Below are 140,571 nucleotides of genomic sequence, written 5' to 3'. Positions count from 1 at the left end.
CAATTTCTTGGGCACCTCCCATGCTTAAAGTAGGCACACAAGTTCTTGAACGTGTTTGTACAATTATGTAAAGGTAGTTAATACCACAAAAATGTGTACTTGAAATGATTTCAATTAAAAGTGTCATATGTATTTTTTATCACAATGAAAATAATGAGGAATGTAGTACTGATACAATGTACAACATTAATAAACACTAAAAAGATCCCTAGTGAAAAAAGCCATAAAGAAAAGTTCTCCCAGATCACATGGTCATCATGTGTGCTTTACATCCATCAAGATTGTCAAATGAGAGTCTCAGTAACAAACCCAGAAAGAGAGAACCAGCAGCTGCACCAAGTGGTGGCAGCTGAAGGGGCCGGCGGGTCCACACAGTGATGTGGACGCCACACGGCTTCTTCATTTGTGGGTTATATGACAGCTCCTCAGGAGACTATCCCTGTTTGGGGTAAAACACCCTACAGAATTTTGTATAAAGTGGCAACTGTGAGTAGTTTTTACCATCATAGAAATTACTGGAAAGTCCATCACTTTTCAAAAAAAAAACCATATCAATACCACAGCAGAGAAGTTGGTAAGACAGACATCAAACCTTGCTATAGAAGACAAGACTTACTCAGACCAAGGTCAACCAAAGTTGTGATGCTCATCGCCCTTGTAGGAGTCCACTTGTTATTAAGAGGCACTGTGGGAGGAGTACACCAGTAGCCACCGAGTCTTGGGTCCTGTGCATGACCTGGGATGCAGGAGAAACAGTGAGATTTTAAAATTACAATTTCCCACAACACTTAACAGACAGTTGTTAAAATAAATAAATAAATTCAGTAAAGTGCAATATGACATCAATGTACAAAAATCAATTGCATTCTATACAATAATAATAACCCATCAGAAGGAAAATTTAAGGAAACAATCACATTAATAATTGCATCAAAAAGAACAAAATATCCAGGAACAAACTTAACCAAGGATGTGAAAGACCTATACTCAAAGAAACTATAAACCATTGAAAAATAATTTAAAGAAGACACAAATAAACAGAAAAATATTCTGTACTCATGGATTGGAAGAATTACTAGTATTAAATTATTGATTCTACTCAAAGCTGTCAACAAATTCACTGCAACATCAATATAATATTCAATGATATGTTTCATTGAAATAGAAATAACACTCCTAATATTAATACAGAACAACTAAGGACCCTGAACAGCCAAAGAAGTTCTGAGAAGAAGGACACAACTGGAGGCATCTCCCTCCCTAGCATCAGACTGTATCACGGAGCTGTAGTAACCACAACAGTGAGGAACTGGCACACACACAGACACACAGACGAGGGTAACAGCATAAAGAGCCCAGAGATAAACCCACATGGCTGTGGTCAGTTAATTCATGAAAATGGGGCCAAGGACATACAAAGAGAGAAGGGACACTCCCCTCAATAAACATCGCCAGGAAAATGGGGCACCATGCACCAAAGAACATCACTGGTCATCATCTCCATTGTACACAAAACCAACTAAAACGCCACAGTTCTCCACATCAACCTCTTTCTGAGGTTCCTCTGAAGATAGAACTCCCCTAAACAGTCAGCTGCGCACAGGAAGCTTCTCCTCACTTTGTCTTTTTCACTCTTATGGCATCTTTTCACAGTGATGCCCAAGAAAACTCAGCCCATGACAGCATGGACACAGCCCCACCGTCTAGAAGACGAAGCCCTGACAGTCCTGAAGAGACCAAGCCCCTGCCGGCTGTGCAAGGGGCCAAGTCCATGGGCAGAATGCACCTGTGCCCTGTGGGTGAGAGGTGGGTTTGGCACCCCGCTGTGGACCATCAGAAAAGTTAGCAGGGAACGCTGAGCTCACAAAGTCTAGGGACCTCATCCTGAATGCAGTTCTGCTGTACATAGTGCCTTTGGAAATACAAACTGAAACAAAGCCAAGTAGCTCACTATGTTGTCTCAAAAACTGGTTAATGAGCAATTAATTTAAAAATGTATAGAACGAAGAGAACATAGACACAAACTTTACAACTGATAGCAAAATTTCACCCAAGATTGCCTATAGACAAATTTAAATGACAAAACTGTAAAAATCTTAAAAGGAAAAGGGAGAAAATCTATAAGACCTTGGGTCTGGTGATGAGTTTTCACTCACAACAAATGCCTATCTACACATCAACACAAAATTAATAACGTGGACTTTATAGAACTATAAACTTCTACTCCGTGAAAGGTCTTATTCATAAAGGCAAAAGAGAAACCACAAACTAGGAGAAACTATTTTCAAAATGTGTATCTGATAAAGGATTTGTACTCAAATTATACCAATAAAATCTAGACCAAACAACCCCATTAAGAATGAGTAAAGATAGAAACAAACATCTGGCTAAAGAAGGTATACAGATAGAAAATTATCATATAAAACTATATTCAAAATCCTAGTGGAATACAGGTACAGCCAACTTTGGGAGACAGTTTGGCAGTTTCTTCCAAAGCTAAACAGTCTCAACTTAGAATCCAAAAAAATCATCTCTTGAATTGAGACAACTGCTTCAAAAACCTGTTCAAACAAAAACAAACATCAAGTAATGCACAGGAGGTCTATTCATAATGGCTTAGAAACTCAGGTGATCAGTTTGTCCTGAATTATTTGAGGTCAAGAATGCAATAAGTAGACAGGTTTCTGGCAGATGTTCTGGGTGACTTCATCAGGTCAAAACTTGGGATTTGACTCAGGCTGAGATGTGATAAGATAGGTCACAACTTCTGAATGGGCTCCTGGATGCATTTGGCAGAGCTCTCTTCTCAATAACAACTCCATGTTGATTTTCCTTTGACAAGTGAAAGAATCAGCCTGGAGAGGCTACATATGCACTATGTGACCCAGTTTATATGAAATTCAGGGAAAGGGAAAACTAAGAGAAGGTAAACTGGTCATGTGGGAGTTTTGAAATTTTCCATACAATACTTACTGATGGACATTTGCCATTATGCATTTGTCTAAACACATAGGTTTTTATGACCCAACAAATCAATTAAGGGATCAAATAGTAGTGTCACAGGATGGAATGCAGGATGCAACAAAGTCTCTGTATTGGAAATGTGTGAAAACACTCAGTGATGTGGTGGAGCAGAAGGTGCCAGCCTCAGTAACTGCAGGAATGAATGGAATGTGCAGACTAAAGGGAAAACATACTGCAGGTAAACAGTGGAATCTATAAGATCCGTCCTACAGGGCAGGAGCTAAGCACGCTGAAACCACTCATCTGGAGCAGAATGAGAAATGGCTTGAATGGATGGAAGATGGTGGGAACCAGGATTCTACTGTCTGACTGGGAGTTACAGATAAGCAGCGGTGGGGCGGGTATACACTATCCATATGATAATGGATCGAGTTGGAGGCATCAGTATAAACCTGTCTTCTGCTTAATATCAATACAGACATTTCCACATAGAAATCTTTATAATTAGGAGTGTATACTATTGGGGAGGGGGAAATTTCACTCTCTCTCCCTCTTGACTTCTTGTGGCTGGACTAATAATAAAACTAACACAAGACAGAGCCACAGGAGGAAAAGAAATTTTAATTCCTACACACAAAACTCTCATAGAAATGTGAAGAAAGAAGTAGTGAAAACAGGCAGATTTCATACATCTAGAGAACTATAAATTTGTTAGCAATTGACAGAACAAGGAAATGTAGCTTTTGGGTACTAAATGAAGAATCTAGACAGAGTTTGGGGTTGGGGTGGTAAATTAAAGAAGTTACAAGTTATGTTTATATGTGCCTCTGAACCTTTCACGTGACAGACTTATTTCCTGCTTTTAGGGAGATAGAGCAGGGGTCAGAGTGTCCCTCTTGCTTTGGCCATTTATAAGTAACTTAAATTTAAAACATTATGTGGTTGTGGCAGATGGGGGGGGGGGGACAGTGCTCCCTGAGCAGTAACAATACACTAAGGTGGGAACACATGCACACATTTCCTTTCATTGTCAGTGGAGAACATTTTCCTTCCATATGTAAGTTCTTAATACCATTCTCTAATTAAAGGAATCAGGACTCTTTGAAGAAATGGCTTATACTAGAACTAAGACAGTCAATATACAAGCCAGGATAACCTTGAATCTTGTATCAGAAGGTAAGGAAGTACAGGGGGAAAAAAAACAAATATGGAATGATCCCAAAGGAAACAGGAGCCAGTGAAAGGGTTCTCAATAGCCAAAGCAGGAATAAACTGAGCAACCAAAATCTGTAGTGCTGGATTATAACCAAAAGATTAAAATAACTGTCCAGATGTCTACATTGGTGAAGTTAAATGATGACATAGGTTTTTGGGTTTTTTTTTAATAAATGGGATTGAATAGAAAACTCCTATGCAGAAGAATTCCTAATAATCTAAGACATCCATCAAGGAGGTGGAGCTAAAGCTCCGTCTCCTGAAGTGTAAGTTCCACATAGTGACCTCCTGTTTAGAAAAGTCTAGGATCCCACTGCTGGGCATGTATCCAGAGCAACACTCTAATGTGAAAAGACACATGCACTGACTGATTTTTTTCACAGCAGTGGACAACATTAAATTGGGGAAGAAATTCTGTTTCCAACAAATCATGCCAGGCAATTGTCTATCCAGTGAAAACCTTTGATTTCCAAGATAAATGAAATTGGATCCTTGCTTCACATCACATGCAAAATTAACTCAAGATACATAAAAAGCTTAAATCTAAAGAGTGGTAAAGTGACAATCAGCCCTCATCTGCTGATTCCACATTTGCAGAATCAGCCACCTTCAGATAAAAAAATAATAATTTGAGAATGTTCCATAAAGAAAAAATTAAATTTGTGGCATGCCAGAAACTATTTAAATAACATATTTTCTTCACAATTATTTACATATCATTTACAGTTGTATTATTTATTATAAGTGATCTAGAGATGATTTTAAGTATACAGGAAGATGTGCTTAGATTATTTGCCAATACTACACCACTTTATATAATGGATTTGAACACAGACAGATATTTAGTATCCACTGGGTGTCCTGGAACCAATACCTCACAGATAGGGAGGGAAGCTGTATAAACTCTCAAAGAAACAATGGAGATAAGTCATCATGACCTTGAATTAAGCAATTGTTTTCGATCTGGTAGCAAACACAAGCAAGGGAAGAAAATAATTAATTGCTTTTCCTGAAAATTAAAGACATTTGTACATCAAAGGTGCTATCCAGAAACTGAAAAGACAGCACACAAAATCAAAGAAAATATTTGCATATTATATACTGAAAAAAATTTTATCAAGAATATATCAAGAACTTTTACAACTCATAAAAAGTCAAAACAAACCCAATTTTTAACATGGTAAAAGGACTTAAATACACCCTTGTCTATATTTAAACTAAAAAAAAAAGTACATTATATTGTATGTGTGTATTTACATGAAATATAATGTATATGTGCAGTCAAACAGTAATAATCTACCTAACAAAAGTGAAAAAGAAGAAAAACCAATAAATAAATAAAATTAAACATATATTTTTTAAATAGGCCCTTCTCCAGACAAGACAAATAGTCAACAAGCACATGAAAAGATGTTTAAAATCAGTCGCGATGAAAATGTAAATGAATACCATAATGCTGTACCTTTTCAGGCACACTAGAAGCCTTACAATCAAGAACATTAAAAACAACAAATATTGGCAAAATGTAGAGAGATTGAAACTTTTAAATATTACTTGAAAAATTGGAAAATGGTATAGCCCATGTGTCCAGTTTGTCATTTCCTCAAAAAGATAAAAATACAGTTACCTTATGGTTCAACAACTTCACTCCTAGATATAGACCCCAAAACATTAAAAATAGGTGTTCAAACAAACAAACAAACAAAAAAGGCCCACAAATATTCATAGCAGCACTATTCACAATGGCCCAAAAGGTAGAACAATTGAAATATCCATCAAAGTCTAAACAGATAAAACAAATAGGGTGTATCCATAAACTACCATATTATTCTGCCATATGAAGGAATAAAATGGTGCAGCCATGGTGGAGAACCATATGGGAGTTCCTCAAAAACTTACACATGGGGTTCAAGTGTGATCCATCAATTCCACTTCAGGATATATGTTCAATATATTTGAAAGCAGGAACTGGAAGAGAAATGGGTACACCCATATCCATGGCAGCACTAATCACATCACAACAGCAAAAGGTGGACATAACTCACCTGTCCATCAACAGATGAATGGATAAACTAAATGTGGTGTATGCACAGTGAGATACTACACAGCCTTAAAAGGTAAGGAAATTATGACACATGCTACAACATGGATAAATATTGAAGTCACTATGCTAAGTGAAATAAGCCAGACACAGAAGGACAAATATCATATGATTCCCCTTATACAAGGCATCCAGAGAAGTCAAATGCAGAGATAGAAAGAGTGTCACTGCCAGGGGCTGAAGGGAGTCAGTGTTCACTGGATACAGGGCTTCACTTGGGGAAAATGAGTAAGTTCTGGAGATGGACGGTGAGGCATCTGTACAACAATATGGATTTAGTTAATACATCGAACTGCATAGTTACATGGTTTAAATGGTAAGTGTTATCTTCTGTATTTTTAATGACAATGAAAAATGTGAATGAATCACTAATGATTCAAATTGGATAAAGATTAAAAACATTCCAAGTGAAAGAAGACACACAGAGGACGCCACCCAGATAGTACTCATATCTTGTGAGCTTTAAATCCATTAAGATTTTGAGAAAGAGGGAAACCCTCAGTAATAGTTTCAGAAAAAGAAAACTGGCACAGAATGGAAAAAAAGGATTTCCATAATTTGGGGTAATGGGGAAGGCTGAAGTGAGCCTGTGGGTGGGGTTACAAAGTGAACCATACAATTTCTTCACTTGGGGTTTATGTGCTGGCTTCCTGGGGGAGTATCCCAGTGTTAGGTAAGACCCACTGGAGTGTTTTATGTGAGGTGGCAAATGTGAGTACTGTGTAATGCTATTTAAAGTATTTTATACAGAACTTTGTAAGAAAACTTTATAAGAAACTTTCTTAGAAACTTAATTACTTTTGAAAACAACCATGTCAACACCACACCAAAAAAGCAGAGAAGAGATCCGATTTCCTTACAGAGGCCCACCCTTAACGCGATCCAGTTCACCCAAAGTGCTGATGCTAATCTCCTTGCAGGAGTCCACATGTAATTAAGAGGCACTGTGGGAAGATTAGGAGCCACTGTGTCTTGGGCGCTGTGGGGGACCTGGATGGAGTCCAAACAGGGTGACTTCTGATTTCTAGTTTTCCACATCAAACCATCAAAAAAACTCTTAGAACTAATGAATTATTTCAGTAAAGCTACAAGGTACAAAATCAATACACAAAAATCACTTGTCTTTCTACACATTAATAATGAAAAGTGAGAAAGAGACATTTTTTAAAATCCCATTTACAATTGCATCCAAAAAATTACCGAGGAATAAATTTAATCAAAGATGTGAAAGACCTGCACACTGAAAATTCTAAGACACTGAGGAAAGAAACTGAACAGACACAAATAAATGGAAAGATACCCTCTGTTCATGGACAGAAAGAATCAATACTGTTAAAATGTCCATTCTACCCAAGGCAGTGCTCAAACTCAAAGCTAGCCTCATCAAATCACTGTGCCCTATACCAGAAAATAACAGAACATTGTGAATTGAATATAATTCTATAAAATAAAATAAACTTCAGTGGCATTTTTCACAGAAACACAACAAACATTCCTAACATTCGTGTGGAAACACAGATGACCCTGAACAACCAAAGGGATGCTGCAAAAGGAGAACAGACTGGAGGCCTCTCCCCCCCTGACTTCACACTGCAGTAGGCAAGTACAGTCACCAAAAAGTGTGGAATTGGCACAAAAATAGGGACACAGACCAGAGAAAGCCCAGAAAAAAAACCTAGGGGTATGTGGTCAATTAATTCACAAGAAAGGAGGCAGGAAACTACACCGGGGAAAGGACAGTCCCCTCAACAAGTGGCGCTTTGGGAAAACTGGACACCAGACACCAAAGAAGGACACGGCACACTCTACACCACACACGCAAACGGACAAAAACCCAGCTTCCCACATCCAGCCCTTCCTCTCCTGGGCCTCTGAGGAGGGACTCTCCTCAGAAGTCAGCCCCTCACAGGAAACTTCTCCTCACTTTTCTTTTCTCCTCACATTTTCCTTCAGAGCAGCACCTCCTGTTGGGTCCTGAGGCGACTGGGCTCCCATCAGCAGGGACGTAACCCTCTGTTGTCCTGAAGCTCCGGCAGGTACAGAGGAGATGCAGCTCCAGTCAGCTGCCCAGGGAGCCAAATCCTCAGGCAGAACGTTCCCGCCACAAGTGGGGGAGGCGGGCTCTGGGCCCAGCCAGCCAATGGGAAAGCACGGACCCAGCAGCCCTCGCAGCCATTGGTGGTGGAGGGCGCTGTGCTCTAAGGGCAGCTCTGCTCAGTCCACTACACTGTGGACAGGAGGGCGGGAACCAAGCGGCCCTCACAGCCAGCTTTTGGCTTGTCTTTTGGATTTCTGAATAAGGACGCCCCGCCCCAAGGGCAGTTGTGCTGAATCCTTTAAGCTGGAAATTCAAACTGAAATATAGCCAAATAGCCATAACTTCCCCCAAATAGTTAAGGGACAATTAATTGGAAGCCAAAATGAATGATGTGAATGGAGACACAAACTTTAAAACTTACAACAAATTCACTCAAATGTATTCATGCACATTTAAAATCAAAAACTATCAAAATCATACAGATAAACAGGAAAATATTTACATGACCTTGGGTTTGGTCACGCAGATTATGACCTTCGAGTTTTACCACACTACACAAAAAGTCAATCCACAAAAAATAATATTATGGACTTTATAAAAGATTCCTACTCTCAAACACCTTATTCAGAAATCCAAAAGACAAGCCACAAACTGTGAGAAAACTATTTACAAAACACGTATCTGATAAATGATTTGGGCTCATACAAAGAACTCTAAAATAAAAATGGGTAAAGATCTCAATGGACACCCAGCAAAAAACAGATGGAGTAAATAAGAATACAAAAATATGCTCAATATCATATACAATTAAAAATTACATATCACATACAATTAGGGAATGATAACTTAAAAATCACAAGATATCACAGCACACCTATTAGGACCACTAAACTCCAAAAATACGACAATCCCATTGCTGGTGGTGAGGAACGACAGGCACCCTCCCTCACTGCTGGTGGAATGCATACACAGCGACTAACAGATCTGCTATAACCCACCTGCCCCGACCCGGCCTCTCCCCTTTCTCCCTGGACCCCTCTCCCAGGCCAGATGCATCTGTCCATCCACTGCATCCCCCTATCACCTTGGGGCTGACAGGCCCCTCACAGGACTGTGATCCTACCACACTCCACCCCCAGGAAACAGCCTCACATTCCCTGGCTGCTGAGCCCAGACACCTGGGGCCTCCCAATCCCCCCCACTTTCCTTGCGCATCAGTGACTGTCAGCTCCTCCTCCAGAGCCAGTCCCCACAGGACTTCTCCTCTACAACCCTGGCCCAAGCCAGATCTTGTGCCCTCCATCGGGCCTTAACAAAGATCCCAACCCCATGGTGCATCTCACATCCTGGCCCAATGCAGACTTCCTGAAGCATCAATGAGTTGGTGACTCTCTCCTACTGTACTCCAGCAAAGTTTCCCCACTTTGGCTGGGCTGTCTGCTGGAAGGGATGTTTGCTGAGGCTCTGAGTGTCCCCAGCACCACTGCTAGGGTACTGGCTCCGGGGTTCCCTGACACTGAGCACTTCAGCAGGCCAGGTGACACACACTGAAACCTCAGAACTGCTCACTTCAAGAGAGGGCTGGCACTGCAGCTGCTCCATCAAAGAGAGAAGAGAAGGGCCCCCCCAGCTGGGATACAAACACGCCTCTTCCTTTGTCTTTACTGTTCAAAATCAAATCCCTCTCACCACAAGGGTGCGAAGCTGACCTGTGAACTAAGTCCCCACTTCTCCAGCCTTTGACCACTGAATAAAGCTTGTGCTACATTCATATCAGCTTCAGTCTTGTCTTTTGGCTACAGAAACCTGAAATAGCATCTATTCTACACTTTCTTTTAACTATTTCAATTCTTGTCCTTCTCATAATAACAGCATTATTGAAAATAACCTCCTGAAATGATGAGTCTTTGTCGTTTATTTATTACTGTGGTCCTGTAAACAGGAAAAGGAGAACAACATATCTCCCTGAGACCCCAGTAAGAAGCTCCAGCTCCACCTTCAGCTTCCAAGGTTGAAATTCTACTTAAACTATTCCCTGAAAAAGTTTCTTAACTTGTTCCTTGAGTACTATCTTTAAGTACTATGTAAGTGTGAGAAAATGACATCATAAAAATGAACATTACTATGTACCTTGTGCATTATGGGCCCTTCCACATACATAAGCACAATACAGATGTTTTATCATACACAATACTGATATGTATAATCATGAATTAATTATCTAACCATCTAACCCATGTGAATAAGCATGTACATCAGCCTATTGCTATTACAGGACACATTAAACAGTTCAATCCATATTAGATTCCAGTCCCTACAAATACTCACGGGGTAACTGAACTGATCGACAGTATATAGAACATATGTTTATTAATCATACTACCACACTGAGTCCAAACATTTCCAGTCAGCATGCTTATCATAACCAATAACCAGCGCTTAATCATCAAGCTTCGATAAACCATCAGCCCACCCACAAACGTGCCTCTCTCCTCATTCCAGGCCCATGAGCCATGGGAATTTCTATAAATAAACTATAACTGGCATCTGGTTCTTACTTTAGGGCCCTCTCACCTAAAACTGCCCACTTTCTCCCTAAAATAAGACATTGCAATGGCATTTTTCACAAAAAAAGAACAAATCACCCTAATACTTGTGTGGACCCACAAAGAACTCCAAATAGACAAAGTGAACCTGAAAAAGGAGAAGAAGCTGGAGGCGTCTCGCCTCCCTGACTTCACACGACACCACAAAGCTATGGTCACCAAAAAAAAAAAAAAAAAAAAAAAAAAAAAAAACCATAGAATTGGCACAAAAACAGGCATATGGACCAGAGGAACACAACAGAGAGCCCAGATATAAACCCACGCAGATGAGGTCAGTTAAGGTATGACAAAGGAGCTCAGACACACCAAAGGAAGCAAGAAAGTGCCAGGCTAGAAAGGCCTTCCCACCTGGCAGAAGGGCTTTCAAGCCCTGGGGCTGGCAGGGAAGTCACAGAAGTTCAAAGACTGGGCTGGGCAGAAACCTGGGGTTGAGGCGCAGATGCCTCTGGCGCCAGGTGACCATCACTGGCATGAGAGCCCCATGGCAGGGGAAAGGACTCTGGGCCCCAAAGGAGCACACAGAGAGGCAGTCCAGCCAGCATCTGGGGAAGTCCCCGGGCCTCGGTCTGCCCTGCGGGAACTGTGGACAGGCCTACTGCCTGCGAGGTTTGCCCAGGCTGCTGCAGGCCCATGCTCACGGGTCCTGGTTGTCCACCTTCGAGGAAAAGAAGGCAAGCAGGAAAGGGTGGCCCAGAGTGGTCACCAAACCAGGTAACAAACTACAGGCTTGGAAAAGATGTCATCGCAGCCAATGAACCAGATTGGATTAATGCGCTTCTTGGCCTGGCGGAAAACCCTGGGCGTTGGAGTCCAGGACAGCGCAGAGGACTGTGGGTATGTAGTACCCCGGAATGGAGGCATACTGAGGATTCTGGGTATGCAGTCCTCGATGGGCTGGCATGCCAAGCATTCTGGGTACTGTAGTCCCAGGATGTGGGCACGCAGAGGATTCTGGGTACTGTATTCCCAGCATGAGCAGAAACGCGGAGGATTCCGGGAACTGTAGTCTCTGGATGGACGGAAACGCCGAGGATTCTGGGTACTGTAGTCCCAGCATGAGCGGAAACGCGGAGGATTCGGGGAACTGTAGTCTCTGGATGGGCGGAAACGCCGAGGACTCTGGGTAGTGTAGTCCCAGCATGAGCGGAAACGCGGAGGATTCGGGGAACTGTAGTCTCTGGATGAGCGGAAACGCTGAGGACTCTGGGTACTGTAGTCCCAGCATGAGCGGAAACGCGGAGGATTCGGGGAAATGTAGTCTCTGGATGGGCGGAAACGCCAAGGATCCTGGGTACTGTAGTCTCAGGATGTGCAGGCACGCCAAGGATTCTGGGTACTATAGTCCCCGGATGGGCGGTCACACTGAGGATTCTGGGTACTGTAGTCCATGCCACACAGTGGATTCTGGGTGCTGCGGTCCCGGGACCAGGTAGGCACTTTGGTCGCGGTCCTTGTTCCCTGTTTGTCGCGCTGACAAGCAGGACTCCCCACTCCTCTCGAAATCACAGTGGGTCCTGAAAAGACCCAGCCTCCACCAGCGCCGCGAGTAGCCACGTTCCCACAGGAGCCAAGACCCACACAGTGAGACACCGCGCACCTTGAGGGTCAGAAAGTGGGAGTGGCGCCGTCTGCTGGCTACCTGGGGAACTGCAGGCCACAACCGCTCAGTTCAGTGCAGGCCATGCTCCCTGTGAACAGGCCTGCAGAATCCACTAAACCTGGAAATTCAAACTGAAGTGGAACCAAATATACCTTGACTTCTCCAAAGCTAGTTAAACAACAATCAATGGGAAGCCATATGTAATCAAATGAATGTAGACTGAAACTTCACTGCTTACACCAAAATTTACTTGAAATTGTACATTAACATTTTTAATTTATAGATCTATTAAAATTCTACAAGAAAACATGTAAGAAAATATAAATAACCTTGCCTGGGTGATTAACTTTTACAAAAATCCCCCCAAAAGTAAAGAAACAAAAAAGGGGAAAAAATCCAAGTCTATCCACAAAAGAAGTAAAATTTATATCACTGACTCTCAAAATTTGAAAATTTAAACTCTGTTTAAGGCCTTATTCATAAAACACAATGAAACGCCACACACTGAGAAAAAATAAATTTGAAAATACTGAAATGAAAAGCCGCACACTGAGAAAAAATAAAAACACATACCTGATTAAGGATTTGTACTCAAACTACACCACAAACTTTACACGCAGAACTCACTGGTGTCCCTGGGAGGTGGGAGCTCAAGAGGCATGCCTGTCCCCTGCCCACATTAATCACCCATCTCCACAGAACAAAATTTGCACATGTTCTAATCTCTGCTTTCTCCTTCACAAGAGTAAAAACCAAATACTAGAGTGGCAAGGAAACTTGCTCATTTAATTAGGGAAAGTTCTCAAAGATATTCCAGAACATGGAATCCACAGTTGCCTGGCTTTCTAGAGGCCACAGGGACACTGCCTTGGATGCATGTGGGTCTCCAAGACCATGCAGCATCAGTGTGAAACTGGCCATTGTGAGGTCCAGTTGCTCCCATATCTTGGATTCTTCATGGGTATGAATGTCAAAACTGGAAGACCAAAGGATTGCAGGGCCACAGTCTGGTGTATAGTTGCTGTGGCCAGGGCGATATTCAAGGTTGGAGGTCTACTACCCCTCTTAGCAAGCTAAGAAGTTGTGAAGCAGGAGGCCCTTTGGTCAACCACATGGATGTAGAGAATTGAAACATCCCAAGGTGCTCTCTACACTGCCCAGGGTGCTGTTGAATTGCCTAGAAGCATAGTCAGCTTAGTAACTCGCAACAGGGGCTTGACAGGCCCAGGCTGGCCTGAGCTGGAGGACCATGAATGCCTGCCCAGAAGGTCAGTAGTCAGGGGCTGTCCTGCCTGACTTGACTGTCCATTGATACCCACTCAGATGGGACCAAGGATCCAGCCAGTTCCAGGAGGGGCCCCTCAGCCCTCACGAAGGGAGCAACTGGGGGCTGGCAGGTCCCTCCATCCAGTCCTGTTTAAGTCCACACTTGTCTCCTGAGTTTTCTGGGAGCCAACACTGTGCTGGAACCTGGGGCTGCCCAGGCAGACTGAGGACAGCAGTGCCTTGCCCAGGTAAGAGGGCAGAGAGAAACACTGTGTGACTTCTGAAGCCCCACAAGCCTTGACTGAGGTCGAGTTGGGGCAGTAACAGTGCTACAGTCAACTCCCTGACTCACGTGGGACCCTGGGTTAATCCTGCCCATCCTGGAGGCCTCAGAGAGATGGAGAGGAAAGAGGAGGAAGTGGGCCAGTCATGCTTAAACCTAACTTTCCTAACCCTAACACTCTAAGCCTAACACCCTCACCTATACCTTAATCACCTAACCTATAATCCATTACCCTAACTGCCCCAAACCCAGGCCCCTAGACCCTTGGCCCTGACCCTTAAAGTGTAAACACTGACCCTCTCCCCCTAACCCTCTAACCCTGACTCTACAACTCCTACAATAATCCTAAACCCCAACACTGCCCCTGATCCTGGACTAAACAGGAGCCTTTGTCTAGCCCTGACTCAGACACATGTCCTACCTTAACCCATACCTCACCCCAAAACAATACCCTAACCCTAACTTTAACCCATACCCCTTAACCCTAAGAGGTTTTAAAAAAGAAAAACAAACAAAAAAAAACAAACAAACAAACAGAAACTAATAAATGAACCTGGAATCAAACACAAACCTGAACACCAAACTGCAAACCTGAATCTGAACCTTGAACTCTTAAGCCCCTACTTCTAACCCTAACCCCTAACTCAACCCCCTGTACACTCTGCAGGAGCTCCAATCCCAATCCTCAAGCACTATTCCAAGCCCAAGTGGAGCCCTGAGCACTGACTCTAGCCACTAGCCTTTAACCCTGAGCTCTTGCCCAATGAGCCATAACCATAAAACATAACCGTAGCCAGAAACCTCAACCCAGCCCCAGTTGCAGCACCAATGGCTGCCTCACCCCAGCCCTAACTCTCTAGGCCACTGACACCAACCACAATCCACTCAAATCACACAAACACATGTTTAAAAAAGAAAACTACAGACCAGTATCCCTTCTAAATACACATATAAGAATCCTCCACAAGTGCTGAGCCAATATACAAAATAAAGAATTACAATCTTTAAAAGAAAAAGAAAGAAAAATCCTCCACAAAATAATAGCAACATGAAGCCAAAGGCACATTAAAAGGGTTATGCAGTACAAGCAAGTGTCTCTGCACCAGAAAGAAGTCCAGGTTGTTCAACATACTAAAACCTAGCAACGTAATACACCACAGTAACTATGTGACATCGAAACACGCGGTTATATCCACTGATGCAGCAAAAGCCGTTACACAAAATCCAGTGCAGTTTCATGTCCATAACACCCAAGAAAGTAACAGGAAACTTCTTCAATGTGATAAAAAGTGTTTTGCAAAACCCACAGCAAGCATCGTGCTCAATGTTGAAGAACTAAAACGTTACTCCTGAGATCGAGAACAAGGCCATGATGCTGGCTTTCCCCACTGTTACTCAGTATTGTACTGGAATCTCTACACTGAGCAATGAGGAAAGAAGGAAAATGCATCCACATGTGAAAGGAAAAGTAAAACTATTTCTATTCAAAGACACAGTTCACATCATCTTGTATACAGACCCTCCTAAAGAGTCAACTGGGGGAGGAGGGTACAGCTCAAGTGGTGGAGCACATGCCTAGCATGCCTGAGGTCCTGGGTTCAATCCCTAGTAGCTCCACTGAAAAGTCAAATAAATAAATAAACCTAATTACCTCCCCCAAGCAAGAAGAGAGAAAGAAAAGAAAAGAGAATCACCTAAAAACTATTTCAGCTACTACACTAATTCAGCAAACGAGTAGAACAAAACATCAGTAAACAAAAATAAACTTTATTTGTGTGCACTATCAAGCAATTATCTGAAAAGGATTTTAAGAAAACGAGTTCGTTTTAAATAATATTAGCATTAATACAATACTTTGGAACAGATTTAATGAGGATGCAAGATTGGTACACTGAAAGTTATAAAGCATTGCTGAAAGAAATCCTAAGTAAATATGGAGACATCCCATGGTGATGGAAAGACTTAATCTTGTTAAGATGACAACAGTACATAACACAGCCTACAGATTCAATGTGATTCCTGTGAAGAATCCCGCGGCCTTTGGGAAGAAACACACAACCCTATCCTAACATACATATGGAATCACTAGGGGCTCCAAAGAGCCAAAACAATCTTGAAAAAGAAAATCTAAATTGGAGGCTCACATCTCCCAATTTCTAATCTTATTTCAAAGCAACAGTAAATAGAACAACGTGATACTGGCATAAATATATACCTGCAGATCAAGAGAAATGAATGGAGAGCCCAGTAAAAAACCCATGGATCTAAGAGCAACTGATTTTTTACAACAGTGGGCAACATTTAATTGGGGGAAAATGGTGTTTTTAACAAATGGTTCTGGGCAATTGGTTACCCAAGTGCAGTGAAATGAAACTGGATCGTTACTGCACACCAAACATAAAATTAATTCAAGATAGATAAAAAGCTTAAATTTACTACAAAATAAAATTACAGTCAGCCTTCCCTATCTGCAGGTTCCACATCCACAGAATCAACCAACTTCACATGGGGCGGGGGGACAAAACATACTTTGAGAAAATTCATACAGGAAAACTTGACTTTGCTGCATGCCATTTCACATTACATTTTTTCAGAACTATTTACACATCATTTACATTGCACTAGGTGATCTAGAAGTGATTTAAAGTATACAGGAAGATGTGCTTAGGTTATTTGCAAATACTACATCACTTTATACAAAGGACTTGAGCACTGGAACCAATACCTCACAAATAGTGAGGGACAGCTGTATAAACTGTCAAAAAAAAAAAAAGTGGGGATAAATCATCATGACCTTGGACTTAGCAATCTTCTTAGATCAGACAGCAAAACACAAACAATGAAAGAAAAAAGGTAAATTGCATTCCCTCAAAATTAAAAACGTTTGTGCATCAAAGCTGCTATCCATAAAGTGAAAAGACAGCCCACAAAATCAAAGAAAATATGTGCATTTTATATACCTGAAAAGAATGTTTATCAAGAATATATCAAAAACTTTCACAACTCATAAACAAAAAGACAAACAAGCCAAACTTGAAAACAGTAAAAGACCTTGAATAGACCCTTCTCCAGGGAAGACAAATAGCCAACAAGCACAGGAAAATATCATTAGTCATGATGGAAATGCAAATTAGTACCACAGTGCCATACCCCTCCAAAGACAATACAATGCCTACAATAAAAAAAAAAAAAAAAAAAAACTAAAAATAACCAATATTGGCAAAATTGTACAGATATTGAAACCCTTAAACATTACTTTTGGAATTGGAAAATGGCACAGACTATATGGACAACAGTTTGTCATTTACTCAAAAAGATTACAATATAGTTACCTTCAACAACACCACTCTTAGAAACAGACCCCAAAATATTAAAAACAAGTGTTCAAGCAAAAAAAATTTAGCATGGATATTCATAACAGTACTATTCACAATGGACAAAAAGACATAACAACTAAAATATTCATCATAGGCTGAATGGGTAAACGAATGGGAATAGATTCATAAACTAACGTATGTTTCTGCCAGATAGAGGAATAAAGTAAAACAGTGCAACCACTGTGGAAAACAACATGGTAGCACCTCAAAATCTTACACATGGGGTTAACATGTGATCCATCAATTCCAGTTCTGGGTATATGTTCAAAATACACGAAAGCAGGAACTGAAACAGAAATGGGTACACCCATGTTCGTACTAGCATTACTCACAGCAGCAAAAGGTGGAAGCAGCTCAAGTGTCCGTCAACAGATGAATGGATAAACTAAATGTGGTGTAGACACAATGGGACACGACACAGCCTTAACAGCTAAGGAATGATGCCACGTGCTACAACGTGGATAAATCCTGACGTCACTGTGCTACGTGAAATCAGCAAGACACAGAAGGACAAGTGTTACATGATTCCACTTACACAAGGCACCCAGAGAAGTCAAAATCAGAGATAGGAACAATGTCACTGCCAGGGCTGAGGGGAGCTAGCGCTTAATGGATAGAGTTTCACTTGGGGACAATGAGGAAGTTCTGGAAATGGACGGTGAAGCTATTTGCACAACAATGGGAATGTAACTAACGCCACAGAACTGTGTATTGAAAGTGGCTTAAATAGTAAATGTTGTGTTACCTATTTTTAATCACAGTGGGAAGAAAGTGAATGAAGCCCTGGAGATTCATGATGCAACTTGGATGAGCATTAGAAGCGGTCTAAGTGAAGGAAGCCACACAGAAGAGGCCACCCAGATGGCACTATCTTTGGGCTTTAAATCCATTACGATTTTGAAAATGAGGAGAAGTCACATAATGGCTTCAGAAAAGGAAAACTGAATCAGAATGGAAAAAGACATTTCCATAAGTTGGGGCCTTTGTGAAACTGAAGTGGGCCTGCGGATGTGATTACAGGGTGGAACCATAAAATTTATTCATTTGGGGTTTTTGTGCTGGTTCTCTGGGAGAATATCCCAATTTGGGGGTAAAATACACTGGAGTGTTTTATGTGAGTGGCGGATTTGAGTACCTGGTAGTGCTATTTAAAGTTTTTTGTTTTTTGGTTTTTTTTTTTTTTTAATTACTACAAAGTAAATTACTTTTGAAAACAACCATGTCAACACCACACCAAAAAAGCAGAGAAGACCTCAGACTTCCCTGTAGAGGCCAGCCCTTCACCAGACCCAGTTCACCCGAAGTGCTGAAGCTGGTCGCCCCTGTAGGAGCCCACACGTAACTCAGATGCGCTGTGGAAAGGTGTTATTAGGAGCCCCTGTCTTAGGTGCTGTGGATGAGCTGTAGTACAAATGGGGGATTTCTAAAGTCAAGTTTTCCACATCAAACCACCAAAACACTGTTAGAACTAAAACATGATTTCAGTAAAGCTGCAGGGCACAAAATCAGTACATAAAAAAAAACAGTTATCCTTGTACACACTAATAATGAACCACCAGAGAGAGAACTTTGAAAAACAATCCCTTTTCTCCCATATGATATGGCTTATATATGGAATCCGAAAAAAAAAAAAAAGACACAAATGAACTTATCTACAAAACAGAAACAGACTCATAGACATAGAAAACAACCTTATAGACACAGAGAACAAAACGGGGGTGAAGGGGGTGGGAAGGGATAAGTTGGGAATTGGAAAATTGCACCTCCTGGGGACTGGTAGAAATGCTAGCTATCTTGATTGTGGTGGTGGTTTCACTGGTGTATGTGCATCTATCAAAATTCATCAAGTCGTATATTTGAAATACATGTAGTTCACTGTACAGGAACCATACCACAATAAGGCTATTGAAATAAAAAAAAAAAAAAGACAAAAACATAATCTCTGTTGTTACCAAGGGGAATGGGGGTGGGAAGGGATTAACTGGGAGTTCAAGATGTGCAGATACGAACGAGTACATATAAAATAGACAAACAATAAGTTTATACTGTACACCACAGGGAATTATATTCAATACCTTGAGGTGACCTATAATGAAAAAGAATTTGAAAATATACGTATGTACATGCATAACTGAAACATGCCGTACACCAGAAATTGATACAACATTGTAAACTGACTATATTTCAATAAAAAATGAAAAAGGAAACAAAAACATATAAAGTGAAAAAAATTAAAAGTGAAAAAAAAAACACCATTTACAATTTCATCCCTCTGGGGGGAAAAAAAAACCTACCAATAAATTTTAGCAAAGACATGGAAGAGCTGCACAGCGAGAACAGCAGGTCACTGAGGAAAGAAACTGAACAGGCACAAGTGCAAGTGTGTCCTGTGCTCGTGGACGGACATAATGCCTTCTAAATGTCCATTCTACCCAAAGCAATGTTCAAATTCAAGGCAAGGCTGGTGAAAACTCCAGGGGCATTTTTCACAGAAACACAACAAACATTCCTGATATTTGTATGGAAAACACAAAGGGCCCTGAATAGGCAAAGGGATTCTGAGAAAAGAGAACAGGCTGGAGGCATCTCCCTCCCTGACTTCACACTGCATTATGAAAATACAGCCACCAAAAACATGTGGAATTGGCACAAAAATAGGGACATGGATCAGAGTAGAGTGCCCAGAAATAAACCTACGATCTGTCATCAGTTAATTCACAGGAAAGAAGCCAGGAACGTGTGCTGGGGAAAGGGTAGTCCCCTCAATGAATGGCGCTGGGGAGACTGGACACCACACACCAGAGAAGGGCACGGCACACCGTCTGCACGACGCACGGAAACTGACTCACATCCCAGGGTTCCACATCAAGGTTTTTCTCTCCTGGGGCCTCAGCAGTAAGCTTCTCAGGAAGCTTCTCCCCACTTTTCCCCACTTTTCCTTTCTCCTCACCTCATGTTGTCCCAAAGCTCCAGTGGGTCCTGAGGGGATCAGGGGACCATCAGCCACACACGGAGACGAGTCCACTGGCAGACCGCGAGTTCATTCCCGTGCAGGCAGCACCACCCCCCTGAGGGCAGTTCTGCTCAGTCCGCTGCACTAACCCTAACCTCTGCAAAAGAGCTAAGAAACAATCAATTATAGGCTGAATGTAATAAACTGAATGGAGACACAAACCTTAAAACAAATTGACTCAAATTTATGCATACACATTTAAAATTCAAATCATCAAATTATAGAGATAAACAGAAACATATCTACATGACCCTGGTTTTGGTGAAGCAGATTACGAGCTTTGAGTTTTATCACACAACACAGAAAGCCAATCCACAAAAGAAAAAGTAACAGCATGGACTTTATTAAAGATTTCTGAAAGATCTTATTCAGAAAGCCAAAAGACAAGCCACAAACAAAGAAAAATATTTACTAAACACGTATCGGATAAATGATTTTGACTCACCATTGTGAATGAAAATACTGCAATGTGAGTGACAATACTGCAACCATGTCAGTAAACAAAGAATGCCGAAACCAAGTCATCAGCGGCTGCCGCCACCCCCCAGTGGGGACGGGCCTGCAGCCCGGCCTCTGCAGCCACTCACAATGATGCCCTCTGAGGGGACTCAGAATAAGAAAGGACAGGACACTGGCCCTAGATGGCTAGGTGCTTGTCAAAGGAATGAATTCAGTGAGCCCAGATGTTTGCTCCCTCCCATACACAGAAAAGAGCTAAATTCTTTAACTGGAGATGCCTGGTTTTCTTTAGATAACAAGTCATCTTTTATTGTTCCAACTACCTGGTCTTTGTTGTAAGGCTCCTATATATCCTAGCTCCTCCCCTATTTCTTCAGAGCAGTCCCTCAGAGCCATCTGAGGGGCTGTCATCCTGGCTGGGGTCCTCCTGCCAAATAAAACTTAACTCTTAACTTTCAGGCTGCGCATTTATTTCTGTCAACACCATGTACAAAGAACTCTAAAATAGCCCCATAAAAAAATGGGTAAAGATCTGAACAGATATCCAGCCAAACAACACACAAATACACATAACAAAAAATATTCATTATGATAATACCATTAGGGAATTACAAATTACACTCACAGGGTATCGCAACACATCCGTTAGGGCCACTGAACTCCAAAAATATGACCATACAACCCCTTTGCTGGTGGTGAGGAAAGGCAGGACTCCCTTATGGCTGGAACGCACGCACAGCCACCTCATAAGCGAGTTTGGTGGATTTCCCCAAAGCTAAACAAGTCTCACCTTGGGCTCCCACAATCCTGCTTCCAGTATTTAGGCAACTGCTTTGAAAAACGATGTCCAAACACAAACTAGGATGCAGCTACACACAGCAGCTCTGCTCATACTGGCTGAAAACTTGACATCAGGATGTCCTTCAATAGATTAATGCATAAGAAAATCAGGGTACATCCTTGTCACTGAGAGCACAATAATGTCGACTGAAATAAATGCACAGCCTTAAAGTTGAGAGTTAAGTTTTATTTGGCAGGAGGACTCCAGCCAGGATGACAGCCCCTCAGATGGCTCTGAGGGACGGCTCCGAAGAGGTAGGGGAGGAGCCAGGATATACAGGAGCTTTACAACAAAGACCAGGTAGTTGGAACAATAAAAGATGATTTGTTATCTAAAGAAAACCAGGCATCTCAAGTTAAAGAATTTAGTGCTTTTTCTATGTATGGTAGGGAGCAAACATCTGGGCTCACTGAATTCACTCCTTTGACAAGCACCTAGCTGTCTAGGGCCAGTGTCCTGTCCTTTCTTGTTCTGAGTCCCCTCAGAGGGCACCATGGTGAGTGGCTGCAGAGGCCACACTGCAGGCTTGTCTTCACTGGGGGGTGGGGCAGCCGTAGAGGACTTGATGGCTTCAGCAGTCTTTGTTTACTGGTATGGTTTGCAGTATTTTTGTTCACAATAAGCTACCCCCAGACAGGCTTCTTTTGCATAAGAATTCAGTCTGATTTAAAAAAAAAAAAAAAGAACTTCAGAAAACTGAGATGAACTCGCCCTTCTGTGAGCAACACTTAATAGGAGAATCTACATTTGTAAGGGTACGTCCCTCTTTGTACCAGAAATAGAAGGGTGATTAAACCTCAAGTAACTCTTATCAATAGAGAAGTCCTGACTTAAATCTGCATAACAAGAACTCTGAGCTTCCATGGTAACCTTCCATAACTTCCCCTCTTCCCCCAAGGTCTTGCTTTTGTTTTCAGCTGAAGATGGAATTTAAGGTGCTGTCTTTGGCCATTGCAGTGAGTGACCCAGTATCTCCCCTGTATACAGAAGGTACACGTATTACTAAACTTCTGTTTGGTTTTCTCCTGGCAATCTGTCTTTTATTACAGGGGGGTCTCAACCAAGAACCTAGAAGGGTAGAGGGAAAAAATGCTTTTCCTCTCATATACATTCAGTGGAATACTACTCAGCAATAGACAGAAATGAATCATCAACCCATGGAAAGACATGGATAAGTCTTATGTGCATATTGCAAAGTGAAAGAATCCAGCCTGAGGAGGCTGCACACAGTATAGCCCCATATATGGCATTCTGGACAAGGCAAAGCTAGTTAGCTAAGCAGATCATGCTTGGGGCGTTTGACACAGGAAGGAAGGGGGCAGGGCACAGCCATTCAAGAAATAACACAGCAAGTAGCACCAAAGTGGCAGGATATTCAACTCCCAGTCCGCCTTGAGCTTCACTATATGCTAGTTGTAATATATTCACATGGTAAATGACGCTCCCACAAGCGCCTTGACAGCTCCGAGGCTGACCAGTAAAGGTCAAAAAGTGGGTGGTGGTCCAGCTCCTGGGAATCCCAACCACTTCCTCGAAGTAGTTGAAAAAATCCTCCCACTTGTTAGCATATGAAATAACTGAGTTGATAAAAAAAACTGCCCAGTTCTATAAGAAGGTCCTGCAGACACAGGAACTTCACACATCTTCACCTCCATACCTGCTGGAAACACTCAGATGTCTGAAATCAGCCAATGCAGCTTTTAAGACATTCTTATGGATGAGGCACCTGAGCCTCTGACCAGCAGGTTAGAGCAAGGAAGAGACCAATCCTGAGGGCAGGGGTCTCCTGAAGTCTGTGAGCCCAGTGCCCTGGAGGGATTCATTCCTTGTGGGGACATGGGCGGGGCCTGCAGTGGTTCTGTTTTCCACCTGAGCCCCTTGGATGAAGCCAGGGCAGTGCTGGGCTCAGGGGTCCCCTGGCGGTGTTTCAAACTCTGACACAGCAGCTTTACAAAGGAACAGGAGAGTGATGCTGAGCACCTGACAGCCTCTCCTCTCTGGCTCAGAGCTGCTTCCATCAGTACCACAGTCCCCTGCACAGAGTCTGCTGTAACTCACCTGCTCCCACTCAGCCTCTCCCCTTCCACCCTGGACCCTTCTCCCAGGTCAGACGCATCTGTCCAACCACTGTGTCCCCTGATCACCTTGGCTAACAGGTCTGCTGTAACCTACCTGCCCTGACCTGACCTCTCCTCTTCCTCCCTGGACCCTTCTCCCAGGCCAGGTGCATCTGTCCAACTGTTATGGAAACAACAGGCCACCTAAGAAACAAGCACCACTCGGAGGGTTGGAGCACTCAGATGTATTACGCCAGCGGGCTCAGAGGGGCTTCTGCTCCGAAGCTCTGAGCACCTCCAAGACGTGCGCATGAGGTTTTATAGGGTAAAGTACAAGCTTGGGATATTAGGCCAATAGGCATGGAACAGCTTTAGCTGCATCATTATCACAAAAGTGGAGGCAGGGAGGCAGCAAACCCACATTCCAAAGCCAGATATGTGTCTTTGAAAATCCAGCTGGCTAGCAAAAACACATAAACAGCAAACCAACACTAATTACCTTAGATTAACAACTTGGTCCAGCAGAACTCAGATCAGTATTCTGATACTTAGATTTGTGAGTTATCTTGTTAGCCCACATTCTTAGACTTGTGAGTTATCTTATTAGCCCAGCCCAGATTTTCCTTCACACAACCCTCAAAAATCATAAGGTTATCAATTGCATTGATCAGTTTATTTAGTTCTAGGCAATTATTTTCTTTTTATCTGGATGAAGTCTTCAAGTTTCAATTAGAGTTTCATAATTTACCCAGTTCAGTGGTATGATCTAAAGGTTACTAGGAACATACTTGTTTAATAGTCCCATTTTTTATGAATCTTCCTGAAGATCTTCATTTTGTAAAATTAGCAGAGTAAAACATTGTTTATATAACTGACAAGACTTAAAATGGCATGATTAAAGATTTAATTATAATGCAATTGACAACCAACTTGGATATTTCTGACATAAAACATTTTAAGGTAATTAGAATTATGATTGATACCAGGACATATTAGATTTTTAGGAATTTTATAAATTTTGGAATAACTGTGTGTCTTTTATCTTTACAATAAAACCTAAGCTTTATCCCCAATCACTTGACAATTTTTTTTAGCAATTTAACATACCAAATATATCTAATTACTTTAACATCTATCTTTGGGATGTTTCTGGGGCCCTCTGAAGCATCCCAAAGTTAGCTGGAGGTCAAAACAACTTTAATCGAAATTTGATATTTGGGAAGCTTGTTAAAAAGCTTCAAAACACTAGGTCAGATAAAATCATAGGTCACTGTGAAACAATACTTACTTACTTAACCCAAGTGACAGTGGCTTTAAAAACAGATACAAATTACTTACAGCTCACTCCCACAATCTGTTATGAAAAGTAGCATTTTAAGAAACTTTTTTTCTTGACATAGAGAATTAACCCAGTCTTGTGCCAGTTTACTTTTAACAAAAATCCACTTACTTAGTCAATCCCGACCATACACGAAACTCTTTTCTCAGGATTCCTCCTCCACAACCTTCTGTCACTTCCTGTGTCCATATTATTTTAGCCCTTAGTTCTCCCCTCTAGAACCTCCCCATTGTAAGTAGCAAAATGCAATCTTATTTTTTATACCTTCTTTTGCTGACAACATGCACTCTGTTTTTCTACTGGATACCAAAATGTTTCTTCATTATTTATAGTAGCTATGATTACATGTTTAAATTCGAAAACTTACCTCTTGAAATCATTAATTTCAGGAGAAAACTAGGAAATAAGCAATTATGAACTGCCTTCTGCATTAGTGTTTTGTAGATTGACAAGCATAAACACAATAATCATTTCTAAACCCATACGTTTTCTTATAGAGAATCTCTTAGGGTGGTGCCGAATGTTTTTGTCAACACTCCCAAATACCTTTAGCCTCTCTGCAAAGGGAAGCCAATGTTCAGGAATTAATGTTTTAATATCTTACTTCATTTGGGAATGACCTACTTATTTAATAAACTACTATCATTTAACTTAATTTAGCACAAGTCTGGAATTTTAAGATACCAAATATTTGCAGAGATTATTTCAGGCAGATATTCCTAAAAAATATTTTTAAAGCATTTACCCAGAAGTTCTTACATCATTTGTGTTTATTTTACTTCTAAGAATTTGATCACACCAAATTACTAAAATTTTTTTGACAAATCTGCAACAAGATCTTATTTGATTTTCATGAAACCTAGTTACAGTAAAGGTGTTATACTTAACATTGATGACTCTAAGGACATCTGTATTAATTAGATCAACAAACTTAAACTAAACTTGATACCAGGTATTAACTTAATATTGAGTATTTTCCAGTTCATGTGAACCTGAAAGTCAATTTGGCCAGGTTTTATTTTAGAAGTATTTAATTTGTGAGTGCTTACTTTTAAGTGGCTAAGTAAAAACTGGCACTTGCCATCTACCTCTGCTTGGACTAAATCATCAGCCACGGCAGCCACTGACCGAGCTCAGGATGGAGGTCAGGAATGAGGCAATCTGTGCTTTGGGAAAACTGGCTGAACAGGCCTTCACGTGGTTAGATATTTTCAGGACAAGATTTTATGACCCCAATTTTTGCATCTCCTCATTCTAGAAAAGCACTAAAATCATTAACAGTGACATCTGCTCCTCGGGAATAGCAGCAGCCTCTGCCTAGATGTGTGCTTGACAGGACGTCCCCCTGCACTGAAAGCACACCTGATCCCGTCCCCCTGCCTCCTCAGAACAGATTCTCAGAGCTTTCCGGGATGCTGTCTCCCAGGCTATGATCCTCATTCTGACCCCAATAAAACTTAGCCCACAACTCTCAGGTTGTGTGATTTTATTTCAGTCGACAAAGTCAATTAAGCAGAGCTCTTTTATAAATCTAATTTTGGTATTTCTAGCAGTAGACACCTCATGTCTATAATGTGTACAGACGTATAAACAGACAAAACCAAAGATCTCATAGCTTCACTTCAAAGCCTCACGCCCTGGATGACCGCCTCTCGGATGGCTCTGAGGGTCTGCTCTGGGGTGGTGGGGAGCCAGGTTATGCAGGGACAGTTTGACAGCAAAGACCAGGCAGTCAGAATGTTAAACGTTGTTTGTTAACTGAAGAAAACCAGACATCTCAAGGTAAAGAATTTAGCGCTTTTCTATGTATGGAAGGAGCAAACATCTGGGCTCACTGAATTCATTCCTTCGACAAGCACCTAGCTTTCTAGGGCCAGTGTCCTGTCCTTTCTTATTCTGAGTCCCCTCAGAGGGCACCTATTGTGAGTGGCTGCAGAGGCCAGGCTGCAGGTTTGTCTTCACTGGGGGGTGGGGCAGCCGCTGATGACTTGATGGCTCCAGCATTCTTCGTTTACTGATAAGATGTGCAGTATTTTTCATTAACACATGTCTGCTGTAACCTACCTGCCCTGACCCGGCCTCTCCCCTTCCTCCCTGGACCCCTCTCCCAGGCCAGATGCATCTGTCCATCCACTGCATCCCCCTCTCACCTTGGGGCTGACAGGCCCCTCACAGGACTGTGGCCCTGCTGCTCTCCACACCCCAGGAGGCAGCCCCGCCTGCCCTGGTGGCTGAGCCCAGACACCTGGGGCTTCCCAGTCCCCCACTTTCTTTGTGCCCCAGTGACTGTCAGCACCTCCTCTGGAGCCAGTCCCCACAGGACTTCCCCTCTACAGCCGTGGCCCAAGCTGGGTCTCATGCCTGGCTCCTCCATCAGGCCCTGACAAACCTCCCACCCCCACGGTGTATCTCACATCCCATCCCAGTGTGGACTTTCTGAAGCATCAGTGAGATGGTGGCTCCCTCCCACCTGTAATCCCTCACAGGTTCCCCACTCTGGCTGGGCCGTCTGCTGGGAGAGACACCCCACGAGGCCCCGAGAGTCCCCAGCACCCCTCCTAGGCTGCTGGCTTCCGGGTTCCCTGACAGCACCTCCGTGGGCCACGTGCTGTGGGGCAGCCTGGCACTCTGAAACTGCTCTAAAGTCCGTAAAACCCCTACTCCTGGGCTCTCTGTGTGCCTGGAGTCATTGACACCTTAACCGCCACCCCCACGGCAGGACCCTTCGCATACCTGCATTTCTGCAGCATAAAAATATCTCTTTATGTGTGTTTACCCTGGCAGAACTCATCACCCCTGGAGATAGCCCTGTCCACAATACCCCAGGTGGACAGGCATCACATCCTGCCCTTATCAAAGTCGGGGACAGAGCTTACAGCCAATCAGGTACCTGTGCACAAACTCATCATGCAGCCCCCTCCCTCAATAACAGACCCGGCACTCCCACCCTCGGCACACAGAAACACGCTTTCATCTGTGTGGCCTGCTGTTGCCTATAGCAGCATGCCCACTAAACTTCCCTAAACTTTCCTCGGTCTCTGGTAATTCTTTTACTAACCCACGTCACTGGCCTACCACAGAAGGTGACACAGCCCGAAACCCCAGAACTTCTGACCTCAGGAGGGGCTGGCACTGCGGCTGCTCCATAAAAGAGAGCAGAGGTGGCCTCCCCAGCTGGGACACAAACACTGCACGGCAGCCTCGCCCTCACTGTCACATCACCCCCGTGGGGCGTGAGGGGAGGAGGGACTGAGGCACGTGTTGGTTCCTATGCAGGATGGTAGGGCCTCAGCTGTATCCCCCCAAATTCACGTGCTAAATCCCTAACCCACAGGGCCCCAGGATGTGACTGTATTAAAGATGGGGTTTTTAAAGAGGTGATCAAGGTAAACCGGGGTCACGAGGGTAGACTCTAATCCGATAGGACTGATGTCCTACAGGAAGAGATTAGGACACCCACAGGCACAGAGGGGAGACCACGTGAGGACATTCAGAGAAGACAGTCATCTACACGCCAGTGTGAGAGGCCTCAGGAGAAGCTAGCCTGCATGCAGACACCTTGAGGTCAAACTTACAGCATCCAGGATGTGGGGAGGCCTGTGGTATTTGTTGTGGCAGCCCGAGCAGACTCACACAGGGTAAATCAGGTCTCAGACCAGACAGAGCCCACTCTCCATCCCCCTGTACCTGAGTTACAGGAGCCTCGGGGAGAGAAAGAGCTTCTGGCCTCAGTACAGCTGGGAGGGCTGCATGGAGGAGGCAGCCTCTGAGCTGGGCTGGAGGAAGGAGGTGGAGGGCAGAGTCAGGCAGGGGAAGCAGCTGCAGGAAACAGACCCTGTGTTAGGCCCTGCAGCTTCTGCAACAGCTTCCACAGAAGTCTGGTAGGTCACAGTCCCACGTAGTCTGCCTGGGCTGGTGCAGGTGTGGGCAGGGCGGTTCCTTCGGGGGGCTCCAGGGGAGGGTCCCTGTCCTGTCTTTCCAGGGAGCCCTGCATCCTTGGCTCGTGACTATTGCCCCCAGGGCAAAGCCAGCAATGGTGGGGGAGCCCTTCCCACAGAATCGCTGACCCCCCTCCTGCCCCTCATCCACGTTTACAGCCCTGTGATTGCACTGCCCATCTGGGTGATGAGGAAACTCCCCCTGCTCCACACTCAGCTGTTCTGCAACCTAATTCCCCTCTGCTGGGGAGCCTGATGAAGTCCCAGGCTCCAGGATTTGACAACGTTGGGCCATGGTTCTGCCCCCTGGAGGCAGGAGGGTGAAGGGCAGGAGGAGACCTCACCTGGAGGAAGGTGGGCATTGGCCAGGAGGGACGGTCTAGTCTGCAGGCAGTGTGGGGAGTGGGGGGGGGGGGGAGGAAGCCCAGGCCCCCTTTTACAAGCTCCACCTGGGGCCCTGGGCTGTGGAGGGTGCAGAGGGGAGAGCTCGGGACCAGAGGAGGAGGGGAGAGCAAAGGTGGGGGGAGGGCAGGAAATGTAAGGGGTGGGAGGGAGGGAAAGAGGAGTCGGATGGATGCTGCTGGACAGCTGAATGGACATCCCCATAAGAGGACAGTGTCCCCAAGTCTACCTGCGGTGGTGACTGAGGGTCGAGGGTGCTGGTCAGAGGGGGAGGGAGGCCCCCTGGAGAACTCACTCAGTCAGCCCTCTGAGCTGCCCCGGCTGGTGTTTGTCCACGTGTCCCGTTGACCTCCTGCCAGCATGGGAGTCCATATAGGTGGACAAGGCTCTTTGCTGACTGGACGACTGACCAAGAGGAGCAGACGGGGATGGGGGTGTGTGAGGGACTGACCCTACTGGGCTGTGGTCAGCTCGGGCCAGTGTCAGGGGCAACCAGGTCTGCAGGTGTGGACATGCCCTGGGGACCCTCTTGTGCCCCTGAGGCCACACACTCTGGTCATGGCTGGGACAAGGGCCACTCAGGGCAGAAGGGCTGGCACTTCAGTGGAGGACCTGGCCGTTTGCTGACCAACGTGCTCAGACATCAAAGGCGTGGGCACCGCGGGGATGAGGAAACAGCGCCCTGTGCAGAGAGTCTTGTTTGCTCCAGCCCTGGGGTCCAGTGACCGCAAAGATGGACAGTGGCCAGAGCTCGGCCAGGCAGCCAGGTCATCCTCACATCCAGTCCACTGGCCTCTGGGCCCCAAGGTCACACCCAGGACCTCCTGGGGTCCCCATCCTCTGACCACTGGACCCTGAGGTCACACTCGGGACATCCTCCTGTCCCTGTCCTCTGACCTCTAGGCCTGATGGTCACACTCAAACATCCTCACGTCCTGTCATCTGACCACTGGATGCCCTGGTCACAGTCAGGATGCCCTCACATCCCCTGTGAGGATCAGGTTCCTACAGACTACCCCCACAGTGGGGTCTCCTCTGGAGTTGCAGCGTTGCCGCCGGCCCGTCCTGGGGCTGGGGCAGGTCAGCTCTGGGAGGCTCTCCTCGCCCTCCTCCCGCCCCGCAGGAGTGGGTGTTCCTGGCATCCAATCACAGCCAGGAGTGCTTTAGGAAGTGCCTGGGGCTCCAACAGGATACACGCGGAAGAGGCTGGAGCTGCAGCCAGAAACACTGCTGGGTTCTGCGGCCGCGTGGTAAGTACCAGAGTCTGAATTCAGAGACCCCTGGGGAGAGGAGGCAGGCGTGCCTCCAGGTGGGGTGGAGGTCCTGGGTGTTCCACCCTCCTGCCCCTCAGGTCCTAGGTTCCTCCCTCCTCCCCGGGACCCAAAGGCCGGAGGGGCAGCGAGAGGGGCTGGAGGGCCAGGACCACCGAGGGAAAGCGTCCACTCGCAGGCGCTGTGTCCCCGCACAAAGGTGTGAGCCCTGCTGGGCCAGAGCCCCTGAGCCCACAGGAGCCCCTCAGGGGGGCCGTGACAACCCACAGTCTCCTGTGCTGCTGACCCAGGGGGTCGGAGAATAACTTGTTGACCGAGGTCCCTGTCCTGTCCTTGGGCTGTGGGGGCAGGGCCATCAAGGCGGGTTGGGTTCAGGAGACCACTGAGTGTTTGGGGAGCCCAGAGAGCCTCTGGGGGACCAGGTGACTGGGGGCCTGTGAGCGATCCGGGGACCCGCTGAGCACTGGGGGGCCCAGGTGAGGACAAGGACTTTGAGAATGTCTGCGGGTTTGCCAGCACAGTGAGCGTTGCTACCCATTCATTCACCTGAGAACTATTTCCTGCGTGCCTGCTGTGTGCCCGTCACCACCTGCAGACGTGCGTGGGGAGGGAGCCTCCCTGCAGAGTCACTGGTGGTGGCGCTTGTGTCTCACCTGGCCACGGTGGGTGGGTCGGCAGGACTGGAATCTTAACTCATCCTGCACCCAGCAGGGTCCTCCCCACACGCTCAGCTTAGTCCTGTGTGGACTGAGCAGCAGAGGGTGGGGTGGATCCCGCTGAGGACGGGCCCGTGCTCACGGGGGAGGCATCAGCGTGCTCGGGGGCACCCGCTGGCTGCCAGGTGTGCCGTCTGAGGATGGAGTTCGCAGCTGCACCTGCGGGGTGGGGATCTCCCGGGCGCTCTGGGCTGGCACCAGCGCTGAGCATACCTGACTGTGTGCTTGGGACCCAGAGAGCGGAGGTCCGCAGCGCCTGGAGAGCTGGGGCAGAGGAGGTCTCTCCTGGACAGGAGTAAACCCACATGTGAAGGCCCAGGCGTGGGGCTGGCGTGAAAGGTGGCCTGATGGCGTGTGCACCAGAGGCCCCGACTCAGGAGGTGCCCTGAGCGGGGCTTCTGTCCAGTGTGAGGGCAGCGGGCACAGTTCGGGCTGGGGAGGAGGGGACACGTGAGTGACCAGTCCTGGATCTGATCCTGGGAAGGAGCGGGTCAGCACCCGGCTAACGAGCCCAGAGGGACTGGGTCTGTGTGTCCTGATCGAGAAACCGGGGGTCCTGAGTCTCAGCCGAGTCTTAGTGGGGAAGGGTCTCTGCTCAAATCTGTATCCCACACTCAGAGGGTGAGGGGCCTTCTGGACCCTCAGGTCGCCTTCAACATCGGTGAGAGGGCCTTGTCCCTCTCACAGGTGGGGAAACTGAGGCACAGGGGCTCAGGAGTGAGTCCAGGCTCTGGGTGAGTGGACAGGTGAAGACCAGGGTCTGCAGTGGGGACCCCTGGGGACACAGCTTCTCAAAAGTCCGGGCTTGTGTGGGGTGAGTGTCATTTACAACAGCATCCCCTTCCATGATGGGGGGACATACTCTGTCCCACGGCGAGTGAAGTGTTTTCATTCTTATGTCCCTCCACTTGCAGGACGTTCGCCTGTGCTGGGAGGGAGGGGAACACGTAGACCCCGGGATTTGACAGGAGGGACGGGACACCCAGACCCTGGGCTGTGACGTCAGGGAGGGGACACTTAGATGCTAAGCTTCTTTTGAGGGGAGTAAGTTACAGGAAGGCAGCCAGGAAGCCCCAGTGAACAAGGGTGTTCAGTGGGGTTTGTTCAACGAGCGTCTTTTCTGTCAGTGTCAGCCTCCTTTGCAGGAGGAAAGCTTGTGCCCGGTTCTAGAGGAGACCTGCGTCTGCTGGTTCTCGGTGGCCTTCAGCCCAAAGTAACCCGCATGCCAACGAGGCCCATGCTGGGGTGGTCTGTTCTGGTGCCCTCACTCTGCACTGACTCAGCAGGGTTCTTGCTGAGACGGGGCTGTGCCCGCCCAGCAAGGATGGGCCAAGGTCGAGGTGAAGGACAAGGGCAGGGCCTGGGTGACACGTGGTCGAGGAGAGTCGTGGGCCCCTCCTGTGGTCCCGGGTGTGTGCCTGGTGTCTCTGTCCTGACCACCTCTTCTTCTTATAAGGATGCCAGTCCTATGGGGCCAGGGCTCGCCCAAGTGGCCTCATTTTATCTTCATCACCTCTGGGAAGGCCCATCTCCAAACACAGTCACATTCTGGGGTCCTGGGGGTCAGGGCTTCAACATAGGAATTTGGGGAGCAGAGCTGAGCCCCTGATGGCATCCCACTGGGTGGAGGAGGTAGGCCGGCCGGCTGGACCCTGGTGGACGTGGTGCAGGCCTCAGCAGCTGAGGGACCTGGGGGGCCCGGTCCTGCCTGCTGCACCCCGAAGGATGCTTCTGTCAGCCTCCCTCCTGTACCTGTGCGGGTGTGGGCAGGGTACACACACCTTATCTGCTTGTCCTGAGAATAAGGTCACTTCTACCCACGGTGGGCACTCAGGAAGCAGCGGCTACAGCTGTAATGGAAGGACCCACAAGGTCTCCTCCAGTCCACAGAGAGACCTGGGGGCACCAGGACCCGGACAAGCAAGGGAGACACTGCGGAAATGCAGTCCCGTAGCTCACCTGCTCAGGTGGCCCCCTCCCCCGCTCCACGCTTCATCCTGGAGCCTCTCAGATCACTTTTCCTGCACCAGCACTGACAGGCAGAGGCAGAGCCCTGGAGAGCAAAGGTGGGGTGCTGACCTGGGCCCCAGGTTCCACCACCTCCAGGATGGAAGCCGCCACGCCAGAGACCCCACAGGCACAGCCTGGGCCCCTTTGCAGTCCCCAGATGGGGCGGTCAGTGCATGACCAGAGGTCGGGGGGCCTCTGGAGGCCCGTCACCTGCTCTAGCCACCCGGGAAAGTGGATTTGAGCTCCTGGGTCTGTCGTCCCTGCCCCTGTATGTCTCTCCCTCCCTTCCTCTTCCGCAAACCCTCTCTTCCACACCCCCATCTGTCTGTCTGTCTGTCCCTCTGTCTCGGTCTCTGTCCAGAGCTCTTGTGTGTGTGTGTAGGGGTGTGTGTGTGTGTTTCTCTGTCCAGAGCTCTTGTCCACTCCCCACCACCCCATCCTACTTTCTGTTTGAAAGGAAGTCTACTTGTTCCTCTTTCTCAAAGCCATGCTTCCCTCAACCAGCACTGTGTTTTCTGGGTGCCCTGTTTTAATTATGCAAAACCTTATTTCCTGGGTCAGATCACAGAGTTGGCCTCCATGGGTGGGCGAGTGAGCACATCTGGCAGCTCCCCGGGCCTGCACTGCACCACGGAGAACGCGGACTGGATGTCGGCGCTGTGCCCGCGGCTCTGGGACGTGCCCCTCCACCACCTCTCCATCCCAGGTGAGGCCCCTGCGTTCCCGGCGGGAGACAGACCTGGGTGTAGGGACACCACGTAGGACACGCGTGCCCACGTACACATGTACATGCATGTGCGCGCACACACATACAAGTGCGTACATGTACTCACATGCACACACCCGAGTGCTTTCCCTTCTCTGTCCACTTCCTTCCCGGGAGGCACGCGGCACACCCCTGAGAGAGTAGCTTCAGGGAGACGAGACGTCTGGGGGATTTGGGGTGATGTTGCCCTTGGCCGGCCAGCTCTCCCTCTGGGGCCCCGGGAATTTCAGGCTGCTTGTGCACATCCGCGTTCCCCAGCAGAGCTCGTGTGGCATCTGTGCTTCAGCCTGGAGGGTTCACAGTTGGGTCCCAGCCCCGAGAGGCTCAGTAAATGGTCCAGGGACTTTCTAAGCAAATTAAAGAAGCTTGGACTCGAGCCCATTTTATTGTCAGAAGTGCTGCAGAGCTCAGCCCTGGACAGGTGTCTCAGCCTGGGTGGGGGCAAGCAGGAGAAGACCCCACGGTGACCAGGCAGGTGCCAGTGCCAGTGCCAGGGAGAGACATCTGTGCTCAGGACATTGCAGAGATGGCCACGGGCACCACAGCCGGGGTGAGGAGGGTCGCCGCCGGCCAACACCGTCCCAGTGACCTCCTGGAGGTGCCCGCGCTCCTTGTTCTCACCCGCACTCCTCCAGCCACGTGGACGCCGGGCACCTCGCTGGCCTGTGATGGCCAGCACTGCCCGCTGGCTGCCCTGGCCCAGCTCTTGTTTGCAGGGACTGTTGGACAAACAGAAAATACTGATTCCATTGGACGGCCAGCTTTGTGCTATTTCTTGCTGTTGGGACATTGTCCGTTTGTTTTGCTTCCTTCATGACTTTCGGGTTCTGTGCTGCCCTGCCCTCTGTAGGCGGAGGGGGCCCCAGGCCCACTCATCCCTTCGGGGTGTGGGACAGGCAGCGAACTGCCCGCAAACTTGGGTGCAGGGTCCGCCAGCCGCAGCCCCGCTCTCTCTAACCTCAGCTGAGTGCGTCCCTGCTGGGGACGGGGCTGCGGGGACAGAGCTGTGGGACGGGGCTGCGGGGACAGAGCTGTGGGACGGGGCTGCGGGGACAGAGCTGTGGGGACAGGGCTGTGGAGCAGCTGGAGGACATTGCAGGAAGAGAGCCCCCAGGCCCTCAGGCCTCCCAGCCACAGAAGGGCCCTCTGTGGCTCTCCTGACCCAGGCCTCATCAAGACCCCCAGGCTGTTCGGGGACGTGGGTCCATGGGACCCTAGCCCCAGCTGTGGGAGGAGCCCCCACTGGGAGGAAAGCTGGCCAGGTGGACAGGGAGGAGAGAGGGCTGAGGCACAGGGGGTGGCGTGGACTGGCCTCTGAACAGGGGCTCCGGCTCCGCCCCTCCTGGGAGACCCCCCTCTCCTGACCCTGTGGACTGCCCGCCTCTGCTCAGGAGAGGCCTGCACCCCAGGCACATCCTGGCTCCCTGAGCCAGGCCTGGGGGCTGTGCCTCAGCCCTCACTCCTCCAGGGGTGTCTGAGGACCAGCAGACACGATTTTCTCTGGCTTGGGGTCCCCCGGACCCCACATCACAAGAGGCAACATGTGGTGCCTGGACAGACCTGCCCCACTGGTCCCATGTCCTGCAGCAGGTTCTGGAGGCCCTGCGTGGCCCTCGATGCTCTCCCACACTGCCCACAGTCCCCACCTGCGGGGGTCCGTCTCCCCGCTGCCCGCAGTCCCCACCTGCAGGGGTCCGACCTCCTGGCTCCTACTAGCTCAGCGTGAGGGCGCTGGTCCTGGAACGATACTCCCTGGAAACGTGGGAGAGAAGAAAGGAGTCAGTGTCCTTCACGCTTTCAAATGAATTTATAAATTTGGTGGAGGAATGACTTATGTACAACTTCGTGCTATTTTTGACAGTTTTTTAAGATGCAATTTGCATACAACGCAGTTCACCCACTTACAGAGTTCAGGGGCTTTTAGCATATTCACAACACTGAGGCATTGCCCCTGCTGTCTAGTTTCAGAACATTCTCATCCCTCTGCACATTAAATCATTACTCCCCTCCCCCTCCCCCAGCCCCTGGCACCACTAACCACTTCCTGTGACTGTGGATTTGCCTGTTCTGGGCGTTTCCTGTAACTGGAATCACATACTGTGTGTCCTTCTGTGTCTGCTTCTCTCACGGAGCATCCTGCGTTCAGGGTCCTCCCACGCTGCAGCCTGTGTCAGAGCTTTGCTCCTTTTCCTGGCTGAGTAATATTCCCCTGTGTGCATGGACCTCATTCTGCTCATCCATCCATCACTGGATGGACACTTGGAAGGTTTCCACCTTTGTGCTGTGTGACTAGTGTTGCTATGTCCAAATACTTGTTTGAAAACCTGTTTTCATTTTATACTCTGCATACTCAGAGCCAAACTTTAAGAGCATAGCTGATGCACCAGAAGGACATGAAAAGAGAAGGAGGTGGGCCCATCTCCCCCTAAGAACCCCAGTCCTCCCTCCAGGGCCCAAGGACCCTTCAAGGACGTTCTGTGCACACAGAAGCACCACACTGGTGGGCATCTGCCCCTCCCCTACGAATGGGAGCTGCAGTCCCCAGGTGGGCCTCTGCCCTGTTCCCCTGACCAGCCACCATGGGAATCACTCCTCATCAGTTCCTTGTGTGCCTCCAATATTAAATGTACATAGAGTCCCACTATGCGGACTGTGCGATTAATTTAACCAACACCCACTGAGGATCACGTAGGCCTTTCCCGTCTTGTTTCACCAAAAAGCGAGGTGGAGAGCCCCACGGCACACGTGCAGACCCGGAGCAGCTCCCTGTGGAAGGACGCAGGTTTCGCACCTGGACACCCCTTTGCCCAGTTCTTCCTGGAGGGCAGTGATGGCTTCCACCCAGTCCCCGAGTCTTTGCTCACAGGACGTATCACCTGTGGGTCAGTGATGGCATCTCATCCCTCATCACTTGTGCTTCCTTCATGGCTCCTTCTGTCCTAGGTTTTCTCAGGAATCGTGTAAATGTGGCAGACGGCACAGACCCCTCGTGTGTTGCCCTGCCACGTAGCCCCGTGGCCCTGGCCGACCCGCGCCCCCCTGGGGAAGCAGCCTTGCTCCGGTCCCTTTCACCCCAGTTCGGTGCTGCCTCCCCCAGGCTTTCTACGGCCGGCCTTGCGGCATGTCCTCTGGGTCCCTGCTCTCACTCAGCAGGCTTTCTGAGAATCACTCAGGCTTTCACATCCGCCAGAGGCTTTCTTCTGTAACAGTATGGCTTAGGAGAAATTAAATCCTTGACTCGTTGGCAGTTCATTTTCCTGGGGCACGATCCAGTCCTGCATTTTTCCAGATAGCCGCCCAGGTGTCCCATCAGCTGGGTTCCCAGCATGGCCCGAGTCCGATCCCTGGCATGACTTGGCCGACTTCAGAGAGGACAGGGACCTGTGGATGCAGGACTGGGAGGAGCGTAACAAAAACCCTCCAGTGACAGCTGTTGGGTACACATGTTCATAAACATCCAGGGAGCGACACGGCCATTACGGCTAGGGCTCCCTGTGTACAACACGCTGACGGTAGCCTGTTACGTAAGGAAGCAGATGAAAATTGCGTAGTTTGATCCTGTTGCTTGTTTAGAATATATGTAACTGTATATTTACATATAATAATGGATTGTCTCCACATATAAACAGATCCATTTATATAATATGTATAATGTGTATAATATATAATATAAAAAGACATATAAATTTCTATATCTCTGTAGAGAATTTTAATTTTTTTTCACTTACCTATATGTTCTCATTTTTCTGCAGTTAACATGTATTCCTGGGTGTGTGAGTTCCCTCCCTTCTCTGCCTCCGTCTCCACGTGGCGTCTCCTCTGTGTCTGTGTCTCTCCTCTTCTGTCTCTTCTAAGGACACTGTCCTTGGATGTAGGCCCACCTCCTCCAGGAGGACCTCCTCTCAGGTCCTTCACTTTATCACATCTGCAGACACCCTATGTCCAGTTAAGATCCTGGTCCCCAGCCCACGTGGGTGTGAGTTTCGGGGCCACCACTGCCTGCCGGTGCTTTGTGCTTGTTTCCCGTGTGCAGCTCTGGACACAGAGCAGGAGGAAGAGGCTAACGGGTGACATGTCCCTCGGGTTTTCCTCCAGGGAGCCACGACACCATGACATACTGCCTGGACAAGAGGTCCCCCATTTCCCACAATGAGTCACGGCTGCTGCAGTTTCTGGGCAAGACCCTGCCATGTGTCACTCTCCCCGTGGTGCTGAAGTGGTCCATCACCCAGGTAGGGGTCTCGGGTGTCGGGGGGCTCCCTCCCCGTGGTGCTGAAGTGTCCATCACCCAGGTAGGGGTCCTGGGAGTCAGGGGGCTCCCTCCCCTTGGTGCTGAAGTGTCCATCACCCAGCTAGGGGTCCCGGGAGTCAGGGGGCTCCCTCCCCGTGGTGCTGAAGTGTCCCATCAGCCAGGTAGGGGTCCCGGGAGTTGGGGGACAGCGTCCTCATCCCTGTTGGGGAAATAGGATTGAAGACAAACCCCCTTCAAGCCAGAAAGCCTCCCAAACAGATAGGGAAGAACAAGGTTTTACTGGGAACACTGTAAAGGCAGGATGGGGCGCATGTCAGCTGAAGAGACGCTGAAGAGATGGAAGATCTGCTCCCTTTGTGCAGCAGAGAGGAGAACCCCCTGCCCGACCGTGTCCACATGACAACCACTGAGGGAGGTGCCGGTTTGCATCTGGAGCAGGGAGGTGGGCGTTTTCTTCCCCACGTGTCTTAGACACACACCCAGGCCTGGAGAAAACGTGCCAAGCTGCCGGGCTGGCCAGAGGTCTCCTTGAAAAGGTGTATGTGCATCTGAAAAAGTGGCCAAATACCTACACTTACATGTTTTCTCCTGGAAACTCTCCAGGGACGGGAGTGAGGGAAGCTGGGTCTGCCCTGACTCAGCAGGAGAATGGACTTCTCCTTTTCAGTCTGTTTGCCTCACATCCTCCTCCGGCAGCCCTTCCCCTGTGTTGACGGCATGGACGAGGGTTTAGGGATGGGAGAGCAGCTGGGAGGGGGCGTGGAGAGGAAAGGGCCTCCCGGAGTCACCTAGGGGCCCGGGCGCAGACAGGCACAGAGCTGCCTGTGGTCCCTCACCCTGCGCACACATTAGCCAGAACCCCGGGCTGGGGGAGGGAGCACGCCGGGGTGCGGGTGCTGGTGGGGACACAAGTCCACCCCGGGGGCCGCCGACCCCCAGCCCCCTCTGCCTGCGCTGGGGCCTCAGTGTTCCTGCTTTTCTGCTCCCAGAGGCTAGTCCTCCCAGCGGTTGACTGGCTCCAAACCCCCAGCTCTCCTTTGTAATTGGTTCCTTCTGGGAGTTTCAGTCACACCCAGGGCTGCCGAAATCCCACTGGGGATGTGCGGGGGCAGAGAGGGAGGTCTGGAATGTTGGGAAACAACATTCCTGACTTGCGTCAAGCACCTGCAGCTGGAGCCTCGCAGGGGCAGCCCAGACCCCGGCAGGAGGGGCAGCAGGTCGTCTGGAGCCCAGGAGTCCGGCAGTGCTGGGATCCCACGGGGCTGGGGTCCTGCCGTGCTTGGGTGATGGGGAGCTCTGCGGGGGGGGGGGTGCAGGGGGTGGGTGGCACTGCAGGAAAGGCTGGAAGCTTTCAGGGACCTGGCAGAGAGAGAACCACAGAGGCCTGTGGGGAAGGATCCGGCCACAGGGCAGTAGTGCCATCCACGCAGCTGAGCCCACAGATCTGAAAGGTCTTTGGATCCGGAATACCCAGTGTCATCAGAAGGGGCTGAACATGTAATGCTCACAGGAAGACAGGACAGTGTGTGGGGGGTGGCGGGGATGGTCGCTTACTTCTAACAGGAACACCTGGGGGGGCGTGCACCCCCGCCTGAGGGAGGGTCCTCTGCAGGGTCCAGATCTCAGCACAGGCCTGGGCGGCAGGGTCACTCCCGTGCGAATTCTGTTGCCCCCTTTAGACTGTTCTGCAAACACTGGAAGAATGAGTGCCCATTTCACAGCCGGAAAGCGTAGACTCCACCCAGAACCGTAACCAAAGGAGAGGCAGCCGTGTAACAGGACTGTGCTGAGGACCCTCGGGCAGCTCCGCGCGGCTGCAGTGCAGGGTGGAGCGCGGGCCCCCGCCGCGCCCAGAGCAGGCCTCTTCCTACCCTCCCGGGCCTCGGTTTCCTCATCTGTCAACAGGGGTCGAGCAAAAGGGAACCGAGCTCCCTGCAGGGACACCCGGGGTGTGAGATTGCGCTCACTTAGATTCTTGCTTTCTTCCTCCTCGTCCTGTGTGCAGAGCACTCGGTGCCACCTCTTTTACTCTTCAGGTTAACACTGCTTTGCCCTTTATTTTGGGTAGAGGGGGTACCGTTTCCCTTCTGTTTCCTGTGTTTTCCCTTTTCCCGTTACTGCTCCGTGTCGAGGACGCAGCACCGTCTTCTCTTCTTCATGTTAGTGTTACTGTGGCCTCGTCCTCTCGCTCTGTGAGGAGGGGGGCCTTTCCTTCTCTTTGCCCCTCTCTGGGCTCCTTGGCTCTCCTAGTGCTGTTTGTGGGGTGGGGACCTCCCCTCCAGTGCCTGTCCCTGTGTGGCCGGATGTCCGAGGGTCCAGGTGGGGGGTCCTGGAGCCTGGCCTGGGGCTGCTGAACCCAGAGGGGTTCTGCCCAGTGACTGGCTGGGAAAAGGGTGAGGTGGGACCCTGCACGGACGTCCTGAGACCTACGTCAGGGCCCCAGGCATTTCCTGCAGGACGGGGCCTCACCAGGCACGGTCTGTGGCTCTACAGGGCCAGCGTCCCCGGGAGAGGGTTCCGGATGCAGGGTCCCCCCGAGTGGCTGCCTGAGCCCCGGCAGCACCACAGCTATGGGTCTGACTCTGGACAGCACGGCCATCAGACGGCCTCCCCCAGCACCGTCCCAGCCCCAGAGGGCAGCACTGAGGTGGGAGCTGCCCTCTGTCTCCAGCAGAGATGACCGACCTCTGTCCGCAGGTGCTGACCGTCACGGAGCAGCTGGACGCTGGGGTGCGGTACCTGGACCTGCGGGTCGCGCACATGGAGGAGGGCTCCGAGAGGAACCTGCACTTCGTCCACATGGTGTACACGACCGCGCTGGTGGAGGTACGGGGGGTGGGGTGCAGAGGCCCCACCAGCCAGGGACACCCGTGTCCACTCTAGGCAGGAGCCGGAGGACTTTAAGGGGACAACCATGTCCACCCCAGGTGGGAAGAGGCTGGCCTCTAAGGGGACGGACACACGTCCACCCCAGATGGGAGAGGGCTGGCTTCCGTCAGCCGGTCAGCTGGAATTCCTGACCAGCGTGTGTTTCTGTGTTTGCACTGGTGCCCTGGCCTCTGCCTTGCCTCCTGGCGTCTTGCTAAGTGGGATACGTCTTCCTGCGTCCAGTTTGGGGGTTTTCAATCCATCCTCTTGGCTGCTGGATAAGCCACCTCCTGTTCCACCCCTCAGTCCCCCGTGAACCCCTGCAGGCCCCCAGGGATCTGGAGGCCATGTCCCTGGGACGTCACTCTGCACATCACCTGCTGGCCCTCTCACGCTCCCCACAGCTTCCGGACCTCACACATTTACACAAGCGGTGTCCTCCGGAGTGTGCGCACGCACGTGCATATCTGTGCACGTGCAGGCACCGACGTACGTGCACACACACGTGCCCCTGCAGGCGCGCACACAAGGGCACACGCATGCACACACACACGTCTCCCCCAGAGCAAGGACAAGCTGGCCCGGCTGTCACCTGGGTGAGGCTGCCTCCCTTGAGGGCAGCTGCCCTGCTTCATGTCTGTGTGTCCAGGACCCGGGGAGGAGGGGATTGCCTGGGGAAGCCCCTTCTCACCCCTCACAAGGTAGCCTCCCCCAGGGAAGCCCCTACTCCCCTCTCACGACCACCCCTCCGCCCCGCCCAGGACACGCTCACGGAGATCTCTGAGTGGCTGGAGAAGCACCCGCGGGAGGTGGTCCTCCTGGCGTGCAGGAACTTCGAGGGGATGACAGAGGACCTGCACGAGTACCTGGTCACCTGCATCAAGAACATCTTTGGGGACATGCTGTGTCCCCGAGGGGTGAGAAGGGTCACAGCCTCCCCACACCTCTCCATGGCGGGGGCGGCGGGGACAATGGGGAGGGCGAGCTGGGTTCTAATCACAGGCTCCACCCGCTCACTTGGCCCCGCCCTGCATAACGTGGACATCATTCTGGTGCCAATGGGGCCACTACCAGGGTCCTCTGGACGCCCAGTGAGGAGACCACTGCCCTCAGGTGCACAGTGTGGCCCAGGGCGGCACCTGTGCTGGGAGGGTGTCCCAGGTGACATCATGGGTGCAGCTGCTTCTCTGGACCAGGGGTCACGCTGGTGCTTGTGCAGAAGTCTGCACAGTGTTTTCATTCCCCATGTCTGTGCTGAGTGTCCTCTGGTCTGTCCTGGGGCTGCTGCTCACAATCGGAGCCTCAGAACAGCAGATCTTCATGTCTCCCAGTCCTGGAGGCTGGGATCTGAGGTCAAGGTGAGGCTAAGGTGTGAGCAGGGCTGGTGTCTCCCGAGCCCTCTCCCCTTGGGGTGTGGACGGCCGGCTCCTCCCTGTGTCCTCACGTGGCCGTCCCTCTGTGTGTGTCTGGGTCCTCACCTCCTCTTCTTACAAGGACCCCAGTGCTATAGGATCAGGACCCACCCTAGTGACCTCATTTTACCTTCATCACCTCTTCAAAGACATATCCCCAGTACTCACCCACCACCATCTCCTCACAGATATCCCCAATATCTCCACCCACCACTGTCCTCTCACAGACCCCCCAGAACCCACTGCGCCACGTCTCACGGGCGCCCTGGTGATCCATCCCTCCAGGAGGTGCCCACGCTGCGCCAGCTGTGGTCGCGGGGCCAGCAGGTCCTCCTGTCCTACGAGGATGAGACGTCTGTGAGCCGGCACGTGGAACTGTGGCCCGGGATCCCTTACTGGTGGGGGAACCAGGTGAAGCCCCAGGACCTCATCCGCTACCTGGAGCACATGAAGAGCTGCGGCCGCCCAGGTGCGTGATGCCTTCTGTGCGGAGGTGCCACGTGCTGCCAGGTGCACAGTTTGCTTTGGGGCCCAGGTGAAAGAAATACGCTGTGTGTGTACATGTGCATGCACAGGTGTGTGCACGTGTGCGTGTCTGTACAATACATACGCGTAATGTGTGCACACCCACACAACCATGCACGTGCCTGTGTAATGGACACACACCAGCATATGTGGGCATGCATCTGTGTACACATACACAAGTATACAGGCCCATGTGCACACATACACATGTACACGTGTATGTCCCACGTGGATTATTTGTGTACAAACACGTACAGACTTGTATGTGTACATGTGTGTCTACGCACACACACCCATGCATACCAGTCAGTGCACACACATACACACACCCCCAATCTATATGAGGTTCTATGTGTGCACCTGCACCCTTGCACACACACACACACACACACACACACAGCACTGACGTGGCTGTGTAAACAGAGCCTCCCCAGGGAGGTCCACCACCCCGTCTGCTCTGCAGGTGAGGCTGTGCCGTCCAGCAGGACTGACCGTGTCCATGTGCACGTGGCTTTCACTCGGTCATGTCTATGTCTCCCTGCACACAGGCCTCAGGGACAGGAGTGCCTGGCATTTCTGTCATGGGCAGTGCTCAGGGTGTACACTCGTTAGCCTGTTTTCATAGCAGATCTTGAGTGGCCCCGCGACTCTGGTGGGAGACGGACCAGGGGAGGGAGACACTCAACCATATGCCCGGCAGCTCCACCTCCTCCCTCTCTCTGCCTCTGCATCTCTGTCTCTCCTTCTGTTTGTGCCTCTGTCTGTGCCCCTCCCTCTGTGTCTCTCTGTCTGTCTCTCCCTCTGCGTCTCTCTGTCTCTGTCTCTATGTGTCTCTCTGTCTCTCCCTCTGTCTCTCTCTCTGTGTCTCTGTCTCCCTCACCCTGTCTCTCTGTCACATTTTGCTCCCTCAGTTCGGGGTGCCTGTGGCTGAGCTGTGCACCGGGTGCCGGCCTCCTGCTCTGGGGAGGGGCCGGGAGAGAGGGGATCGCATCCCCCCCACAGTGAGTGTGTTCTGGCCGCGGGTGTCTCCGGCGGGGTCCCCTGCTTCATCTTCGTGGGTTGTCGGTTCCTTTAAGGAAGTCAGCCCTTTCCCGGCTGCTCGGAGGGTCAGTGGTGTTTCTGCGTTGCTGCACCGTTGCTTTGATGACGGGGAACTTGTGTCGCCCGTGGTTCACGGTGCAGGTGTTTGCACCTATGGTCAAGGGCAGGGCTGCTGGGGGACGCCCGGGTCCCGGGGCCCACTGCCCAGTGTCCTGTCCTGGGTCCTGCTGCTGATTGACTCCTGGCCCGTTTCGCATGGTACCATGTGTAGCGAGGAGGTGGCTGTTTTCGCTGCGCCAACGTGATCGATGATGGTTTTACTCAAATGACCCCCCAGTGTCCCCACAGACACGTCTGCTGGTGTCTGGGGCCTGCTTCTGCCCAGGCTCCCTCTGACCCGTTTCCACTAAAACAGCAGCTGTTTGCAGCCTGGACACTGACCTCTGGACACTGACCTCTGGGTTCCCTGTTTGTCTCCTGCTGTTTCCCCAGAAGAAATCCCCACTTTGGGGGTGCAGCTCTGGGGCCTTGTTGTTGAGAACAGCCAAGTGGTGGGATCTGGGGTGTGGGGGGCCTGGTGCCCACCTGGCTGGACCTTGAAATCAGCCGGGTCCCAGGCCTGGTGGTGCCAGGTTGTTCGGGAAGCGTCCAGGGTGAATGCCTGTGGTTGGATGAATGGACAGACAGACGTGGTCTGTCCACACAGTGGAGTGTTGTTTGTGAAAAGGAGTGAGCTTAGGACACGCGCACGTGGATGGACCTTAAAAACGAGGTCCAGTAGGTCAGACACAGAGGGACAGGCAGAGTGTGATTCCGCTTACAGGAAACGCCCAGGACAGGCGAATCCACAGACAGAAAGTGGGTTCGTGGGGCCAGGGGCCGGGGGCCTGGGGGCGACTGCTCACGGGGACGGGGTCTCCTTTGGTGGGTGAGAAGGTTCTGGAAGCAGACAGAGGTGGTGGCTGCACAACGTTGTGAATGTGCTGAAACCACGAGCTGTAAAATGGCCGTATGAATTTTACTCCCATTTTTGAAAATCGCACCCGGGGCCTTCCTGGTTCTGACCTCTGCGAGGCCCTGACCTCGCACACGGCGGCCTTTCTGCAGCCCCACGAGCTGAGCCACGTGTCGTTAGGAAGCAGGGCCAGCTCGGAGGCAGCCCAGGGCGGCTCGGTGAGTCGGGGCCTCCCTCCCTCCCTCCCGGCTCTGGCTGAGGAGCTTGGACGGAGGGTGAGAGTCAAGAGTCTGCAGCAGCAGGACGGCCCCCACGCCCGACCTGCCCGCGGTGCGGAGCGCCAGGCCACAGGGGCACCCACACCTTCACCTGGGCCCAGCCCTCCCCCGACACACCGACTCCTGGGCCACTGGCCGAGCGTCTGCATTTCCAAGCCCCAGGGCCCCCTTGGAAGCCAGGGGGTGCAGACTCTGTACGTGGGGGTCTCCTTTAGCTGCTGTGACAGAGCCCACAAACCCCGAGGACTGAGCAGACGTGTCCTGGCTCCGGCCCACGTGTCCCAGGGCCGCGTCAATGTGGGCAGGGCTGGTCCTTCTTAGCTCCAGGGGACTCTGCTTCCAGCCTTTCCAGCTCCAAGAGGCCCTGCACCCGGGACTTCTGAGCCCAGGTCACACCCTCTTCCCTCCCTGACTCCACCCTCGTCTCCCCTCTTCCTGCTTCGTCTCCCGCCTCCCACTGCCTGGCCCTGTCGCGGCCCTGGGATGAGGTACAGGGCCCCAGATAATCCAGGTTCCTCGCCAGCTCACGAGCCTCAGATTAGTCATGCCTGCAAGCTCCGTCCCGCCACGTCAGCTCACACGTTCACAGGTTCCGGGGGTTAGGATTTGAAACTGGGGACAGTAGTCTGTGTGCCACACGGGGATCAGGACGTGGATGTTTCTGGGGACAGTATTCTGTCCACCACCCTGCCTGCCGTGAGAACTCAGTCTCTGTCCGAGATCTGAGAGTCTGAAGACGACAAAGACGGCACTCGAGGGAGGGCTGACGGGCGCAGCCGGGACTCGTGGGCACACGCGCCCTCTGACCTCCCTACTCGTGGGCACCGCGCCCTCTGACCTCCCTGTTGCAGGAGGGCTGTTCGTGGCCGGCATCAACCTGACAGAGAACCTGGAGTACATCCTTGCGCACCCGACCGCGTCCCTGCGGACGCTGACGCTCCCCAGCCTGCCGTACCTGGGCGCGTGGGTGCGGGAGCAGTGCCCGGGGCCGGGTGCACGGTGCACCAACATCATCACCGGGGACTTCATCGGGGCGGACTCGCTCGTCAGCGACATCATAAGACTCAACCAGAAGCTGCTTCAGGGCTGACGGTGCGACCTGTTCGAGCTCAGCACGCGGAGCTGCCACGGCTGCTCCTCCATCCCAGGGGGTTGGCCCTGGCGTTCCCCCGCACGTGGGTGAGGAGAGCGGGTCCCGCCAGGTGGGCGGGACCCTCGGTGCCTCCCGGCCCCTCTGTATCGTGTCTCTGGGGTGCAGTCAGCACGTCAGGTGGAGATTAAAGGTGATTTTGCACGATCGCATCCTCAGAGGGAATTACCTGGGTCGTGGGGTCTGTAGGCTCCGCCCGGCAGCGCTGCGGGGGGGCGGCCCCGCCCAGGGGACTAGAGCAGCACATCACACCCCCAGCTCGGGGCTGTGGAGCCCTCAGGGCACTGTGGGATGGCACTGAGCAGGCTGGAGTCCTACTGAGACCGTCTGAGCAGGTAGCGACGGATAACCCACTTCTAACCAGTGAAGTCACGCCTGTCCCCTTTCCCCCAGGCCCACGGGCTCCTTCGGGAGCCACTGGTTTACTGTGGTTTTCCCAACTGTCGGAGGAATGACTGTAAGGGGCTAGTTTGGAGTTTTGTTACAAAGATGAACAAGAACCGTGTTCAGCACAGGCCTCCTCCCATCCCCAGAGCCCGGTTGTAACGTTTTCTTCATGCAAGTGTGAGGACTCAAGGTGTCAGGACACGGGTGTCAGGACACGGGTGTGAGCAGAGTGATGCTGGTGTCAGGACGCAGGTGAAACGCTGCGATGTCCACGCTGGTGCTGGTGCTGCCTTGCAACCCTGTCGTCCTCCTGACAGTCCCTTGTATGTGCCCACATCTGCTCTCAGCTGCCCGCACCTCCCTTGTCCACCCAGCACTCCAGCCCAGGTGTGCGCTGCCCTGCTCCCTCAGGCGCTGATCTTAAGCCAACTTGTCCTGAGCACTTGGCCTGTTGCACCCCTGGGTCCCTGCACCCCTAGGCCCTGCACCCCTGGGTCCCTGCACACCTGGAACTCCTCCTGTCCTCCCAGGGCCCCGGGGGATGTTTGCCAGTTTCCAGGCTGGCCTAGTTCTGGGCCTTTTCTGACTCGTATCTGGCGTCTGTTCATCATGTTAACTGTTTTTTTATGTTCTGTGTTCCTGACGCTCTGACATCTGGGGCCCTGCAGACCTGGGGTGGGCGTATAGAGGAGGCTGTCCCTGGAGGGCTCGCTGACCCCCGAGGACAAAACAACTTACTTGCCCCGTGGGAGCTGGCCACCCTCTGTCCAAGTCGCACAGGCAGGACAGCTTTCCCCCTCCCAGCACCCAGGGCCGGGCCCAGGGACCAGAGGCCACGCCTGCAGCCCCGGGCCCCGGGAGCCCGTCAGACTAACCAGTGCCATCCCGTCTGCACTGCTGTGCCTGCGGACACTCTGTGGGCTCTGCGTTCTGCCTCCTGACCCCCGGGGGCCCCCAGTCCCTGCATGGCATCCCCTCTCCCGGTGCTGGAACACGCTGTCCCTGCAGCGTTCGGCCTCTGCTGGTCGGCTCAGAAGCCTCCGTAAGTTAGACCCTGTGGGGACTCGACATCCCCTGTCCCCTGGTCCCGAGGGAGGCTGGGTATCATCCACGAGGCCTTTGCTCCGCTTCCTGATGGCCAGGAGTTTCACGAACTCCGAGGTCAGCAAAATACGTCTCGGCCGAAGGACCGACCCAACGGTGCTGTCAGGGTCACGTCTGTCTTAAGAGGGCACCGGGGAGTCCTCTGCGGCTCTGATCTGAAACCCCGTCCCATAACCCGGGGGCTTCGGGGTTGGGTTCTTAGGGCGTCGTGACGATGACACTTCACCCCCGTTGGAACGCGCTCCCTGGAGGTCAGATGCGTCATTTTCCACGAGAAAATCTGCTGCTGCTTTGGGTGCTCGGTGGTCCTCACTGAACGGAGGCGCCTGAGATCCAGAAAGAGAAACTCACGGGCAGCCCCCCGGGCTGCCTCGGCCTCGAACTGGCCGCTCGGCCCCGAGGAGCTCATGCGGGAGGTCGAGTGGAGGTGAGGCTGCACATTTAATAACGAGAACGACTCAGTGACCCGCTGGATCCAACCACGATCACCTCGCGTTTGTGTCAGGAACGGTTCAACAAGGGTCAGTTTTCTCTGGGGAAAGATTAAAAGACATTAAAGTCAGCCGTGTTTGTGGATGTTGGTTACACGCAGACGGCCAGGAGGTTGTGGGCGGCTCTCGTGCTGATGCTCAGGAAGGGTCCTTAGAAATGTTACGTTGAGGACGTGCTTTTCTCAGGTCACGGTGAGGTTCCTGGAACAGCGCCTCGCGCCTCCTTCCCGTTTACTTTTGCTTTATAAATTCAAGCACCGAATCAAAGTGTGCCTCTGGTGACAACTTCGGCTCTTCCGTGGGGATGTTAAGTGAAGACTCTGTACTCGTTTTCAAGACGAGTCTTCGAGACTTTGGTATTTGAGGGATGGGTTCCCGCAGGAGGATGTTCCTGGCGGGGCGGCCTCGAGGCTGTGCGCTGGGGCTGCCGGCCCAGGAAGCAGAGCTGGCCCCGCGTTCACTGTTCACAGCCAGCGTGGTGGTGTTGCCCTGAATACAGCTGCTGAAAAAGTGAATAACCCACTGGCCAGCGCGATGGAGGCTGTTGGCTCTCAAAACCATCTTTCTGCCATCCCACATCGGATGCAGTGGGGGCACTGCTGGGGGCTGCCCCGCCCAGACCCCCTTCTTGTGATGACAGCCCCCTGACCGTCCTGTTCTCACAGCCCTGGGCACCTCCAGGCAGTGGACCTCCACCGGGAGGGGACGCTGGCAGTGGAAGGAGGGTCTTAGGAGAGTCTGGGCATGGGGTGGGGGTGGTCGTGTTCCTGTTCTCACCCTAGGCAAGCCTGAACCCTCTCCTGGGGCCCTTGAGACCCCTGCCTCTTCCCTGAGACCCCCAACCCTCTCCTTGGACCCCTGAGGGCCTCTTCCCCGTGAGACCGCGGCCCTCCGTCCCAGGCCCCGTGAGACCCTTGCTTTGTCCTCCTCGTTGGGGTCTACTTGCTAAGCTCCCACAGTGGGTGTCTGGCTCTGTGGTCGGCTCACCTGTGCCTGAGGCAGCCCTGGGCTGAGTTCTGCGCCCTTAAGTCCTTGGGGCGGGGCTTCAGGGAGTGGAGGGGGACCAGGAAGAGAGAGAGGGCGACCAGAGGCCAGAATTGACCCCCACAGTCCTTCCTTGTGCCTGGCAGACAGGGAGGAATTGAGGGGGTGGACCTGACTTGAGATTGTAGGCTGGACCTGGGAGGAAGTGGGCGGCCAAGCACACAGGAACCCTGACCGTGAGGATGCTGAGGGAGCCCCTGGGGACATATGGGCACACCCAGGGCGGACACAGCCTGGCAGACGACTGGGCTGGGACCCGGGAGCCTGGGGGCTTGGCCCAGGCAGGATGCTCCCCGCCCACCAGGGTCTCTGCAAAGCCCCCTCTGGCTCGGAGATCCCCCAGGAGCGAGTTCCCCAGGGACTGAGCCGAATGTAGGGGACAGGCCAGTGGAGCGGGTGCTGTGAGGCCCTGGCTGACTGGTCCCTTACCCTGGCCAGCTCCCACCCCTCCCAACCACACGCAGCACAGGTGGGCTGTGGGACCCACCCCTAGTTTTGCGATTGCTGGAGCCTACTCCTCTCGAGCAGAACGGGGAGGCCGTCCTACACATGTGGGTTCATGGGGGCTCTTGTCCTGTCCTGCACCCCAGGACCCCATGGGGGTGGGGGTCCCCACGTAGGTGGCCCTGCAGATGGTGCCAAGGCGCCCACAGATGGCAGCTTCCAACGGCACAGATGAGTTCTCTGTTCTGCAGGTATGAGTCCGATATCGTCCCCGGGTGACGGTCAGGATGGGCAGGGCTGGTCATCCCAGAGGCTCCAGGGAGGCCCGTTTCCTCCCTTTCCCAGCCCTTGAGCCCCGGAATTCCTGGGTTCACGGCCTCTTCCTGCGTCTTCACAGCCAGCATCTCAGCAAAGCCGTTTCCTGACTCCAGCCTCTGGTGCTGCCCTCACACCAGCCCCGACCTGACTTCTGCCTCCTGCTTAAGAGGCCACGTGTGACGAGGTGGGCTCCCTGGGGGATGGGGGCGCTCCGTGGTCCCCTGGTCACATAAGGTCGCACGCTCACACGTCCTGGGGATCCGGACGTGGACGTTGTTGGAGAAACCACTCTGTCTGCTACCCGCTCCCAGGCCAAAGTCCCACAGGACAGCAGTCACAGAAGCCAGGCAGGGAGGTTTGGGATCCACCGAGGGAGGGGCCTGCAGGGCCGTGTGTGTAACCGAGTCTCAGAAAACGAGGAAAGCTCACACACACACCCCGGATTCGCATGCTCAGAAGACGGGTAGAGATTTACTTCCAGTTATGCTGAAACTCTGGGACAACGCAGGGAACACCCCATAATGACGAATAGAAATGGAAGGAAAAAGACAAAACTTTTCCTGGAGCCCAAAGGGAAGGGATCCCTCTCACTGGCTTTCCCTTTAGAGGCTTGCAACTGTACACCCTCCCATCGCCCCGAGGTGTGAGCCTCTTTAAAAGCTGAAGGACCCCCGGCCTGTCTGCATGCCGGGGGTGTCTGTCTGGGGGCCCAGGGGGCTCTTTGCTAAGCCAGCATCGGGGGCACAGGGGGCGCCCTGCCTCCCGTCTCTGTGGGGTTGGCTCCGCGACGCAGCTTCCTGCTTGTTCGAGAAGATGCCTGACGTGCTTGTGCTTCGGGTAAAGACGACTGACATGGGTGTGGGCGTGTGTGTGGTGGGCTCTGTCTGCCAGGCCCTGTGACGAGGGGTTCCTCCTGTCTCCTCCGCGGGGTGGCTGGGAACCTTAACCACACCCCTGCCGCTCGCTGCCGTGGGGAAGTGCAAGGCCCGGCGGCTGCGAACGGTGGGCACAGGGGTCAGGGAACCTGTGTCACCTCCCTCACGGCCACGTTTTGCGGGGCCTCTGCAGGGGGCTGGTGCAACAGAAGGCTGCTTCGCAAACATGGCAAAGCTTCCTGGTGGCTCAGTCATCCCGGGAGGGAAATCAGCCTCCAGACGCTGCGACAGTCAACTGTAACTGCTCAGAGCCCCATCCACACCGACCCCTGAGCCAAGGCTGACAGGGCAGAGGAGGGAGGCCCCCCAGGGTGCCTGCTTCCCTCTGAGGCTGAGACGCTGCAGCCCCAGGCCTGGGCCATCCTTTCACTCTGGAAATAGCTTCCTGAACTTGCCGTAAGCAGAGTTGCTGATGATAACCTTGACGTCGGCCACCCCGGCCTCGGGCATCACGTCCAGCGCCTGCACTGTGGCCTCCCTGTGCAGCCAGCTGGGAGGAAGGCACGTTTGGTGTGAAGGGGTGACCCCAACAGAGTCCGGGAGCCCCCACCGAGGCGTCTCATTTCTCGGCGAGGGCATCGCGACACCCCCAGTGTGGACAAGTGTGCCGGACACCTGGCAGGAGCTCACCACAGGATTAACTCAGATTCCCTGCAGGTGACACAGCTGCTCGGCATCCTGGTGTCCCTGTGGAGCCGCCTTACCCGCCCCCGCAGAGGGCCCGCCCTACACAGTGATTCCCTCCCCACCCCCTCCTGCCAAGCCCCCCCACGCACCTCAGCTGCGCCCCCGCCAGCTGCACGCGGAGGGTGAGGGCCCGTCTCCCCGTGGCTCTCAGAACCGCGTCCTCCAGCTTGGCCTTCAGCTCCTCCAGCCCGAGCCCCAGGAGGGCGGACACGGCCACAGCGTGTGGTCCCATGGGGCTGTGCCTGTCGGGGTGCCGGCAGACCCCGCTCAGTGAGGGGGCCCTGGGCAAGGGGCCCTGCCCCCAGCCCCACTGTTATGGCCTCTGTTTGTCCAGGTGAGGACATGGCCCTGCCAGAGGCTGAGAGCAAGGGATGGGGAGAGAAATGCTGAGCTGAGGTTGGGCTGAGATACGGGCAAGCGGGGAAGGGGTCAAACATGCCGCTCTGCCAGGTGTCGGTAACCCTGGGTTGACCCGCTGCAGGTTGGGGAGGGCACTCTGAAAGCAGGAGCGGGAACTCCGAGAATGTGGTCACCGTCACCAGCAGGACAGCCTGTCCTCATCTCCAGGGGCACCCGGAGTCTGCTGTGGGGCAGGGTCCGGTGGGTGAGGGCAGCAGGCGGCCGGGCGCACACTCACCCGGGCACCAGGTCCACCTTGTTGTGCACCTCCACCATGGAGTCCAGGAGCGCAGCCGGCAGGCGCAGGCCCCGCAGGGCCGACAGGACGCTGGCCTTCTGCTGCTCGGTGTCAGGGTGGCTCACATCTCTCACGTGGATGAGCAGGTCCTGGGACCAGACGTGCCAGGTGGTCAGAGTGCTCGGGGTCCGTGGTGCCCAGCCCCACCAGGGAGGATCCTCCAGACTGAGGACAGGCCCCAAGGGCACCACTCACCCAGAATGGGGTGGAGCTGCCCCCATGGAGTCCCTGTGTCCTAAGGGACGAAGACGACAAAGCTGGCCCACAGTGGAAGGAGTCCCCAGTGGTCCTGCTCCCGCTGTGTTGTAGTGAGGGACCTGGCCCTGTGGTGTCAGATTGAGGCACCTGCCCCCGCTGTGTTGTACTGAGGGACCTGGCCCTGTGGTGTCAGATTGAGGCACCTGCCCCCGCTGTGTTGTACTGAGGGACCTGGCCCTATGGTGTCATGCTGGAGGGACCAGTTCCCCTTTGCTGGCATTTGAGGTCCTTGAGCCCCAGCCCCTCCCTGCTCACCGAGTGGGCCACATCCTCCAGGGTGGCAGAGAAGGACTCAATGAGGCTGTGGGGCAGCTGGGAGAGGAACCCAATGGTGTCCATGTAGATGACTGTCAAGCGGGAGGGCAGCGACCCCGCGTGGGCCGTGACGTCCAGCGTTGCAAACAGCTGGTCCCGAGGCTGGACTGCGGCGTCCCCTGTCAGGGCCTTGATCAGCGTGGTTTTTCCTGCAAGTCAGTCACAAGGGGGTGATGTGTCTCAGGCCCCTGGCATCCCCCACTGTCCATGGTGGACCTGAGGGACTGTACACATCTGACCACAGGCCTCCGGGGAGTGAGCCGGGCACTCGGAGGGTCTCTGAGCTCAGAGGTCTCTGCAGGGCCGTTGGGTGCTGTGTGTGGCTGTGTAGACACAGACGGCACCATGCAGGCCTCCTGGATAAGGGGTAGGCGCGGGGCACGGCCTGTGTGGACGGTGGTGAGGGTGGAGACCGGGGTGACGTGTCTGTGAGGTGGGTGTAGACAAGAGTGAGGGTGTAGATGGGGTGATGTATGTGAGGGGGGAGGCAACCATGTAGATGAGGGTGCTGATGGTGTTGGGTGGGAGCAGCATGTCTGTGGGGCGGGTGGCTGTCCATGTAGACAAGTGAGGGTGTAGATGGGGTGGGAGCAGCATGTCTGTGGGGTGGACGGCTGTCCGTGTAGACAGGGGTGAAGGTGTAGACGGGCTCTATCTTGACGGGTTTACAAGTGGATTCTCCTAAAATACAGCAGCCCAGGCCCAGGGAGGGGCCACTCCTCACCGCAGTTTGTGTATCCGAGCACGGAGATCACAGGAAATTCCCGCCGCCTCCGCTGCCTCCCCAGGAGAAGTCTCTTCCTCCGGAGCCTCTCCAGGGCCCTCCGAATCTTGGCTTCCTTGTCTTTCAGGAGACGCTGTTGCACCTGCAGGAAAGATTCTCCTAAAAACACCCAAGATGATGAGTCAGCGAGCAGATACGGGGGAAAGAGGCAAGAGCCACAGAGGTGCCTGCGGGGCCGTGGACAGGCACTCTCTCGGGGCCACAGGGACCCCCCGGCCTGCTCCCCAGGCAGACGTGGCCCTTCTGTTCTGAGATAGCTCTGTCCTGCTGACCTCTGAGGTCACCTGGGCTCCCCTTTACCTGGGAGGAAATAAGACCCTGACAGCAACTCAGAAGGGCCCCTATGCATCCACAGCAGGATGGGTGAGGCTGCAGACACATCCACGTCCCGACCCCCAGGACCTGCACACAGAACCTCTATGGAAATGGTCTTTGCAGATGCAATTAGTGAAGGACCTGAGAGGAGGTCCTCCTGGAGGAGGTGACTCTACATCCAAGGACAGTGTCCTCAGAAGAGACAGGAGAGGAGAGACGCAGACACAGAGGAGACGCCACGTGGAGACGGAGGCAGAGACGGGAGGGAGGCGGCCACCAGCCCAGGGATGGACGCCTGGAGCCCCCAGAAGCTGGAAGAGGCAGGAGGGACCCTCCCCTGGAGCCTCGGGAGGGAGCGCGGCCCTGGGACACCTTGACCTCAGACGTCTGGTCTCCAGGGCTGGAGGGAGGAAGATTCTTGTGATTTCAAGTTCCTGGTCCGTGGTCCTTCGTTACTGCTGCCCCAGGAAACCACCTCAATGCCCTCTTTTGTTTGAATGTGACCACATATGAGGCCCATATGCAGCCCCTGCCCTGTCTGGACCTTTCAGGGATGTTGTCCCCTTTGTAAGGGTGGTGGCCGTGACAACCCCCCTTCTGAGCACCCAGGGACGAGAGCTCGGACTCTGTACCTGATCCCATGATGTAGCGAGAGCCTCTGCCTCGTCCGTCCAGGGGGGCACCATTGTTTTTCAGGTGAGACCTGGCGTGGAAATGGGTCAGCTCAGGAGATTGGAGCACATGGCCATCCAGTGTCAGACTTGAGGAGGGGGCACACAGAACCCTGGGGGGTTTCTGGACTGAGGGGATGGGCTTGCTGGGCCATCCCTCCTGCATGGGCCTTCACCGGCCGGGACAGAGGGTCCATCACCAGGGTGACATTCCTCCCTCGTGGGCGACGTGCCCCAGCAGACACGCTGCTCAGACCTGCCGCCCACAAGCTCCCAGTCCCAACGGCCACACTCCGCCCTCACCACACCTGGCAACGTCCTAAATTTGTGAAAACAAGAAGGGGTCCATCATCTCTCCCCAGCCCAGGCTCTGCAGGCACCTGAGGAGGGGGAGCTCGGCCAGCGCCACCTGCAGCCGGGCCTCCCTGGTGCGGGCGTTGCCCCGGAAAATGTGAAGAACCACCGTGAATCTGTCGAACACCCGCATGCCCCAGGCAGCTTCCAGTTCTTTCTGGAAGAGGAAAGAGAATAAGGAAGTGAGGGATGGAATCTGCGGGGACACGAGGCCCATCGTGACCTGTGTCCTCATGGCAGGATGCTGACCCACTCCGTCAGCCACTGCGGGTGGGGAACAGTGAGCTTCTGAGGTACCTTCGTGGGCGTCGCCATCCTCTCCACGTTCAGAAAGACGGCAGTGATTTCCTTGGACCCTCTGATCTTCTCTAGGAAAAGAGAACGGCCCATCAGAGGTCCACATGCCCACAACGTCTGTCTGGGGACTGACCTTGCACTTTGGTTTGCAGTGTTCCCCAGACACCCCGATTCTCTGAATACAATAATCAGAGCACGCGGGTTGGGGGTCAGGGAGGATTGTGTCCATCTTCAGGGGAGTAGGTCTCACACACGGAGGTCACGTGACCTCATGGAGACTGAGTGGACATTACACTTGGGGTGAAACAGACAGGAGGTGAGCACGCCTCTCGGTGCGTCTGCAGGGCACCCTGCTGTAAGCTGTGAGCTGGACAGCAGAGTGGGGAGGGGACCCTCAGGGTCCATGGAGGGCAGGGGTCACAGGGAGGACCCACACCCCGGGGCGGCTGGGCTGGGGCTGCAGGGCTGACTTGTACCAGATTCTAAATGCTTCAGCTGGGCCCTGGGGCCTTGTTTAAATTCTGACTTTTCAATCCAAGTTCCCTTGAGACTAGTTCCACCCAGCCCAGAAGGACAGCCCATGCTTGTTCTGATTCTAGGAGGGGATGGGGACAGGACACGTGTGCTGGACCCACCCGTCAGGTGCTCCAAGGTTTCTTTGCCAAAGATGAGCTTCCTGTCTGGCGTTTTGGTGGGCACCACCATCGTCTCCACCACCGACCAGCCATCCAGCGTGTGCACCAGCGCTCGTGCCTCAGCCACCTGCCACTCAGCTGTGGGGGGAGACAGGCCAGTGTGAGGGTCACTTCCCAACCAGGTCAGCCCTGTCCGGTGCCCTGGCCCATATGCCCCGCAGGGACGGCTTCCTGCTGCCTTCAGGACATGAAGGTCCCGAGAGAGCGCCCGAATCCGCGTTTCCTCAAAACACAGCTCTGCTCTTCTGGGCAGATTGTCAGGAAGGGAGAAGACGCCTGAGCAGAGCCGGAATGCAGGCCCGGCCCCGTATGTTGGAAGTGGGGAGTCTTCTCCTTGAGGACTCCTGGTCCCTCAAGACCCACTCAGCAGCATTCCCTTGTGAGGCTCCCCAAGGGCCTGCGGAAGCTGCTGCCTCCCTGCGGGGCAGGCTGAGTCACCATGGGGATCCTGTCCTGGATGACCAGAGCCTAGTCCTAGAGGCTGCCCCTTTACTGAGAAAGCGCCCACTCAGGGCCCCTGACTGAACAGACATGTGGAGAGGGGGGCTGGGAAAGGCAGTGTCCACTCAGGGCAGAAACAGAGGGCACAGGGCACATGCCATGGCTGGAGGGCCACTGTGAGCTGCCCCGTCCCAGGTTCTCCCCTCGACAGTCCCTCCAGAGGGAGAAGGCAGAGCAGAGCAGGCTGAGACCCGTGCTCTGGGCTGTGCAGGCACGTGGGGCTTGGGGGTCTGACCGGGGTGGATGGGGCTGCCGTGGTCTAGAGGGGCCGGGAGGACAGCTCTGCAAGCTCCCTGGTTCCTCCTCTGGTTAGATGTGGAGTAAGTGCCTCGAGCCCCACATGAGATGTCTCCCTTCTGAGCCTCCCACCCCACCCAGGAGGCTGCGCCGGAGCACAGAACCTCAGAGGAGCGGCCCCACCCTGCTTCAGACACCTGGGTGCTGCCATCTCTGTGGTCACCTGACCTGCCTCAGGGCACATCCAGGACACAGGTGCGGAGTGGAGATGTGAGCGACGAGGCTGGTGGGAAGGAGCCAAGCGGGCTCCAAGGCCAGGGAGCGCGGTCCCCTTTCCTCTAGGAGCTGGGAGCAGGGTCCCCCTTCCTCTGGGCCGTGAGAGGTGCAGTTTTCTGGGGCGTGACTCCCCATGGCCCCCGGCCTGCCCCACTGCCACCTTCAGGTCACTCAGGTCAGGTGCTTGGCCTTCCCTTACTTCCGTCCTTAAACTTCGGGTATGACCCATCAGCAAACCCCACCGGTGCTCTTGCCCGACCCCCACCATCCAATCCCCAGATCCATCCTGAACCACTGCGCAGCTCCCCTGGCCTCTCTGCTGCTGCCCCTGCTCCTTCCAGCTGCCTGTCTGGGGGTCTGCGCCATGGAAGTGGCTCGGCTCTAACAGCCCCCCAAACAGCCGGAGGACCCAGGACGTGGTCCCTCAGGAGCCCTCTCTGGACACTCTCCCTATTCATCTGTGGGGTCTGGCTCCCCAGGCCATCGAGGACCACCCTGGCGACACGGCCCCTCCCCGCCCCTGTCCACCTTCCTGCTGGGTTCTGGACATAGCGGGCTCCTGCCTGGCCTGTCTGCTGTCCCCACAGCTTGACCAGGGCGGGAACAGAGTGGGGTTGCTGACGGGTGCAGGCGATGTTTGTAGGCCCCAGGCAGATGTGCACTCAGGGTCTCGGCCAGGTTCACGGATTCTGCAGCAGCGGGCGTGTGAACACGTGTGTGCACAATCTTTGGGCTTCGGACTGAGCGCCACAGAGTGAAATGCGGGTCGATAAAAGGCTCAAAGCTGCGGGACACGCCATGCGCACCCCGGCGTTGGTTGTTGGGTTCTTTTCCTTTACGGATGGGAGACTGCAGAGGAGCAGGTCAGAGCGATAATCGGGGACGCAGCGGAGAGGGGAGGGGCTCCGGATCCGTTGTGTGCCCCGGGGAAGGCGCCCTGCCCAGAATTAGGATTTCCAGACGCGCAGCAGGGGTGCGGCAGCCGTGAGCTGACGGGTTGTGGTGGTTCAGTTCCACGCCCCCCCCAAGTCCCCGCCCCAAAGCATCGCCCTATTGACGACAGCCCTCGGAGCCCCGCCCCACGAGCCCCGCCCCCAAGGCATCGCCCTATGAACACGAGGCCTCGGAGTTCCTCCCCCACAAGCCCAGCCCCCGGTCCCGGTCACCTCGGCTTCCCTGCGGCTTTCCGGGTCCGCACTTGACCTCGGGGTGAACTAAGCACACGCGCTGGGTCCCCGCCGGCAGCAGAGGGTCCCTTCTCAGCAGCGCCTCCTCCTTCTCTTCCTCATCTTCAGGTTCCTCGTCCTCCTCCTTCTCTTCTCCAGCCCGACCTTTCCCGCCATCCGCACGTGGGCCCGGCTCTGCAGCCCCTCGCCCCTCTGGGCCCCTCGGACCCTCGCGGAAGGCTGCGAGCGCGCGCTCGGGACGGGGCGGCAGCGGCGGCGCGGCCCTCGGAGCCCTGCAGCCCCGAACCACCCGGGAGAGCCAAGTCCCCGGGCGGACGGCGGCGCGCACGGCCCACATTCCGCGCGCGCCCGGACGCGGTGGGCGGGGCCCGTGCTCCCTGCGGGCTGCCCATTGGCCACCCGGGTCACGTGCTCGCCGCCGCCAGATCGGGGCGGGCGGGGCCGGGAGGCAGGCTCCCGGCGCCACTGCCGGGGTCCGGTTCTCTTTGGCCGGGATGCTCGCGCTTATCGCCCCCCGCCAGGTGCAGCCCCCAGGTCCCAGACCCTGCCTTAAGAGGGAGTCTGAGGGCAACACCGGGGATCCTGAACTCTGCCTTAGGGGTTCCAGTGCAGTCTGGGTCCCAGACCATGCCTTGGGGATCAAATCCCATCCCTTGCGGTCCCAGACTTTGCCTTGGGGTCTGGAATCTAGCCCGGCGGGTATTGTGAACACTTCCTGAGGGCTCCAAATCCAGTCAAGGCTCGGAAGTCTATGTTGGTAGTCCGACTGCGGCATTGGGGGTCCAGGCCAGTCCTCGCAAATCCGAAATTCTGCCTTGGGGCTCTATGTCTGCTCTGGAGATCCCGAACTTGAACTTGGAGTCTCCCATCTGGCCCTGGGTGGAGGGGTCTTAAATCTGCGTTGGTAGCCCAAGTATGGGAGTGCAGCCCCAGGCCCCAGACCCTGCCTTGGGGCAGTCTGAGGGGGACCCAAGGGGTCCTGAACCCTGCTTTGAGGGGGTCCCATCTCATCCTTGAGGGTCTCAAACCCTGACTTTGGGGTTCCATTCCATACTTGGTGATCCCAGACCCTGCCTTGGGGGTCTGAGTGCAGCCCTGGAGATTGGGAACCCTGCATGGCAGGTCCAAGTCTGTCACAGTGCATCCTAGACTCTGCCTTAGGGGGTTGGAGTGCTGCCCTTTGGGTCTTGGACCCTGCCTTAGGGGTCTGAGCCCATCCCCAGGGACCCCTGACTTTGCTATGGGTGTCCGATGCTGTTCTCCCTTGGGGGTCCCAAATGCTGCTTCGGGCTTCCCAGTAGGGGAAGGAGGGGCTCTGAAGGCTGAGTGCTTCCCTGGGGGTGTGAGTCCGGACAGGAGTCCCAGGCCCTGCCCTGGGGGCCCACATCTGGCTGGCAGGTATGGCTTTGGAAATGATAGCCGAGCCCACAGCACTGCAGACAGTGGGAGGTGGGCTGGTTCCGAAGGAGCGGCCCTCCCATTCACACTTACCAGTTGTATCCTCTTGGCAAACCTCAAAATGCACGGTGTTGAGAGGGTCACACAGAATCCCAGCTGCCTCTTAGGAGTTCTTGTTTTTACAGGAGAACAGTTTTAATTGAAATGTTCCTTTAGTGTCTGCAGAAAGCCTTTCTGGTATTTCAGGAGATGATGTTAAACCACATCATTGTAACAGAGAAGGAGGGAGACCCCAGAGGAATGTAGAGAGATGTAGCCCGAAATGGGGTTGCAAACACAACTCCCCTTTAGGAATGGGTGTAGGGGATGAGCAGGAACCTTTAGGGCCAGGACCTGTCGTGTACACACCAGCTAAATGTGATCAGGCTGTGCAGAATCCCAAGTTTACATTGAGACGGAGATTGTTAGCCTTGAAGGAAATGGGTGAACTCTCAGGAGTCCTGACCCAGTGTTGTCAGTGGATCCAGGCACAGGTAGTAATTCCTGGGGGCCATTTCCCTGTGGATAGGGTGAGAGGTTGAATTAAAACTTAGAATAACAAGTTCACGAATCTGTGAATTCTGGTGGCCGGTACCCTTTTGTGGCTGGTCCCTCCTCAATCACAAAGGTGGTAGACAGCCAGGCAGCAACAGGAATGTCCACGAGCGGGTCATGTTAAAACCACATGGTCCTTGGTCCCAGCAAGAATGCCCCCGGGGGGCTTCTCTGAGGTGCTGGGGTCCCCCAGAGGGCTTCTCTGAGGTGCTAGGGTGCCCCGGAGGGCTTCTGTGAGGGCTGGGGTGTCCTCAGAGGGCTTCTGTGAGGGCGGGGGTGCCCCCGAAGGGCTTCTCTGAGGTGCTGGGGTGTCCCCGGAGGGTTGGCTCTGAGGTGCTAGAGTGTCCCTGGGGGGCTGGCTCTGAGGTGCTGGGGTGTCCCTGGGGGGCTGGCTCTGAGGTGCTGGGGTGTCCCTGGGGGGCTGGCTCTGAGGTACTGGGGTGACCCTGGAGGGCTCTCAGTGTCATCCTGCCTACCTCATTTTACCTTCATCACCTGTGTAAAGACCCCATCTCCAAATCCAGCCACATTCTGAGGTCCTGGGGGTCAGGACTTCAGCAAGTAAATCTGGGGGACATAATTCAGCCTATAACAGGCATTTTTCTGCAAAGAGTGAGACTGTGAAACCATGTGTTTTACCGAGAACATTTCAGGTGCTGATTGGGTCAATGCGGCTGATTTGCATTGTCATGGAGACAGAAGGCCATTTCTGACCACTCACCGGAGTCTGTGCTCAGGGAAGGCAGCTGCTGTGCACGGTAACTTTCCGCCCTGTATCTGTCCCCGCAGATGCACGTTCACATGAAGTGTGTCTTGATGCTGAGGACGCTCTATGAGGAACGGCAATAATCTGTGAAACTGATCTTTTTTCCTGTAAATTCAAGGTGTGTTTTACCTTCTCAGCCAGGGCCCCTCTGCCTGGCCTCAGCATCCTTGCAGTGTCTTGCTGGATTTGTGGAAGTCAGGCTGGGTCACCGCCGGCCCCGCCGGCCACTCCTGAGCACGGTGCCGGGGCTGCCGCACCCTAAGGTGAACAGGATGCTTGTGTCCATGTCTGAGTCCAGGGCCATCACCCCATGCTGCGCGGCTGCCCGATGGGTGTGCACCTTGGCCACGGGCCTCCGAGCATGGGGTCAGGTTTGAGCCAGTGCCCCCCACAGGTCAGCTAGGCTCTGACATGGGAGCCTGAGGGAGTCATGCCTGCTGGATGCTGGAGGGTGGCTTACCCTGCTAGGCCAGAGAGATTCCTGACCAGACACTCACAGCAGTGGGTCGTCAGTAAAATTTACAGGGCCCGAGGGGCCGGCCAGAGCTGTCGGTGGATTAGTTCTCGCTGGAGGTCTCGCTGTCCACACCAGGCACTGGAGGGAAGCCCCACTTCCCACAGGGAGGGCAGGCTCTTGTGCTGCCCACTGTCAGCCGGTGCCACACACAGACTGGGGCCCATGGTCAGCTGGGAGCAGGGCCCGGCCTTGAGGTGCTGCGTCCACACGGAAGCCCTTTGTAAGGAGTGAAGACCCAGGAAGGGCGAGATTGCGTGTTCACTCCAGGTCCGAGGGCAGGAGGGCAGTGTGGAAAGGCTCTGAGGGCAGCGCTCTGCCTGGGAGATCAGGACGCACCTCTCCTCCAGGCATGGGGAGGACCCCTTCCCTGGGGGTCAGACCCCTTTGTCTGGTAACATCAGTGTGCCAAGGTCGTACTTGGGTGGTGGGCCCTGACCCCTTCGCACGTCCGTCGTGTCTGGTTCCTGGTTCCACGGCCCCGCTGCCCTTCGCAAGGTGACCTCTCTCAGGACAAGTGTGCATGCACAGGATCCCCAGTGTCTCTCTGGGGAAGCTGAACTCTCACAATGTTTCAGAAAAACCAACAAAGCCAGGAGCAGCCATGGTGCCTGCTGGGATGGAGGTGCTGGGGGTGGTGACTCAGCACGCGGGGTGACCGCGTGGCCAGCGGGGATCCAGGACCCCTTCGTGGGAGGGGCTGCCATGCAGACTCACGTGTGGCCCTTTGCAGGAAAGAAGGGAATCCGGCTACGTCCGTGTGGGAACCCTGGGGGCGCACTGCTGTGTCCGAGATGCCGCCCCCAGTCCGAGTGGGATACAAATCCATTCTCTTTACCCTCCAGAGTTAGTTTATCTCCCAGGTGGGCCTCCCAGGACAGCTTGAGGTCTTGAGACCCAGCTAGGGCTACGTGGAAAAGAAGACGCAGACACAGGAGCCGCGGGGGGTCAGCCCGTGCCCTACCTCCTGCTTCTGGCCCCGCGCACACACTGCCCTCACCGCACACTTGGGCTGGGCCTCCCTCCTGATGGGGAGGTGAGCACCCGTGGGACTCAAGCAGCTGACCTGGCTCTGTGTAAGCGCGCCTCCCTTCCCTGATGGCGGCTCCCAGGATGCACAGTCTCACATCCAGGCCCCCAGCAGAGTGACTGCCCGTGTCCGAGCCCTAGCACCTCTCTCCTCCGGCCTGATGTGCATTGTGGTCTTGGCCACTTGGCTTGAGCAGCGGGACTGATAGAGCTGACCTCACTGTGGGGCCACCAGACCCCAAAGATTTAAGGATTCTGGGTCCCCCAGTGTCACCCAAGGGTGCCATCAGGTGATGGTCTTGTTCCTAACCCGTCTGCACCTGTGGCTCTCACCTGGTGACACTTGTCACTGCTGGGGACATTACTGGTTGTCACACTGGGGATGGGGTGCTCCTGGCATGTGGTGGATCGAGACCAGGGATGCAGCTTGCAGTCCACCCAGCCTCATGTCGGTCATGAGAAACCCTGTCTAATATGGACGCTTTTTTATTATGAGTAAAAGTAGATTTCTTCCGAGATGTACGCTCCATTGACAGGCTGTCTCAGACACAGAAGAAAGGCGGAGAGATGCGGGGTTGGGTGCTTAAAGTCCAAGTAGACACACTCAGAGTGCGGGCCGTCCAGGGAGGCAGGGGAGCAAGAGGCCTGACGTGGAGACTTTCTATCAAAAATCTATTATCCATGTATCTGTCTATCTGTTATCTGTCAATCAATTATCCACCATCCGTCTATCAGTTATGTATCTGTCAATCATCTGCCCTGTCTATAGAAATGGTTCATAACTGGGGCAGTTTTAACCCACAGGAGACACTTGGTGATGTCAGGGGACATGTCTGCTTGTCACAGCAGGGGAGGAGGAGCTGCTAGCATCTGGTGAGTGCAGACCAGGGACTCTGCACCCGACACCACCCCCACAGAGAGTCATCTAGCCCCAGCGGTCCCTGGTGCTGAGGGGAGAGCTGGGCCCTGGACTAAGGCAGGACTCGAACTTGGGACTCACTGGGCTGCCCCGTGTGTTGGGGGAAGAGGGGGGACCCAGGGCTGGTCCCTGTGTTGCGGGTGGAGGCGGGGCCTGGGGGCAAGTCCGCGTGCGGCCCTTGGGGGCAGAGCTGATTCCTGGACCGGAGGCCTGTCACCGTTGGATGTGGGGTGTCCTGTGGCCCCAAAAAGGTGCAGTCTCCCTGCTGGGTCCGAGGTCACGTCGGGCCCTTCGGCCCCACGGCGACTAGAACAAGCCTGCCTGTAACAGCTGCTGGGCTTCCTCTGGAAGGGTGCTTTGTGGATGACGTGGACGGGCCACCAGACCGCTGACTCCTTTCAGGTGCTCGGGGCTGCTGTGATGTCTCCCTGGGCGCTGTCATATGCTAGGCCTAAGCGTGGACAGGCTGCTGGGCAGGGCTGGTGACTTGGGTGAGTCTCCATCCCTGAGGGGAGGCCCTGGTAACCTGCGGAGCTGAGTGGAGATGCCTCATCCCCACTGACCTCAAGGCAGGGCTGGCCGTTGGGGGCCACTGGTCACACAGGGTCCTGCCTTGGTCAGGGATGGGGGCTGCTCCCCGGGTGGGTGGCCGTGTCCAGACCGTGCTGTCCTGGTGGGATGTGATCCAGGGGCACCTCCTGCCACCCTGGGAGCCCGCGGTGGCCCACAGCTCAGAAGAGGAGACTCAGTGGAGTGTCAGAGAGGCCACTGGGGCTGCGTTCTGGGGCCGGCCCTCCATCCGTCTCCATCAGGCTCTGTGTCCTCCTCCACCAGCGTCCAGCCCGTCCCCTCCAGGGCTCCAACTCTTCACGGATCTCCAGCCTCCATCTCTGAACAGGAACTGATTCCCAAGACAGGTGAGTCCCTCGGGGGAACTGTGAGGGACACGACCTGTTCCTGGCCTGCCGGCTGAGGGTGGGGACTGACCTCTCCTCCTGCAGCACGTCTCTGACATCCGCTTCTGTCTCTGAGGACTCTGAGCTCTTCCACGGAAGCCATCAACGTGGAATCTGTCCCCGCCCAGGGGGTAGGTCCCAGGCTGGGGCTCTGGGCGGTTCGTGGCTGTGTGGGACGCTGGCAGAGCTGGAGCGGACACTGGGGGGGCCACGTGGGTGTCACCTCTTCTTCCCCCAGGCCCTGGGTGGGGGAGGCAGGACACCCAGCCACTGGGTCTCCCAGGTGACAGCAAGGCCGTTGCCCCAGGTCGGGGTGGGAGGGGTTCCTGTGCACGTCCAGAACCAGGGATTCGGGCGCTGGTCACACTGACCCGAGGCCACCATGCGGAGGATCACTGGGTGCCTGCCATGTGGGCAACGCCCTGGGGACTGGCCTGGTTGTCTGGGGCCCAGGCATCCAAGGCACCACCCATGGTGCTCTGATCTTGATGTGGACTTAGGTCACACGGGGTCCTCAGGTGTGTGTCCCTGGGCCTATGTGGCTCAGAACACTGGGTTTGGGGCTCCCTGGGGTTCCCAGTTTCTCTCCTGGCTCCTACCCAGGACCCTGAGCCTGGGCTGGGACGGTGCTGCCCGGGGCCCTGGTGCGATCTGTGGGTCTGGGACAGCCCTTGGAAGGAGGAAATGCTCTGGGCAGGGTGCTCTGGGCAACCCTGCGTGGTCAGTGCACCGGCCGGGGGGCTCTGGGCAGAAGTGTGGCCGGCCTGCGGGAGCATCTTCCCCACTGTCTTGGCCTCTGTGTCTTGGCTCATTCCTCTAAACAGCTGTGGTGGGCATGGGATCCCATCATCTTCCTGGGACTTGCTCAATTATCCCTGAGTTGTCTGGGGACCACCAAAGAGGTGACCAGGCTGCCTGTGTCCATGCGTTCGTCCATCTGTGTGCGAGCGCACATCCGTACGTGTGTCCTAGGCTCCTGGCCTATCTGTCCCCAGGCGAGTCTGACTGGAGTGACCGACACCCACCAGGACTTGTGGTGGGAACTCCTCCATCGCCTCGTCCATGACCCCACTCAGCCATGCTCAGTGGCCAGTGTGTGTGGATGACCCGGGCCTCGGGTCCCTGAGGCCGTGGGGCAGGTGATGGTGACAGTGACCCTGGCCACCCACACCCGTGGATCTGACCCCGTACTTGGGGACAAGGCGGTGTGGCTGTCGACTGGGGGCCCACCTGCCGCAGCTTCCTCACTGCCTGACCGCTGTGCTGGGCTGGGAAGGCAGGGCCGGAACCAGCTCTGCTCCTGTCTGTGGAGCTCAGCGTGAGGTCCTGTGCATCCTTAGTGGTCCGGTGTGGTCCTGTGTGCTCCTGTGCGTTCTTTGTGGTCCTGTGCGGCCCCTCATCATCCAGCTCTGCAGACAGAACCCAGCACCTCCTCTCTGCCCTGGCCCTGCTGTTGGAGCCTCTTGTGTCCCGTGCTGTGGGCCCAGCTGCTGGACAGAGAAACTGGTTCCCCAAGGCCTGCTCAGCGCCCAGATGATCGGACGGCCTGCCCAGGCCTGGGCAGGGGTGCTTGTCAGATGCCTCCCCCGGACGTGCGGGGCCGCTCATGCCTGTAAGTTTCACGTTGGTGCCAAACCATGAGCCGTCCTGGACACGGGGGTGGCCTGAGCAGACCTTGGAGGGCGGACGCTGGGGTCTTTTCCACTGTCCGTAGGGGAGGGCCCCACCCTGTCGTGCACAGGCCAGCACTGACCGCGGGAGAGAACGGCCACCGGGGTGGTGTCAGGAGCACTGTGGCTGGAGTGCAGGCCACATGGCCAGACCGCTGGTCACACTGCTGGGGGCTCTCGGGTCCCAGGGCCTGTGACCCCCAGCCCGCTGGCCTCCCGACCCCGAGGGCCGTCCACACCCCTGCAGTCTCCCCCAGTAACGCCCCTATCCGTCCCCCCGTCCGTCTGTGAGCCGTGTCCAGAAACCCCGGTGCTATGTCTGTCTCCAGCTGAGCCTGTGGCTGAAAATCCTCAAATTCTTTATTTGAAAATACAAACGTGATCTCATAAAACATTTTTAAACTGCTCTGCACAGCAAATAAAAGTTAACTTTACATACTTTGTACATTTACACAAAAACGTTCAAATAAGCTCACGTGGGTGTGGCCTCAGTGGGGAGGGCTGGGGCTGGGGTGGCGCCCCCTCCCAGACACCTATGCAGGACAGACGGAAGGTTCTGGGGCTGCACCCAGATGCCTGTGCAGGACAGACAGAAGGTTCTGGGGCTGCAGTGGGGCCGGGGCTCCTGGAATGTTCCTGACTACCCCACCCAGCCCCAAAGTTCGAGCACATCACGTGACCCTGAGACCCACCCTTTTGGAGCAGACTGGTTCCCTCCAGGGTGAACCGTCAGCCGGGACCAGGCTGAGTCTCGAAAGACATTATCTAGGGAGCTGGCCAGTGGGGCGAGACCATCATGATTTTCAGGGGAGCCCAGGACTGTGTCCCCTCCCTGCCAGGCTGGCCTGGGCTCCTGGACGAGTGTCGGCCCCTCCGGGGGTGGGGCGGGACACGCACCTCAGCGCCCACCTCAGCCAGCTCCCGTGGTGAATAAATAAAAACCTACCATCCCATACAAACGCACTCATCTTCCGTAAAACAGCTCAACAGAAGCCGCTGCGTCCAGCAGCAGGAGGCGAGGACGGCCCCGTGGGTGGGCGGGTCACAAGGGCTGCAGGTCGTCGTCCCCGCAGCCACACTCGTACAGGTCCACGGCGCCCAGGCCAGATGGCGTCTCGAAGAAGGGCCTCTGGGCCAGCGGGGACCGCAGCACGCTCAGCTTCTGGTCCACGGGGCTGAGCTCGGCCTCGTACCTGCAGGGAGAGCCAGGTGAGGACATGCGGTACCCACCTGCCCCACCACGGCCACGACACGCTGCCAGGGGCCCCCACCCGACGCACAGCTCGGGTGCTGCAGACTCGGCCGCAGACACACTGCTGAGCTCTACCAGTGGGAGAGCCGGCACCTGCTGGGCACAAGGCCCTCCAGGAAACGGGAGGAGGCCCCTCGCCCCCACTCTGCAGGAGGCCAGCATGACCCGATACCACGACGGGGCAGTCACAGGAAACTGCAAGCAGCCTTTGCAGGGAGAATCCGAGAACGCACAGGAAGGAAAACAGACCACGGCCAGGTTTCTCATGGGGACGCAGGGCTGCTCCAACCATCAAAAAGCACTGAGTATCATCCCCTGTGCCACTGGGTGACAGGTCAGTGCCACGGACAACAGGTCAGCGCTGTCCCGTGCCCCTGGACAACAGGTCAGTCCCATGGACAGAGAAGTGCTGTCCTCTGCACCCACAGGCCAGGCCACCCCTGCACCCACCCAGCACCCACTCACGGCCGAGCTGGATGCTCCAGGCAGCACATGGGGAAGGAGGAAGAGGTTGTGGGCAGGAGGAAGGGGGCAGAGCTGCCCCACACAACAGACTCGCTGTCTGTGAACAGAAAATCCTAGAAGCTACGGAAAGGCCTAGAGACTTACTGCATTTAATAAAGCTGCAAAATAAAAGATGAATAAACCTCCAACAAGCAGCTGGAATCCAAACTTTAACAGTAACTTTTCAACACCAGAAAGTATGAAGTCCTTCAGCACAAACCTCATGAAATGCACACAAGAGCCGTACCCTGAAAACCACAGAGCGCTGATGGGTGAGTCGGGCGAGACCTGAACAAGTGGAGGGGCGCATGGTGATGGGTCAGGACACTCTACGTGACTGAGACGCCCCCCTGTCCCCACCAAGCTCACTCCTTCTCAGAGTGCAGCACAGCGCTTGTACAGACAAACAAGCTTAGCCTTCAACATCCACGTGAAAACAAAGGACCCAGAACACCAACAGTGCATTGAAGACTGCTGGCAGGTCTCACCGTGCAGCAGCCACGTCACCACAGAGCTGTGGAAACCATGGCCGGGCGGCCAGCGAGGACAGTGGCACAGATGGTCAGCGACCACGGTGCTGATGCTCAGCATCTGGAGACCCAGCCGAGTCTACTACTCACATGGGAGGAAAGCAGCCAGGGTGACCCGAACAGGTCTGAGCAGGACCAGAGCCAGAGGCTGACCCTGGAGCCACGGGGTCAAGACTGTGTGGTGCTGGGGGTTGGACAGAGGTTCCTGTCAGCAGGACGGAGTAAGCTCACACAGAGGCCTCATGTGCATGGTCAGCTGATTCTCAGTACAGATGAAGCCAGAGTCTGTGCAGGGAATGGACACCCACGTGCATGAGACACCTGGGACAGACCTCACACCCCACAGGAAGGGTCTCTCAAAGCAGGTCACAGACCCAAGTGTCAGGGGGACAATGCTAAACCTTCCAGAGCAGAGACTGGCTCCCCCCAGGGTGGGTGGGGGCTCTCGGGCCCCGGGCCTGTGACCCCCACCCCACCGGCTTCCCGCCGCCAAGGGCCGTCCACATCCCGGTCCACATCTCCCCCGGCGACGCCCCATCCGTCCTCCTGTCCGTCTGTGAGCCACGTATCTGTGGATTAGGCGGTGGTCTCTCACATGACACCAAAGCACAGCCCAAAAGGCAAGCTGATAAATGGCTGTCCATCAAAATGAAGATATCTCCCCGGCCATCAAGACACGAGGGAAAGAGAATGAAAAAATGCAGTATAAATGGGGAGAGAACATTCACCCCCAACCCCATCCAATAAAGGACTTGTGTACAGAGGACAGCAAAGACAGCTGAGACTCAGATCGAAAGAACAGATCGTCCGTGGTGCAGAGGGGGCAGGAGACATGACACATCACGGAAATGGGCCAACGGGGGCACAAAGGTTAAAGCCACATGAGATACTGTGACAGGCTTCAGACTGGCTAAAATTTAAGACACAAAACCCCCTAACCATGCCCACAGTCGGGAGGTCATGGAGCCACAGGAACCCAAGACCGCCAATGGTGGGGATGCCACGTGGTGCAGCCATGGGGATCGGGGCTAGGTGGCTCCTCCTGAAGGTGACAGTGTCTACCACGTGACCCAGAGCCTCCCTCCAGGTGCTGATCCAGGAGAAACATGCACTTTCATCCCCACAGAACCACAGCTGCTCACGTGTGCCTGAAACTGGACGCAGTGGAGACCACCAGCGCCCATCGCTGGGGAGGATGTGGCCAGTTCTCCGAGCCACGGACACCATTCAGTGTTAGTGGGATGCCCTCCACAGGCATGACCAGATGCACACGGGCTGACCTGACCCACCCAGTGACGTGCATGGGCCTCAGATGCCCATGCTGAGAGCAAGAAGCCAGCATGAAGGGCCGTGAGATTCCACATCTGTGACTTCCTAGGAGAGGCTCAACTGCTGGACCAGGAACAGAAACTCCTGGACCAGGAAAAGAAAACCCCAGACCTGGAACAGACAATCCAGACCAGGAACAGAAACTCCTGGACCAGGAACAGAATCTCCTGGACCAGGAACAGAAACTCCAGACCAGGAACAGAATCTCCTGGACCAGGAACAGAAACTCCAGACCAGGAACAGAACCTCCTGAACCAGGAACAGAAACTCTGAGACCAGGAACAGAAACTTCCAGACCTGGAACAGAAACTCCAGACCAAGAAGAAACTCCTGGACCAGGAACAGAATATCTTAGATCAGGAACAGAAACTCTGGACCAGAAACAGAAACCCTGAACCTAGAAACTATAGACCTGGAACAGAATCTCCCTAGACGAGGAACAGAAACTCCAGACCAAGAAGAAACTCCTGAACCAGGAACAGAAACTCCTGGACCAGGAAAAGAAAACCCCAGACCTGGAACAGACACTCCAGACCAGGAACAGAACCTCCTGGACCAGGAACAGAATATCTTAGACCAGGAACAGAAACTCTGGACCAGAAACAGAAACCTTGAACCTAGAAAGTCCAGACCTGGAATAGAAACTCTTGGACCTGGTACAGAATCTCTGGAGCAGGAACAGAAACTAACAAGCCACATATCCAAGGGCTGGGAGTGGGGAGGAGTCTGGGGTGAGGCAGTACTCTTCCTCCTGTCACTTTGAAACCCCTCTGGGTTGAAGTCGGAGGGCCCCTGAACAGGCAGCAATGCTGCTGCCACACTAAGACCCCTGTGTGGAGGCCCCCTCCCCAGAGGCAGGGGGGTGAATCTCAGACTGGGTTCCACTCCCGACCATACCTGCCTGTGCGGCGCACACCCTAGACCAGGCACCAAGTGGCCATGTCCTGGGAAGAGGCGACCTGGGGAGGCTCCTGGCCGCCCCCTGATGTCTGCGACTTCTGCCCAGGAGGCACTGTGCCCCTCAATCTGCCTGCCAGCCCCATCCTCAGAGAACAGGTGGAGCTCTTGGGAGACACCATCCAGGGACCCTGCCAGGACCCTTCGAGGAGTCGGGTGGTGGAGGGACTGACTCGGAATGAACACCTCTGGGGGTCCAGATGGAATGAGGTTTGGGCAGCCAGCAGGGCAGTCGTGAGTGGGGGTGGGGTGAGTGCCCGGGGACAAGGAAGGCTCTGAGTCCTCGGGCCTCTGCAGGTCCCCACTCTCCGTGGGTCGGGGGCAGCAACACCTCGGGGACTGTTCCCGGAGAGTGGCAGACGAGGGAGCGGCAGGGTGGAGGGGCGCAGGTGTCTCCCGTCCAAGCCTCAGGGCCCTGGGCCTGCAGGCTCTTGAACCCATGACACTTGGGGAGGTGTCTCTGTCCCGCCTGCCGACCACCCCCGCGTCCCTGTCGCCCTCCTCCCTCCAGCCTCCTCCCTGTCCCCGAGCTTACCCGTCCTCCCACGGCTCCCCTACAGCCTCCTCAGCCACCAGGATGTCGTACTCCTCCGTGGCGTACCGCTCCCAGTCGGACAGCTCGGGGCCCTCACTCTCGCTCTCCTGCGGGAAGCGCTACGTCAGGCAGGGCGGCGCCGCGCCTACTCCCGTCTTCCCGGGCCCCTGTCCTCCCGGGTTCCCGCTCCCCGGCTCCCGCGCGCTCACTCCCGCGCGCTCACCCTGAGCAGGGAGACCTGCTCTTTCTGCTCGTGGTCCAGGTACTTCTCCACGTTGAAGAAGGTGTCGAAGAACACGTGGGCGAGCCTGCAGGCCTTCAGGTCGTGGAGCGTGATCCTCCCTGCGGACGGCCGGCGGGACGTGAGGACCAGCTGCCCCCGCCCCCCCCCCCCCCCCCCCCCCCCCCGTTTTCAGAAGCCGCGTCCGCTGTGCATAGCGACCCGCCTTTAGAACCCCGAACCGCAAGCGCTCTGATGCAAACAGGGAACGCAGGGTTGTTCCCAGCGCGGACTGAAGCCCGGGGCGGGAGTGGGACTTGGAGCCTGGCGCAGGGGGGACCTGTGTGCCCCGGGGGGGGGGGTGTAGTGGTGGGTTGGGTGGGCGTAGGGGCCAAGAGACTCCGCTGCGGGGGTCGCACCCTCGGCCTCAGCGCCAGGACCCGAGCTGTCGCAGAGCAGAGGAAACCCCAGTCAGACAGCAGGCCCAGGCCACTGTGCCCAGGCCGACCCCTTACAGCACCTGAGCCCAGGGCCTCCAGACAGGACATAACACTGATTGAGCATCTGTGTTTACACCGAGCCTCCTCTCACACTGGAAGGCATCCTGGACCCCACTTGGAAGCACCTTCTCGGGTGAGAGGCGTCAGGATGTGCTTGGTGGGTCTCCTGCTCCCAGGTAACCACACACCCCCAAGAGGCAGCACAGGGCCTGGATGGGGGGAACCGGGGTAGCTGACCCTCAGCACTGCCCCACACTGGTGGTCCCGAACGTGGTCTCCCCGCTGGGGAACGGAGAAGCACAGGCAGAGGCACGGGGCTGTGGGGCCCGGGCCTCCGCCCTCTTGAGCCCAGAAGCGTGTGCTCACCCACAGGATGGGACCCGTCACACGTGATGGCTGAGGGGCAGGAGGCCTGGGACACACATGCTGTGTCCACCCCAGGAACCCGCCATATGACGGTGCGGATGCCACACGAGATGACACGCGCCCTGCCCTGCAGCAGCTTGAGGTGGGGATTGCTATTCCCCAAGGGGGCATCCCCCTCACACCCCTATACAGGGCTGTCCTGTCTCACCGAGTGTCCCCTGACAGGGTGTCCCCCCGTCTCAGGGCTGGGCAACCCCGTCTCAGGACGTCACCTTCGTTCTGGGGCTTCACCAGGTCCAGCATCTGGCAGAGACAGTCCTCGAAGGGCAGGGCCTCAATGGCCATGCTGTCCAGCCGCCGGCACTGCTCCTCATAGAAGTACTCCAGCTCGTACATGGACAGTGCCCCGTCCCCGTCCAGGTCCATGCAGCGGAACCAGTACTCGATGCTGTGGTCACAGTGGGCTGTGCTCAGCACGACGCTGGACAGACCTCCTGGGAACGACCTCCACCCAGTGTGAACCCCCCTACCCAGAGACAGACCCCCTGGGAACCACCTCCACTCAGTGTGAACCCCCCCAGGGACAGACCTCCCCCCGGGAACCACTTCCACCCAGTGACAGACCCAGAGACAGACCCCCTGGGAACCACCTCCACCCAGTGTGAACCCCCCCCCAGGGACAGGCCTCCCCCCGGGGAACCACCTCCACCCAGTGTGAACCCCTCTACCCAGAGACAGACCCCCTGGGAACCCCCTCCACTCAGTGTGAACCACCCCCTCCAGGGACAGGCCCCCCGACAGAGAACCTAGGGTGAATGCCCCTGGACAGACCCTACCTGGACGACCCTGCCCATTCTGGACCGTGCCCGAGTCCCACCCGGGACTGACCTAGCCTGGATGGACCCTGGGCGGCACCCTTTCTCAAGGATAACCACCTGCCCAGGGCTTATAAGTCTTCTCCCAAGGGGAGCCCAGGACACCTGCCAGACACACACCTGGTCGGGGTTTTCTTGTCTTCTTCGGAGATCAGAAACCAGACAAAGTCAGCGTAGCTTATTTTTCCTTCCTTCTGCACTTTTTTACCTCTGGATTCAAGGCCGGAATTGAGAGACAAAGACCAGGTCAGGGAGAAGCAGCCTGAGGTGCAGGGTCCCTGCCCACATCCCACTGGGTGGCTCCTATTGGGGAGGAGGCCCAAGAGAGACCCTGTGACCACAGACGACGGTCCCCAGGACCCCAGGTGGGCAGGAGCAGCTGCCGTGGTCACAGAGTACTGTGGTCTCAACACCCAACGCCTGCCATGGCACCCGTGTCCCCCTTACTGACGACCTCGTGGGACCAGGCACTTGTTGTCACAACATAAGAACCTCGGGTCAGCAGTACATGAGACAGAACCGGGTGGCTGCACGGAAAATCGGCCGAAACCCTGACTGGATGGGCCGGGTGCAGTGAGTGTGGACGTACCTCGTCACGGCTCCTGAGAAGATTCTCTCGATCATCTTGGTGGAAATGGCTGCAAAGGAGAAGGGGCCGTGAGCCACCACGCATGGCCCTGGCCTGATGTAGCAGCCTCTGGGCGGGCTCGGGTCCTCTCGCCGGGGCCCAGGCCTGGTCGGGGCAGGATCTTGGGACCTGAGTCTCCTGCACACACCCGCCCAGGCCTGCCCAGCGCCTGCCAATCGGGGACCTGAGTCCAAACTAAAGCCACAAGCGAGAAGAGCTGGCCTGGAGGCTCCAAGATGGAAACAGGGTGTGAAGACAGAACATGCCAGTATCCACGCGGTCAGACACTCTGCTCCCAAACCCTCAGCTTGACTGTAGTCTGAACACAAATGCATGTCAAGGCACACTCGACTCGGAAGTAAAAGGGAAAAGCACTGAATGAGGTCGCTGGGGCTGCTGACACGAAGCACCACACACCAGGTGCCTTAAACAGCAGTGGTTTACGGCCTCCAGTCCTGGAGGCTGGAGTCTGAGGTCCAGATGTCAGCAGGGCTGGTTCCTGGGGGATACGCCTTAAGCGTGCAAATTCTGGGGACACAATTAAGACCATCATAGACCCAGAACCTGCAAATGGGACCCATCTGGAAATAGCATCTTTGCAGATGTGATGAAGTGAAGGACCTGAGAGGAGGTCCTCCAGGAGGTGGCCCTGCATCCAAGGACAGTGTCCTCAGAAGAGGAGACACAGACACAGAGGAGAAGCCACGTGGAGACGGAGGCAGAGACAGGAGGGAGGCGGCCACCAGCCCAGGGATGGACGCCTGGAACCCCCAGAAGCTGGAAGAGGCAGGAGGGACCCTCCCTGGAGCCTCCAGGGGGAGCGCAGCCCTGGGACACCTTGACCTCAGACATCTGGTCTCCAGGACTCAGGGAAGGTGGGTGTAGGTCCCTGTTGCTGAGGGGGATGAAGATGGCTGTTTAAGCCCCAGGTTCTGCTCATCTGCTACAATTGTCCCAGGAAACTGCAACCACCCCCTGCCCGGGATGACGGTCCTTCGTAAATACACAAATGCTCCCTGGGAGGATACTTTCCTGGTGTTACGGTCCCCCCCGCCCCCACGACAGCAGCCCCGGGACTCGGACTCACTCCCACGACCAGCGATCTGAAAACAGGGAACCCACTGGTCCGCAGGGACACAGGACAGATCAGCGCCGACCCCCGCCCATTCCCTCCCATGATGGTAGGAAGACCCCTGCTCCTGCAGGAGCCCGTGATGTTTTGAAAGAGGCTCGTGCAAGGGAGGAGACATGTCATGGCACGCACCCACACCCATAACTGGGAGCCCTGTTCTGGGAGCCACCCACTGTTCTGTCCTGGACAACAGGGCCGCCGTCCCTATTACTAATGTTTCCAGCACACGAGGCCACCAGCTACCAGCCTGCTTGGTGACAAACCCCCAAGGCCGGGCCCACGAGAGCCCCCATACATGAGAACTCGATGGAGTGCACGGGGCTATAGGGACGTGGGCTCTCAGGGAGGGGCCACAGGGACGGGCAAGGCCGGGGTGACCCCTGATGTGGCGCCCTCCTCTAGCCACCACGAGCCTGTGCTCGGAGCCACTCCTGTGGGGCTCAGGGCACAGGTAAGAGTTGAGACCACACATCAAGTTCGGAGCAGCATTGAGAGGGACCCACGTCCACCCAGGTGTCCACACACCAGCATCTGCGGGACCCTTGCAGACAGATGTGGGGGAGCAGACGGGCGGCCCCAGGGAGCTCACATCCAGGACTGTCCCGTCCACGCTGAGCACGAATGAAACAAACGTAGAAAATTCAGACGTGCGCTCGCGGGTGCGGTTACGTGAAATAGTCACACCGAACACAGGTCTGAGGAAACCTTCCAGAAAACTAAGAGCCCACACACGGCACGCTCAAATTTCAGGCCATTCTGTGTGCCTTGAAAATTGGATTTCTTATAATGGAGGTGACAGGTGACGATTTTTTTTAACAAAAAAATTATTTGCGTTGGATTCTTCCCTGCTGCACCTGGACCGTGAAGGGGCTTAAAGTCAACTTTTCAAGCCCTTCTGTGGTGAGAAGGCAGGACAGGTGAGGGGTCAGCCCTACAGGCGGGAAGGGAGCCCTCAGACAAACGAGTCTGCTCAGACAGTCTCGTCACAGTGACTGTGGGGCTGACACAGGGCCCAGCACCTCACCCGCCCTCCCCAGCCTGGGGCCAGGCCACCCTCACAGACACGGGGCCATCCCTCCACGGACGCAGGCCCTGACCCGGGAGCAGGAAGTGGGGTGAGGGTGTGACAGGGAGGGTGGAGACACTGGCCACCTGCAGCAACAGTGCTTGCTCACCTGGGGAACAGGTGTTGTGAGCTCAGAGCTGCACCCACAGACTTGCCCAAACTGGGGCTCACCTAGGAGACCTGGAGGAATCTGACAGGTGGGTGGCGGTCTCCCAACACTCAGGACAGACCAAGGGGCCTCGGGGTGGGAAGAGCCCCGCAAGTGGGGGTGGAGGTGGCAGGCGTGGAGGTGGCAGGCGTGGAGGAGCAGCCGGCACTGCTGAGGCCTCCCTCCCTCCCTCCCGCCACAGGACCTGAGCGGGCCCTCCCCGTGTGCCCTCGTGGGTCCTGACGTGTGTCCCTGCCTCCTGTGTGTCCTGCAGTGAAAGCCACTCCGGGGGGGACAGCATGAGGCGTCAGGCCTCCAGGATCAGGGGCAGCAGCCGTGGCTGGTCTCATGGGAGGGCAGAGCCCACGCCCACCCTGGCCGCGGGTCCCCGCCATCCACAGGCCGCGTCCTCACCGTGGTCGTTGTGCCGGGCCAGGTCCTGCGCATCGATGAGAAGGTCATGGTCCGTGTCCAGCTCCCAGAACTTGCAGTAGATGACGTAGAAGTGCTCGTAAGAGAAATACTCTGTCAGCTGGTTGATGTCCGCCTCCTCTTCCAGGAGCGCCACATTCTGCAGGCACAAACCCGAGAGTTTCCGTGGCAGCCGGGCCTCCTGCAGGTGGGACCCCAGGGTCTCACAGGTGACTGTGGGGGCTCAGAGCTGGTGGAGACCCGCTCAGGGGTTGGGAGCTCAGTACCCAGGGGAGGGGCGCCCCCGGGTCAGGGCCGCCTCACAGCCATGGGGAGCAGCACCGTGAGCAGGTATGCTGACGCAGGCAGGTCAGCACCCCACCTTGTGAACACGCCCATCCACAGAACTGGGTGTGGGCATGGGAGATGCCAGCTCCCAGAGGGCGGGCTGTGCCTCCTGGACAGGTGGAAGGATGGACGCAGGATGAATGGAAGGAAGGGAGGGATGATGGATGGATGGGTGGGTGGGTGGTGGGTGGGGGAGGGAGGATGATGGCGGATGGGGTTTGGGTGGGTGGAAGGAGGGAGGGGTGATGGGTGGGTGGGTGGTGGGTGGGGCAGGGAGGGAGGGATCAGTGGGTGATGGTGGGGGAGGGGAGGGAGAATGACAGTGGATGGGGGTTGGGTGGGTGGAAGGAAGTAGGGATGATGGGTGGGTTGGGGATGGAGGGTGATGGTGGATGGGGGTTGGGTGGGTGGAAGGAAGTAGGGATGACTGGGTGGGTTGGGGAGGGAGGGTGATGGTGGATGGGGGTTGGGTGGGTGGAAGGAAGTAGGGATGACGGGTGGGTGGGGGGGAGTTGGGTGGTGCAGGGGGAGTGAGGGACGATGCAAGAGGGGAGGGGCGAGGGGACAGGAGGACGTGAGGAACCCACCTCGCCCTGCTGCCCCGCCCACCTGCAGGAAGGTGCTCCTCCGGAGCTCTGCGCATGTGATCCTCCCCGACCAGGACCTGTTGACCGTGTAGAAGATCCTCTGTATGACCTGAGGGAGGAGGTCTGTTAGCGGAGCCCGGGACCCTGGGGGCTGCACATGGCCCCACCGGGGACCTCGCCTGGGACTGTTGGGCCTCACCAGGAATCAGCGGACCCTAGGCTGCAGGACCCTGCGTGGCCAGCAGAGGGCGCCTGGCCCACACGCATCAGCCAGTCCCACAGGGTCCTGCCTCTGGCCCGGGGTGGCACTCAGTGGGGAGGAGCTGTCCCTCCGGCCACATTCCACACCCTGGGGGGCGCATATGCAGGAGGTGGACAACCCGAGCGGGCAGGGGATGGGGAGGGAGGGGCAGGGGACAGGAGCTCCTGGAAGGCTGGAGTCCTCCTTACACTGGGCTTGGTTTAAAAAACGGCTTCAAAAGCTTCCGCAAACAACTTACTATGGAATGGACAGCATTAATTTAAGACCAGAGAGTGACCCCCTTCCCCCTGCACAGTAAGACCCAGATGGGGGTGTCCCCAGCGACAAAGTCCCCTCCCCTGCCCTCACCCCAGACAGGCCCCTCCCTGCCCTGTGCTCTGAGGATCCGGCGTGCTCACGGAGCCCTGGGCACACAGCTGGGTTTAGGTCAGCCCTCACTGTTCTCTGAATAAACCCCAATTCCGATCACCATACTTGGTGACGCCCCCCCCAGGGTGACAGTGGACCGTTGACCGGGATGAGGCGGCCTGGCTCTCCCCCCTGTGTCCGCTCTGCTCTGCAGGACAAATGCAAGCTTCCAGCAGCACGCCCTCGGGCTGCCCGGGCCACTCGGGCTCAGAGTTGGAGGAGGAGCGTGTGGGAGGAGCCGTCCTCCGCAGGTGACCCTGACCAGGACAGGTGCAGGGGGGAGGACTGTGATGTCCTCAAGTCTCTCTCCTGAAGGTAAGGAGACCCCCAGGCTGGGGCCCAGGACACGCTGTTAACCCCCTCCTGCCCAGACCCCAGACAGGGTCTCTGACGCCCCTCACTCGGGCTTGCTGTGCTGCAGTCAGACCGTGGGGCTCCCCCAGGGCGCCCGGCTGCGCGTCCGGATCAGAGACGCCCTCACCCCACGCACAAGCCCAGGGAGAGGGTGGCTGGCATCAGCTTCATAGAGAGGAAGCAGGGCCCGCAGAGGCCTCGTGGCCGGGCCTGCTCAATACTCACGGTGGTGATGTAGCGGGAATGGAACTCGGACGCCTCCTTCAGAAACGCCAGGCCAGGGTGCGTGTTCACCACGTCCTGCACACGGGGGACAAGACACGCCTGGGACGTGCTGGCCCGCGGGGACCAGAAGCGTCTCCTGTGAAGCACAGTGGCCCACACAGCCAGCCACGAGCCGCTCACACACGATCACCCCAAACGCTCGAGTCTATGAAATCACGTCAAGGTTACATGGGACATCTGGGCCACGAGCTCGGGACGCACATGGCAGCACCGCTCACGGCCGGGGCAACCTGGCTTGTGTTGTGTGAACACGTGAGCAGCCGACACCCAGGTCCCCTTCAAACTTCGAGAAAGGGAATTTGAAGTGCCCTCATGCAACAAAGGGCTCCACCAACCCCAGGAGCCCTTATGTCTCCTCTATCCCACCTGCCTCGGGGGCTTCAGTGACGCCGTGTTTCAGTGGAACACGGGGTGACACGTAACCATGCATCATCTTTAGTTCTCTGCCACGGAACGGACAACGAAGTGCCAAACAAACAGCGCTAAGAGGGGCTGGAGCAGCGCCTGGAGAATAAGCGTCCCGCTGACCGCAACCCGCTTTATGGAGAAAGCCTCACGCACCACAGAGCTCACCCCGCCATCAGACCACACCTCCCAGGCTCAGGGGTGCACCTGTCTGCTCCGTCCTGCCCCCAAACAGGTGTGGAGGGCCGCACAGAGCCAGCTTCGGGGGAGGCGGCGCCCCCAGGACGGAGCAGACCCCAGCCCAGGCGGGGTGCAGACACAAGAGTGGCTGAGAGGGCTACAGGGTGCGGGGCGCTCGTGGGGACATACCTGCAGGAAGGGGACGAAGTCCTCCTGTACAAGGTAGTTGCAGCCGGGATTCATGAGCAGGTGGACAAACTTGGCCGCATCGTCATGACAGTTCTGCAGGACTCTAGTGACAGGACACCCCGCTGTCCTCCCAGGTCTGCCCACAGCCCCCACCCGGACTCAGGGTCAGGTGCCCTATGACGGGGAGAAGGGAGGGCCGGGCGGGCCTGCAGGTCCGTGTCCGCCCCTCCCATCCCAGCAGCAGGGCATCATGGGGATGCCGTGCCCGCCCCGGACTCACTTTCTCCACATGGCGACGAACTTGTGGACAGACACGGAGCCCGTGCGCTCCCCGCCGGCCCCGCAGAAGAGTGGCCCCTTCCAGTAGAGAGGGCAGCCGCAGGCCTGCAGCAGAGGACACGCAGGTCAGCGCTCCGCACCCTGCGCCACTGGAGCCCCCACACGGCTGTGCAAACCTCAGGCCTCCCCCGGAGAGCCTGTGGCTTCCACGACGGCCAGCGGGCATCATGGGGCAGGAGGACGCTGCGCTTCCAGCTGTCACCCCAGGACAAACGCAGTGTCCCTGCGGACCCTCCATGACTGGAGGCGGCATGCGGCCACCATGACTGAGGCAGCTGACAAGTCCCCAAACCATGGGGGTGAAACAGCTTCTGATGACCCGTAACCGGAGGTCATGAGAGGTCACAGGAGGTGACGGGAGCGTAAACGACACTGCAGGTTAGGACACACTAGGGACGCTGGGACACATCACATCCTGGGGACTGCGGTGACATCAGGGTGATGTTTACTGCTTTTGATGCAGGTACCAACCGGGACAGAGGCTGAAAACCCAGCATCTGAGCTTCCACCTCGAACACAAGGGAAAACGGGGGGGGGGCAGAGAGGAGAAGGCAGAGACACACAGAGAAAGTCACACGACAACCTGTTCCTCAGAAAGAGTTTGAACAACGAATTCCCACTCAGCAAACCCTCTGAGAGTCAGAGACAGAAAATCGAGTTCTCTGGGTCAGCAGCCAGGGCGGGGAGGACAGGACAGGAGATGGACGCTCCGGAGCCCAGGCCGGGGGTGTGATGACCGCAGGGACACAGACAAAGCCCTCCCTGCACTGATGCGTCTGGTCAGAACCCACAACGGGAAAGGCGGGGTCTGATGCCGCGGGAGGCTGAGCCATGATTTAACGTTCCCACGGGAGTCTGGACCCCGGGCTCCCCAGTGAGAGTCTGGACGATGGGAACGACATCACACGGACCGCAACCCTCTTCCGGAGAACGGGCGCAGGGACCCCCAGTCCAGGAGATGTACACCTGGAGCCCGGGGCGGGGCCGGGGCGGCCCTCTCAGGACAGAGACACAGACACCACACAGTGCACGCTGGACACTGAATTCAGCAACGAGAAGGACCAATCCCAACCAGGTGGGCACCAGGCCGGGGACAGGGCAGGAGGGAACAGCGCCTCGTAACGCAGGCGCGCACGACTCAGCTCGTGTCAGCCCACGGGGACGCGGCTCCAGGCCTGGGCAGGTGGAGCTCTACCACGAACAAAGGGGGAACACAATCCTGGATGGAGGCCCCACGTTGTTAACATGCCTGCTGTTCCCCAAACGACTCGGATTCGAGCAGAAACAGACCCCCTGTTTAAAATGCATAGGTAAACGCGCAGGGCGGTCAGGCCCCCGTGGAGTCCCAGCAGCGAGGCTGTGGACACATGGCCAGGGACCCACGGAGGGACAGAGCTTAGGGACCCCACCCCTCCCACTGACTCAGCGCAGTCAGAGCCGCTGCCTCAGTGGGGACGTTGCCTCCAGGCAGCCTGGCTGTCCGGGCAACCGCATAAACCCGTTCCAAGTACTGGCACACGAGAGACCACAGCCGCAGGTGTGAACACACGTGGGCAGGGGAACTGCTGACCCCAGAAGGAGAAGGGTGAAGCCCGGCCTGACGCTGCGGCGGCGAAGACGCGGACACCTGAAGGAGGTGCTCTGAGGCACACTCTGAGTGAGTGGTCTGGTTACAGCTACGAACCCACGCCTGAGAGAAAGATGAATAGCGTGTGGCCAGAGCACCTGTTTGGATCCCCACGAGGGGTTTATGCCGGGTTATCGCCATATACTGCCACCCTTGCTGTGTGAATCACGTTGCTTGTGGTCTCCTGTGTCATCGGTGTATGTAAAAGCCCAAGACCAAACCGGAGCATTTATTTAGGGCTTTCTGTTTGTCCTCTGGGATTTTCGTTTCATTTTGTTTTGGTGCCATTTCTCCATTTACTGCCAAGTCAGTTTTATGGTGCTTAAAATTTTTACTGTTGTTAAACAGAGGAAAAGAACAGGAGGGAAAAAACCAAACCTGTTCTTGTCTGAGAGTAGGATGTTCCCAGGGAGAATATACGGGTTCCACTTGGTTCCTGAAATCACCACAGGCCCGGAGTTCGGCCCGGCTGGTTGGTGCCAAGGCAAAGCGCTTAGAGAGGATCAGTGGCTATTTACAGTTTTACAGCACGGTGCTGAGGAGCGGTGGCCTTTGAAGGGCTCTGCACACGCCTGCAATTTCAGACACTCTGAAAAAGTGGGAAAGATGATGGGATGCCCTGTGGGCAAGCACTTGTGCTACTACAGGAGGGAAAATCTGAAAAGGAAAGGAATGCGCGTTAGGATATGATCCTTCGAACATCCACTCTCCGGCTGAGCCAGCTGTCCCAGCCGCTCTGGCTGCTCTGCCAGTGTATCCACTCCTTCCTACACAGCCAGCCCCAGTTCCTGGCACTGGGGCTCAGGAAGTGGTCGGACTGGCTCCCCCTCCTTAGAGGGATCAATTAGAAAATCCTTGTTAGTTCCTGGGGCACAGGGACCGGGTCTGGTGTTGCCATCTGAGAGCTGACAAGGCACTGCGTTCGGACCAGGAGCCACCCTCGGCACGGGACAATTCCTTCTACACCATTAACCCACAGGGGCCCTAAATGCTAATGGCCAGTAGTCTGGGTTTGATAAAATCAAAGAAACCCCAGCAAAAAGCAAGTAAAGACCCCTCTGAAGCTGGGGGAAGGAGTTATCAGGTCGACAGGAGACTGCAAGGCCCATGAAAGTGCTCGCACGCTACAAGCGAGGGACCTGCAGTAATCAGTGCCGCCCTCTCAGCTGGCAGAGGTTGCTTTCCTAGGCTACCCGACAGGGAAACGCTCACTCCAGACACTCACCGCTTCACCCGGGGGTGCCCCGTGTCCTTCACCACAACCTCACTCAGCTCATGTCTTGGCTTCCTTGACTCTGTGCTGTGTCAGAGACGTGTACTTTACCAGCTGGACATGTGCGGCTGTACTGGCGACAAGCGCAGGTTCAGCCGAGCCCGGCTATTCTATGCCAGTCTTCACCAGCACTGGACCCCCCCAGTGATAAAATGCCGCAGCTAAGGAAACGGCCGGCACTGGGCCCCCCCCAGTGATAAAATGCCGCAGCTAAGGAAACGGCCGGCACTGGGCCCCCCCCAGTGATAAAATGCCACAGCTAAGGAAACGGCCGGCACTGGGCCCCCCCCCAGTGATAAAATGCCACAGCTAAGGAAACGGCCGGCACTGGGCCCCCCCCAGTGATAAAATGCCGCAGCTAAGGAAACAGCTGCTGATTGGGAAACTTGATCACAGCAGGATGCTGCGTGCTCTCAGAGCCTGTCCCATCCTTGCACATGAAGAGGTGATGGCTTCCAGGAAGGGAGACACCCAGGCGGCTTTCCAGAGAGCACATTTTTGCGTTGGTATGAGCAGCTTCCATTAACTTAGGTTCTACGACGTGCTGTTCTATCTCTGGGCCCTTTTCCCCAAGGAGGCTGGAAAGGAACCGGCAATACAGTTCCTGGTGTGACCTTTGGATGTTATGCTTCGTTGGACTTGCTGGCATCTTGGGTATGTAGAAAACAGCGTGTGCGTACTGGAGCACAAGTCGTACCAGGGATGTGTGTCTCAGGAAAAATTACAGTCCTCCGGTGCGTACTGGAGCAAGGCCTAAAAGGACCCGTGTTCCCTGCTGTGTGTTTTCCAATGAGAATAACTCACTCAGTAAGTTTCGCTGCAGCAGTAACTCCGTCTTCGTCTGTCCTCACCAGGGCGCTTCCAAATGATGTGGCCACAGTACTGGGAAGTCTTGACGCTTTTTCTCGACTGGCACTAATGCTGGGGCTTCCTTTCGGCGGCTTCTTGTGTCAGTCCTCTGCCTGTGCAGGGCCCTGTATTTTTAGGGGATACATAGTTCTACCCACCAACGTGCGCACTTTACGTAATTGTGAGTCTGATCCAGGAAAACAATTAAGAAGGCTAGGAGCCCCTCGTATTGTAAAAGGAGAGGAACACTCTGATGAATGTAGAGGCCCAGGGGCTCCTGTAGATCTGAGGCTCCCAATTCCAATTTCCCCACAGGAGCCCCAGGTAGCTTTGACAGTGGGGGACAAACCGATTGACTTTCTAACAGATATGGGTGCAACATACTCTGTGGTAAACACTAAGGTGGCACCGAAGACTCCCCAGTCCATCCCAGTCACAGGAGTTTCTGGAGAAGTACAAAAGCGTTCATTCTGACAACCCCTGGAATGCCAGCTAGGGGACCTCACCATGAAGCACAGCTTCTTGTATATGCCAGAGTGTCCAGTCCCTCTTTGGGGCCGAGATCTCCTTTGTAAATTAAATGCTCAAATAACTTTTTCAGCAGAACAGCTTGACATCAGGGTCCCACTGGAGCACACTTTAAGCCTGCAGATGGCACTCACGGAAAGCCCAGAAAACGACACAGAGCTCTTTCCCCCGAGGTCTATGAAGGCCATAAGCGTGGGCCGACGGCACCCCAGGGAAGGCCAGAAATGCATGGCCAATACATATGCCATTGAAAGGCGATGCTGGGACACCTGAGCTAAAACTGTCCTCTGAGACAAGAGGCCCAAGAGGGAATTCAGCCAATTCTCGAGAAGTTTCTCAAACCAGGACTGATTAAACCTTGCAGGTCCCCATACAACACCCCTGTCCTCCCAGTCAAAAAGCCAAACCCAGCAGAGCCTCGCTTTGTCCAAGACTTAAGGGCTATGAATGAGGCAGTCCGAGACTTACACGCTGTAGTGCCTAATCCGCTCATTCTGCTCACAGCCGTCCCAGGACAATACAGCTGGTTCTCGGCTTTGGACTTGGAAGGTGCTTTTTTCTGCATTCCCACTGCAGAAGAATCACAGCAGCTATTTGCGTTTGAGTGGCAGAGCCCAGAAACGCAGGCAGTCCAACAGTATTGGACAGTCCTGCCTCAGGAATTTAAGAATGCTCCTGGCCTTGTTTGGGGAAATGTCAGCTACCAGCCAGTGTTCTCAGAAAAGGCCAAGGAGAGGCCCGAAGAGTGGGGTTTCCCTCTTGATCACAGCTCACCTGGCTGGAAATGTAGTGCACGAGGAACTGTCTTAGGCCCTGAGGCACCTTGGACGCTACGCTGCAGCACACACATAACAGTACCCACTACGGGAGAGACGCCGCCTTACAATGGGTTCAAAAGTATATAATGGGGCCTGACCTGCAAAAGACCATCGAGCGAGTCACTGAGAACTGTGTGATTTGTGCTAAAATAACCCAGAGTCCACCGTCAGACCTCCCCAGATGGGGACCCAACACAGAGGAACCTGCCCCACTGAGGACTGGCACATAGACTCGACTCCACTGTCTCGAGCCGCAGGAAATGTCAGATACCTCCCAGTGTTTGTGGACACTTTCTCAGGATGGGCGGAGGCACAGCCCACTCGGACAGAAAAAGCCTTCAAAGTGGTTCAAGCCTCCTTAGGGCAGTCACCCCCGATGTGGACTGCCTGGTACTCTGCAAAGTGACAACGGGCCTGCTTGTGTCTGCAGCAAACCCCACAAAGCTCTAAGGGGTTTATCAGGTTAAAGTTACAAATGAAGAGAAAGAGGAAAAAAAAAAAAAGAGAGAGAGAGATTATCCTGCAGACTAAAGACACCCAGGAGTGCTCCCTGTCCAAGGCTGAGCAACTCCATTCCGTAATCACCCCCTCGTCGCCCCTTTTCAGCAGGAGGTAGCCAGAGCGGTGGCCGCCCCTTTTGCCACAAGGCTGTGAATGGACACTGACAGGGGGGCACTGAAACAGAAAAGAACAAATCTGACTCCGTACTACATCTGCTCCTTTGGCTTGAACCCTGGGCCCTGTTTCCTAGGCTGAGTCTTGCCAGCTCTGCACTCACGTGAAGATAACAAGTTGCAGAACAGAGGAAAACATTTGTTTTGTTGGAGGTTTTGCAGGAGCACCATGACCTGGCCCACATGGACGGCTGCAGGAACAAAGAACTCCCATACCAAGAAGTTTGCAACAACCACCATACTCCCTTCCCTGCTTTTTTGTACAAAAGGAGCCTGTGTTCTGACTGGAGCAGCATGGTTCTCTGAGACATGAGTCTGCCATCCTCGGTCTGCAGCTTTCCAAATAAAGTCGGTATTCCTTGCCCCAACACCTTGTCTTCCGACTTGGTGGCCTGTCGTGCAGCGAGCAGAACAAGTCTGGACTCGGTTACACTCACCCACCTGCAGGGCTGAAGTTCCACCGCCAGTACCAAGTGCTGACACATAACAGCGCGACCAGCAGCTTGCACGCCCCCGGCTGGAAGTGTGGGCCAGACAGCCACTTTGCAAAACGGCTTTACAGTCTCTATGAAATTAAACACACGGTCACCAGGTGGCCCAGCAATTCAACCCTGAGGCCCTTATAACCGAGAAATGCACACATGCACACAAATCTGGCCTACAGACACACCCAGCACCTTCACTCAGGAGACAGGACCGTAACAAGCAGTCCTCTACCAGGAAACAGGAAACCAGCCGGCCAGCTGCCCAGGACACGGCTGAGCAGCAAATGGCACGGACGAGTATCACAACCACGTGCGCAAAAGAAGTCGGAAACCAGAGACCACTCGGAACACGATCTTGTTCACGTGAAATTCTACAAAAGGCAAAACACAAGCACCAGAGGGCCAGGGAGAGAGGGTGAGATGGGGGACCTGGGACCCGCTACGCTCTGCTGCAGTGCTGACTCCGGGACAAACGTCTCCTCCAGCAATAGACTCAAGGAAACAATAAAGGACCAAAAATAACTGCAGGCATGCGCAGTTGGGGCAGGTTACGAACAACACGATACAAAAAGACCAAACCCAGCTGCCACTTCTGAGCAAAAGCAGGTGCCAGGTGTGCTCCCTGCACACAGCACCACCAAGGGGGTGAGCCGCCCCTCCTGCCCGACCCGACACGCCCCCACCCTCACCCCATTTGAGGGTCCTGCTCACCCCTCCCTCCCCTAGCACCCCCCAAGGGCCCCTGTTTCTTGCTCTCACTCCCCCTGCTGCAGCACAAGTCCCAGCAAAGCCTCCCCTGAACTCCTCGTCTGGCCTCATGCATTTCCACGGAGTAGGGGTCCGAGGACCCAGGTGGGTAAGAAGGGGTGGGATCGAGTACGAGAGTACCCGGGACATTCTGGGGGCAGCGCTCCCCACCCTGTGTGAAGCGGGTGCACATTTGTCGAGTGCGTCACACTGCATGTTTGTAACTAGGGAGTCTGCTCTGTGTCAGTTTTACCCCAGTAAAGCTGACTGAAGGAAAGCATGGATTGTTCAATTCAAGAGCTACAAAAAACAACAGGAGAAAGTGCAAGAAAGTAACGAAGGTAAGAGCCGAGATCTCCTGACGGGGATAAACAAAAACTACTCTAGGAGCTGGCAGATGCTTATCTGAAAAAATCAGTCTAAGCTGCTGTCTAGCATGACTAGTTAAAAGGGAGCAGAAATAAATAACCCTACAAAGAAAAAGGTCACATGTGCACATTTGATAAAGATTTCAAAAAGTCATACAACAAGGTAAGGAAAAAGCTCTACAGTAATAAATTTATAGTCATGCAAAAAATTGTTTTAGAAAAAATATAAATGACCAAAATGGACTCCAGAAACTAAAATCCTAAAGAAAGTAATAATGTTGAAGGATAGTAACAGTCCAAGAGGAAAGCATGTGTTTCCACAGAAGTGAGGCAGCTGGTTTGGTGGAGTTTAAGACACAGATAATCCTCTTCGTCAAGCTGTCTCAGGGCAAACAATGAGGGGTAAAATGGTAAAGAAGATAACCCATTTAGTCACCCTTGAATCACAAATTGGACAAGAACCAGGAGACAAGCAGGGACTCTGTACTGACCTGCCCGTCGTGAGCGGCCTGTAGACGGAGACGCTGTGGCCACGATAGGAGGGCCGCCGCTGCCGCAGGTGCAGCCCGAGGACCTCGCACGGCCAACAGTGGACGCAGATGAGGCCGCGACGTGGCGAAACCTTCATCTGAAGGGACCTCTCAGAGATGGTTCACAGCAAAGAAAGCGCAAAGGCGAAGGTGCTGGAAGCGGACCAGGACTGAGAAGGCAGCACGGCCACCAGCTCGCCTCTGGGGCATGAGTTACGCAACACCAGGGAGACAAGCTCTATTCTGACGACCTTAAACTTTTCTACCAAAACAACCCCCCTAAAAAAAAACCCACTTTATTTATTTTTTAAAGCCTTTTTTTTTTTTAAATGGGGGAGGTAATTAGGTTTATTTATTTATTTATTTTAATGGAGGTACTAGGGATTGAACCCAGGACCTCGTGCATGCTAAGACACACTCTACCACTGCGCTATACCCTCCCCACAAAAAACCCACTTTAAACATTAGTGCTTCTAATGTTTTAAATTTTAGTGTACTAAATATTACTCCTACTATGTTCTCCATTTCCCTGAACATTTATAACCAACTGTAAGGAGTTTCTAAGGTTCAAGACAAACTTTTCAAAGGTTACAGAACACTAGTAATTCTTCCCACGGTTCTACCCAACAGTGCAAAGTGAGGGTCACCTGTGCCGACATGGACTCATCTCCGAGGTGTACTGAAAAAATACCTGGGTGTAGATTAGTGTGCTGTGTTCTACATCTAAGAAAGAGAAGAAACTAAATGTGTGCACATACACATACTCATGTGTATTTGCTCATATTAGAAAGTAAAACAACGATAAAAGGTTAACCAAAGCTACGGAAACGGTTACTTACAGGGAGGAGGAGGAGAACACGGTTGAACAGACAGAGGCAGAATCTGGACTCAGCTGAATATATCTGGTTTTCTAGGTTTAACGTAAGAATTATGTAATAAAAAAATACTCACAAACTTTAAAAAATACTTCAAAAAGATAATTCCTAATAGAAGGGAACATTTCCCAATTCGTCTTCGTAGAGCAGTAATGCCCTAAAGCCAAAGTCAGACAAAGGAATCACGGGAGTGCCACCGTCATCTCTTATGAACACAGATGCAAAAACCAACAAAATAGCAAACAGATTCAGGCAACACATGAAAAGGATTATACACCGTGACCAAGTGGGATTTGTTCCAGGAACGCGAGGCTGGTTTAACACTGGATAAATCAGCTCATGAAATACACCATACCGAGAGAATGAAAAAACAAAAACCACAGGATCATTTCAACAGATGCAGAAAAAGCACCTGACTAAACCGATAGCCATTCTGTATAAAAACCTGGAATGGAAAGGAGCATCTTCAACCAATAAAGAAAGGATACGTATGGAAACCTCAGAACCAACATCACACTTAGTGGTCAAAGACGAGATGCTTTTCCTATAAGATCAGGAACAAGACAAGACCCTCCACTCTTACCACTTCTGTCCAACACTGTACTCGAGGCTCTACCCAGAGCAATTAGGCAAGACAAAGAAATAAGAGGCATCCACATTGGGAAGGAAGAGGTAAAACTACTTCTACTCGCAGGTGACATGATCGTGTATACACAAAGGCCCCCGAATACACTAAAATAAAAACTGTTAGGATGAATGAATGAGCTCAGAAGGATTGCAGGATACAAGATCAGTACACAGAAATCAATTGTATTTTATACGCTTGCAATGAACAATCCAAAGATAAAATTCAGGAAATAATTCCATCTACAAAAGCACCAAAAAGAATAAAATAGTTTGGAACACATTTAACAAAAGAAGTGCAAAATTTGCACTTGAAAATTACAAGACACTTTTGAAAGAAATTAAAGATCTAAGTAAATGGAAAAACATCCCTGGCGTATGGATCAGAAGACTTACTATTAAGATGGCAAATATTCCCCAGACTGATCTACAGATTCAAGGCAATGCTATCAGAATGTCAGCTGCCTTCTTTGTAAAAATCAAAAACCTGACAAGCTGACCCTAAAATTCACATGGAATTGCAAGAGACCCCGTACAAACTTGGAAAAGAACAACGTCAGAGGACTCACACTTCCCTGTTTCAGAGTGTTCAGAAGCCTGCTTACCACGAAGCAACAGTAATCAAAACACTGTGTGCTGGCATAAGGACAGAAACACGGATCGGGGGCCTGACTTAGAGTCCAGGAGGACTCCCTCACATTTAGTCTGCTGATTTTCAAGAAGGAAGGGCATCCAGACCGCTCGATGGGGAAAGAACATGCTCTTCAAAAATGACGCTGGGACAGCTGGAATCCCATACACAAAAGAAGGGAATCGAACCCCTCTGTCACTATACACAACAATTAACTCCAAATAGATCAAAAGATTACTAAGATGTAAGAGTTGAAAACTATAAAATCTTTAGGGAAAAAAACAAGAGTAAATCTTCAAGACCTAGAATTAGGGAATGATTGCTTGCGTATGACACCAAAACACAGGCAACAAACAAAGAGACAGATAAAACAGTTTCGATAAAATTAAAAACATTTAAACTCCGTATGAGACATACAATTTGCAAATATTTCTTCCCATGTGGTAGGTTGCCTTTTCATTTTCACTCTGTCGATGGCTTCCTTTGCTGTTGCAGAAGCCACTTGGATGTAGTCCCACTTATTTTTGCTTCTGTTGCCTTTGCTTTTGATGTCAAATCCAAAAAATTATCAACAAGACTGAAACTAATGTAATGTCTTTTGTCAATTATATATTTAAAAAATTACTAAACTTTTTTTTGCATCAAAGGATACTATCAATAAAAAATTCTCAACAAAATATTAGCAAACAGAATCCAACAGCACGTAAAAAAGATCAAACACCATGATCAAGCTGGATTCTTGACAAGAACACAGGATGGTTCACATACGCAAATCAATCAGTGTAATATACCACATCCTCAAAAGAAAGGACAAAAACCCATTATCATGTCAATAGATGCAGAAAAAGCATTTGATAAACTTCAACAGCCATTTATGATTAAAACTGTTACCAAAGTGGGTATAGAGGGAACACATCTCAAAATAATAAAAGCTATTTATGACAAACCTACAGCCAGCATAGTACTCAATGGTGAAAAACTGAAAACCTTCCCACTAAGATCGGGAACAAGAAAAGAAGGCCCACTCTCAGCACTTCGATTCAACATAGTCTTGGAAGTCCTAGCTACAGCAATCAGGCAAGAAAAAGAAATAGAAGGGATCCAAATTGGAAGAGAAGAGGAAAATTATCATTATATGTAGATGACATAATACTATATATAGAAAACCCTAAAGACTCCACACAAAAAGCTACTAGAGCTGATAAACTCATTCAGCAAGGTAGCAGGTCACAAGATTAACATACAGAAATAGTTGCATATCTTTACACTAGCAATGAAATATCAGAAAAGCAAAATAAAAAAAAAAATCCCTTTTAAAATCACATAAAAAATAGGAATAAACCTGACCAAGGAGGTGAAAGACTTATATGCTGAGAACTACAAAACATTGATTAAGGAAATTAAAGATGATTTAAAGAAATGGAAAAATAGCCCATGCTCCTGGATTGGAAGAGTTCATTCTGTTAAAACAGCCATACTATGAAAAGCAATCTACAGATTTAATGCAATCTCTATCAAATTACCCAAGACATTTTTTTAACAGGCCCAGAACAAATAATCCTAAAATTTACATGGACTCACAAAAGACCCAGAATTGCCAAAAAAATACTGAAGAAAAAGAACGAAGCTGGAGGAATAACCCTCCCAGACTTCAGATAACACTACAAAGCTACAGTAATCAAAACAGCATGATATTGGAACCAAAGCAGACATACGGATCAATGGAACAGAATAGAGAGCCCAGAAATAAACCCACAGACTTAAGGTAAATTAATCTTCAATGAAGGAGGCAAGTACATACAATGAAGAAAAGATGGTCTCTTTGACAAGTGGTACTAAGAAAGCTGGACAGCCGCATGTAAATCAATGAAGGTAGAACACTCCCTCACACCATACACAAAAATACACTCAAAATGGCTTAAGGATTTAAACGTAAGACAAGACATTATAAACATCTTAGAAGAAAACATTTTCTGACATAAATCTTAGCAGTGTTTTCCTAGGGCTGTCTACCCAGGAAATGGAAATAAAAACAAAAATAACAAATGGGACCTAATTAAACTTACAAACTTTTGCACAGCAAAGGAAACTGTAAACAAAACAAAAAGACAACCTACAGAATGGTAGAAAATGTTTACAAATGATATGACTGACAAGGGCTTAATTTCCAGACTATACAAATAGCTCATACAACTTAATAATAAAAAAAAAAAAACAAACAACTCAATCCAAAAATGGGCAGAAGACCTAAACAAGCAATTCTCAATGAAGACATACAAATGGCCAATAGTCACATGAAAAAATGCTCAATATTGCTAATTATAAAAGAAATGTAAATCAAAACTACAATGAAGTATCACCAAGCAGAATGGCCATCATTCAAAAGTCCACAGATGATAAATGCTGGAGAGGGTGTGGAGAAAAGGGAACACGCCCAAACTGTTGGTGGGAATGTAGTTTGGTGCAGCCACTGAAAAACAGTATGGAGATTCCTCGAAAAAACTAAAAATAGACTTATCATATGATCCAGCAATCCCACTTTTGGGCATATATCCAGAGGGAACTCTAATTCAAAAACATACAGGCACCCCAATGTTCACAGAAGCACTGTTTACAATAGCCAAGACATGGAAGCAACCTAAATCTGTCCATCGACAGACAACTGGATAAAGAAGATGTGGTATAGTTATACAATGGAATACTACTCAGTCATAATGAAATACTGCCATTTGCAGCAACATGAATGGACCAGGAGATCATCATTGTAAGTGAAGTAAGTCATACAGAGAAAGACTACTATTATGGGATATCACTTATATGTGAAATCTAAAAAAAAGACACAAATTAACTTATTTACATAACAGGGAGTCATAGACAGAAAACAAACTATAGTTACAAAAGGGGAAAGAGGGTGGGGAGGGATAAATTGGGAGTTTGGGATTTGCAGATACACACTACTATATATAAAGTAGATAAACAATAAGGTACAGCACAGGGAACTATATTCAATATCCTGTAATAACCTATATTGAAAAAGAACTGTAAAGGGAATATATATATAAAAAACTGAATCACTGTGATGATACCAGAAACTAACAGAATGTTGTAAATCGACTATACTTCAATTAGAGAAAAAAAGAGACAGTATTAAAAAAGTGAAAAAGCAACCCAGAGAATGGGAGAAAATATTTGCATGCCGTAGATCTGGTAAGGGATTGTGTCTAAAATAAATAAACAGCTCTTACAATTCACAATAAAATGACCACCCAGTTGAAAAAGTAGTCCAAGGATCTGAAGAGACATTTTTCCAAAGACACAGAAATGGCCAATAAGCACACCAGCAGAGGCTCAACATTAGTTGTCAAGGAAACGCAGACCAGAACCACAGGGCGGTGCCACTCCATGCCCACTAGGGTGGGACGGTTCGGTCAATTCAGGCACCAGTGCTGGGGAGGGAGGGAGGTGTGACACACTGGAGCCCTCGCCCAGTGCTGGGGGCCATCAAGTGGGGCAGCTGCTCTGCGGAACAGGCTTGTGAACCCTGGGAAAGTGCCGTTGGGCCCAGCAGCCCCGCTGTGGGTGTCGCCGAAGAGAAACACAAGCACCTGCATCCACACAAAGCGGCGGTCCGTGCATGTTCACCGCACACTTAGCACCACGGACAGCGGGCAGACCACCAAGGGTCTGTGGAGGGACAAGTGGATAATCAAGTGTCAGAGCAGGAGGAGGTGTGAGGCTCCAGGTCCAGCACAGAGGGACCTGGAACACGGGATGCTTGGTGAGAAACATGGACACAGAACCACACGTGGTGTGAGTCCAGTCACAGGAAAAGCTCAGCACGGGCACCGGCCCGGGCACGTCCATGGACACAGAGCGGGGTCGTGGTTCCAAGGGCTGAAGCAGAAGGGGACGGGGTGGCAGCCGGAGGCTACTAGGTGCCCTTGGGGCGACCAGAGCTGACTGTGAGGGCCACACAGCTGTGTGACGCACTGACCACCCCTGGGCTGCACGTTCTCCACGGGCGAGCTGTGTGCGCGGGAAGCTCATTTCAAGGAAGCTGTCAGGAGAAGGAAGAGGGCAACCCCTGAAATCTGGAAGCACAAGGGAGCACGTGAAGTTACTCAGCACAGGGACAGGAGAACATTTCAGAGTGCACGAGACAGACCAAGGGCTTCAGAGCGCACGTGACACACAAAGGGTTAGCACCCCAGACGTGAACAAAACTCTGTGGGAGGGGACGGAGGTGGGGAGGAGGAGAAGAGACAGGAAGGGAGGGGAGGGAGGGGAAAGGAGAGGCCTGAGCAATCCACGGCAGGAGACCCAATGTCGCCGAATCCAGAAGCGCTTTGCAAAGCAGCGGGGCCCAGGGGATCGGGGCGTGGGAACGGGACACCCGGAGATGCGCAGGCACAGCGACCAGGGTCACCGCAAGCTAGGAGGGGTGCGGGAACCTCAAAGCTCGGCCACCCACAGCCCCTCGTGGAGGGATGGTGAGTCTGCTCTGTCCCCGCAGCCCCACCACAGGGGACCCTGGAGCAGCTGTACGGAGCACACACACCCCTGGGGGGACCTGGGCGTGCTCCCAGCACAGGCAGCACACAGAAACAGGAATGCCCTGCCAGGTCCTCCTGCGCCCACATGGATCCTCCTGAAACACTCCTGAAAGAAAAACCACATTCCTAAACAAAGATGCACACAGCGTGATGGGAATATTCAGGCTAAGTCTCAGCCCGCTGCGCCCTCGGGACTGACAGATGGACGGACGGACTGGGGGTCCCCGTTCATCCACCAGGACAGCAGCACCTCAGAGGGAAGAGACCCTCCCTCTGGGGAAACGGCTTCCTAACAGGTGGCGAGGGTAACACTCACTAAACCCAGGCAGACACCATGTGGACGCACCCCTATTTGTCAACATTTAGGACAGAAGTGAGCACAAAACCCTCGCTGTGCTTCAGACGCTGAAGAACCCCAGCCAGCGGGACTCAGAGGGGCCACCCCATGCATGACCATGACCGCGAAGACACCCACCTTGGCCACTCTGCCCATGTCGTCCAAGGTGGCCCTCTCATGTGGGAACTGGGCAAAGGTCCTCTCGATCTTGGCAATGACGGCGTCCACGTTCACCGAGTCCTGCGGGCGGCCGCGGGGGAAGTAGAAGGCGGGCACACTCTGGCTGGGGGCAGGCGGCGGGGGCTGCTCCTTAGTCTGGACCTGAGACACAGAACGGGGACACACTCAGTGAGGACCTGGGGACGGGGAGCAGCCTCCCCTCCTGACGTACGGTGGACAGAGGGGGTCTGACCTGGGGGGCGCAGAGCCTGGCCGACCCAAATGTGGGCAGAACCTGACGTCACCGCAGGCAACTCCAGGTGCGGGGTGGTACGCGCGTACACATGTGCGCGCGCGCGCACACACACACACACTGAGCTGCCCAGCCACATGCATGTTTGCCTCTGCTGTCAGGACGAGGCAGCACCAGTCACTCAGGGAGAGCGGAGAGACAGGACCCTCCGGGGTGACAGCAGAGTGGCCCCTCAACCCGCACAGGAGGCTGCCTGGAGTGGGGATCCTGGAGGGCCACACCTTCCGGGCAAAGAATAAACTGGAAATACATCCCCGTTCCTGACTCCGGGAGCAAGAGGAGAACAGTTGGCCTCGCACCTGGCCCCGCGTCAGTAAGCTGGCGGGTGGGTGTCCCCCCCCCCCCCCGCCCAGAACTCACAGCCACTGCGGGTGCCCAGCCAAGCCGGGAAACCAAACCTACGTCACCGGGGTGGTCCCCACCCCTCCAGCCACAAACGCAGAGCTGTCCCAGCGGCAGCCCTGGAAACAGCGAGATCGCTGCCCGTCAGGGGAGCCCCGTCCTCATCTGAGGACTCAGAAAACTCCTGGCACTCCCAAAAGATGCGTGGCTCACAATCAAAAACCATCGAACACGTGTGGACACAAGGCACTACGGGGGAGTCGTCAGAAACAAGGGAGCAGGATGGAACCCGCAGAGCCTCCGGACTCACGTGTCAGGACCCGAACCCAAGGCGCCTCGTATGCTTCCAGGAGTAAGACAGGCTTGAGAACACAGGGGGAGCAGAACACAGACAGACCCAAACACACCTTCCAGAAATGAGGGATGGGTGAGCAGAGAGACACTTGTCTGCTGGGTTACAGAGCAGACCAGGCACGGCTCAGGAGAGGTGTGGTAACTGAAGGCGGAAATGAGACTGAGAGATGTGGTCAGGCTGCAGCCTGGACAGCCGGACACCCTCCACAGACTGGGGAGCCCCGAGCAGGGTTACGGAAAGAAACCCACACCTGGACACAGGACAGTGAAACTGGAGAAGCCAAAGACAGCCAGCAGGTGCTCAGAAACAGCCCAAGTACAAGAAGCAAAACTGAACGGGGGATGATCTGCAAAGGAGAAAACAATCAGCCCTGCAGCCAAGGCTCAACAGAAAGCACCGGCCAGAAGTGGAGGACAGACCCAACCTAGGGCTGCGCCCGCCGGGGAGGTATCTGACAAGCGAGACTAACACAGACACATTTTAACAACCAGAACAAAACAGAAACAGAAGTGAGCGTGCTGTGAGCAAACAGCCGCCTGAGGACATGATGAGGAACGTGTGTCAGACGGAAGCAGAGGGCTCCCAGACGAAGGTCTGAAGTTCAAGATGGAACGAAGGGCAAGGGAAGTGGGGCGTCCGGGTGAGCCCACGCTCACCCACCACGTGCATCAGTGAGGAGGATGCCACTTCGTTTCTCTTCAGAGACTCTCTCAGGACAACAACAGCACAAAGTGAAAGGGTGAGGGCGCTGAAGTGTTGGAGGGTTTTCAGTTGGAGGATAAAGATACTGATTATCTCTGCACCTAGAAAAATGAAGCAGTTGCCATTTGTAAGGCAAGTGGGAAGTGAGTGTGGAGGGTACAGTCCTCCAAACCAGAAGAGGAAAAGATGAAAGGGGACAAGGGAGAGCTCAGACAGAAGCACAAAAATACGATCATGAAAGAAAAGTCTGACAGGCTAATAGTCACAGTAAATGTAAGGGGACTAAATGTTCCAGTTAGAACACAGAGATCAGACGGAAAACAGAAAATAACATTCACTTAAAAAGACACATGCAAGGTGTAAGGACAGAGGGTAACCCTGGTAACAAATGGAAAAAGGCGCAGCAGCAGACAGCTGTGGAAAGGAGGCTGGTGTGGTGTTTACATCCACAAGGCGGGCTGAGGTCTGGGCGTGCTGGAGAGGCGGCCCCTGCCCCAGGTCCCTCCTGGGAGCTGCACCAGCCCCGGGCTGAGCAGCAGCCTCAGCACAGACAGAGCAAAGGCGCTGGGGACAGACAGCAACACGGCAGAGGCAGGCCGGGCTCCGCGCCCAAGGCACCCGTGACGGAGCCACTGGACAACGGGGAAACAAAACAGCCCAGTGCGGACGCACTAGACTCCCAGGCCTAATCTCCAGGGCAGAAATAGAGTGCGGCCAGCACAGCTGCAGGACGCGCATTCTCTTCCAACACACAGGGCATGGCTGGGAGCCGGCCACCTCCCCGGCCAGCACACAGGCCTCGGCAGAGCCCGAAGGGATCCCCGGGATGGTTCCCTGAGCGCCTGTGGTCAGGCAGCAAGTCCATGGTGAAGATGGAGATAGCACAACTGTGAGTGTGCACGCGCATGAGAGAGAGGGAGAGAGAGAAAGAGGAGGGAGTGGAGACAGAATTCTCAAAAGGGCCGAGGCCTCTTAGGTGGAAGAGCCAACCCTGGAGGGGGGGCACCTGGCTCCCAGAGCCGTGCAGCTGGGCTCCCCCACGTGCCTGACGCCCCCCAAGAGGCTGTCCCGGGCACGCGGGTGATGGCAGCCTGCTCACAGAGAGCTATTTCTGTCGCGGGCACGCGGACCAGTGCTCCCTGACTCATCACAATTCCAGCCACCCCAGCTGGCCCGTGCCTGCCAGAACACACGCGGGGCTGAACCGTCCACACCCGCCTGAAGGCAACGCCGTCTCTCTGTGCAGAGGCCAGCGCCCTCGGGGTGGGTTCTCTGCCCAAGAAAGCCAGCCAGGCAGGTGCACTGTGACACCTCCTCTAAACACCACCTCAGCCGGGCAGGACGCGGTGAGGGGCCCCAGAGGGGTGCTGGGAATGACCTGGGCTCCAACTCTGACAGAAGTGGACGTGCAGGGCAAGCCGGAGCCAGAGCACAGGGGGCGGGATGGGAGGAGCAGGCCAGGCAAGGCAGCGGAGCAGGCAGACCCCACCCCAGCCCACCCCTGGTGGGGGCTGGGAGCCGGCAGGGGCCCGTGGAGGAGTAGGCCAGGACCCGGACCCTGTAGGCATGGTAGTTTCTTCTCAGGCTCTGGGACCCCTCCCTCACGGCGGCAGGTCACCACCTCGACTTGCAAACAGTGGGGTAGCACTGAGAGACACACGGTCCAAGTTCATGACAGGCTCCAAAACAATGATGAGAAAGGCAGGCCTGGCCGGGGGTTTGTCCCAATGTCCTCTCATCACCACAGGACAGGGACCAGTGTTGAGGGGCCGACACAGGCCATGGGAGCTTTCCAGGGGCATCTGGGTTCGGGGGGGTGGGGGGAGAACAGGGCACCCTGCAGACCCACGAGGGGCCAAGCCGAGTGGGGCCGAGGTGGGGGCTGGACATCCACCTGGCCTGAGAGGTTAGCTGGGTCTGTACCCACAGCTAGAGGTCGGTGTGGTCTCCATGAAGCTGGGAGGCAGGGCTGGAGTTGGGGACAGGGCGCTGCCACCATGTGTCACGCACCACGGAGGGAAGGAGCCACATCCGCGTGCTGGGTCCCGGGATCGTGGGTCCAGGGAGGACTCAGGGCCCACCCTGGCAGTGCTGTGGCCCCGCCTGGTGTCCAAGACGGCCAGGGCCCGGAGGCCAGGCTGTCTCCACAAGAGGAGAGGTCAGCTCAACGTCCAGGACTGTCACCTGGGGGATGGCTGCACTGGGGTCTCAGTGCTCGGTGGGGTCTGGTCGTCCACCTGAAGGACTGTGCAGGGAGCTGGATGGGACCAGGGCACACGGCAGTGTGAGGAGTGGGGAGCCCAGGCCTGGTGTGCAGAGAACAGGCAATTCAGGCCCCGGGGGACGGAGGGTCGGGGCGGGCAGCACAGCTGTTCTGGGACACCATGGGCCTGAGACAAGGTCTAGGGGACACTGCAGTGGACGATCTGGGGGTCTCAGTGCTGCTCAGCTAGCGCAGGGCCCAAGCGTCCACAGGTGGGGCAGGTGGGCAGACACGGGGCTGCGGGAGTAGGACAGCTCCACACGCATGGCACTGCCACCCTACAGACCCGAGTCCAGTGTGGCTGTCACCTGTGAAGCACCGCCCCACCATCCCCTACCCTACATCTCCCCATGCCCCCCGCATACCCCTCCATGTCCTCCCACCCCCGCCCCTATCTCCCCCCGCCCCACACCCTGTATGACTCCCACCGACCACCCAAGGCTATGTCCCGAGGTCACACGCAAACATCCAGGGGAGAAGGAAGCCAGGAAACGCTCCCCCTCAGTACCTGCCCCCCCACAAGGAAGGCTGTCTGGTTCAGCCTCTGCACCTGAGGAGCCCCCACTCTGCACAGCACATGCTGCATTCCTGGGGAACTGCTGGAGCATATTTTCTGTAACTTGAAACTTCTTCCTCTTAAAGGCATTCATGAGACATGTTTCCCAAAAAGTGATTCTGTAAGAACAGTCACCCTAGAACAGCCCAGACATGATGGGTCTGCCGGGAGCCAGGAGACCCTGCCCCACATCAAGTCACAACCGCTGCTGAGGGGAGGGAACGTCCCCTTGCACCTCGGATGCACCACGTCCGACAGACAGTAACCAGCAGACACTCGTTTCCCTACTGTGTGAAACAAGATGGTTCCTCGGCTGGTTCTGCTTTGAAAGTCTCACGTTCAGATTTTAAATAGACTTTCCTTCAAAACAACGGACAAATGTAAAAGCAATACCCATGCGTGGACAAAATTTCCCAAGTTGGAAGACAGAGATCAGACAAAAAAAAAAAAACAAAAAAAAAAACAAAACTGAGAAGCTGTGCAAAATGTGAGACATGATCCTAGAGAAAAGTCCAATTAAATCATCAGCAGAAAGCAGTTCATTTTTCCCCACCCCAAGCAGCCTGGTTTGACTCGACGTGATTTTTTTTTTGAGGCCACGACATGACCTTAAGTCCTCGCTTGGGAGAAAATACAAGTGATTAACGTGCCAAATATCTGTAAAACAGCAGAACCTCCAGTTACAGAAAGGTCCAGGGTGGCCCTGGCTTTTAAATTACACGGTGTCCTCGCACTAAATTATAAAGCACCGACAGGGTGCAGCCCAAGGACCGGGATGACTCCGTGAGCGCCCAGACGCACCGGCATGTTCACAAGCCCCAGAGCTACTGGAGCCGGCAGGCAGGGCTCTCCACGGAGGGACTATCCAGTGAAGCCCTTGGGACAACACATGCTGGGAGCAGACGCCGCTCTGCGCTCCAGCACTGGGGCCTTGCACACAGGTGCCGCACGTTCCAGCAGCCATGGGTAGGCTCCCCGGGAGGGCCGAGTCCCTGTGTCACCACCTTCTGAGGTTGCTCTCCCCTGCCTCGCTCCAGAGCCCTGAACACCCCGGTCATTTCCCAGCGCGCCGCGGTGTTGGGCAGGAAACTGCAGGAGAGATGTGGGTGCCTCCCTTCAAAGAGCTCTCTCCCTGACAAATCTCCCAGGCCGCCCCAGACAGCCGGCTCTACCCAAGGGATGGGACCTGATCCGCGACAGACAGGCACCGCGCAGGCGGAGTCACCCCGAGAGCGCCGCGGCCCCTCCATTCCCACCCGGCATGCGAACGCCCCGCCACACCTGAACCTGCTGGAAGGCTTTGAGCCTCTTCTTGAAGCGGGACGGCAGCACGAAGTCGCAGCCGCGGGCCAGCGAGGCCAGCTCCTGCCGCAAGTCGGGGTCCTGGCGCAGGGACAGGTCCCGCAGCCGCATGTCGGTTCGCATGGGCCGCCGGGGCCCGGGCCGGGCGCGCTCTCGGGGCTGGGGCTGGGGCTGGGGCTGGCCGGGGACGGCGGGGTCGGGGCAGTCCGGGCGGCCGGGCTCAGCGCGCTCCATGCGTCGCCGGCCGGGCGCTCTGGGGGCCGGGCCCAGGCCGCGCGCATTCCACAGGCTGAGGAGGGCACATGGCCGCGCCGGGGGACGGTGCGGCCCGCCTGCCCCTCCCGGCGGCCGCGCCGGGCAGGAGGGACGCAGCCGAGACTCCCCAAGTGTCCCGCGGGCGGGGGGCGACTCTGCGCTCCCAGACCCTCCTGCGCTTAGCAGGACTGGGACAGCGCGGAGACTGGTCGCACGACGGAAGACGTGGGAGCCGCCTGCTATTCCTGGGAGGGAGGGGACTTCTCTCCACACAGGGGAGCCTGTCCAGGACCGAAAGGAGCCTGTTACCGAGCTCGCGGGCTGCCCCGCGGTGCCGGTTCCCTCCGGAGAACGGCCGGGACAGAGGAGCTGGGGGCAGCACCCGCACTTCGGAATTCAAGCGCACACTTAAACTGCAAGGGCTCCCGCACTCTTTCCTCAAACAGGGTGGCGGGACGGGTTTTATAGCTTCCAGGCCACCATCCACGCCTGTGGCGGGTGCGATGACATGCAGACGGCGTGGCTGGGGTAGAATATCTTATAGAGACGCGGATGACGGACAGATCCTAAGGCAGCGTGAGCAGTGAAAGCAGGGGACCCACAGCCGGAGCCAGGTCCCACACCTGGAGGGTACCCCCCAACACCTTCTAGGTCTGACCTGCGTCCCTCACCCCCGAAACCGCAGGACCCCAGGGACGCCTCCCAGGCCAGCGCTCTCCTTCCCCGTCCCTCCCTTCCCCCAGCCCCCAAGAAGATGACCCAGGTGGTGAAGAGGCACCTCACCGATCCACCCTCTTCCTGTCTCTCTAATGGATTTTTTTTTCCAGCACTTTTGGTTTCACAGAGACACTGGGCAGAAAGCAGAGCTGCGCATGCTCCCCACCCCTGGCCCAAGGTCCCCTGCTGTGAGCACCCTGCACCCAGTGTGCACTGGGTACTGCCTCTGTAACAACCCTGAGCCCATATCAACCACACTGGTAGGTTGTTGTGAACGGAATTCGAGGTTTCCTTCCACGTGCATCTGCTGGCCACAGTGTGGTTTGGGCAAACACACAGTGACGTGTGTCCACCATTACAGAGTCACACAGTGCTGACTCGCTGCCCTCGAGTCCCCTGGGCCTGGCCGGCTCCTCAGCCACCCTCCCTTCACCGTGCTCTTACTGCCTGTGTATCCTGCCCTTCCCCGCGTGGCCCAGCAGGGACCACCGGGGACCTCGGGCAGCTCCCTCTCTCCACTCCATCACCTGCGCGCCTCTCCAAGCTCAGCGCCCCCAGCACCCCTCCACACTCCCATTCGGGAGTCACCCTCTCTCCTGTCCCCTCCGCCTCTTTCCCAGCTTTTCCCCCTATTCTGCCCTTCTCCCCACTCCTGGACCATCCTCAAGGATTCGGAGGTCGGCTGGTGACCCCTCCGGCTCTCCAGACAAACGACAGGGCAGTGTATGCACCACAAGGCAACCACAGTGCCGCCGCGGGTGGTGTGAGACCACGGGGCCTAAGATCTGCCATGTCCACCCCAAGACGCCACACGCAGGAAGGCCCTCCCAGCTCCACGTCCCAGGCAGGGATCAGGTCCAGGACAGACTTCTGACCCCAGGGCGCCAGACAGGGCCCACATCAGCACTGGGGCATCATTTGTCTGGGAGACTTCCAAATACAGGTGCAGCCCTGTAGATCTGCGCTGCGTCTCTGCCAGGACAGGCCATACCTGCCGTTCAGTCCAGCTCCCTCTTTCCCTGCCCACCGTGGGGAAGAGGGCCCTTCCTGTAGCCTGAAAACCAGCCAGGTTCTCTGTGGCTGGCCCTGCTCTGCAGCTCCTCCCAGGACAAGGCAGGGCCTGTACCCAACCCCCCCATGGAGGCGGAGCCTGTACCCCAACCCCCCCAGATGAAGGTGGAGCCTGTGCCCCAACTCCAGATAGAGGCGGAGCCTTGGCCCCCCCCACAGATGGAGGCGGAGCCTGTGTCCCAACCCCCCCAGATGGAGGCGGAGCCTGTGCCCCAACTCCAGATAGAGGCGGAGCCTTGCCCCCCCCCCCCCGACAGAGGGAGGCGGAGCCTGTGTCCCAACCCCAGATGGAGGCGGATTCTGTGTCCTGTCCCAGACCTGGGCTTGGACCTGTGACTAGCCCTGGCCAACTGGCCAGCAGGGTGACCACAGGTCCAGTGAGGCACAGACTGGAGGTGCTTATGCCAGGAACACATGGCCTGGTGGACTGGGGATGAGAGACCCTGGAGGACCAGCCCACCAACCTGGTCCCGCTGCCCACCAGACATGGGAGCTGGGCGGACCTCTCGCTCTGAGCCCAGTGAGTGTTTACAGAAAAGCTCGGGGATGCTCCACTGAGTGTGAGACACCAGCACGCAGCAGGTGGGGCAGCAAGGGACACACACAGCTGGTCAGTGCCCGACACAGGCCTCCAGGTCACACAGATCCTGCCTTTTTAAGCCAGCTCCCTACTCCTCTGTTCCTGTTTAAGTTCTGTAGTGATGCCGGGACATGTACAACTGCCAAGCGGAAGGTGTGAGGGGACACCGAGATACCCCAACACACCAAACCTGTAGATTAAAATCTTGCTACAAACCAGAAATTAAATCCAAATAGAAAAAAGGAAAGTTTTACCCATTTCTCCACTTCTAAATAAACTGGGAAAAGATCAACAGCCCCTCCCACTCCCAAAGGTAATTCTTGAGAGAGACAGGGATTGAGACCCCAGGCCCTGCTCTGAGTAACCTCTGATGTTTTCCCCCAAGACCAAGGGCACACCCTCAGGACAGCCCAGGAGGAGGGCAGGGGTGAGGAAACAGGCGGAGGAGATGTGCCCAGGCCACAGGCTATGGGGTAGGGCAGGCATGGGACAGGCAGGCAGGTGGCCCTCCACAGGACTGACCGCTTGAGGCGCCTGTGCAGACAGGGAGCACCCGGTCCCACTGCAGCGACCACTCTCTCAGCAGCACAGCCGTCAGGGAAGCTCTGACCACCAGCGGGCACTCAGCACGTGCAGACACATTACTAGGTTAATCTCCCCTTGGCCAGTCCAGGCTCTCATGTCCAGATGCCTGAGCCACGGGCCAGGCTGCAGACACTGTCTTGAGAAGCAGGCAGAGCCACGGGGGCCAGGGGCAGCCTCTCGCTGGGGAAGCGCTGGGGAATGCTCCTCTGAGCCGTGCCTGGACGGACCATGCCTGACCCTGATGCAGATCCTGGGATAGCACTGACCTGGCCAAGGGGTGGCCTGGAGGATGTCACCAACTGTGCCGAGCAGGTGATGAGTTCACAACACCAACACAGACTCCCTACAGCTCTCTCTGCTGTGGATCTGCTCCCAAAGTGACCTTCAAGGCTCTGAAAGCCCCCTTAGTCTGGCTCTGACCTGAAACACCTCCCCTCTACCACCTTGCACAGCACTGTGTTGAGTTCCTGGGAAGATCCGGGGCAATAAACGTTACAGAGCAGGTGGAGGTGGGGAGACCATAGCTTTTCTCTAAACACTCATTAAACCCTTGTTTCCTGAAAGCAGTGGGATTTGAGTCACTGTCACCAAGACCTCCACCTGCAGGCTCACACCACTGGCATCTGCAGGTGATTCCTCTGGGGTGGGGAGAGCCCTGATTCCGCCTCTCCCTCCAGGCTCCGTTGTGAGGTCGCCATCCAATGTGGGGCAACATGAGGGACGCCCTCAGCCTTGGTGGGACCAGTAGGGATAGAGAGCCAGCTCAAGGGAGCCCCTGCAGGTTCTCCCTGACTTTACCTCTAGCATCTCATGAACCAGGACTGAACTAGGACTAAACCAGGACTGACCCAGGACTCCTGAATAGGACTAAACCAGGACCGAAGCAGGAATAAACCAGGACTGAACCAGGGCTCATGAAACACGACATCTGAAGCAGTGCTCCCAGGACTGCATTCTGCTAGATGTGACCCCTCAGCCCTCAGTAACCATCCAGTGACTGAGCCTCATGTCAGCCCGTTGGCCAAGGAGCCTGGACCAGGCTGGGGGAAGCTGGTACCTGGTAGGGCCCACAGGCCACTATGGGGAACTCTGGGGAACTGCAGACCGGGGGGTGAGGCCCAGAGTGGGGCTGGCAGCTCCCCTGTCCCTGGGCAGTGGCTGTGGCGGATCTGTGTCCCAGGCCCCTAAGGCTCCCGACGCAGCCCACTCTGGGGCCAATTGGGTGCCGGAGGGGCAGCCCAGGCAGCAGCCAGAGCCAGTCCGGGTAGATGCAGGCTGGGCTGAGGCGCCCCCACGAGCACGCCCAGGCTGCGGTGAGTGCAGGATCTGTGAACACGGGTGGGGCCCTCCCTGTGCGGGAGGGTGAGAGGACAGGACCACGTTCTCCCAAGAAACCTCCTAGTTCCACTCATTAGGAAGAGAGATTCTTCCAGCCATTTCAACAAGGCAAACCCTTGAATGGTGATAAAAAGTTCTGAAAAGTTTCCCTCCTTCCTGCAGAGATTCTGGTCAATGCCAGCTACAAAAACCAGAAAGTGTTCTTTGCTGAAATATCAACAGAACTGAAGGTAGCCAAGCACAGCCCCACTGTGGAGACATAGTCACTGGGCAAACTCCAGGCTCCCACCAGAAATGCTCTCGGAATCCCAAGCTTCTGATCTGAGTGTTTCCAGGTCCTTTCTGTTTGCAACACGTCCACCTCAAACATCACAGAACTGTCAAAGTAAATGAGTGTGTGTGTGTAGGTACTTGCACGTGTACATACCCGTGGTCACATACGAGAGTGTGTCTCCAAGGAGCCCACCTCTAGCGTTCCAGAACATGGTCTCATGTCCTGATGAAATGAAGGGTTAGCTGGATACCCCCTAAGACTACCAAAAATGGCTGCAAAGAATCAGAGATCTAAATAGATGCATAATAAATTTAACCAACGATGTGCGAGACTTGGACGTACACCACGGTGCTCAGAGAACTGACAAGAGACTTAAGTAAACAGAAAGACATCAGCCCTTATGGGTTGGAAAACTCCACCTTTTTAAGGGATTAACTATGCCCAATTGACCTACAGAGTCAAGGCAATCCCAATCAAAACTCTAAGGGACTTTTCCAGTTGACAAGCTGATTCTCAATGTGATGCATGAATGCAAACGTCAGAACGGCTGGAGCCCTCTGAAAAGGAGAGTTGGCCTGTACACCATACGTTAATCTACATACGTTAATCTACAAAGTGCCGGAGGGTCAGAGGACAACCACAGGTCAGGGGGTTCAAGATGGGCAAACATACACAGACACACATGGCCAGCTGACCTTCGACCACGCAACTCAACGAGAAAAGGGAGAGATTTCAGACCTGCTGGGGCACCCGGGCATCTTACACCACACACAACAGCTTACGTGAAATGGATCAGAAGTCTAAATGTAAAAGCGAAAACCAGTAAGCTTTTAGAAGGAAAACGGCAGAAAAGCTTTGAGACCCTGAGAGAGACACATGTTTCATAGACAGGACAATAAGAACCTTACAAAGAGAAAATGGAAAGAATCGAAAATAACAGCTTTTACTTTCAAAAGACACCTTAAATGAGTAACAAAGCGGGCTGCAGACATGAAAAGGACGTGCAAAACAGGGGTCTCACAAGGGGGCTGCATCAGACTTTGCGGAAGGAGCCCATACAATTCAGTAATACACGGACCCCTGATTTTTAAAAGGGCAGAAGGAGTGGGCAGAGCTCACAGCAGCGGTAAGTCGTGAAAAGATGCTTGCTGTCAGCAGAAAACAGGGAGGTGCAGATAAAACCATGACCCACAACACGGCCGGCGGGACAGCTGGAATGAAAAGTCTAAGCACACCCGGTGCTGGGGAGGCGCTGGCGAGGAGACCCGCGGGCATGCTGCCGGACTGGGAGGTGACAGCCCCCTTAGACTGGGGGGCTTTTGAGGCTTTCTAGTTTCTATGATTTTCAAGTGAAACACACAGTGTACAAACCCAACAATTCCACTCCCAGGTCATTCATCCAAGAGATGCAGACACCTGTGCACACCAAGCTCCCAGCATCTTCCTTCGTGGAGCAGAAACGTCCCAAACGGCACTCAGTGACCTGACAATCAGACGGTGGTCCATCCGTCACTGGGATCCCACTCAGCAGGGAGAAGGAACTAGGGACCACTGCACACCACTACAGAGCATCTCAAACATAGGCCCTGGAAGTCCAAGTGGTCACCTGGGGCTGAGGGGCACAGGGCTCCAGAAGTGACCTGGTGCCGAGTGTGTTCATACACTAGTGTGACAGAAGTCCCACACACCTACAGGCACTGCTCATAGTGTGTAAAGAAACCCTCAACAAAGCGGACTTTTTCAACATCAAGGGTTAAAAACAATTCCTCTCTGCCTCTCTCCGACATCTCTACTTCTGCACTCAGAGAGGTCTACGGATTTCTACAACACTGGGGTCCTGCAGATCAGTGGGAAAGTGCAGGGGGCAGACTCAGGGATGGGTGGGGAGCCATATGTTTCTGCAGGTCCAGATAACCCTCCTTCTGGGTATTTCTGGACGGCCTCCCAAGCTGCCTCCAGGTCTGCCTCCCTCTCCTTGAAGACGCACTTTTGGGAAAATGTCCTAGGATCCAGTAGGACAGGTCAGAAAGCCACCGATCACTTAGAGCCAGGGGAGTTCCCTTTGGACTGACATCCACCACTCCCTCTACCACAGTGGCTGGTCCACTGTGGCTGGGAAGCCAGCAGACTCTGTGATGGAAGACACACTTCTTCATGACGTGCCTAGTGCTGTGGTGGGGATGGGTGCCGGCTCTAGCTGGGAAGCTTTAAACCTCATCAACACGTCCCAGTGGAAAAGTCATAGCACTTCAGGCTTGGGTGTGTTCTAGAGATACAACGTGTACCAACCATGCATTTTTTCTGTTTAACACCTGGAGATGCTTTATTACTTTAAAAAGACACAGTATTGACTGTCAGAAAGCACCTTTCCTTTTTTTTTTTCAGCACACTACTGTCAGTAGGGAGGTATATAGCTCAATAGTGGAGCACAGGCTTAGCATGCACAAGGTCCTAGGTTCAATCTCCAGTACCTCCATTAAAATAGTAACAAAGAAATACATAAAAATACACTGCTATCCAACTTCCCTTATTGTAGATAAATTAGGGCTAAAACAAGACACACAGGGATAAAACCTCTAGGTTCAGTAGCTAAACTGGGTGGAAGAAACGGCCACGGGGATAACTAAAACCGACTAGACACAAACTTCAGAAGCATGACCAACTTGGGACCCTGTCAAAGACAACATTTTTCATTGTGCAGGACTTTCCTGGGGGAGGTTTGGTGGGGAACAGACTAGACGTGCAAGCGCTTTCACGCCTGACATTCCTCCACCAGCCTCTGCCACTCCCAAGCCACACGTGGTTACGCCACCCAAGAAACCTTTGCAGGCGTTAGCAGAAGGAAGAGTAACTTACTACTCTTGTCCCTGCGGATCTACGAGGCCCTCGAACAGGTGGCCCACTCCGGGCACTAGAGGTGGCTCCCAGGGGGAGCGCAGTGGACGCGGGAGCTGGGCTGGGCACCCCCAGGCCATCGAACCCGCGCGGCTTGCAGGCGGGGGCTGGGGCTGCGAGTGGGGGCCCCGGCTGCCCCGCGTCTCCCCCGCCCCTCTCCGGCCTCCCGGGCATCTTGATCCTTTGCAGGCAGTCCTGGAGCATCGCCTGCGTGCTGGACTCGCTCAGCCAGCACAGGAACAGCTCGTCAACCTTCATCTTCAAGACGGGCTGCAGCACTTTGCCGGGAGGCATCTCCGGGGCGCGGGCCCTCCTTCCCGGGGGGAATCCCTTCCTCCTGCGCACCTGCCTGGAGCCGGGACCGACGTCCGGCCTGAACGGACCTCCCCAGGGCAGCTACGGCCCGCCGCCCTAGGGAACGAGCCCCAGCGTGTCAGGGGCTCGGGGCGGGAGGAGGAGGCGGGGCCCGACCAAGTAGGGGACCCGGCCCAGCGGGGATTATGGGTCCGGACAGGAGGCAGCGGCCGGCGGGGGTCGCGGGTCCGGGTTCCGAGGAAGAGGAGGCGGCGCCCGGCCCTGAGGGGGTCGCGGGCTGGGGTCCTGAGTCGGAGGTGAGGTGTCGCCCCGACCAGAGGCTGCGCGGACTCGCGAGGCCTGGCTGAGGCGAGCGGCCGGACCGCGGCGGGGCCCGCCCAGCTCAGGGCAGCTTCAAAACGGGCGCGCCGCCTGCGCTCCCAAAGAAGGTCGCCTGCGTCGTGCGTCATGGCGACGAGTGTCGTCATCACAGCGCCGCCCGTCGGCGCCCACGACTCCTGTCGGCGCTGTGCCGGGGCGCTTGGGCGGGCCGGGGGTCGCTCAGGAGCTGTGATGAGGACGGGGGCGGGGCTGGCGGGCGCCCCACCCGAGGCCTTTCAGCTTTCAGGCTTTTTAGGGGCGCAAGCCCCGCCAGCGGGGAGCCCTCAGGGCCGCGTAAGCGCGAGCATGCGCGGTGCGAGCTCGCCAGGGAGGTGGGGGGAGTTGGCCGGTGGATGGGGCATGCGCAGTGCGTACCCGCCGGGAGCGAGCGGGAGGCTTGGTTGGGGAAGGGGTGTACAGTGGGGGAGCATGCGCAGTTAGTGCCCGTGGAGCGCGGGAGCGAGCTCGAGGCGGGGGCAGGGTAGGAATGCAGTTTTTAGATAATAGTGGACAACTTCAGACCGCAGGGGTCGCGTTTACCTTAATTTTGTTTATTGGTTATAATGATGGGGTTGGGGGCTTCCAGCTGCTTTAAACAGCTCGCCTTTTAGGGTGAGAATGAACCGATTTTGTAATTGCAAAAATAATCAATAAATCTATTTTGATGGAAGTGGAATTAATTACTTAGATGACCTTTGGCCCAATGACTGGTGTATTTCAGTTTACCCTTTTGACAGGGTCGCTAGATCATCTGCATAGCACAAGTGCACGTCTTTCCTTTGTCTCTTGATTTTTTGGGGGGGTAGGACTTTTTTTTCCCTTAACATAACTTTATTTTAAAAGTTTTCACTTGGGTTTGCTCCGTTTTAGAAGGTAATTTCAAGTTCATAGGGGATGGCGGTCTCCTACTTCTCAGCAGTATAAATAAATATAGCCAGAGTCACTAAGTAAGTTTTAAACTGTGGTTTTATTTTGTGTGTATATTTTCAAACTTCGTTTGTGTTTGTCGACTGGGAAAAAAAATCCACAATCCAAAAGTTGAGAATTATGTTTTACTGGGAAGACTTGCTGAGCACCGAAGCCCAGGATAAGCTCTGAGGGACGGCTCCAAAGAGGTAGGGGAGGAACCAGGATATGTAGGAGTTTTTGCAACAAAGAGCAGGTAGTTGGAACATTGATAGATTACTTAATTAAAGGTTTCTTAATTAAAGAAATCTTAATTATATCTTAATTTAATGAATTTAGCGCTTTTCTCCCTATGGGAAGATGCAAGAGTCTGGGCTCACTGAAATCATTCCTTTCGTGTGCACCTTAACCATCTGGGGCCAGTGTCCTGTTTTTCTCCATCCTGAGCGCCCCTCAGGGGGCACAGTCTGGGGCAGCTGTAGTGCCTGAGGGCCTGATGGCCTCAACATCCTTTGTTTACTGATACAGCAGGTGACATTCTCTGTCCTCGTGTTTCACTTCTGAAGACAAAAATTCGAGTGTCCTGGGTCACAGGAGGACCGTATCACAGGAATTCTATTAACTGAGAGGCTGATACTTGTGTCTGCCAGGCTGTCACTTCTGGAGAGAAGTAAATATTAATACACGTCTCTGTTTGAGTTTATCGTACACAGACATCCTGTCAAAGAACAAATGTGCTTTTCACTCTGGGTCTTTAAGCCAGCAGCCATTCATCTATGTGGTTTTGGGGGGGGGAATGGTCTTTTTGAGTGCCTGCACAAGACGGCTTTATACCCCAGGCTCCACGGTGAGGCCTGAGGCAGAGCCTGTATGTCTGCCAAGCGGGCAGCAGTAAATGCTGGGACACAAACAGAATGCCTTCAGTCTGTACAGGATCCCACTCTGGGGTGGGGGTGGGTGGATACAGAGAGCCCTGTGGGTCCCAGTGGGGTCGGGGATGTGCTCAGCCTGCCCCTAAATGGAGGCAGGGTCTGCTGATTGCAGGGTTGGAAGCTCTCCCGCTGCATCTGCCTTTGGGAAGACGGGGGAGTTGGGGGCGTAGAGGGTGATGGTGGACAGGGTGCACGTGGAGAGGGAGATTCCGGAGGACCCGGTAGGGGAAGAGGGCAGAGGGACCCGAGAAGCTGACGTGGCTTGCCTGTGTGTTATCCAGGGGAGTGGGAGGAAGGGCAGCCCTTGCTTGGCCCACCTGAGCCCAGGTCCCCTCTGGGGCCACCAGCTCAAAGCTTGTGGCAGGGCCGCAGCTTCAGCGCCGCCTGGAGCTGCTCAGAAATGCAGGTACTCCCTGCATGCATGGCTCTGTGTCACACCTGCCTGTTGCCAGAGCCAGGGTGGGAGTGTTGAGTGCACACCTTGAGCGTGAGAAGTGAGAATGCCCTGGACCAAGTGTCCTGTGTGGTCAGTCTCACTGGTCCTGGGCTGGCCCGAAGCTCCAAGTACACGTATGTCCTGTGCAGCTAGAGGTCGGACGGATCACGTCTGTATCTGCCACCAATGATCAAACTTTGTCTTTCCTTGTTTTCTATGTATTTTTTGTCTTTGTCTCTCAGGAGAAAACAGACTCCAAAATAGCCGTGAGGTGCGTATGTTTGACTTCAAGTGGTTTCCTCTCAAAGTAGTGAGTGGGGGGGGGGTTCAAACAAGTATGTTGTGGGGCTCTTTTCTGATGGGCGTGTCCTGAGGCCACAGAAGAATTCTGTCTCGTTCCCCCTTCCTTCCGCTCATTTGCTCTGCTTTATTCCTGACTGCTTTCCTTTGCGGCATTTGGTTTCATCTCTTGCTGGATGAGACTTCCTTTCATACCGTGTGAAGGTGGCTGGTGCGTCCCGGCAGGGCAGCCCCAGCAGACACATTCTGTCACTGGAGCTCTGCACGCCCCAGGGTTGTCTCGGAAACGTTTCCTTCTTGTGAACCCCAACACCCCTGCACCCCCTTCCTTGTGGGACTCAGACACAGGGCCAAGTGCCCCTGCTTTTCCCTTCATTAAAAGCAAAGTGTTTCCAGGGAGAGGGTTCCAGATGAAGACCCAGGGATCAAATGGCCTTTGAAGTTTTTTTCAGCAAAGACGGTTTTATGGTCATTCTTTAAATGCTACAGTTTTCCTGCAACCTGGACAGAAAGGAGGGCACATGCACTGAGTGGGTCCTATGTAACCAGTAGCATTTTAGGTAAAACGTCATATAGACCTGATAATTAAAAAAAAAATTTTGTTAGCACTCAATTTGATAAGCTTTCAAAGAATGAGTGTTGAGCAAAAAAAGAAAAATGAAATGAATTCATAGCAGTTCTGACCAAACTAAAGAGAACTGAAAAATCCCAAATGCTAAAAAAAAAAAGATTAAAAAGTGTACAAATCTGCCCTTTTATCCACAGGAAGGAGTGTGGCCCTGGGACACCTTGACCTCAAATGCCTGGTCCCCAGGACTCGGGGAGGATGGATGGATTCATGCTGTTTTCAGCCCGCCAGTTTGGGGTCACACGTCATGCCCCTCTTAGAGGACACTCACATGCTGGGTCCTTGTTAAAATAGGGTAGTTCTGGTGGGAACGTCCAAGAATGTGAGCTTTACCCACCCCGGTAGAGCTGGCCCGCCAAGACACACGGAGAAATTCTAAGTGCATTTTGTGAATTCTAAGTACCTTAAATGTCTGGGGCAAGTCACAGGAGAGGAGCCCTTCCTTCTCCCAGAGAAAGCCGAGGGTGCCGGGCGCCAGGTCTCACGAGGGTTCCCGGGGCTGCTCCTCATTCTCCCGCAAGCATCACGCATGAGTCAGGGTCCCTGGGAAGGACACCCTGACAAATCCGTCTCTGTCTCGCACCCTCCTCGCGGCCACTTGTTTGGCAACATAAACGGTACGTTGAAAAATGCCCCTGTTCCATTTTCACGTCTAATTGAATTCTCTCCCTGACCTGCCGTCTCCCCACGGCACTGTTTCAGGTTTTGATGATAAGGAAAAGAATTTTGTATTTGGATAATAAAATTTCCTGACTTGCCTTCCGCCACCTTCAACTCAATTTCCTGTCCCCAGAGACAGTGTGTACGATAGAATAGAATCAAATTCCTTATTCATAGGGAAAAAGCTCCAATTTAATCTGAATATTCAGCGCTTTGCAGTGGTCAGGGTGATGGATGGCGCACGGAAATGCTTCTGGTGCAGGTAATCAAATGGCAGAGTGCGCTGCGGGTTGGAGGGAAATAATGAAGTCTATTCAATATCCTCGCAAAGTGCAGAATCGCCCGTTACATCGCCAGGACCCCGCGTTCTCTTATTACCGTGCCCCTAACAGCACTGTCTCGGGGGGGAGAAAGGGTGGCCACGAACTCAGACTTAATGCACATGAGCACATGGAAATGCGTCTGCCGGGCAGGGCAAGGCAGCAGACACCTGCCACCGCGTCTGGGGACGACGACAGATGTCCTTGTGAGAAATGAAGAGAAGCGGAGGGCCTCACAAGTCCTTGATACATTGTTTCCTAAGACGGATTCGAAGGGGAAATGCGTCTTTCAGGGGCGATGGAGAATTGGAAACACCTCTTTATGCATGAGGATGGAAATTCACATGATGGAAATCCTTGAGGGCCAGGAAGGTGGGGCTCTGTCTGATCCCAACACTGGAGGCAGGACTGGGGTTCTGGGGCATCCAAGTGCATTGGGGCTGAGACTTCAGGCTGAGAAATGAAGAGGCTTGGAGTCTGGAAGGAGCAGGCTCTGGGTCTGTGGTTTCATTATCCTTAGAGACATTAGGGAGCAGACACCAGAAAAGTGCACCCGGGGAATGTCCGTTCCCACCTCTGGCGCCCCTGGAACTCAGCCTGTTTTTGGGGTGAGTGATAATATTTCCCACTAAATATGCCCACAAAGCAATGTGTTTTCTGAGACCTGTCCTATATCTACCCTGGGAACATGAGGCGTTAAGTTTGTTTCTTCCTTTGTCACCAAATGGGAGACACTTCAGAGGGAGATTCAGGGTGTGCAGGGGACGGGGGTGCTTGGGGAGGGAACCGGCCTCTCTAGGAGGCATTTGGAGAAGGAAGACTCTGATTTACCTCAAAGTCCCGTTGAGATACGTGCGGTTTCCACAGGGCAGTGATAGATAAAGGGCCAGCTCTGTCCTTTCACAGACTGGAGGAGGCAGCCGGCCATTAGATGGCCAGACAGGGGGCCAGACCAGCAGGGCACACAGGACTCAGACATCAGAGTGACCTCTGAAAGCCCCAGAGCATCCCCTGGACAAGTTCTGTGACTTCTGTGACCTCACAGTCCCCCGGGTGACCTGTGGCCTCACAGTCCCCTGGGTGACCTGTGGCCTCACTGTTCCCTGGATGGCATCTGTGATCTCACCATCCTCTGGGTGAGTTCTGTGACCTCAGCGTCCCCCAGGTGACCTCTGTGACATCACCATCCCCTGGCCTGCTCTCCAGCGTGACCTGGATGTGGCCCCGTCCTTGGATGTCCCCAGTGATCCCAGCTGCACGAACTTTTCCTCTCACTTCACTGCTTTGCCACCCGGCCTCACCTGGGCACAGGTGGGAATCCAGGTAGCCCGGCCCTGACCATCCCTCTGATCTCCTGGGCTGACTCACTGGCAGTGAAGCAAGAAGCAGGGCTGTGCGGGGAGCCCCTGCTGTGGACAGCTCTGTCGGGACCCCAGCCACTCTCCCCGCCCAGCTCCTGGGGGACCAGGTGGTGTCCTGATGGGCAGCCAAGCAGTTGAGGACTCCCTGTCCTCAATACGTCAAGGAGTGAATGCAGCCCTTCAGCCTGGTGCCTGGTGCGATCAGGCATCTCGGTGGTCATCTGGACACCACTGGGGCGTCTTCAGCCCAATTGTCCAGATGAGGCTGCCTGGACACCATGCACACCATGGTCCTTTTCTGACCACTGCCCCCCAAGGTTGAAGAGGACGCTGGGCGTGGGGTGACAGGTCCCCCCAGGAGCCTGGCAGAGGGCATGCCCTTGCAGGGACAGCTGGGCACAGACCTGCATTGGCAGGACAGAACTCGAGTTATTTTAAGGGCTCTCGTTCATGCCCCAGAGGTTACGTACCAGCAGATTTCAGGAAATCACAGCCATGCATGACATGGAAGCTGCATTACTCTCTGGGTCCAGGATCTGAAGAATGTTGCTAACGCTTCATCCTCATCGGTGACCGCGGTCAGGCACTTTGAGGATGAGGTGTGCGGACCCCGGCTTTTGCTGGGGGAGGGAGGTGCACAGCTCGGGAGTGGGTTCAGGCCATCGTGGCGGTGGCGTCGTGGGCGTGCACAGTGCAGGGACAGGACCAGGCAGTTCTGTGACCCCCTCCGCCTCCCGACGTGCTTTCTGGTGACAGAAACAAGCTCCCACCAAGCTGGTGGCATCTCTGGTGCTCAGACGCAGCAGTGCGAGCTGAGGAACGTCCCCATCCCCTCTCTTCCCCGTCATGACGGTTCAAGACCCGTCCCTCTACGTGGGTGGGCTTTCTTGTCCAACAGCCGTCTCCCGACCACGGGAGCGTGGCAGGGTCAGCGCTGGGTTCCACGAAGGAAGAGGGTGATCCCCTTGGGGTTTGTCTGGGACCGCCTCTGAACCCCAACCCCGTCACATCGCCCAAGCCAACTTAAATTATTTCTCCGAAATACACGGAGACTGTTGACACCTGAGTCCTGGAAAAGTAACTCACGTACTGGGTTTGATTTTCCTTCCAGACACGGGGATAAGAGGGAAACAGAAGGCAGAGAGATGGACAATAGATTTCATGGATACACAGATTAGGTAGGTAGATGAGATGGATGTACAGGTGATACGTAGGTGACAGACGGATGTATGATAAATAGATGGGTAACAGGTGAGAGATAGACGATAGACAGACAGACACATGACTTGTAGATGTATTTCCTTTAAGATACATACACATATGCCACTTAGAAATAAGCAAAGAGTTTCTGAGATAAATATATATGCTTATATAAAAATTACATGCATTGTAAGTATATATACTATATTCTATAACGTGCATGTAATATACAGTACCATGTAATTGCAGAATACATAGTTACGTGTTACGTGCACATAGTACATATGTACACACCTTATATAACAGATGTGACTTCATATAACACGTGCATGCATATGTATTACAGTGTGAGATTACATGCTTCACATACTGCGATGCACTATGATTACATGGTATCTGTGTATGTTATGTAGTTACCACGGTACAAGTAATGATGCTGTATGCTGCACTGTCACATGCACATGCATGTAGCACAACACAATCCAGTAGTATGCTGTATGCCATATAATTGGGTCCTTTGCATCATTTTTACAATCCAACAAATGATCAAGGTGACTTTGAAGTTTCACACATGGGCTCTCACCTCGTGCAGGCCCCACGGAGCGAATTCTCCAGAGTCTTCCTGCCCAGAACGCTCCCCAGGATGGCTGTGGGGTGGGCTGTCCTCCCACTGGGGCTGCGTCCGGCTGGACAGGGATTCAGGATGGCCTCTGCCTGGGTGGCCCCTGAGAGGCTGAGGGTCCCCAGCTGCACTTCTCACCTGGTGTCACGTGTGGCCCAGTTCCCCCACGTGGAGGGCCCACCTGGATGCAGACAGCAGACGACCCACATTGGTGGGACACCTCAACCCCACAAACACTGAGGTCCACCCAATTCACCTGTGGTTTCCTGTCTTCCTCTTTCCCCTGTGAGCCTGCAGATTTAAGGTGAAGGCATGCTCAGAGACCTGCCACCCACGTGCCCAGGGAGGGTCCACAGGACCTGCCACCACACACCTCAGGGGCTGTATGAGGCTAGGAGCCATGCTGTCCTGTGGGAAGGATTTTGTGCCCAACTCTTTTATTAGCAATTAGCCCTCCTCACTGAGGGCTCGAGTCCCCTCCTCTGGGCACAGGCCATCAGCTCACGCATTCAGGAGGCCGTACCCACAAGCATTTGGTGAACCAGGACTTGTATGGTCTGAGGGTCCTGCCCATCCCCAGCGGTGCACATGGGTGTGTCCCTCTGGAAGGTTACAGGGCGATGTGGTAAATGCCCCAGCAGAGGCTTCAACGCAGGGCCCCCTGCGGCTCAGAGCTGCCCGTCCCACGGGGGCTGTGGACTCAAACGGGCATGACAGCAGTGCCAGTAAGGACAGGATCAGAGCCGGCTCTGTGGTTAGAGCTCGGAGGGGGCCCCCCAGATGGGGGCTGAGAGCCCGGAGGGCGCCGGGCTGCTCCTTCAGCTCGTGACTGAGAGTGCGGCGGGGACGCAGACACAGCGACCATGAGGACGGAGAGAGAGAAAACGGTGCGTCCTAACAAAGGGCAGTGCCTCTGCGGACCCTCGGGGTCGAGGCGTGGGTGGGACGGGGCACCCCCACTCAGGGCAGGAGGCTGGGGGATGCGGCTGCCCTCTGTGGGCTCTGTCTATCCGCGAGTGCGCACGAGGGAGGTAGACCAAATGTCGCCCAGCCCGCGTCTCCCGGACGCCTCCTCCGTCTGAGTGGGAGCGTTTATTTCTGGCCACGGCACAAGTGGACTAGGTCCTGACACTCTAAAAACACCCCTGCGAGCTTGCAGGGGCATCTGTCCGACACTTGATTCCGGGCGTCCTGGGCACCTCTATTTTTGGAGGGCAGCTGGAGGAAGGGTGAAACTGTGTTTTTGCTGTGTCGGGTGGGAAGCCAAGGGGTTCCGAGCCTGGTTAACATATTTACTCTTCCTCCACTCAGCGTACGGAAGAGTGGCTGAAACAGTCCGAATTCACAGCTTAGGAGCCGGAGAGAATTCCAATTCCCCAGGCGGCCTGCCACGGCCATTCTCTTTCTTGTGGTAGAAGATCGGATTTTTCCTCTTGCTTGCAAAGTCTGCTCCTTGAGGTGCTGGGTTCTCACGCTTTTCCTGCCTTGCTAACTCACTATTGGGGGAACCTTTCTGGTGTTCAGTGAATCTTGTGGCTCCTGTCCCTATGTTCACAGTTAAATCTCCCCGTTCCATGCAGCAAGGTCTGCAGGAACTCATGCTCCAGCTTCTCTCCAGGCTGACAATACAGACGTGCTTCAGATGGCCAGTAGTTCCCCCAGATCTCTTCCTGCTTTGGGTCTGGGTTCTCACCACTGCTGTGGCCCCACCGGGATTGCACAGGAACTTACATTGTTCCGGCCGAGACCCCAGGAGAGTCAGTCCCAGCAAAAGCAGACTAACAGTCTCCCCAGGACAAGGAGGGCACGGGGGGTTGCTCTCTATATATTTCTTTTCCTGCAGGAGTGTATGACTTTTAAATATGAAACCCCACGGACCCCAGTCCTCCCCTCCTCTCCTTCCTTCTGTATCGAACTGGCTCCCCCCAGGACCTGGCTTCCTGAGTTCTCTGAGGCTGGCCTGTGTAACAGAAGCATGCATGACCATTACTCCTGCAGAAAAGGAGTAAGATGACCCCACAGCCGGCCGTGGCCCCCAAGGCATGTGGACTCTGTGGAGGGGCAGGTGTTCTGTATTGTCCTGAGGATGTGCATGCCAGTGAGTGTGCCTTCAAGGTGGGAGGGGGAGACAAGGTGGACAGGGAGGCCAGGGAGGAGTGGACGGGATGAGGGTACCCCACGGCCTTGCAGAAGGAAGCAGGCAGGCTGTGGAGGACAGGTGCAGCCACCTGTGAGGGGCTGGATTGCACCCCCAAATCCATCTGTTGCAGCCCTGACCCCCAGGATCTGACCATATTCAGAGACGGGCTTCTTTACAGGCTACAATGAGGTATCTTGGGTGGAGTCTGATCCGCTGTGACTGGGGTGTGTATAAAAAGGGGGAATTCGGACCCAGATGTGTGTGCACTGGAAGAAGCCATGTGCAGACGGAGCAGAGATGGGCTGACGTGTCCACACCCCCAAGGAGACTGAGGGTCCCCGGCAGCCCCCAGAAGCTGGGAGGGGGCCTGGAGCAGCTTCTCCTTCAGAGCCCCCAGGGGGCACCAGCCCCGCCCACACCTTGATCTCAGACTTCTGGTCTCCAGGACAGGGCGAGGACAGATTCCTGCTGTTCAGCCCCTCAGCAGGGACCCCCTGTCAGAGCAGCCCGGGCGCCCGTACAAAGCCTCACAGGGCAGGAACACTGGACGGAAGCAGCTGTGAGGACGGCATTGAAGGGCCAGGCAAAGCCAGAAGCGGCGAGTGATGACTCCAGTGATGACCCCAGTGCGGGGCTGCCCCAGGGAGCTCGCCAAGCTCCAGGCGAATCTGCCGCTAACGTCGCCCTCGTCACCAGGGCAGACCCAGCACCGGCCCTTTTATTTATGCCCGACGTGTGATTCTCACGTCTCCTACAGATGTGGGCTCTCCTACTGCTCCCCAACAACTTCAGAGGAAAGTCAGGTGCTGGGAAAAGGTCTTCTTTTGAGCATATTTTCCCCAGATTTGTTTAAGGCTTGCTAGGACTCTGTAACAAAAGACCGTAGGCAGGGGTGCTCAAACAGCAGGCATTTATTCCCACAGTCGTGGAGGCGGGATCCCGAGATCCCGGCGGGGGCGGGTCAGCTCCCGGTGAGGCTCGCTTCCTGGCCCACAGAGGCCGCCTCTTCCCCGTGTCCTTACACGATGGAGAGCGAGAGAGCTCTACTATGCTCTTCCTCTTCTTAAAAGGACACCCATCCCGACCGTGCCCCCCGAGGACCCCTTCTAACTCTAAGCACCTCCCAAAGGCCCTGCCTCCCGACACCATTCCACTGGGGGCATGGCTTCCACAGATGAATTTTGGGGAGACACACACATTCAGTCCGTAACAGCCCTGCTGGTGAAGGCGTTAAGGGGATTTGAATAACAGGAAAAGCGGCGGCGTACACAATCACCCACCTCACCGCCGTTTCTGACACTCTGCGTTTCTCGGACTAGGCCCACGGTTCCCCCGGACACTGTGTTCCTTCTGCCTGAAGGAAGTCCTTCGATGTCTCCAGAGTGCAGACGTGCTAGACGTAAATTCTCTCCATTGTTGGGCTCCTGAAAATGTCTTTGGTTTCTGCCTTCATTGAAAGATACTGTGGCTGGGTACAGAATTCTAGGCTGACTTTTCTCTCTCTCTCAGGATTTTACAGAGGTGGTCCCCATCTTCTCTTCTGTTGTCAGCGTCATCCCGTTCCCAAGTATGTGACGTGCTTTTTCTCCCCTCAGATCCTGTGAAGATTTTCTCCTAATGCTGGTTTGAGCAGCTCGACTACAGTGTACCCTGCTGTGTTCTTCTTCATGTTTCTTGTGCTTGGGGTTCACTGAGCTCTTTGGATCTGGGTTCACAGTTTTTACCAAGCCCCCATGAGAACACAGCCCCCTGAGGAGAGGGAACTAGTCTGTTCCGCCCACTGCTGGGACCCCAGCTCCCAGGCCGTGCCTGGCACAGGGCAGGTGTCTCCCTAAGTCTGAGCCGTCGGTAAACGGACTCGTGAGACCACGCTGTGGAGAGAGTGGCAGGGACGGGCTGAGGCGGACCTTCTCCCGGATAGAGCCGAGCCCTCCTCGTCTCAGAGCAGCCCCGAGGCCGGCCCTTATCGGGGCCACTCGCGCTGGGACTAGGAGAGCTTTCAAGTGCTGAGACCCCACGTTGCAAATCCAAGCCCCTGTTTTTCATTTACACTTCGTCACCTTGGACTGGGGGTGAGTTGGAAACAGAATGGTTCTAAATTGGTTCCTAAACTGAGGGTGTACTTTTTTCCACCATCTCCTCACCGGGGATGTTACGGAAGGTTCTGTTACAGGGCGTGGTTCTGAGCGTTTTGAACATTCCCACGAGACGTGGGGCTGCCAGGGCAGAGGCTTGGGCAGGAGGGGAGCGGGGTGAGTCGTGTGCCCGATGTTCTGGTGGTCAGTGTCTTCCTGGGTGGGGAAATAGCACACCGGAATCTCGCGGCTCAGCAGTGCTGTGTGTCTGCACCCCCGACTTAGGACGTGAAGGTCTGTGCAGAGGTGTGTGTGTGTTGCTGGCGGGGAGGGGTGATGACACCGGTGGGGAGGTGGGGAGTGAGTTTACTTCCTGCCCCTCTTCTCCCCCCCCACCTGCTGAGGCTCGGGTGGGGCTTGGCCAGCGTGTTTTCTCGCCACCCCCCGCCTGCTGAGGCTCGGGTGGGGCTTGGCCAGCGTGTTTTCTCCCCCCCCCCCCCGCCTGCTGAGGCTCGGGTGGGGCTTGGCCAGCGTGTTTTCTCGCCCCCCCCCGCCTGCTGAGGCTCGGGTGGGGCTTGGCCAGCGTGTTTTCTCTCTGCCTGGTGCCCACTTGAGACTTGGATGGCCCGCGCGCGCCCTTGGCTGGGCCTCACCCTTCTCGCTTCAAAGCAGAGGTACCCAGGTCTACTCAGAGCTGGGGTGCCTGCGCTGGAGCTATCTGAAGCCGGCGCTGTGACCTGTGAGCTCACAGACGCTCCCCGTCTTGTACTCCCGAGCTTGCCCCCTCTGTGTGCTCTCACAGCCACCACGTGCCCGGCGGGCGGAGACCCGGCTGGCGGAGGCAGGGGCCGCTGTGTGCACACCTGAGGGGCTCGCTAATGCTTTCGTAGGAACATTTTTTGGCCACATAAAAATATGCCCCATCAGCGTTTTCCAACTGGGGAATCAGGGCCGGACCACCTGGCCCAGAGGCCCCCAGGTCAGATAGCGAATCCCTGTTATTAAAGCTTTTTGTTATTTCCCTCCAAGTGGGAAACAGAAATTGCCCTGAATCATAGCCGGGCGGCTTCATCCCAGAAAGGACACGTCTTGGAGGACGCAGGACTCCGATTTCCGGCGCCTGCACTGGCCTTTATCTCTACTCCCTCTTCCTTCAAGGAGAATGAATGGTGATGCGGTGAAGTCATCTCTGAGATGACCGAGTCCTTCCCGTGTTCAAAGTTAGAGAGAGGCAGGAGGGTCGTGCAGGACGCCGACTGTTCTTGGAAGAAAAATGACCCTAGATTCACAGCAGCTGTTTCATTACTTCTCAGAAGGACGTGGACTTATTTAATAAATAGAAGAATTTTTTAATCAAGTCGTAAGACGGGACGCATAAACCGTATTATTGATTACACGCTCTTAGGAGCAGACTGGCTTCCTTCCCTCAGGTTTCTGTGAGTTAATTGAATCTCACTCTTACTTTGTATTGTTTTCCCCTCTTTTATTACTTCATATTACAGCACATCTTTGGAGCCACAAATTGAATAGCATAATTGTTTTCTCCTCCTGAGACAAAAATGTGCTTTTGGTTCAAGCAGATAATAATTCTAGACAAAACCCAGCCATTTTCATGAGAAAAAGTTCCACCCAAAACCACAAAAAACCCAACCTTCAAAACCCTTCAGTGATGTTCACGCATTTCCATTCCCGCCTTGACCTCAGACGGAGCAGTGGTGTCACTATGGTCTGTTTCTCAAGGGAACAGAGGAGTGCTTGGTTGGGAGAAGTCTGTCGGAACATTTGCCTTCTTACCTGTTTTCCATGCAGGGTAGCTTTACGTCTGCTGTGTGTGCCATCCCTGCTGAACGCGGGGGTGAAGGACGTCCCCGAGGCTGGGTGCACAGGGACCCCAGGGTCCCCTAAGTTTATGGGCCACAGCAGACGGGGCAGACCAGCGGCTTAGGGTCCACCGCGACTGGACCTGCCCGGTGACCCTCTCCCCCGGGGCCTGCGGACAGCCCGCCCCCTCACCCTGGTGTCTGGTGAACCCAGACACCTAACGCCCGTTGCATCACAAGTCGGGCTCCGCTGGCTGTGAGACCTGGGTGGGAGGCCGGCCGGTTAGCTTCTCCCCCCCCTCCAAATCGAGCTTTGGTTTTTCAAATTGAGTTGAAGTCCACATAAATGTCCAGCGCGACATTACCTGCAGGCTTTTCGTCGATGCCCTTCAGCAGGTTGAGGGAGGCCTTTCTGGTCCTCGTGTACTGATTTTTCGTCATGAAACGGTGTTGGATTTTTTTTTCAAATGCTTTTTCTGCATCGATTACAGAAGTTCTGGAGTCTGGTCTGGCACAGGGTGACAAGTAGCAGGTCTTTGTGTGCAGAACAGAATCAGGATCGTGGACAGAACGGCCCAGCTGCCTCTCCCCGGCGTCCCGGCCTCAGGTCCTGCCCCCGCTGACAAAGGCCCGCGGTGGGCCCGTCCTGGGAGCAGCTCTGAGAACCGATCGCAGATTTCGAGGGAGAGCAGAGAGCTGCACAAAGCAGGGTGACCACGGGTCAGCTGGCTAGACAAGATGCAGCTGCTTTTCCATTGATTCCATAAGGCTCTAGAACGATCTTTGCTCAGCGAGGGAGGGCAGAAACAGGAGAAGGGAGAAGACTGAAGCGTCGATGCTGTTACTCAGTTCCTGTTGGGGGCGCGGGCTGGGGATCGAACGGCTGTGAATATTAGGGAATGGGCATCCTCAGACGTTTCTGACACTAATGTGCGACCCCTTAAAGGTGGTGGACAGCTGCCCCACGTCCTGGCAGGTCCGCATGGGTGGTGGAGTCCAGCCCACGGGCCGCACGGCTTGTCAAACCTTTGTCTGGAGAGCCGAGTCCCTGAGGGTAGGTTCCTACCCCGCGGCGTAAAGGACGCACCCTGGCCGGGCCGGAGAGGCCCCTCCCCCGCTGTCCTGTCCTGCCCTCCCCTCCGGCCTCTGTCACAGCTACTTGTCTCGAAGTTGTTCAGGGAGAATCGGCCCCGACTCAGAACCTGCAGCCGGGGATGGAGTAGCCGGACGTGTCTGTCTCCTGGGAGTGTTTGCAGGTTAGAGAGGCCCCCGAAGCAGTGGGTCCAGAGACAGCACAGGGGTTGGTCTACTTGGAGAAATCATGGAACTCGGACGTACACCTTGGGATTCTTACAAGATACCCCAAACCGTGGTCCCCGCTCATTCCTCCCCGAGACCGCCCTGGACCTGGCCTCACGCAGGTGGGCAGGCGTGCGGCTTCATTAAGTCTGAATAGAGGGCAAACCCATGGTTCCCGTGGGGAGGGGTGGGAAGGGGCAAACTGGGAGGTGAGATGTGCAGATACTAGTTACGGCATATTTGCTTATCCATCCGTCCACCCGTCCGGGCGTCCATCCATCCGTGCATCCATCATCCTTGGGTTTCTTCCATGTCTTAGCTTCTGTGACTAGTCCTGTTGTGAGCATGGGTGAGCAAGAATGGCTCTGAGACCCAGCTTGCAGTTCTTTGGAGCAAATGCTCAGAAGTGGGGCTGTTGCATTGCATGGTAGTTGGATGGTAATTTTGTTTCCACAGCAGCTGCACCATTTTACATTCCCATCGGCAAGGATGCAGCTTACCTTTAAAAAGTTCAATTCAACACTGGGACTATGGGCTTATTTTTTGTTGGCAACTGCAGTTGTGTTTTTTTTTTTTTCACTCAGTGTGTTATTCATAAATTATCTCACTTGATTTCCTTGTAGCTTTAGAGAGCTGGGATGTGCGAGGCATGACTGTGTGGCTCCAAACCCATCCCCGTGCTGGGAATAAACGCGTTTAAGGGAGCCGGACAGCGCCCCCTGGTGGGCCAGAGGGACATGAGCACCGTGGCTGAGTCCCTCGGAACTACCGCGCCAACATCTTTACGACACACACAGGCCAAACCCTGCTGTGACAGGCACAGAAATGCTGGTTTCTGCGACCCAGTGACTCTGCAAACCCTGCCCCTAACCTGGGAAGTGGCCCCGTTTCAGGTGCATCACACAGCCATCCTTCAGCTGGGCGTGGCCCCGGGGGGAGGCGATGGCGGGGCTGGGGGGTGGGCAGCTGCCATGCCGGGGACGGCTGGGTGTGACCTCCTGGCTGGCAGGGCGGGCAGGTCTGTTTTCCAGGCTCTGCGTGCGTTGCTGCGGCCGCCCAGGGTGACATGTCCTGCCTTGTGCCCCAGGCAGTGGCCATTCTGTCCTGCAAGGCTGACTGAACAGGCTCTTCTCCCAGGGACCTGCCTACTCTGGACCTGCTGGAGGGAATGGATGCCAGGGGATGGGACGGGACTGGGGGGCTCAGTAAGGGGGCTCAGGGTGAGAACAGACCACAGAGGGGCTGTGGGGCAGAGACCCCAGGGCTGGGGACCAGACCACGGGCTGTAGTAGCTCACATCGCAGAGGAGGAGACACCCTCTGGACCTGGGTGCGCTTTGCAGACAGAGCCCCTGGGACCTGCTGCTGGGCGGGATGTGGGTGTGAGGGGAGGACGGTCCCGGGGCTGGCCCGGCCGGTGCTGCGCAGGGGGCGGCCTTTTCCTGTGTGTGAAGGTTCACTCTTTCATGATGAGTGTGAGACGCCTTTTTCATGAGCCGTGAAACAGGCTGTTTCGGGGAAAGAAGAGGAAGAGGGCTATGAGGGACCCCACAGGGTCGGGGTCTCCAGACGTCCAGCCAGGGAGATGGAAATAAAAATGGAAAACACAGGGGCCCGGGACAGCTGTGGCGTCCTACTTCCGTGCAGGGCCAGCCCGGCGGCCCCGCCTGAAATTCCAAAGCTCTTGTTTTCACGAGGCTGTCGCTGGGACACATGCTGAAGGCTGGTGGCTATTAATAGGGGCAGAGCCGGGAGCTGAGAGGGCCCACCTTCCGCTCGCACGTTCCAAGAGCCAAGACGCAGCCGGCGGAGAGGGGACAGCTGGGTCAGGATCGCCAGGCGGGATGGCGGGTGCCCCGGCTTAGATACAGATGTGCCCGGCAGGGCGCAGGTCTTTTAAAGGAAAAAAATCATTGTTTAATGTACATCTTATTTATTTTAATTCATCTTTTAAACAATTCATTAATCACTGTGCAGTTTACTTTGATTTTTTTAATTTAAGCACAGTTGATTTATGATATTTTAAGTTTCAGGTTTATAACACAGTGAGTCACCATTTTTAAAGATTGCTCCATTTATGACAATTCCAGAAAATCAGCTAGATGCCTTCTGCTGTACCATGTATCCTTGTAGCTTATTCACTTTATTCGTATTATAAGTTATTCATTGATATAAATGTTTTATTCATAGTGGTTAGTATCTCTTACTCCCTGGCCCCTATCCTGCCCTCCCCCTTCCCACTGGTCACCACTAGTTTGTCCTCTGTATGTGGGAGTCTAATTCTGTTTTGTTACACTTGTTCATTTGTATTGTTTTTCAGATTCCACATGTAAGTGAAGACATACAGTGTTTGTCTCTCTCCATCTGCCTTATTTCACTAAGCAGAACCCCCTCCATGTCTATCCACCTGGTTATTCATCTTCTAAAGGCAGACGGAGTGGGCTCAACACCAGAGGCAGCTGGGCTGGTAAATCTCCACGAACTGCCTTCCCTGGCCACGGCCAAGGCCACACCACACCCACGCCATACCCTCTGACCTGAGCCCTGACCCTGAGACCGGCCAGCACCCAGCCAGCACCCAGCCAGCACCCGGCCAGCATTGACCTCAGCCTGGGGGAATGCGGAACCCAACCCGCACGGACCCATGCAAGGGGTGACAGCCCAGCCCCTGTTGTCCTCTGGGTCCTGGCCGGCAGCGGAGCCTTGCAGAGAATCCGGCCGCCCCCAGCTGGGTCAGGAGAGGGGGCCCCTGGATGCCCTGGGGCTCGGGTCTTTTTTGGGCTCACAAGAGAAACAGGATCTGTGCATTTAAGACCTCAGGGCCACGCCCCTGCCCATCAGCTGTCATGGGAGTTGTGTTTGTGTGGTTGCTGGGCGATGTGGGTCTATAAATAGACGGTCGGTTGGGGCCAGGTGGGGGCTGCCAAGAGCCGGCCGCTGTACACAGGGCAGCCCCGCCCGGTGTGCGGTGCTGCTGGTAATGGGGAGACGGCCCCTCACTGGGTGACGTGGGGGCTTGGTGACACCTCCCATGCACGGTGCTGGGAACCTGCAGATCACCGGAGAGGAGATGGGCCAGATGTTTCCAGGTCCCATTCGAAAAACACGAGCAGGGGGCTGAGGAGAGCTACGCTGCTGTCAGGACGGGTGACTCTGAGTCACTGAGCCTGAGAAACAGGCTCCCTCTGCTCCCTGGTCCTGCTGCAGGACTGGCCAGGGCAGACCTGCCCCTGGATGTTGAACGTGGCTTCAGACACGGGGTGTGTGTTTCTTCCTGCAGCGTTGGGCGCAGGAACGAAGCGGTTTCCCTGTCCTTTGAAAAACACACAGAAGTTTCCCAGGTCCGCTCTGCGGGAGACGTGGGACTTGTGACCGGGGAGGTGCCAGGAAGGAACGTTCGGGGGGACTGTGAAAGGAACGGTTCCAAGGCCCGCTCTCAGGGTGCTCGTGCAAGTACATGGCCGTGGCCGTGGGAAGGGACAGAACCAAGCCTGGATCAACCCCCCCGGGAGGCAGTGGGGGCTTTGTCCAAAGGGCGGAGCTGCCGTCCCTGCCCACCACGCCTGTGGGACCCCCACCCCTGCAGGTCTTCCCCATGGGGCTGGGGGACTCCAGGGGGCACAGGAGGGACCTGCCCATCAGGTGGCCGCAGGCCATGTCATTTCACCCAGCGGTTGTGCCATCTGTCAGACCAGCAACACTGCAAAACACAGCCCAGAGTTGCTGGGTCATGTTTACAGACTGAGGGGAACGTGGGTGTGATGGTGGAACGGTGACCCCAACCACGGCCCTCGCGGCTCGGCCGACCTCCTGGGAGCTCCCAGCCAGACTGGAGTTTATGGCTTTTCCTGCAAAGGGACCTGGCCGCCAAGGCCTGAGGAACAGAGAGGCCCCTTGGCTTAGTCAGGATTAAATTGGGGGAATGAGTTTCCTGGGGTTTTCATAACAAATGACCACAACGTAGGGGCTTTAAACCACAGGCATCCACCCTCCCCAATCCTGGAGACCAGATATCTGAGGTCAAGGTGTCCCAGGGCCGCGCTCCCTCTGAAGGCTCCAGGGGAGAGTCCCTCCTGCCTCTTCCAGGTTCTGGGGGATCCAGGCGTCCATCCCTGGGCTGGTGGCCGCCTCCCTCCCATCTCTGCCTCCGTCTCCACGTGGCTTCTCCTCTGTGTCTGTGTGTCTCCTCTTCTGTCTCTTCTAAGGTCACTGTCCTTGGATGCAGGGCCACCTCCTCCAGGAGGACCTCCTCTCAGGTCCTTCACTTCATTGCACCTGCAAAGACTCATTTTCCAAATAAGGTCCCATTTGCAGGGTCTGGGTCTGTTATGGCCTTGTGTCCCCAAAATTCACATGTTGAAGCTGCAACCCCCAGAATCTTAGAATGTGTCTGGATTTAGAGGCAGGATCTTTAAGGAGATGATTAAGGTAAAAGGGCACTGTCACTGGATTTAGGGCCACGCTGGTCCAGGAGGACCACTTCTTGAGTTACTTCTTCACTGCACCTGCAGAGTCTGCCCTGCAGGTCACAGCTTAGGGGGACTAGGACGTGGACATCCGGGGCCAGTCCTCAGCGGACCACACCTGCCTGCTGCTTCCTGTGCCCCCCAGCTCCGTCTGTTAGGGGTTCCAGGGAAAGCTCAGCCCCACCCCCCTCAGGTATAATCCCCTCAGGTCAGTGAACTGCTCTCGGTGAGAGAGGGGTGTCCTACCTCGGGCTGCTGTAACAGAGGCCTGCAGACGGGGGTGGGGGGCTTGTGGACAACAGACGTTTATTCCTCACCGTTCTGGGCAGGAGTCTGCGGTCCCGGCGGGGGTGGATTTAGTGTCTGCGGAGGCTTCTTCCTGGTTCACCGACGGTGACTTTTTGCTGGTTCCTCACACAGAAGCAGGGGTCTGTCGTAAGGACACTGATCCCGCTCATGGGGCTCCACCCTCGTGGCCTCATCGCCTCCCCTAGCCCCCCCGCCCCGTCACAGACATCTGCCTGTAGCAGCCTCTCCCTCACCTTCGTTCGCCCTAAAACGAGACCAGAAGGGTGTACTCTGCTGCCCTGAGGACCCAGGACCGCTGGCAGCCCACGGGCTGTGTGCGGTCTCCCGCTTTCTCCCCCAGGAGGTGGAAACGCCCCCACCCCGTTTCCACCTCCGCTAGAATTCTTCCTGTGAGCGTCTGCACTGCGATCGGAACGTCATATGGACAGGAAATGGTGAGTGAAAAATTAAAGTAACCTCTGTGCAGCCGCTGGTGAGATGGTCTCCAGTGTCCCCTTCATACACCGACGCCACCACCACCACAGTTACCCCACCTCAGTCACCTCTGTAAAGACCCGATTTCTAGACAGAGCCACATTCCAGGGTCCTGGGGCGGGGACTTCCACATACCTGATTTGGGGGACACAGATCGACACATGGCATGCTTGCTTTTTTCTGTGAAAAATAAATGACACTGAAGTCATGAGTCGCGGTGGGCCCCGTGGACCTCGGGGATTTTGAGATCAGGGTTTGTGGTTCACACGGTTTCTGCCTCCACACCCAAGTGCATGCTTTACTCTTTAAGGGAGCCCCCCAGGTTTACCAGTTTACACGTCTGGACGGGAGATTTTTATTGCGTGTGTTTTAAAATGCACCGAGATAGTTAATTTAAACATTGCTTTCCGTGAAGGGTTCACTTTCTCAGCAGTGATTATAATTGCTTTGGGGTCTCCCACGGTTTCTTAAATGTTACATGAGCTGATGTTATGTAATTAAGCGTGGCTGGAAAAGGAACATCTAGAGATATCAATTTCCGCGTCATTCAAATAGAAAGCGAGCTTTTCCAACAGCCTTATTTTCTGTTTTCCTCCCCTCTGTGTTTCCAGATGCAGTAGGACGTGACTCTCTTTTATGTGCGCACTTAATTTTGTACAAGGCTCCTCGACCATCCTGCTACTTCGCGGTTGTGTTTGCTTCCTTGGGTTCGTTGTAGGTGCAGATAAAATCAGTATTTATTTCGCTATCCACTTGCCCAGTAATGAAAGGGGTGGGCTTTTAAAAAGTATTTAATTGAAAGAAATTAAATTGCCCTTATTGAATTAAAAATACCCCAACGTTATGAAACATCCTGCCTGCTTCGTTTATTGAAACTCGGCGTCCACGTGCTGCTTCACCGGCCACCTGGCCCTCCTGCCACGAAGCCTGGCCCTCAAACTTGGCTTCACGTCCCCTCTTCCTGCCACGTGGGCTTCCAACAGGTGGGCATGCGGGCGCACCAGTACCATTTCCCATAATCCAAGGATTTGGGGGAAACGGGGAGGGGAGGCCGCTGTGAAGTGTGGGTGACCCCCAGGTGTCTGTTGGGCAGTGGGAATCTCTGTGAGCCCACAGATACCCCGAGGGCCCGGGGCCTCCTCTGTGGAACGGCCATGTCCTGGGAGAGCCCACATCACCCACCTGTGTTAAGTGTCCACGGAGCAAAGGGCGTGGCGTCCGGCGTGGGGAAGAAGCCGCCCTCCAACGCAGAGTGGGTCAGCGGCGTCGGAAGAGACCCCCTGCCCGGGAACCTTCGTAAACGTCGACCCCGGAGCTGGCCAGTGGCTGCTTTGGGCAGAAAGCTGTGAGTACCACCCAGATGGAATTCAGAGCCACTTCCTCCCCATCTGAGCCTCGTGTGGCCGGGCAGAGAGGCTGACGCAGGATGAAGGCACAAGAAGGACCTCGACCCCCTAACCAGCAGATGGCGAGGTCTCCCCGTGGCAGCCATGGCTGCAGGCCCCCAGGGAACCCCCCAGACCCCGAGACAGGCAGGGCCCGGACACATGGCTGGTCCCCACGCTGCATCCTCCCGAACAGAACTGAGCAAACACAATAAATCCTGCTCGTGGCCACGTTCCCGACAGCCAGAATCCACGGTCTCTCTTTAGTGGCCTCGCATGTCCCGGCCAAGACAGAGATCTTGCTTCTGGACAAATACTGCCAACGCCCCAGCCTTTCTCCCACATCACAGGGCTGTGTTTGAAGAAACAGCTTTCTTCCCTGGGGTTGGGCGCCCGGGGCCACGTCCGCCCACATCTGCAGGCGCTAATCCCACTGCCGCCTCCCAGGTTCCTCCACACACAGGACGGGCGCCCCAGGCTTACCGAAAGGAGGGACGTGTCTCCTGCCGCTGGGCGGGGGCCTGCCCGGCAGAGACAAAGTGTGCGGTGCAGCCGGGCGCCCCGCCTGTGGCTCACCTGTGTGGGCACTAGGCGGCCATCGAGGTGGGTGGCCTGGGGTTCTCAGCCCAGCTCTGGCACGTGCTGGGGGTGCTGTGTGTGAAGGAGAGCAATGGGGGTACTGTGTCCGGGTGGGGGGGGGTCCCTCGCACTGGCCCCATCCTCTCCTGACCTCGGTGCCTGCCTGGGGTGGGGGGGGGTTCTCCTTTCTTCCTGGAGAGGCTCGGGGGGGTCCAGCTCTGCTCCAGCCAGGCATTGTCATTCTCCAGACCAACACAGAAGGAAACCTCCTCTTGGCTTTTAACATTCACGAGATGCTTCCGTCGGATTGCAAAAGCAGTCCAGACAGGCTCCTGCTGGAAAGTTCCAGAAAACAATAAAGGAGAAAAATGGAGACAGTCTTAAAAAGCATCCAGGTAAAGTAACACGCACCTGGCGAGCATTTCGGACGCGTGCTTCCGAGCGCCTCCTTCCCAGCACGTACGCGACCACTGTCCACGTGGATCCGCCCTGAGAACAGACGGCGCTCGTCTGGTCTCTACGCGGGGCTCTCACCAGATTCACAGTGCGTACTTTAATGTCCAGGGTGTTTCCCAGTTAAACTGTGGGATGAGCAGTCTTCTTGCCAGTAAAAACCTCTGCAGACGTCTTTTCCTTTTCCAAGGGAGGACGCTGTTTTGTGCTGCGGCTTTTCACGGGTGGATTCAGCCGTTTCCTTCATGTCCAACCATTTCACTTCTTTCCAAATTCAACACGATAAATTACCCGGCGAGGAAGGTGCCCACGCACCCACCCTCCGGAGCGGCTCTGATTTACGACTTTGGGACCCGATCCTGGAAGGAAGGGATTGACTGAGCTTCCTTGAGTCTTTGATGCCCATCGCCAAGCTGCTTCCCCAGAAGGCTTTGCCGCTGGCCGCCCCGTAGCCGTGGAAGCGGCTCTCCGCTGTGTTACCGGTTTCTGCAGCGCCTGCTGCCCCCAGCACCGGGCTCTGGGAACTTCAGTGGCCGCTGTCACAAAGGACTAGACATCCATCCTCCCCCGTCCTGGAGGCCAGACGTCTGAGGTCAAGGTGTCCCAGGGCCGCGCTCCCTCCCGAGGCTCCAGGGGAGGGTCCCTCCTGCCTCTTCCAGCTGCTGGGGGCCCCAGGCGTCCATCCCTGGGCTGGTGGCCGCCTCCCTCCCGTCTCTGCCTCCGTCTCCACGTGGCGTCTCCTCTGTGTCTGTGTCTCTCCTCTTCTGTCTCTTCTGAGGACACTGTCCTTGGATGCAGGGCCACCTCCTCCAGGAGGACCTCCTCTCAGGTCCTTCACGTCATCCCATCTGCAGAGACCCTGTTTCCACATAGGGTCCTGTTCTGAGGTTCTTGGGGTCAGGATGTGGACATACATTTTTTGGGGGCCACAATTCAACCCATAACACCCCGTCTTTCTTCCTCCCTCCCTCTCTTTCTCTTTCTGTCTTTGTTTCTTTCCATTATCCAGACACACATACATGCCCACATTATATGTGAGTATGTATGTATATATTGTATTTTTTCCTGAATCATTTGAAAATAGTGTCTGTGGCTCAGAAGGTCCCTGAGTGCACCTCCTGAAAACACGGCCCAAGACAGCAAAGACAACGACCAGTCTCCAAACGCAGAACACCAGTTCACATCCCAATGTCTGCAGTTGTCCCACAGATGCACAGAACGGTGTGTTCCCCTGAAATAGGCTCACGCGGAGGCCGGTGAGGCCACGTGTCCTGGGTGGTACTCCCCGGGCAGGGGAGAAGTGTGCACGGAGCTGGTGGCTCCAGGTCAGAGCCAGAATCTGGGCGCCCGTTCCCTGAGCAGCCACAGGATGGCGGTGTCTCCCGTGGAAATGCAGGGACGCCGGGGCTTCTGCGGAGTCTTGAAGTACTTATTTCCTTTACCAGACGTGCTTTTATTTCTCCTCTGTTGACCAGTGGGTGCCGTCCCCCCTTTCTGCGTTTAACGAGGCTGCTTCGTTTGTTTTTGAAGTTCAAACTGGCACCAACCCCGCTCCCTCCCCCCAATCCTGCCTGGGGCTCTTAACTTGGTCCCATTTACGCTGTGAACCAGCTCGCCCAGAGCTGATGCTGGCCACCCTGCAGGCCTTTCCTGACAGACGCAGCCCCTCGGCCGCCCTCTGACATCTCCCCACTGCTCAGAAGTCAACAGTCACTGCACAGATCCGATGAAACCGATGGCGAGGAGAGGCGGCGAGTTTTGGTGTTCGGGGTTCCTGTCTGCCCAGGCCAGTGATTCCAATGAAAATGTTAAAAAAAAAAAAAAAAAAACCCAGGCATGGAATTGTCAGAAACGCACTGAGTGAATTCCTCGCAGCTTGCAGACCCGCGGAGGGTGGCCGGCGCTGTCCTCACGTCCCCGCCACCCCTCCCCTGCTGCACAAGCCGCTGACTCTGCAGACTGCGCCGGTGTCCCCGCCGGAGACTAACACCACTTCCCTGCAGCTTCGCAGATACGTTTTTTTTTTTTTTTTCAGAAACCTTTTAAGAGCCAGAGCAAGTGCATGAGGTGGCTTCCTGTGATTCTCCGTGGAGACTCAGGTTCTGTGGGGGCAGGAAAGTATCTTGATGCTGAGGGATGTGAGTCGCTCAGGGTCATAACCGGGAGTTCTTAGCACATGGACCAATCCCGCTGTTCTCATTTCTAAGAATGAATGAAGTTTCCGGAAGTGGGATGCCCTGTGCTGTCTGTAAGCAGGAGGGTAAGATGCACGGAAAGGCTCGTCCAGGTTGGACGGCAGGTGTCCAGACCCCATTTAAGCAGCTGTGAGAGCTGTGGGCGGTGATGGTGGCCCAGGAGGGTGCGGTGCCACCACCTCCACCTGGACCATCACCGTCACCACCCCCACCTGGGCCACCATCATTGTCACCACCCCCACGTGGTCTGCCATAACCGCCACCACCTCCACCTTGGACACCATCACCGCCATCACCCCCACCTGGGCCACTGTCACCGTCACCACCCCCACCTGGGCCACCGTCACCGTCACCACCCCCACCTGGGCCACCGTCACTGCCATCACCCCCAACTGGGCCACCATCGCCGCCAGCTCACAGCACTGCCAGCGTCACGTCCACCACCACCTGCACTGCCATCACCTCCACCTCAAACACCGTCACCGTTGTTCCCTCCGCCTCGTGCTCACTAGCTCCTCAGGGTCAGGGACACGTTTTGGGAGAAAGTCAGCTCCCTCACGCACGGCACACTGGGAAACAACTGAGTTGGAGGATGGTTTATTTATGCCCGCCTGTCTGTCAGGGCGATAGCTCCCCAGCCTTCATTTAGGCTTGTCCTAAAACTAGTTTACCTGTTGGTGTCCATTTCTCTTCTGTTTTCCTGTGTCCTCATATATCTGATGAAATTACTGCCTAAGTGAGCTGGGTTTAAACATAAAAATGGGCACTTCCTAGACCCTCCCAGGGCCTCCTGTGCTGGGGCGGATTCCCCAGTGCTTTCTGTGTTGTTCCCTCCCCCAGGGTCTCCCTTGCACCATCCAGGGTCCTCCCTCTTCAGGGCTGCACACTGTCCTGTCTCCCCAGTTGGACGTTCCTCCAGGGGTCCAGCAGGTACCCCCCATGCTCCCTCCAACACCCTGGGCTTCGTGTGTGCCTGCCTCCCCCATTGCTGGACCTGGACTCATCCTCATCCTGTGCACACAGTCTTCCTGCCTCCCCAGTGTTGTTACCTGAATGCCTCCATGGTCCCTCAACTCAACTCGGCCAACATCCAGTTCCCCATTTCTCTGCACAGCCTTGGTCCTCCAACCCCCGCCCTGTGTCCCGGCATCGCAGCCACCCAGCACTGGGAGTCGCTGTGAAATTCCGGGCTCTGTTGGTTCCATGCCAGCAGTGTGTATGAAAACACTAATTTGAACAAAGATTTGAAAAGGTACCTGCATCCCAATGTTCACAGCAGCACTATTCACAACAGCCAAGACATGGAAACAGCCTAAATGTCCATCAACAGATGACTGGATAAAGAAGATGTGGTACGTATATACAATGGAATACTACTCAGCCATGAAAAAGAATGAAATAATGCCATTTGCAGCAACATAGGTGGACCTGGGGGGTATCATGAAAAGTGGAACAAGTCAGAGAAGACACATACTGTATGGGACCACTTGTATGTGCCATCTAAAATATGATAGAAATGAATGTCTATGCAAAACAGAATCAGACTCACAGACAGAGAGAACAAACTGGTGGTGAGCAGTGTCAGGAGGGAAGAGGGCGAGGCAAGACGGGGCAGGGATTAAGAGACAGAAACTATTCTGTATAAAGTAAACAGTACTCTACAAGGATATACTGTCCAGAACAGGGAAGATAGCTGATATTTCATTATCCCTCTAAACGGAGTGCAAACTTAAGAAATGGTCAGTCGCTATACTGTACATCTTGGCAGTGCTGGGGGACATTTTTGCCATAAATGGGGGAGGGGTGCTCCTGGCACGTGGTGGTGGAGACCAGGGACGCAGCTCCACACCCCACAGTGCACAGGACGCTCCCCCATCAGAGAGCCACCCAGCCCCAGGCGCCCACCGTGTGGGGCTGAGAAACCCTGGACTAGACCGTCACCTTCCAGATCAGGGCGGCTGTCGATCACCACCCAACAGAGCATCACCGTCCTTCCTCTGCGTGAAAGTCCCTACCTGCCTGTCTGCCTACCTGTCCACTTACTGTGAGTCACTCAATAGGTCCGTCGTCTAGCACATCTGTCTGTGCAGGATCAACCTACTTCCTCCCACGTATGGACGTGTGCCCACCTGTCTCTCATCTACGTGTCACTGATCTACCACCCATACTGAAGCATCTGTCTTCAACCCACGTGTCTGTCTGTTACGTCCCCACCTGTCTGACTGTTTGCGTATCCGTGTGTCTGTCTGTCATCTGTTTCTCTCTCTCAGCTGTCTGTCCGTCACAGATCTGCTCTTTTGGATGGGCCCTGTCTCTGTATGTGTCATTATCTAAAATCCACCAACTGTATCTCTTTACATCTAACCGATCATCTGTCATCTATCAGTCGATCGATTATCTGTTTGTGTATTTATCCATCTGTCACCCAGCTTCATCTCCAGGTATCTGTCCCTCCGCTACAACTACGCAGTCATTGCTCAGTGAGTGCACCTGTCCGTCTATTACTTGCCTATGTTCTGTCTACATATCTGTCGATTGATTAGCTGCTGCCCCCGCATCTCTGCTGCTCAACCTCCTTCTAAGCACAGCTCAGCCCCATGGCACGCAGTCAGGGGCCCCTACGTCAGTCGTGGAAGTTGGGGACGCTGGACAGAGGACCCCGGAGACCAGCCTTGTTCCCAGTCACTGTGGGTGCCGACGTGACTGCTGCTGGGGCTTGTCAAGCCCTCTCGAGTGACCCCTCCCAGGACCGCTGACCTCAGTGTCAGAGGGATGGCCTGTCCAGGGGACCCTGAGTCTGGTCACCCACAGACTGGCTGATGGGTGGTCTTGTTAGAGGACCCCGCATGTCTGTGCAGACCCTGAGGGAAGCCCAGACAGACCCTGCAGTCAGTCCTGGTCCCATGTCTCCACCGAGACCCCCGTGGACCCTGGCTCCTGCGCTGTCCTCCACGGGCACTTTCTCAGGAACCCCCTGCCCCCGTGCCCTCCCTGTGAGAGGAGGGGAGAGGACAAGTGCTTGCCCTAATCTTTCAGGACAAGAAACTATCTGGGGAGCAAAAAGCCCACCAGGGGGTCACTGGTGTCTCCCAAATTCATGACCACCAGGAATCTACGAATGGGACCTTATCCGGAAATAGGGTCTCTGCAGACATGATGACATGAAGGATCCGAGAGGAGGTCCTCCTGGAGAGGTGGCCCTACATCCAAAGACAGTGTTCTCAGAAGAGGAGAGACACAGACATAGAGGAGAAGCCACGTGGAGACGGAGGCAGAGATGGGAGGGAGGCGGCCACCAGCCCAGGGATGGACGCCTGGAGCCCCCAGAAGCTGGAAGAGGCAGGGCGGACCCTCCCCTGGAGACTCGGGAGGGAGTGCGGCCCTGGGGCACCTTGACCTCAGACGTCCGGTCTCCAGGATGGGGAAGGGTGGATATCTGTGGTTTTAAACCCCTACGTTGTGGTCATTTGTTCCGGCTGCCCCAGGACACACAAACAGGCTGCGACCAGCCCCAGGTCCTCCGTGGCCCTCAGCTGCTCCCTGGGTGGACAGCCTTAATTCTCGGACAGGCGGCAACCATGCGGGGAAAGATCTTTCCTGTCCCTGGGGACCTCGAGAGGGTGAGGGTGAGTCTGAGCTGCAGGACTCGGCTGGGTCTGGGCCTTGTCCCCTGGAGCCATTGCTGCTGGGAACCGGCGGGGGTGGGGAGGGGCGTGGGGCACACACACGGGACGCCGGCTTCCTGTGGGGCACCTCTCTCCCGAGCCCCTCCCGGCCCAGACACAGGGCCCGCGGAGCCGCACGCCCGGGTGCCTGAGAGCCGGTCCTCTGCAGAGCTGTCTGCCGACCCACGTCACCTGCGGTGTTCCACCCAGGCCCTTTGATGTGCCGTCTGACACTCGCAGACGGTGAGGAAGAAAATAACTTTAAAAATTTTAAGGAAGCTTAATTGGAGTTAACATAAAAGAAGACGCATGGTGCTAATTGTCTGTCTCGGGTATAATTTGGGCCCTGGAGACCATGTCCCTTACCCCCTGCCAAAGTGTCATGACTCACATCTTTAATTCAACAAGCTTTGTATTAATTACCTCTGGAAAAGGTAAGCTTTGATTGGGAGCCTTTATGATGAAATTACAGTGCATCGCGAGCCTCAAGATAAATAAATTAGGGTGAGCGGGGCGTGGGGGAGGGACGCTCCGTCCAACTGCGCATGGGAAATGCATGTGCGTATCAGATACCTGATGAAAGGCGGCTTCTCGACACTCCTGGTGCGGCAGCGCCTCCCGACCCCCACCCGCTCCCCATCGTGTGGGACTGGGTGTCTGCTGGGCGACCGGCACCTGTGTCCTAAGATGCGCTGAGAATCCAGCCGCTCTGAGGGACCGGTTCCCCTTGTGGGGGGTGGTGCACAAGGGTCCTTCGTGTGCTGTCTAGTCTGCCAGGGGTAGAAATCAGGCCGCGGGCAGGCTGAGGTCTGCAAAACCGGTGCTGCCGGGAGGGAACGGACAGGTGGGGTGGGCTGGGGTCTGGGTGGGCAGAGTCTGAATCGAGGGGCAAAATTCATGAGGGAGAAGGGGTCAAGAGACTGTGGGGCTGGGAGATGAGTCAGAAAATAAAAACTACCTTCCAGGGAGGGGACGGACGGTTCAGGAGACAAGCGTGCTGACCTCCAGGTAGAGCCCAGAATGGTGTGTCTGAGGGTCATGGGGCTCCTGGAACCAGTCACTCCAACCCAAGACACCTTTACGTCTTCAAGCAAGAGAAACTTGTTCTCTCACAGTTTCGGAGGCTGGAAGTCTGAAATTGAGTGGTTAACTGAGGTCCTCCTGGAGGAGGTGGCCTGCATCCAAGGACAGTGTCCTCAGAAGAGACAGAAGAGGAGAGACACAGACACAGAGGAGACGCCACGTGGAGACGGAGGCAGAGACGGGAGGGAGGCGGCCACCAGCCCGGGGATGGACGCCTGGAGCCCCCAGAAGCTGGAAGAGGCAGGAGGGACCCTCCCCTGGAGCCTCGGGAGGGAGCGCGGCCCTGGGACACCTTGACCTCAGACGTCTGGTCTCCAGGATGGGGGGAGGTTGGATATCTGTGCTTCTAAGCCTCATGGTTTGGGGTCATGTGTGGTGGCCCCAGGACACGCATACACCGGACACGGTCCCTGTCAACAGGCGCAGACGGGGGGGGGGTTCCTGCCTGTCCCCACACCCCGAGCAGCTTCCTGACACATGTGTGTGCATGTGATTACTGCTGCTGTTTGTCACAAACCTGCATCAGAAGAGAATATGACATTTGTGGCCAGCCCCTCCTTTACCCGATACATTTACTTCCTCCGAGTTGGGGCCAAACGCATGGCATTTCCCATAGAATTCCCTGCACAGGTGGAGCTATGTCCTCAAGGGATTGGCCTCCCCCAGGAGGCCGAGACTTCCTGGAGCCTCTGACTGAGCCCGGCCCGGAAGAGGGCACGCCAGGCCTTCTGAAATGTGAGGTTTCACTCTCCAGGGCCGGCAAACCCAACTCTGACTTGTACATACACATGACACGCAGAGCCTTCACCTCAGCCGCAGCCCCCTGCTGCCACTCCCGTGGTGGAGAAGGACCGCCCCCTCCAGGTCTGGGGGTTCCGGGCCCGCCCAGGGCACCCACGAGGCGTGGTGGGCATGGGGTCTGCTTTGCGTGTGGGGGCTGGATGCCTCAGACGTAGCTTGGCCCCAAACGTGCCTCTTGTGGGAACCCAAATCCCCCATCCTGTTTTCCCAAACCAGGCACTCCGACCCTGTTAGACTGAGTGTACCCAGAGCACAAATTTACTCCATTTTGCTCCATAAAGACGGAGGACTCCAAGACACTGTGGGGCGCAGGGTCTGACGTGGGAAGTCCAGAGAGCTCAGTAGAAGTCGGAGACCGGATTCCGGAGGAACCAGGGAGCGCCTTCCCTGGGGCTGGAATCTCCCTGGGGTGGGGATGACCGGCCTCTGACCTCGACGGGGAGTGTGCACGGGAAGGGCTTGCTTGTTTGCTGGGATTTAACCGGCACGTTTATTTTCATGTTCCCAACACCTCAGGACTCTAAGCAGGAGGCGTATGTGATTATTTTTCCGTCTGTATTCATTTGAGTAACAGTGAAATAGTTTGTGTGGGGCTGCGTCCTGAGGCCGCCATCACAAACATCACAGAGGGGGCGGCATAAACAATAGACACTATTCCTCACGGTCCTGGACGCTGGGATCTGAGGTCAGGGTGTGAGCAGGGCTGGGGTCTCCTGAGCCCTCTCCCCTTGGGGTGTGGACGGCCGGCTCCTCCCTGTGTCCTCCC

At 54.7% G+C, this 140,571-nt stretch overlaps 3 protein-coding genes and 3 long non-coding RNA genes across 26 annotated transcripts in view; 3 read left to right on the top strand and 3 right to left on the bottom strand.

The window, feature by feature from the left end:
• Positions 1–24,689, bottom strand: part of LOC116661824 — a 25,312-nt gene extending 623 nt beyond the window's left edge. Inside the window, exons 1-3 of the long non-coding RNA XR_004317804.1 lie at positions 24,679–24,689; positions 22,381–22,386; positions 1–44 (exon numbers count right to left, since the gene is read on the bottom strand). The exon at positions 1–44 is cut by the window's left edge and continues 623 nt beyond it. This is a non-coding gene — a long non-coding RNA (uncharacterized LOC116661824). The remainder of the gene's footprint in view (positions 45–22,380; positions 22,387–24,678) is intronic.
• A 5,951-nt stretch (positions 24,690–30,640) lies between these two features.
• PLCXD1 (phosphatidylinositol specific phospholipase C X domain containing 1) lies at positions 30,641–46,895 on the top strand. 2 transcript variants are annotated; one of them, XM_006177886.3, is made up of 7 exons: positions 30,641–30,749; positions 34,058–34,202; positions 38,358–38,494; positions 41,212–41,340; positions 42,144–42,299; positions 43,080–43,263; positions 46,445–46,895. In XM_006177886.3, exons 2-7 carry the CDS (start codon positions 34,076–34,078, stop codon positions 46,681–46,683), a joined length of 972 nt encoding a protein of 323 aa, XP_006177948.1. In that variant the 5' UTR covers positions 30,641–30,749; positions 34,058–34,075; the 3' UTR covers positions 46,684–46,895. The 2 variants fall into 2 exon arrangements, with proteins under 2 accessions (XP_006177948.1, XP_032330347.1); XM_032474456.1 differs by lacking the exons at positions 30,641–30,749; positions 34,058–34,202; positions 38,358–38,494 and adding exons at positions 38,608–39,797; positions 40,520–40,550.
• A 4,079-nt stretch (positions 46,896–50,974) lies between these two features.
• On the bottom strand, positions 50,975–59,077 carry LOC116656627 (putative GTP-binding protein 6). The gene is made up of 10 exons (XM_032474429.1): positions 58,720–59,077; positions 56,480–56,617; positions 55,845–55,915; positions 55,574–55,704; positions 55,155–55,225; positions 54,148–54,306; positions 53,364–53,572; positions 52,791–52,939; positions 52,243–52,395; positions 50,975–51,956 (listed from the first exon to the last, which is right to left on the bottom strand). The coding sequence occupies exons 1-10, from the start codon at positions 59,075–59,077 to the stop codon at positions 51,833–51,835; spliced, it is 1,563 nt and encodes a 520-aa protein (XP_032330320.1). The 3' UTR covers positions 50,975–51,832.
• Positions 58,712–67,027, top strand: LOC116661817. Of its 16 annotated transcripts, XR_004317791.1 has the most exons (6): positions 59,063–61,490; positions 61,636–63,914; positions 64,363–64,451; positions 64,650–64,877; positions 64,962–65,047; positions 65,889–67,027. It is a non-coding gene; the product is annotated as an uncharacterized LOC116661817 (long non-coding RNA). The 16 variants fall into 16 exon arrangements; XR_004317782.1 differs by adding an exon at positions 58,712–58,848 and having other exon boundaries at positions 61,386–61,490; positions 61,636–64,877; XR_004317783.1 differs by adding an exon at positions 58,712–58,848 and having other exon boundaries at positions 61,386–61,490; positions 61,617–64,877.
• On the bottom strand, positions 66,927–110,025 carry PPP2R3B (protein phosphatase 2 regulatory subunit B''beta). 5 transcript variants are annotated; one of them, XM_032474423.1, is made up of 13 exons: positions 108,984–109,981; positions 95,454–95,636; positions 80,338–80,441; positions 80,058–80,160; positions 79,224–79,298; positions 77,997–78,083; positions 77,043–77,199; positions 74,244–74,292; positions 73,775–73,864; positions 73,052–73,227; positions 71,917–72,035; positions 71,694–71,800; positions 66,927–67,779 (listed from the first exon to the last, which is right to left on the bottom strand). In XM_032474423.1, the coding sequence occupies exons 1-13, from the start codon at positions 109,314–109,316 to the stop codon at positions 67,629–67,631; spliced, it is 1,734 nt and encodes a 577-aa protein (XP_032330314.1). In that variant the 5' UTR covers positions 109,317–109,981; the 3' UTR covers positions 66,927–67,628. The 5 variants fall into 5 exon arrangements, with proteins under 5 accessions (XP_032330314.1, XP_032330319.1, XP_032330315.1 ...); XM_032474428.1 differs by having other exon boundaries at positions 109,368–109,966; XM_032474424.1 differs by lacking the exon at positions 108,984–109,981 and adding an exon at positions 101,287–101,778.
• A 20,786-nt stretch (positions 110,026–130,811) lies between these two features.
• On the top strand, positions 130,812–132,504 carry LOC116661823. Its single transcript, XR_004317803.1, has 3 exons — positions 130,812–130,989; positions 131,477–131,632; positions 131,857–132,504. It is a non-coding gene; the product is annotated as an uncharacterized LOC116661823 (long non-coding RNA).
• Positions 132,505–140,571: the final 8,067 nt, after the last annotated feature.

Source organism: Camelus ferus, chromosome X (genome assembly GCF_009834535.1).
Source record: "Camelus ferus isolate YT-003-E chromosome X, BCGSAC_Cfer_1.0, whole genome shotgun sequence".
NCBI lineage: Eukaryota > Metazoa > Chordata > Mammalia > Artiodactyla > Camelidae > Camelus > Camelus ferus.
The sequence above is the reverse complement of the archived record's forward strand: the minus strand, read 5'-3'. Positions and strand labels throughout refer to the sequence as shown.

Excerpts from the sequence above, each read along its gene's own strand:
- LOC116656627 (XM_032474429.1), bottom strand. The coding sequence starts at position 59,077 with ATGTGGGCCGTGCGCGCCGCCGTCCGCCCGGGGACTTGGCTCTCCCGG. Across the intron at positions 55,705-55,844 it reads GGATGGCGACGCCCACGAAG|AAAGAACTGGAAGCTGCCTG; the intron begins GTACCTCAGAAG and ends TTCCTCTTCCAG. Across the intron at positions 55,226-55,573 it reads GCCGAGCTCCCCCTCCTCAG|GTCTCACCTGAAAAACAATG; the intron begins GTGCCTGCAGAG and ends TTTCCACGCCAG.
- PLCXD1 (XM_006177886.3), top strand. The coding sequence starts at position 34,076 with ATGGGTGGGCGAGTGAGCACATCTGGCAGCTCCCCGGGCCTGCACTGC. Across the intron at positions 34,203-38,357 it reads CCACCACCTCTCCATCCCAG|GGAGCCACGACACCATGACA; the intron begins GTGAGGCCCCTG and ends GTTTTCCTCCAG. Across the intron at positions 43,264-46,444 it reads GAAGAGCTGCGGCCGCCCAG|GAGGGCTGTTCGTGGCCGGC; the intron begins GTGCGTGATGCC and ends TCCCTGTTGCAG.
- PPP2R3B (XM_032474423.1), bottom strand. The coding sequence starts at position 109,316 with ATGCCTCCCGGCAAAGTGCTGCAGCCCGTCTTGAAGATGAAGGTTGAC. Across the intron at positions 95,637-108,983 it reads GATCCGCAGGGACAAGAGTA|GTCCAGACTAAGGAGCAGCC; the intron begins GTAAGTTACTCT and ends TCTGTGTCTCAG. Across the intron at positions 72,036-73,051 it reads GGTGAAGCCCCAGAACGAAG|GGAGGATCACGCTCCACGAC; the intron begins GTGACGTCCTGA and ends GGCCGTCCGCAG.